The sequence below is a fragment of the Pantherophis guttatus genome, chromosome 3 (genome assembly GCF_059756535.1).
Source record: "Pantherophis guttatus breed Tessera chromosome 3, ASM5975653v1, whole genome shotgun sequence".
NCBI lineage: Eukaryota > Metazoa > Chordata > Lepidosauria > Squamata > Colubridae > Pantherophis > Pantherophis guttatus.
In genome coordinates this window covers 10,029,386-10,166,253 of record NC_142065.1, presented here as the reverse complement: position 1 = coordinate 10,166,253, position 136,868 = coordinate 10,029,386, and the positions used below count along the sequence as shown (strand labels likewise).

The 136,868-nt window shown below is 43.0% G+C and overlaps 3 protein-coding genes and 1 long non-coding RNA gene across 5 annotated transcripts in view; 3 read left to right on the top strand and 1 right to left on the bottom strand.

Annotated features, from left to right (window-relative positions):
* Nucleotides 1-24,818, top strand: part of NTSR1 (neurotensin receptor 1) — a 209,540-nt gene extending 184,722 nt beyond the window's left edge. Inside the window, exons 2-4 of the mRNA XM_034441330.3 lie at nucleotides 15,847-16,048; nucleotides 21,020-21,110; nucleotides 22,098-24,818. Of these exons, the coding sequence (XP_034297221.2) occupies nucleotides 15,847-16,048; nucleotides 21,020-21,110; nucleotides 22,098-22,347 (543 nt within the window). The 3' untranslated portion in view covers nucleotides 22,348-24,818. The remainder of the gene's footprint in view (nucleotides 1-15,846; nucleotides 16,049-21,019; nucleotides 21,111-22,097) is intronic.
* A 23,526-nt stretch (nucleotides 24,819-48,344) lies between these two features.
* Nucleotides 48,345-101,501, bottom strand: LOC148114490 (uncharacterized). The gene is made up of 4 exons (XR_015732951.1): nucleotides 101,411-101,501; nucleotides 65,676-65,901; nucleotides 48,754-48,900; nucleotides 48,345-48,545 (listed from the first exon to the last, which is right to left on the bottom strand). It is a non-coding gene; the product is annotated as an uncharacterized LOC148114490 (long non-coding RNA).
* Nucleotides 101,502-104,023: 2,522 nt separating this feature from the next.
* Nucleotides 104,024-113,804, top strand: MRGBP (MRG domain binding protein). The gene is made up of 5 exons (XM_087889033.1): nucleotides 104,024-104,732; nucleotides 106,921-107,042; nucleotides 109,044-109,125; nucleotides 110,632-110,706; nucleotides 112,817-113,804. The coding sequence occupies exons 1-5, from the start codon at nucleotides 104,375-104,377 to the stop codon at nucleotides 113,005-113,007; spliced, it is 828 nt and encodes a 275-aa protein (XP_087745159.1). The 5' UTR covers nucleotides 104,024-104,374; the 3' UTR covers nucleotides 113,008-113,804.
* A 5,827-nt stretch (nucleotides 113,805-119,631) lies between these two features.
* Nucleotides 119,632-136,509, top strand: OGFR (opioid growth factor receptor). 2 transcript variants are annotated; one of them, XM_034441327.3, is made up of 8 exons: nucleotides 119,632-120,357; nucleotides 123,361-123,408; nucleotides 127,956-128,018; nucleotides 128,362-128,443; nucleotides 129,259-129,337; nucleotides 130,801-130,867; nucleotides 131,556-131,704; nucleotides 134,344-136,509. In XM_034441327.3, the coding sequence occupies exons 1-8, from the start codon at nucleotides 120,046-120,048 to the stop codon at nucleotides 135,839-135,841; spliced, it is 2,298 nt and encodes a 765-aa protein (XP_034297218.2). In that variant the 5' UTR covers nucleotides 119,632-120,045; the 3' UTR covers nucleotides 135,842-136,509. The 2 variants fall into 2 exon arrangements, with proteins under 2 accessions (XP_034297218.2, XP_034297219.2); XM_034441328.3 differs by lacking the exon at nucleotides 123,361-123,408 and having other exon boundaries at nucleotides 119,715-120,357.
* Nucleotides 136,510-136,868: the final 359 nt, after the last annotated feature.

Below are 136,868 nucleotides of genomic sequence, written 5' to 3'. Positions count from 1 at the left end.
AAGGCTTTCAACTGTAAAATAGGAATAGAACTCATCATCTCTTTTGGTATTGTTCTGTCCTTGTCTCACACACGCACACAAACAGTCAGCCAAGGGTTAAATAAAACTTGCAGACAATAAATTCCTTCGATAACAGGATTGGCAGCAACCCAGTAGCTGCTTGCCAAGAACTTTACTCACAGAGGGAGGTGTTCCTCCTCCGTCAGATAAACCAAAACAAATACACAAAGCCACAGAATTGTCAAGTTCAGTCTGTATTAAATCCAAGGTAGGCAGATAATGTAGTTTCAGAGATACAATGCGACTCGCTAGTTGTTTAGTTTTGTCCGTCACAGAGCCTGAATGGCCACCACACCCCCTTTTATCCCCTGTGGGGTGTGGTCCAGTGACTCAACTTAATCTCTGGCACACCTCCTTTTCTGCTGCGTGCGCTTGTCTCTCCAATGCTGGCGTGGATCCAGCCAAGACTTATCTCCATCACTGTCCGACTGCGACTGCTCGGCGATACCTGGCTCTTGGCCAATCTCTTCTCCTTCGGGAGACACCTGAGGCATTGCCAGAGAGGAGGGTCCTGGAGAGGGAGGCCTGACCAACTCCTCTCCTTCACTTTCGGAGCCTTCTCCCTCCGATAAGACGGGCTCGGGGGTCGGAGTCACAACAGGTATCTAGGCCAGTACCTTAACCACTAAACCAGTGGCTCCTAAACTTTGAGTACTTATCTTTTTTTTTTTTTTTACAAGATTTCTGATCTTAAAAGTTACCTAAGAGTAAATACATCAAAGTCTCCCTCCTTGTTACAGTTACTCCATTGGACGAGGTACGTTAGACTTTTGGGCCTGTATCTATCTATATCAGTGGATTTTTTAAGAAATGGGATACAAAGAATTTGGGATCAAAATAAAACCAATAAAAGTTAAGTGGAAGTGATGTACACAGATCCGTATGTCCTATTGCAACAAATCCTTAAAAACCTATTTGTGAGCTGAAACAAGCAAGGCAATTTGGGGTACCTTAATGCACTGAGACCAAATTGCAGGCGCAAAGATCAAAGAGAGAAATTTTGCTGGAGGGATCTGAATGGATATATAGGCAGAGTTTGTTGATTTTTATATTTACCGATTGTCTTTGTTAAACACCGAAATGTTTTATTGGGTACTGCTCTCTGTCAACTTTGGAAGCCATATTATGCCGGAAGCTTCCAAGCTGCCACCTTCTCATGTGTGGGAAAGTAGGAAGGGGGATTTATTTGAGGGTTTGTATTTAGACAAAATAGCATAGCATTCTTCCCGTCGGTCAAGGTCAGGACGAGCCTGCATCTGGAGAAGGAGTGGTTGGAGTGCTGTCTCGAGATGGAATGGATGGTGATTGGAGCATGTGATCGATTGAGGAGTGAGGGGATGGCTTGGGCGGTTTTGATTTACTGAGGGAAAACCCGGAACTCTCAGATTCGGGTTTTCCCAAGATGTGCCAGTATACCTACTCTAATAAATGGAACTTTGAGAAAATGCTTACCTCAGAGTTTTTAATTGGAGCAGAGGTTTTTCTGGAACGCTGTCACTCTCAACCTTTGAGAATTTTTAGTAGTTAGTCTCTAGAACTGTGATGGCGAACCTATGGCACACGTGCCACAGGTGGCACATGTAGCCATATCAGTGGGCACGTGAGCTCAGCTCCAGCTGATTTTCGGGCCTTCTGGGCCCACCAGAAGTAGGGAAACAGGTTGTTTCCTGCCTCCAGAGGGCCTCAGGATGTGGTGGAGAAGGCCCGTTTTTCTCTCTCACCTGGCTCCAGACCCTTTCTAGGAAGCGAAAATGGCCTACCCCACCACCCTGGAGGCCCTCCAGAGGCCAGAAACAGCCTTTTTGCCAACTTCCGGTGGGACCAGAAGGCCCATTTTTTGCTGTCCCCAGCCTCCAGAGCCTCTCTAGGAGTCTGGGGAGGGTGAAAATGGCCCTCCCCACCCCCCTGCAGGTCCTCTGGAGGCTGAAAACAGCCCGTTTGCCAACTTCCGGTCCTACCGGAAGTTAGCAAATGGGCCATTTCTGGCCTCTGGAGGGCCTCCGAGGGGGTGGGGAAGGCCGTTTTTGCCCTCCCCAGACTCCTAGAAAGGCTCTGGAGCCAGGTGAGAGAGAAAAACGGGCCTACCAAGCCATCACGTGCCAGGAGCGGAGGGGAATCGTGCGTACATGCTAAGGGTGCATAAAATTATGGGTGTAGGCACACAGACGCACGACCCCCCCGACCCCCCCTCCTGGCACGCGATGGCAAAAAGGTTAGCCATCACTGCTCTAGAAGGACTTATTTTTGAGATTTTTAAAAATTTATTTACTTATTTTGTCAAACATGTACAAGATAGCAGGTATAGGTATAAACCAGGGTGAAATGCTACCAGTTTGCACCGGTTCAGGTGTAGTGATTAAAAAAAGCTACCAATTTGTCCGAACCGGTATTTCCGACGATCAGCTGTGCCGCACAGTTTATATTCGCTAGAAAGCAGGAAATCCTGCTTTTTAGCTAAGCTAAATCACGCGGCACAGCTATTTCCCCCCCCCTCGCTGTTCTACTTACCTAGTGAACAGGGGTGAAATGTTCCCAGTTCGGACCGGATCACTGGATCCGGTAGCAATGGCGGCAGGTGGTTCGGAGAACCGGTAACAAAAATCTCTGCGTCTCCCCCCAACCATGCCCAGCTTTTTAAAATACTTTTAAAAGCATTTTTTGGTCGGAAGAGGTTGTAGAAAAAATGCTTTTAAAAGTAAAAAAAAAAAGCCTCTGATGATCGTGCGGCTCAGCTGGGATCATCAGAGGCTTTTCAAAGCATTTTTTTCTGCAACCTCTTGGCCGAAGAGGTGGTAAAAAAAATGCTTTGAAAAGTCTCTGACGATCCCAGCTGAGTTGCCTGATCGGCAGAGGCTTTTCAAAGCGTTAGAAAAAAGCTTTGAAAAGTTTAAAAAAAAAAATTGGCCATGCCCACCCAGTCACATTACCCCCACCACCACCAAGCCACACCCACAGAACCAGTAGTAACAAATTTTACATGTCACCCCTGCTAGTGAAGTCTTCTTTTTCCGCGCGAAGCGTGTGCTCGGTGTGAAATGCGCATGCACACGCAGCATGCTTTTGGTGCACACTCTGCATGTGCATGCACAGCGCGCATTTGGCAAGCAGCGCTCATGGGCGGGCAGCGAGTCAGTGGCAATCTGCTGAGGATTTCACCACTGGTATAAACATAAACATTAAAAAAAGGAAGTAAGTACAGATAAATGGGGACAGGAAGACAGGGACGGTAGGCACGCTGGTGCTCTTAAGCACACCCCCTTTACGGATCTCTTAGGATTGTGTGAAATGGATTTTAGCAACTGTTTAAATTATATTCCAAAGTAATTGGATGAAGGTTATTTAAATTAGTTTCAAAACCGTTTAAAATTGCACTGCAGATTTATGAGCCAAACGAGCCTGCATGGAAGATTTTTTGACTGTATTTGATGCCAATGTATCTTCTATTAGATTTAACCCCAATTTTATCTCCCTTTGGGTTCCCAACCTCACCCCGCCTCCCTGTCCAAAATATGTGTTGGATTTATAAACACTAGGTTTTTATAACCACTATGCTAATCTGATCAATGCTAATCTTCCAGGACACAAAGTAATTAAATCACTGACTCCTAAAACCTGTCATAAAATCTTTTTTAAAAAAAAAACAAGCAGCTTTTTTGGGCAATAAATTTGAGTTATAGATGGCTGAAATTAGTATAATAAAAAAAAAAAGAAGAGTGAACCAGCAGCTGTGACTCAGAAATTATGAATATTGTAAAATTCTGCTTTACTTTGGTTGGTTGGCAGATTTTTTTTATCTCACCTGTACTATTTTTATAAATAAAAACTCAAGGCGGTGAACATTCATAATGCTCCTATTTCTCCTCAATCTCCTATTTTTCCCACAGCAACAACCTTGGAGGTGGGTTGAACTGAGAGAGAAGGACTGGTTTTCATATCTAAGGCAGGGCTAGAACTCACTGTCTCCTGGTAATTGACCCAACCAATTGACCCAAAGTCACCCAGCCAGCTTTCATGCCTGAAGTGGAACTAGAACTCACCATCTCCTGGTGATTGACTCAAAGCCACCCAGCCAGCTTTCCTACCTAAGGTGGGACTAGAACTCCCCGTCTCCTGGTGATTGACTCAAAGCCACCCAGCCAGCTTTCATACCTAAGGTGGGACTAGAACTCCCCTTCTCCTGGTGATTGACTCAAAGCCAATCAGCCAGCTTGCATACCTAAGATGGGACTAGAACTCCCTGTCTCCTGGTGATTGACTCAAAGCCACCCAGCCAGCTTTCATATCTAAGGTGGGACTAGAACTCCCCGTCTCCTGGTGATTGACTCAAAGCCACCCAGCCAGCTTTCATACCTAAGGTGGGACTAGAACTCCCCGTCTCCTGGTGATTGACTCAAAGCCAATCAGCATGCCTAAGATGGGACCAGAACTCCCTGTCTCCTGGTGATTGACTCAAAGCCACCCAGCCAGCTTTCATACCTAAGATGGGACTAGAACTCACTGTCTCCTCTGGTGTCTAGGTCAATGCCTAAACCACTAACTAAAACTGGCTCTCTACATCCATGCCAAAAGGCTCCGTACTGGGTATTGGATGAAAATTTCATTTCAGTCAATGAAGGAGTCACAATCTTATCATTTGAAGTGAAACCAAGTCATCATAAACTTTGGAGACAGAAGGATCAGGCAGATCGTGCAACTCACTTTCCCTATCTGAAGAAATGCTATCCCTCTATTATTTTTGCCAAATATTTCTCTTATTAGGGGAAGTAGGGAAGGCAGTGGAAGATCTTTTGAAAGGGATAGATCAGTGATGGCTAACCTTTTTGCCGTCACGTGCCAAAAGCGGGGGGAGTGTGGGGGGATCGCACACGTGTGTGCCCACACCCATAATTCAATGTGCCCCGACCCCCCACGCATGCATGCGTGACACTTCCCTGCGCTCCCCCCACTTTTGGCATGCGAAGGCATGGTAGGCAAGGTAGGTGTCAGGTTTTGATATCGTCTCAAATAAAATAAATAGCATTTCCAAACAGATAGTCTTTGAAGAAATCTTTCATTTTATTAAGCACGACAATCTGCCCCCGATTGTGGCGTAGCCAACTCTGACTTCCTGCCCCCACACCTTCCCTTTCCGTTCCCCAAATCTCTGCATCTCATTGGCCTTCTTCCAAATCACTCTCCCCATATCTACTACTTAAGTTCCCAGGAATGTCCCCTTCCCTCTCATCTCCTAGGGGATATTATCTTCAAGGAAAATAAGTAGGTGAAATGTCAAGTGTCCTCTTGCCAGATGCCCCCTCTTCTCCTTCTTATGTCAGCACTAGAGTAAATGCAGGTTGAAGTGCCTGTTTTTCTCTGTCCCCAGTGGCTTTTTTGGAGCCTGGGGAGGGCAAAAATGGCCTTCCCCACCCCTTGAAGTCCCTCTGGAGGCCAGAAATGGTCCATCTCCCGACTTCCAGTGGGACCGGAAGGCCCGTTTTTCGCTCTCCCCATGGTCTAGGAGCCTGGGGAGTTGCGAAAACAGCCTTCCCCACCACACGGAGGCCCTCCGGAGGCCGGAAGCAGCCTGTTTCCCAATTTCCAGTGGGCCCGGAAGGGTCAAAAATCAGCTGGCCGGCGCACACATGCGCACTGGAGCTTAGCTAGGGCAACATTCGAGTGTCCACCGATATGGCTTCGTGTGCCACCTGTGGCATGCGTGCCATAGGTTCACCATCACTGGTATAGATTTAAGAAATCCTTGGTGCTCTCTGGACTTGGTTGTTTGCTCACCATCAAGAACTCCACAGTTCAATCCCTAGTTATAAATATTCTCTACTCTCGGAGGTATAGATTCTCCAGAAATACCCATCTCAGTACATTTAGGCTAGATTTGCCTATTGGAGAAAACCAGGAGTCCTGATTACTGGTATCTGTAGTTTTCTGAGGTCCTTGGTGCTTTCTGAGCTTGAAGGTTTCCTTGCAGACATTTCATTACCATATTACGTAACATCATCAGTGGTACAAGGAAGGAGTGGGTAATTCCATTATCTAATTTTCTGGGACAGAACAATAATGTATATTGAACCAGAGGCTAAGCAAGCAAGCTGGGTCTAACAAGAAAACTAGCACTGAACAAGTTTATAACATTATAATTCATCCGATTGATCATCCCTAGGCATGATGAAGCATGTTATAAAAGAATTCTGCCGGTCTCGTTAAGTAAAATCAATGTATACAGCAGTTTGGCCACTTTAAGATGTGGGTTCAATTCCCAGAATTTCCAGCCAGCATATGAGCTTCCCTATTTATATGGTCACAATTTGATGGCATTATAATCAATCAATCAAGGAAATTTCCTCTCTCTGTGTGTCTCTCTCTTTCTCTCTCCCCTTCCTTCCTTCCTTCCTTCCTTCCTTCCTTCCTTCTTTCTTATCTATCTATCTATCTATATCTATCTATCTATCTATCTATCCATCCATCCAACTATAGCTACATTTCAGGGGTGAAATCCAGAATTTTTCCCTACTGGTTCTGTGGGCGTGGCTTGGTGGGCGTGGCAGGAGAAGGATATTGCAAAATCTCCATTCCCACTCCACTCTGGGGCCAGCCAGAGGTGGTATTTGCCAGTTCTCCAAACTACTCAAAATTTCCACTACCGGTTCTCCAGAACCTGTTAGAACCTGCTGGATTTCACCCCTGCTACCTATCTATCGCAATGTTTCTACGTACCTACATCCATCTATCTATCTATCTATCTATCTATCTATCTATCTATCTATCTATCCATCCATCCATCCATCCATCCATCCATCCATCTATAACTCTATACCTCACTGTTTCTACCTACCTACAGTACCTACCTATCCACATCTATCTATCTACCTACCTATCTATCCCGCTATCTATTTATCTATCACTGTCGTTCTATCTACCTATCTATTCATCTAGATCTATCTATCTATCTATCTATCTATCTATCTATCTATCTATCTATCTATCTATCTATCTATCTATCCTGACTAGCTTTCTATCCATCCATCCTCCAAGAGCTGACACCAAGTTGATGGTGCATAATCAACCAACCAATCGATAAGCTTTTCTTGGCCTGCTTGTACTCTTGTCAAGAATTATTTTTTCATTTCTTTTCCTACTTCCCCTACCTTTGGAAAAGGGAGAAAAAGTACAGAAATGTCTTTTTAAATTTTGTAGTCTTATAAAACTTTTATATGTGTCAAACTTCAAAAGATTTTTTCTTCCTCCTCCTCCTCCTCCTGAGAATAAGGAACACTATTACTGCAAGAACTGCCAAGATGGAGCCTGTCATCTTTCAGGCAAACAAAATACAGAGAGAGTTGTGACATTTTTGTCAATCTCCCAGCTTTGATGGGTTTTTTTTTCCTCCTTTATACTGTAGATGGAGAGAAACACGTATACTGCATTCCTTTTCTGCAACTAGAGTTGTTGCTAAGTTTTGAAGAACAATTTATGAAGTTCTTGATGAGATGGCTTCATTTATTTGATCAAGAGAAGGGCGTAGGTTGACTTCTGTAGTGTTTGGATGATATGGGTGGCAAAGATTACCATTTCTCTGGATAGGTGGCCTTTTGCAACCTTCTGGTAAGCAAAGTTACAATGGCACTGAAAAAAGGGACTGATGACCATTTTTCACACACACCGCCATGATCTAGAGATCAAAATTTGGACGCGTGGCAACTGGTTCATACATATGACAGTTGCAGTGTCCTGGAGGCCATCTTTTTCTTTGGATCTTCAGGGCTGCCACACTTAGTGCTGTGGGAAAGTGGGAGGGGGATTGTATGGAGTTGGTAGAGATATCTAGACATAACAACATTCTTTTCTCTGGGAGTCAAGGACGTTCAGCCTGCACCTGGTGAGGCGTGACTGGGAGGCATCTCCAGTTGGGACGGTGGATTGATTGGACCATGAGATAGACATGTAGGTGCAGGGGAAAGGACTTTGATTTTCTTTTGGGTGGGGAAAACCTGGGAGCTTTCAGATTCGGGTTTCCTCAGATGTGCCAATATGACATCTCTAATAAAATGGAACTTTGAGGAACTGATTGCCTCAGAGTCTTATTTAGTTGGGGGTGTTACTTGGATCCCTGACATTGGGTCATGTGATTGAGTTTTACCACCTTCCGACAAGCAAAGACAATGGGGAAGCCAGGTTCACTTTGCAACCGTGTTACTAGCTTAACAACTGCAATGATTCACTTAACAACTGTGGTAAGGAAAGGTCATAAAATAGGGCAAAACCCACTGAACAACTGTCTTGCTCAGCAATGGAAATTTTGGGCTCAACTGGGATTGTAGGTCAAGGACTACTTGTACAAATGGTTACCCTGGGTACTTGTGAAGAAATTATTTATTTTTTGCTTGCATGATAGCAGTGTTCCAATATTTGAGGGGCTGCTACAAAGAAGCAGGGATCAACGTGTTCTCCATAGCACCTGAAAGCAGAACAAGAATCAATGGTGTCAGGGTTCTTGAAGATCCAAACAAAAAGATGGCTTCCAGAGCCAACAGATGGATGGAAAATAGTCAAGAGAGAAGCAGCCTAGAACTGAGGAGAAATTTCCTGACAGTGAGAATAATTAATCAGTGGAACGGTTTGCCTTCAGTTGTGGTTGCTCCATCACTGGACATTTTCAAGAAGAGATTGGACAGTTATTTATCTGGAATGTTGTAGTTTTTTCCTGCTTAAGCAGGGGGTTGGACTAGAAGACCTCCCTTTCAACCAGTGGTGAAATCCAAATTTTTTTACTACTGGTTCTGTTGGCATGGCTTGATGGGCATGGTGTGGCTTGGTGGGTGTGGCTTGGGGGCATGGCAGGGGAAGGATACTGCAAAATCTCCATTCCCATCTCACTCCAGGGGAGGGATACTGCAAAATCTCCATTCCCATCCCACTCCTGGGGGAAGGGTATTGAAAAATCTCCATTCTCACCCCACTCTGGGGCCAGCCAGAGGTGGTATTTGCTGGTTCTCCGAACTGCTCAAAATTTCCACTACCGGTTCTCCAGAACCTGTCAGAACCTGCTGGATTTCACCCCTGCTTTTAACTCTTGTTTTTCTGTAGTTCTGTTATTCTGTTCCCTTATTCTGCTTCTGAAACTCCTGAACAAGATTAGGAAGCGATCAAGTTGACATGAAGAATAAGCACCTTTAAGGGTGTCCAAATAGAATTTAAGATCAGGTCTTTTCCTTTAAAATTTTCACTCAATCACTTTCAGAAAAGGTGGGTTGGCAGTATAGAGTCTCCCGCCATGTCATGTGTAAGACCCCTTTAAGTGATGTCTAGAAGGCCTATACCCTTAGTAAGGACTTTTAAGAAATGGATTAGAAATGCCCGCAATTTCTGAGATCACAAAATCCAATTAGATTTGAGGCCTGCTTCAATCCAAAACTCAAGATTTGGGGTTGGAAAAAAAATCAAACTGGTGACATCTGAGTCATTTTAAAACATTTTTTAAAATGCAGAGAAGAGCAGCAAAGGAGGTTGGAGGTTAGGAGGTTGGAGGTTAGGAGGTTGGAGGCTAAAACATAAAGAACGGTTGCTGGAATTGGGTATGTCTAGTTTAATGGAAAGAAGGACTAGGGGTGACATGATAGCAGTGTTCCAATATCTCAGGGGCTGCCCCAAAGAAGAGGGAGTCAAGCTATTCTCCAAAGCACCTGAGGGCAGGACAAGAAGCAATGGGTGGAAACTAATCAAGGAGAGAAGCAACCTAGAACTCAGGAGAAATTTCCTGACACTTAGAACAATTAATTAGTGGGACAACTACAACTTGCCTCCAGAAGTTGTAGGTGTTCCATCATTGGAGGTTTCTAAGATGATGTTGGACAACCATTTGTCTGAAATGGTACAGAGTTTCCTGCCCTAGCAGTGGGTTGGACTAGAAGACCTCCAAGGCCCCTTTATTCTGTTCTGTTAATTTTGTTCTTATAATTTTATCGTGATGCCTCTACACCTGCATTGACGTGTCTATGAAATCCTCAGCTGTCTTGAATTGAACTGAACTTTATTTACTCATTCTAAAAAACAAAACAAAAAATAGAAATGCCATCAAACCCAAGTTTCTGGCCTCCATTTTATTTTCAAGAGTGCTTCTTAGCTCCAGGACATTCTCAGAACTTGTTATAGGAAGCATCCCAGGAGAACATTGGAGAGTGAAGACGTTCACCAATTTTTCCTTTGGTAAATGAGCGTTGTGAACCTGGGCATTTCTACCTTGGCAGGGTTTTGATACAGATCCCATGAGACCATCTCAAAGTTACCCCTATGGTCAAAAGATTTCTCCATCCCTGACTTCAACAATACTTTGCTGCCTGGTATAAATAATTCCCTATCCAGATAAAATATATTTATTTATTTATGCTGAGATGTAGAAAAGCTCACAACTCCAAAATTATTCTGGGCAGCTTGCAGCAAGCTAAATCAAAGCAGGAAAGGAAAAACAAGAACGAAATAACAAGAAAATGCTGTGCATCTGAAGAACCCACACTAACAAAAACCTATAGGGCCGTGATGGCGAACCTACGGCATACGTGTACCGGTTCTGTGGGTGTGGCTTGTTGGGCGTGATGTGGCTTAGTGGGTGTGGCTTGGTGGGCATGGCAGGGGAAGGATACTGCAAAATCTCCATTCCCACCCCACTCCAGGGGAAGGATACTGCAAAATCCCCATTCTCTCCCCACTCCTGGGGGAAGGATATTACAAAATCTCCATTCCCACCCCACTCTGGGGCCAGCCAGAGGTAGTATTTGCCGCTCAAACTACTCAAAATTTCTGCTACCGGTTCTCCAGAACCTGTCAGAACCTGCTGGATTTCACCCCTGCCAGAAACCTAAAGAGCAGCAGGCTGGCACGCACATGCGCACCAGCCACCTGGTCTTTGTGTTTCTGGTGCTCTGGTGCGCACACATGTGCACGCATTCTGGTTTGGGCACTTGGTGCCGAAAAGGTTCACCATCACTCGTATAGGGCTCTATAAACTGTCTCCCTGTTGTGGCTCCGTTACCTGAGCCTGTGTCATCGGCAGGAGAGGACTCCGAGAGTGAAGGAGAGGAGTTGGCAAGGCCTCCCTCTCCAGGACCCTCCTCTCTGGCAGTGCCTTCGGTATCCACCGAAGGGCAAGAGATAGGGCCAGGGCCAAGCACGTCCACGCAGCCACAGATGGACAGTGATGAGGGTAATGAGTCTTGGCTGGATCCACGCCAGCATCGCAGAGATAAGTGCGCGCAACAGAAGAAAGGGCGTGCCCGAGATTAGGCTGAGTCACTGGACCACACCCCACAAGGTATAAAAGGGAGTGTGGTGGCCAGTCAAACCTTGTGACGAACAAAACTGAAAGCTTCCACGCCATTCTGCATTGCCGGACTTTTGTTATAGACTTTGCTGGATTATCTCTGGACTTGATTGACTCTGTAATTATTGAGCTGTTTCTTTTGATGTACCAAAAGTGGGGAGAAGTTATCTCTCCTCTTCGTACGTAATAAATTCTTGGCAGGCAGCCACTAGGTTGTTGCCAAGTTCCGTTATCATAAGGAAAAGGATTTTGCCGGCTGGTTTGGTCTTTAACTCTTGAACGTCTGTTGGTGTGTGTGTGTGTGACGGGGACAACAACTAGGTTTTTCATCCAGCACATCATTGAGGTAGACACCACAACAGGTAGATACATCAACATTCAGTTTAGCAATGAATATTTCCATTCTGATTATCTTATGGATTTGTCTGGGGTGGCAGTAGGAATCCTTCATCCTATGCTATAGGAGCAAGCCTACTGAGATACTAAATTTTACTGTGGATTTATTCCAACTCAAGAACCTTCCAAGAACATTCAGTGTGATGAGGAGTTTTAGAGACCAAAATCATTGTCTGGATGTGGCTTCATTTTTTTCCCTATTTTTTATGATGAAGTGATCTCCTTCCCCCTTTTTTTGACTGAGTTTAGTTTCCCTCTCTCTGGCTCCTGAGATATGTCAGTTATGAATCCTGGTGACTTTTTTCAGATACTGGTAGGGTCTAGCCAGGATAAAGCTGGCACCGCTAGACATGTTGGAGCCCGAAGCTTTGAATGGATTGACAATTGAAGGCACCAGGACACCGTGAGTTCTACACCCTCTTCCCAAAACTGACTGGCAGGAAAGACAGTTGGATGACTTTGGGCCAGTCACCAGGAGACTGTGAGTTCTAGTGCTGTCTTAGCCATGAAAGCCAGCTGGGTAACTTTAGGCCAATCACCAGGAGACTGTGAGTTGTAGTCCCACTTTAGGCATGAAAGCCAGCTGGGTGACTTTGAGTCAACCCATCTCCCTCAGCCGAACCAACCTCACAGAATGACAGAACAGAATAACAGAACAGAATGACGGAACAGAATGACAGAACAGAATAACAGAACAGAGTTGGAAGGGACCTTGGAGGTCTCTTAGTCCAACCCTCTGCTCAGGCAAGAAGCCCTACACCATTTTAGACAAATGGTTGTCCAGTCTCTTCTTAAAAACTTCCAGTATTGGAGCATTTACAACTTCTAGAGGCTGATTGTTTGTTCTCACTGATAGGAAATTTCTCCTTAGTTCTAAGTTGCTTCTCACCTTGATTAGTTTCCACCCATTGCTTCTTGTCTTGCCCTCAGGTGCTTTGGAGAATAGCTTGACTCCCTCTTCTTTGTGGCAGCCCCTGAGATATTGGAACACTGCTATCATGTCACCCCGGTCCTTCTTTTCATCAAACTAGACATACCCAATTCCAAATTGTTGTGTGGAAAATAGAAGGAAGAAGAAATATTCGTTATTATTTATGAATGTTCACCTCCTTGAGTTACTTACAAAGTAATTTATTTTATTTATTTTATTTTATTTTTAAATTTGTATACCCCCCTTCTCCCTGAGGACTCAGGGCGGTGAACAGCCAAGTAAAAACATAAACTACAAACATTAAAATACAATTAAAAAGATATATATATAAATTTGGCCCCATGATTAAAAACAATAACAGACAATTAAAAACATTTTAAAAAGTGTTAGGCCAGCCCGGCTTGCTGGAAAAAGAAGGTTTTTAATAACGGTGGGATGAAAATAAATTAAATATTAAATAAATTCATGTCCACAGCAGATGTCAACAGAGCTGGGATATAATATTCTGGGCCTCCAGTAGCTTAGTCAGTGATGGCCACTTTTGATACTGGACAGCCAAGGGGGAAAGACTTCCAACTTCACTATGGTGAAGTTTATGGTGATATTTATCGATTGCATTGTCCTGCTTTACTGTAGCGTCCCAGTGATTTAATTATATTGTTTTCTTGTACGCTTCTTTACGTGGAGCGTTGGTGACATTCTGAGAGTTCAGCAGCTGCCCAAGAAGCAAGGCAGAGAGTGGAAAAGATTTATTTTCCCCTAAGCTTTCAAATCAATCATATTATTTTAGGATTCTACCGTACAGTTTTATAGGGCCATTTATTATGTTGCAGGGTTTTATTGTAAAGTTTTACTGATTTAATGATTGTGCTTTTCTGTGGTTGGTTTATTTATTTACACGTTCGATGCAGTGAGTTCTGACTAAGATTTGGGGCTCTAGGAACTACTCAGGAAAAGGACGCTTTCAGCAGTGGACAGAAAGCAAAAATGACTTTTTTGTGGGGGGGTTTTCCTGTGAATTCACAGACACGTTCCTCTCGTTTCTGAGCAATCACACGGAAGTGATTGTCCCCTGTTTTCATCACAGTGTTGTCTTCTTTGACTTCTTGATCTATCAGCAGTTCAGAAATCGCCTAGTGGTCTCTCATTCATGTTCTAGAACATTCCAAGCCCGCTTATCTTTTTAAGATCAGCCAAACTACAGGATCCTACCCTGGGAATAAAATACAGGTAGTCCTCAAGTTACCAGAGTTCATTTAGTGACCGTTCAAAGTTACAACAGCACTGGAAAAAGTGACTTACGACTGTTGATATCTCTCTGCATGAACAGAGGGATAGAATCAAGATCACATGAAGTGTTAATATCGCTTTATAATGCCTTGGTAAGGCCACACTTGGAATCCTGCATTCAGCTTAGTTGCCACGATGTAAAAAAGATGTGGAGACTCTAGAAAGAGTGCAGAGAAGAGTAACAAAGAGGATTAGGGGACTGGAGGCTAAAACATACGAAGAACGGTTGCAGGAACTGGGTATGTCTAGTTTAATGAAGAGAAGGACTAGGGGAGACATGATAGCAGTGCTCCAGTATTTCAGGGGCTGCCCCAAAGAAGAGGGAGTCAAGCTATTCTCCAAAGCACAAGAAGCAATGGGTGGAAACTAATCAATGAGAGAAGCAACCTAGAACTAAGGAGAAATTTCCTGACAGTGAGAACAATTAATCAGTGAAACAACTTGACTCCAGAAGTTGTAAATGCTCCAATATGGGAAGTTTTTAAGAAGAGACTGGATAACCATTTGTCTGAAATGATATAGGGTTTCCTGCCTACGCAGGGGGTTGGACTAGAAGACCTCCAAGGTCCCTTCCAGCTCTAATCTGACAAAGAATCTGAATGGTCCAAGCAAATTGGCTGGTAGATAAAAGTCAACAGGTAGGCTCGATTTAAATCTCTTGTGAGGGCAAGGGGATTTGAGATTGATGACGTATTTGACCCCTCCTTCAGGCTCAGCCTGGTCATCTCCAACATCACCCATTCCCTCCATCTTGGTCCCCCTCCTCTTCCTTGCTGCTGCTTTCCCCTTCCTGTGTTGTGTCTTCAAAGTCTAAATTCTAACAGGAACTTGGCAAAGGCAGAAGGTAGGCCGTCTCAAAGGAATTCACCTCTCCTTCCTTGGTAGGAGCTGGCAAACCAGTAGAGGTTGCTGTAACACAAAAATATTGTTAGAGGTTCCCTTCTTCTCAGGAACTGAAGGCCAGTTCCTTCCCTCGAGTTCAGCCTGGTCATCTCCTACTGTCATTACATCTTGTAATGATTACAAGGTCCCTTCCAGAGTTGGAATTTCTGACAGATGGCAGTCCAATCTCTTCTTGAAAGCCTCCAGTGATGAAGCTCCCACAACTTCTGAAAGCAACTTCTGTTCCACTGGTTGATTGTTCTCGCTGTCAGAAAATTTCTCCTTATTTCCAGGTTGAATCTCTCCTTGGTCAGTTTCCATCCATTATTCCTCTGTGGCAGCCCCTCAAATATTGGAAGACTGCGATCATGTCTCCCTTGGTCCTTCTCCTAGCCATGCCCGGTTCCTGTAACCGTTCTTCATATGTTTTAGGCTCCAGTCCTCTAATCATCTTGGTTGCTCTTCTCTTTACTCTTTCTAGAGTCTCAACATCATTTTTTATAGTGTGGTGACCAAAACTGGATGCAGTACTCTAGGTGTGGTTTTACTAAGGCTTCATAGAATGGTATTAGTACCTCACTTGATCTTGATTGCATCCCTCTGTTAATGCAATTTAGGATTGCATTGGCTTTTTTGGCAGCTGCTGCACACTGCTGGCTCATATTTAGCTGGTTGTCCGCTAAGACTCCAAGATCCCTCTCACAATTACTGCTATTGAGCCTGATTTCACCCAGTCTATCTGTGTACTTTCGTTTTTTCTTGCTCGGTTGTAGAACTTTACCTTTCTCTACATTGAATTTCATTTTGTTAGATAATGTTAGAATGGTCACTAAATAAATGTTTGTAAGTCGAGGACCACCTGTGATAGCATTTTTACTGAAAAGAATGGATCCCACCAGCACTCAAATTTCTAATCTCTTCTCTCCCCTTTTAGATGCTAACAAGATTTCTCTGTTTCCTCTCTTCCTGTCCCATCCAGGTCAACGTCTTCATCTCCTTCGTTTTCCCAATGGCGGTTATCTCTGTCCTCAACACCATCATAGCTAACCAGCTTATCATCATGTTCAAGCAAGCGGCCCAAGAACACCAAGTGTGCACAATTGGAGGACAGCAGACCATGCTTAGCATGTCCATGGAACCTGGCCGTGTTCAAACCTTGAAGCATGGAGTTCGAGTTCTACGTACGTACCTCTCTGATTTGAGGCCACCTTCCTCTTATCTGATATTCAGTTTATCCGTACGGCTGAGGCCTTGCCCCTGTGGCTTGGAAATGATGTATTGTTTCTTCCAGAGAAGAAACTTCTAATACTCCCAACAGTTGGGTTGGGTCCAAGTAGTGCTTGATGCCTGTTTGTGGCACTCCACAATGACCTGAAGGGGGCAGTGTTGCACATTCTTCGCAAGAGATCGTCCTTTGGATCCCATTGTCAACAAACTAGAAAAAACAACAAAGATGATAAGAGGTCCAGAAACTATATTATTATTGATCATCCCACAGTCAGCCAGATGTTCAGACTGGGTTTGGCATTTCTGTCTACCTATCGAGTCCTTACCAAGGACCTGTGATAGGCAGATGTGGATTTATATTATCATTATTTACTTTATTCATTAAACATGAGACACAGTCAACTGAACATTCAAAAATGCATCACAAATACCACTGACTGGTGCTAATGGTTGATACGGGTTGCTGCCAGCGTCCTAGGTATCAACCAAGTACCTTCTTAAAATATACGATGTTCCGAGTAGCGCAGTTTTTTGCAGTTCCACTGGTGTTATTGCAGGAAGCTGCAATTTCTTGATGTATTTTGTAAAATTCTTGGACATGGTACCAAGTGCCCCAATGACAATGGGTATCACTGTTACATGTTTCATCCATAGCCATGTAGTTTCGATGGCCAGGGCGCGATATTTCGTGATTTTTTCCAGTTCTTTTTCTTCTACTCTGGTATCTCCTGGTACAGCGATATTAATAAACTGTACGCTTTGGCCCTCAACGACCGTGTTATCTGGCGTGTTATGTTCCAAATGACTATTATTATTATTATTATTATTATTATTATTATTATTATTATTACCCTGTTTCCCTCAAAATAAGACATTCCCCTGAAAATAAACCCAATCAGGCTTTTGAGCACATCGCAATAAGGCCAAGCACTTATTTCAGGGTTCAAAAAAATATAAGACAGGGTCTTATTTTGGGGGAAACACATTATTATTATTATGATGATGATGATGATGATGATGATGATGATGATGATGATGATGCGTATGGCATCTACAGAGGTCAAGCAATCACTGATATACTGTACAAATATTAATTTAAATAAATATACAATGCATATGTATGTATGTTAATTTGTAACATTCCATGCAATCCCTGCCATCAACACTTTGTTACTAGAGGAAGCTGTGCCATTGGCTGTATCTTGAATTTGCAGATAAGGAAAGAGTGATAGCTTACATAGACAGACAGACGTGTGTGTGTGTGAGAGAGAGTGAGAGAGAGATGATAGATACGATAGATAGATAGATAGATAGATAGATAGATAGATAGATAGATAGATAGATAGATAGATAGATAATAGATAGATAGATAATAGATAGATAGATAGATAGATAGATAGATAGATAGATAGATAGATAGATAATAAATAGATAGATAGATAGATAGATAGATAGATAATAGATAGATAGATAGATAGATAGATAATAAATAGATAGATAGATAGATAGATAGATAGATAGATAGATAGATAGATAATAGATAGATAAATAGATAATAAATAGATAGATAATAGATAGATGATAGATAGATAATGGATAGATAGATAATAGATAATAGATAGATGATAGATAGATAGATAGATAGATAGATAGATAGATAGATAGATAGATAGATAGATGAATCACCATTTAACCATTGCTTGGTTTTTAAAAAGGCATAACAATCCATATAGATTTTTTTCTACAAACGCAATTATGAACTGTATATGTATTTTTCCCAAAAATACACAGTTTTCACCCATTTTCCAATAGAATATGCATCATTTTCTATGATAATAAATACATCATAAAACTCAAAGAAATACACATTTATTTAAAAAATTGGAATACAATCACGTATTATTAATTTATTAATCAAACTATGTTAAGATGCCTAAAAGAAAAAGGCAGTAACATAATTCTCAGTACTGCCTGCATAGTATTGTCCAAATAATGTATCCAAGGACAGCGAATTCTTGCTCTACTTTGAACTATCACTCTTCCTTGATCTGCAAATTTATTTAAGGTACAGCCAATGGCGCAGCTTCCTCTAGTTATGAAGTGTTGATAGCAGGGATGGCATAGAATATTACAAATTAGCATAAAGACCTTGCTAATTGATTACTCATTTACCAAGACATGGCTAGATAGATGAGTGAATAAAATATAAGATTGTGCCTAATAATATCAGAGAGCATAAATAAGCAGGGGGAAAAAGCCTCATCCAGTTCTGTCTTCTGAAGAGAGGAAATGTGAAAGACATAATAACAAATGCAAAAAACCAAGATTACGTTGAACAACGTCATTTCATCATTTCTCCATCCTGATCCAAAATTTAGCAATTGGTATAAAATTCTGTTTGTTTTACAGAAAGAGCTATTCCTTTGTCTGTCATGGAAATCATAATATAGGTCGTATATTTTATGTATTTATTCTGAGCTCTGGTGGCGCAGTGGTTAGAGTGCAGTACTGCAGGCTACTTCTGCTGCCTGCCGGCTGCCTGCAGTTTGGCAGTTCGAATCTCACCAGGCTCAAGGTTGGCTCAGCCTTCCATCCTTCTGAGGTAAAATGAAGACCCAGATTGTTGGGGGCAATAGGCTGACTCTGTAAACCGCTTAGAGGGGGCTGTGAAACACTGTGAAGTGGTATTTAAGTCTAAGTGCTATTGGTATCACATTGGCTGCCGGTGGGGGGAAAGGGGGGTTGGGGTTGGGATTGGGAAACCGAAAGAATTACTTTGTGCTTTGCGCAGGGACTTCAGATTTCGCCTGACTTTACTGCACCCAGTTTCTCTCAGTAAAAGTTCTTTTGATTCAACTCAATGGATTCAAGAGTGTTGCTTTCCTGAGGGGCCGACTGGGGCAGGTATGACAACCAGTTTAAGTGCAAACGGAGTCCATAGCAAACTATTAGTTCACTTAATGAATACTACATTTACTTAATGACCACCACAAAAATGTTGTAAAATTTCACAATCATATGATCGTAATGGCTGCTTGTTGAAGACTAATTGTACCAGATCTGCTGCACAATTCCAGGTGACCACCAGATGGAAGCAGAGTTAGACTGTTTATATCTCTTTGCTGCCACCGAGTGGCCATTTCAGGAGCTACAGCCCAGACCTATCAACCTTAATGAAGTCATTTAAATATGACCCAAACGTCATTCTCTTTTCAAATCTGGCTAAGGCCTTTCATTGAAATGCAGCATTAAGAGTGTTGACAATGTCCCCTGAGCAAAAAAAAAAAAAAAAAAGCTGGTTAAAATTCAAATAGAGAGATGGGTTTTTCAAGGCAGTGTGCCATTTGGGCTTCAATAATTGAAATCAGGAGCCGCAATTCTGGCAAGTTTCACACTTCAGTAGAAAAACAAGTCATCAGCTTGTATTCCAAGTGGTGGAATAAGAGGTTAGTGCCAAATACCCAACAATTTTTGCCAACAGAAAAGCATTACAATTGGCAGCATCTCATAAAGAATTGAATAAGAGACTGAACAGACTCACATTAGAGTCTGACATAGATGCGAATCAACCAGATAATCCTAAAATTCTGGACTAGACAGGGAAGTTAAAAACAAACAAGCCAACGTCCCAAGGACTGGTAAATTACAGGGCTAAAATATCATCATTATGATTATACAGTCCTCAATGTATGACCATTCATTTAGTGACTCTTCAAAGTTACAACAGTACTGAAAATGAGATTGCGATTGTTCCTTGCACTTACAACCATTGAAGCATGCTAGTGGTCACATGATAAAAATGTGGGTGTTTGACAATCAGCATCTATTTACGATGGTTGCAGCATCCTCAGGACACATGATTGCCATTTGTGACCTTCCCAGCCAGCTTCTGACAATCAAAGTCGATGGGGGAAGCCAGATTTATTTAATGATGGGTTGGTTCACTTAAAAACTGCAGTGATTCACTGTCAGACCTGCCCCAATCTGATCCTTTGGGAAAGAAAGACCCTCGACTCCGTTTGGTTGAAGCGAAAGGTTCTTTTACAAAAAGATCTTGGCTACAGTAAAATCAGGCAAGCTCTGGCTTTCCCACGCACAAAAGATACAGAAAGGTTTCCCCTCATCCTAACCCTCCATCCGTGACCAGTCTGTCTTTAGCCAATCGAAATTCGCCAAAGTGTTTTGAGAATGCTGAGATGTTTTGGAGTAATCCACATTCTTTCTCAGGGTGCCCGGCCTTGGATGCTGGTACAAACTGACTCCAAACGTCTCTGGTCTTTATCACCTGTCATTCCCCCCCCCACTCCCTATTGTCCATCACATACACACACAGCATTATTGCCCATCTATGCTTCCCTCCTCCCCTCCCGAGCAAAATCTCCATTCCCACCCCACTCTGAAACCAGCCAGAGGTGGTATTTACCGATTCTCCGAACGATTCAAAATTTCCGCTACCGATTCTCCAAAACCTGTCAGAACCTGCTGGATTTCACCCCTGGATTGAATCATTGCAGTATAAACACTGTGGATTAGATAAATATACAGAATGAGCATGGCGGCCTAGCGGTCAAGACACTGAGCTGCCGACCGAAAGGTGGGCAGTTCAAGACCCAAGTGCCGCATGATGGGATGAGCTCCCGTTCCCTGCTCCAGCTCCTGGCCACCTAGCAGTTTGAAAACATGCAAATGCAAGTAGATAAATAGGTACCACTTTGGTGAGAAGGTAACAGCATTCCATCTTGGTTTATAATTATGCTGGTCACATGATTTAGGAAATGTCTTTGGATAACGCTGGCTCCTTTGGCTATGAAACAGAGATCAGCACTGCCCAGCTGTAGTTGGACACAATTGTTTTCCCTTTGCCTTTTTTTTTTACCTTACAAAATGAGTAGCTAACTTCATTATTCCTTCCCTCTCCATTTCAGGTGCTGTTGTGATTGCCTTTGTGGTGTGCTGGCTTCCGTACCATGTGCGGCGGCTTATGTATTGCTACATCTCAGAAAATCAGTGGTCAGAGTAAGTAATTTGATTCCTATTGTTGTTTTACAGAGATGAGCAGGCTAAAAGTCTAGACCAGTGATGGTGAACCTTTTCGGCACCGGATGCCCAAACTGGAACGCAAGTGCATGTGAATTCATGTGCGCATGCCAGAGCACCGGAAACTTGGAAGACCAGCTGGCCAGCGCGCACGTGCCTGTTTTTTGGCCCAAAAACGGCCTGAAAATAGCCTGAAAAATGGCCTGGTTTTGGCCATTTTGGGGGCCATTTTCCAGCCACTTTTTGGGCCATTTTCCGGCTGTTTTCCAGGCCTTTTTCCAGCATTCCACCACTGGAAAGAAGGAGGAGGAAGAGGAGGAGGACTGTAAGGTCCTTGGTGCTCTGTATCTTTGGGGGTTTTCTTACAGATGTTTGGTGACATCATCAGGGCTAGAAGAGAGTGGGGTTTGTGGAGAGGAGGAGCAGGAGCAGGAGGATTGGGAGGTCCTTGGTGCTCCCTGAGCTTGGTGGTTTTCTTGCCAACATTTCATTACCCAACTAGGCAGGAGTAGGAGGATTGGGAGGTCCTTGGTGCTCCCTGAGCTTGGTGGTTTTCTAGCCAACATTTCATTACCCAACTAGGCAGGAGCAGGAGGATTGGGAGGTCCTTGGTGCTCCCTGAGCTTGGTGGTTTTCTTGCCAACATTTCATTACCCAACTAGGCAGGAGCAGGAGGATTGGGAGGTCCTTGGTGCTCCCTGAGCTTGGTGGTTTTCTTGCCAACATTTCATTACCCAACTAGGCAGGAGCAGGAGGATTGGGAGGTCCTTGGTGCTCCCTGAGCTTGGTGGTTTTCTTGCCAACATTTCATTACCCAACTAGGCAATTTCATCAGTGCTAGAGTGTTCTTGGATGGTTCTTGGAATTGAGCTGTGTTTACACTTTGCAATAAGGGCAAGCCACTTGTATATTTTTCAGTTGTACTCCACTGAGAATATCTTCCCCCTTTTTTTTCTTTCCTCTCAGCTTCCTTTACGACTTCTACCACTATTTCTACATGCTGACGAACATCCTCTTCTACGTCAGTTCGGCGATTAACCCGGTCCTCTACAACTTGGTCTCCACCAACTTCCGCCAGATCTTCTTCTCCACCTTCATTTCCATATGCCTGCCCTGGCGAAAGAAGAAGAAGAGAACCAAGTTCAACAGGAAGTCCAACAGCCTTTCTAGTAACCATACTTTTTCTAGCCAGGTCACCAGAGAAACCACCTATTGAGATATTGGGATTCCCAAGAAGAAAAGGAAGGAAGGGAAAAGGTTCCAGCAAGGAAACAGAACTAGTGAAAGGGGGTCTGTCCTGCTTTCAGACATGACTTCCAACTTCACCGCCGCATCAATATGTTTAGCTGATTGCTGTCCATTGGAATGAATACGTGTCCATGGTTAACATTGAGGCGATGTTCCTGCCTTGGCCTCTGGCTTTTTGTGAGTTATGTCTCCATGTGTTGTCATCTTGATCCAGCATAGAGGTTTGCCTGTTGATGTTCTCCAAGAAGTTTTCTCATCTATGGAGTCAATGTTGGCCAAGCTTTGAATGCCTCTTGCCAAGCACCAGGGAAATCAGAAGATTCAGGCAATTCAAATGAGTATAAATATTTATTGTGATCTTAAGCTGCCGAGAAGAATCTGACCCACTGTCCGTTAAAGGGAAATGAGCGGGAGATAAGAAGGCCTTCAAGGTGGGGTGGACTTCAATCTCTTGCAGCGCACAGGGATTCGTGACTTATGACATGCTTGGCCCCCTCGCTCGGGCTCAGCCTACAACTCTCTTACTGTACTCATTCGGTTTCTCAGTTTAGAAGTGCCATCAGCAAGGAGATTTAAAATCACTTAACCAGGTTATCTTGAAAATGCAGAGAGGAGGCGAAAAAATGGGCAAGATTTCATTTTTGTAGGAAAGAACCACAGGGTTGTGGTTTTATGCACAGGTAGTCCTCGACGTACGACCACAATTAAGTGAATGTTGCCCTATTTTACATCCTATCTTGTCACAGTTGTTAAGTGAATCGCTGCAGTTGTTCAATTCATGACTCGGTTGTTAAATGAATCTGGTTTCCCCTTTGACTTGGCTTGTCAGTAAGTGACCAAACGATCCCTTACGACACTGCAACCGTCATAAATACGAGTCAGTTGCCAAGGGCCTGAATTTTAATCACATGACCATGGGGGTGCTGCAACGGTCATAAAAGTGTGAAAAAAACGGCCCTAAGTCCCTTTTTTTTTTCAGGGCTGCTGTAACTTTGAACCGTCACTAAATGAACTGTCGTAATTCGAGGACTGCCTGTCTTTATTTATTTATTTATTTAATTTTAGGATGTGGGAAAGGCTCCATACCACAAGTTTTTACAGAAAGAGGAATGCAAACTTTAGTAAAGACCACACAATCCTCAGAAAATGAGGTTGTTTCTGTGTTTTTGGAAATCAGGCTGCATTCAAACCTCATATCCTACGTAGAGAATTAAGTTTGGACCCCTTCCCCTCTTCAATTTTTTTTTCTTTGCCAGAAATAGAAATGCTTTGATAAAGCCACAATGTCCTTATGAATCTAGCTTGGAAGAACAACACTTGGATTCACCTTCTTTCTTGGTAGTCCTCGATTTACGACCACAACTGAGCCCAAAATTTCCTTTGCTAAACGAGACATTTCTTAAGTGTGGTTTTTTCCCATTTTATCGCCTTTCTTGCCCCGGTTGCTAAGTGAATCACTGCAGTTCTCAAGTTAGTAACGGGGTTGTGAAGTTGGCTTTGCTTGTTAGAAGGTCGCAAAAGGGAATCACATGACACACATACACACGGGCCACTGCAACCGTCATAAGTATGAACCAGTTTGCCAAGCATCTGAATTTTGATTATGGGACCCCCCCGGGGATGCTGCAACGGACGTAAGTGAGAAAAATGGTCATAGGCCACTTTTTCAGGGCCGTTGTAACCTTGAACAGTCACTAAATGAGCTGTTGTAAGTCAAGAGCTACCTGCACTGGAACAGAAAAATAGTCATCAATATGACTATATGACACCTGAATCCAGGGGTGGTATTGACTTCCTGCTTTCTAGCAAAGCTAAACCGCGCTGCACAGCTGATCGTTGGAAAAACCGGTTCAGAGGAACCGGTACAGAGGTGGGTTTCAGCAGGTTCTGACCAGTTCTGGAGAACCAGTAGCGGAAATTTTGAGTAGTTCGGAGAACCGGTAGTAAAAATTCTGACTGGCCCCTGCCCCATCTATTCTCTGCCTCCTGAGTCCCAGCTGATCGGGAGGAAATGGGGATTTTGCAGTATCCCTCCCATGCCACGCCCACCAAGCCACGTCCACCAAGCCATGCCACACCCACAGAACCAACCGGTAGTAAAAAAATTTGAAACCCACCACTGCTTACCTTCACTACCAGTTCGCAAATGTAAGCACACGCGCGACACCTTTGCACATGCTCAGGACCTTCCGTCCATGTGCAGAGCATTAAAAACAGGACGTGATGACGTCCGGGCGGGTGGGCGGAGTCTCCCGCAGCTGCCACTACCGTTTCACCCGAACCAGATAGAATGAATGAATAGAATGAAAGCTGAATACCACCAGTGGTGTGATCAAATAACCATGGACAACAGTTGTAAAGTGTGAAAAACAGTCAGCGGCCACTTTTTTCCAGTGCCGTTGTAAGTTCGAATGGTCACTAAATGAACTGTTGTAAGTCGAGGACTACCAGTGTCAGTTTTGTTTTTCGGCACCAGTGCTCTGTTTCTTGATCCACGGACGGAGGTGTAATATACGATGCCTAAAGATAGGAATTTCATAGGGGAAGGGAGCTGGGAATGTTTGCTAGACTAGAGAGATAAAGTATAGAACCAATGAGTTAATTGCTTCATTAAGGAACAAGCATCCAGATGTCTGCTATAAAGAAAATTTTGCTCCCAGAGCTTAAAGGAGAGGGATCTAGTTAATGTTAATTGATGATAATTGCTTCTGCTACATATCACAGCGAGCACCATGGCACGGGGACAATATTCTGGATCCTCCATAGAATGGAGGGTTATATTTAAAACCTAAGCCACCAAAACAAAGCAAAAAGAACAGGGGGAAAAATTATTATTATTATTATTATTATCATTACAGGTAGTCCACGACTTATGGCCACAATTGAGCCCTATGTTTGTGCCAGACATATGTTAAGTGAGTTTTGCCTCCATTGTTCTGCCCCAGCTACGGACCCCAAAGAACGCAGCACACACAAAGTCTGTACAAACCTTAGTTTACTAAATTAAATCAGTCTTTTTTCAAACAAAGGCCGTTAATTAACTTTCTTAACAGCCTACAAGAATCCAAAGACTAAATAATCGTAATCTTACTATGGTTGGCAGAATGCCCAGAATCAATTTGCAGGAAGCTGATAAGATAAGCAAGACAAGACATGAAGGTATGTGAACGAAGTTGTTCCCTGCAAATTGCTTCAGTCGGCGTTCCTCCTTAAATAGACTAAGGGAGTGGCCAATTAGCCCCAAGCCTTACTCTCGAGGAGACCTCCTCCTGAGGAGCCTCTCCTGCCTTTTGGCAGCTCTGCATGCCCGTGCATTGAGAAGAGGCTCCTCCTCTTCTTCCTCTTCACTTAAGGGAGCTTCTGGAGGTTCTGAAGGCCCTGGCTGAATCCCCGCCTTTGGCACCACATCTTCTCCAGCCTCCTCATTGTCTGACTCGAGTGCCAGCTGCACAGGCTGCTGGCGCAACACCACACCAGCCTCCTCACTGTTGGAATCAGCTACTAGCTGCTCAGGCCGCTGACGGGCCACAACACCCATTTTACGACCTTTTGTGTCACGGTCTTTAAGTGAACCCCTGCAGTTGTTAAGTTAGTCACACGGTTGTCAAGTGAATCTGGCTTCCCCATTGGCTTTGCTTGTCAGAAAGTCACAAAAGGGAATCGCATGACACACACACACACACACCCCGGGGACAACGCAACCGTCATAAATCTGAGTCAATTGCCGAGCGTCTGAATTTTGAGCACGTGGTCTTGGGAATGCTGCAACAGTTGTAAGCATGAAAAACGTTCATACAGTAAGTCACATTTTTGTTAGTGCCGTTGTCTATTCAAATGGTCACTAAATGAACTGTTATAAATTGAGGACTACTTCTAAACTATTCCAAAGTAGGATGTATATCATCATCCTCTTTTAACAACCCATAATCCCTTGCGGGATGGAGTCTGGGCAACTGAATGGAGCTGAGTATTTACCGGCCGGATGCCCTTCCTGTTGCCAATGCAGAGTTTTGTTCGACAGATATATTCTCAGCCTGCCCAGAGAGAGAAATATCTGCTTCTACCTAGGATCGAACTCACAGCCTCCTGATTGTGAGGCGAGAGCTCCACCTCTAGGCCACCGTACCACCCCCGAAGTAGGATGTATATACTGTAATGAATTGTCAGGCAAGCCTGCCCCCTTGCTCACATGGCTGTTAGTGATGATGTAGTGTGTGGATCAGTGGTGGGTTCCTCCCGGTTCGGTCCGGTTTGGCCGAGCCGGTAGCGGTGACGATATGATGTCACCGAACCGGTTCTCCCCCACCACCCACCCACCCACCCACGTAATTCTTACCTTTTATTTGGTCCCACCCCCAATCTATTGCTGCCTCCTGAGTCCCAGCTGATGACTAGAGGGAAAAAAACTGTTTAAACTCTTGCCATGGGGCTTCAAAGGGCTGCCCTACAGCTGATCAGTGTTAAAAGCAAACAAATGAGTCGGTCGTAAGTGCGAGGACCTTCCAGAAATGACTCTGACCAACCAGCCACGCCCACCTAGTCACATGACCTCCAAGCCACACCCACAAAATAAACCACGCCCACAGAACCGGTAGTAAAAATATTTAGAACCCACCCCTGGTGTGGATCACTACATGCTACATGATGCAATACTATTCACTCAAAGTTCTGGAGATGTTCTACAACTTCACGCTCACCTGCTGCTTTTTCTCCTAAGGCTGCTCAGTTGACCTTCCTGTGTTACATATTTGAAGTTTGGGAAGTCTTAGACAGTAATGAAATGTTCAAGAGATAACCCAATATGCAGGGAGTCACTATTAACCTACAAAAGCTTTAATAATTACAATTGCTTAAGCTTTACACACAGGCACATACTCACTTATTCTGAGAGTTTATGTACCATAGACAAATTTCTTGTCTGTCCAATCACACTTGGCCAATAAAGAATTCTATTCTGTTCTGTTCTATTCTATTGAATTTATATAAGTGTTGGGGAAGACAGAAAAACTTCATAAATGATATTTGCATTCACAACTCAATGGGGGTCCTCTGTAAGAGACCTTTACAACAAGTTCTTTTCATCCTTTGCCAACCACTTCAATTAGTATAAGTAGTCCTTGACACACAACCACATTTGAGCCCAAAATTTCTGTTGCTAAGCGAGACAGTTATTGAGTGATTTTTGCCCCATTTTACAACATTTCTTGCCTCTGTTTTTCTCTTCTCTATTCAGAGACCTTTTTCTTCCAGTTGTTAAATGAATCATTGCAGTTATTAGGTTAGGAACACGGTCGTTAAATGAATCTGGCTTCCCCCCTTTGCTTGTCAGAAGGTCGCGAAAGGGGATCACATGACCCCGGGACAGTGCAACCGTTATAAATACGAGCCAGTCACCAAACATCCGAATTCTGATCACATGACCATGGGGATGCTGCAAGGGTCATAAGTGTAAAAAATGATCATGACACTTTTTTCAGTGCCGTTGCAACTTTGAACGGTCACTAAACGAATGGTTGTAAGTCGAGGACTACCCATATTCCACCATTTATCATTTCAGCTATTATATTTTTCAGTCTTCATGCTGCTGCTTTTTTGATGGGCAATCCTTATGAGATCCAGCAGCCAGTGTGTCTACATTATTTAGTTGTAACGAAGTCACATTTCCCGGGGTGCACCGCAGTGGTGAAATCTGAACCGGTTTGCTATTGGTTCGCTGGCCGCGCATGTGCGCTGCATACCAAAAGGAGGCTTGGGAAGGTAAGTAGAACAGTGAGGGGGGATCAGCTGTGCTGCACGATTTAGCTTCGCTAGAAAGCAGTATTTCCTGCTTTCTAGCAAAACTAAACCGTGCAGCACAGCTGATCGTCGGAAATACCGGTTCAGAGGAACCAGTACAGAAGTGGGTTTCAGCAAGTTCTGACCAGTTCTGGAGAACTGGTAGCGGAAATTTTGAGTAGTTCGGAGAACTGGTAGTAAAAATTCTGACTGGCCCCACCCCCATCTATTCTCTGCCTCCGAAGTCCCAGCTGATCGGGAAGAAATGGGGATTTTGCAGTAACCTTCCCCTGGAGTAGAGTGGGAATGGAGATTTTGCAGTATCCTTCCCCTGCCATGCCCACCAAGCCACGCCCACCACGCCATGCCGCGCCCACAAGCCACATCCATAGAACCGGTAGTAAAAAAGTTCGCCCGAATCAGTAGCTTTTTTTAACTACTGATTCGCCCGAACAGGTAGTTTTTATCACTACCAGTTCTCCTAAACCGGAGCGAACCGGTAGCATTTCACCCCTGGTGCACCGCAATGTGGCTAGTCTCCATTGCGCCCCAATCTCCATTGCACCCCCTTCTCCGTTGCACCCCAATCTCCGTTGCATTTGTGTTAAGAACCGAAGGAGTTTCTCGGCTGAGAAGCAAAACGTTTTCAAAGAAAAGAAAGAAAAAAAAACCACACACACACAAGGAAGTCCAGTTGCCTTTTGAAAAAAAGCCTCTTTTGGGACAACCATGACCTGGATGATGGACAATCTCCATAGACGTGTAACAATGTGAGGTGAACTTTGCCTGGGTCTTCTGGAGGGAAATAAAAATAAGATGGCAATTACAACTAACGAAGCAATCTTGGCTTCTAAAACATCTGTGTGCTGGCAAATTTCATATACTTGCTCAATGTAACAGCTTGGCTCTCATTCTGTTTTTGTGGCAGAAATACAAAAAAGTGTAATTTAAAGAAACAGCAGAGACCTTATATTGTTAGTCATCTAAAGCAGGGGTCTCCAACCTTGGCAACTTTCAGACTTGTGGACTTCAATTCCCAGAAGGGAATTCTAGGAGTTGAAGTCCACAAGTCTGAAAGCTGCCAAGGTTGGAGACCCCTGATCTAAAGTGTCTTATCGTCAAATAAAATGAAATAATCACGAGTGTTTCCTATCTCCCTGTTAATAGTTTGTGTTTTAAAGAAAACAAAGGAGGGGGGATAGAGTGTTTTCTCTTCTCCGTTTATCGAATAAGAAGCGGTCTCAACGAATATAAACAGTTCCATGTTTAAATATCGGTTCTTTTCTGCTACTAATCTTTGTACAGTACGGTATGCTCTTTCACTGAACTTCGAAAATAAAACAGCCCTGCGTTTTTAATCTTTGGTCGTGGCCATTGGTTTTTTTTATGGGATTGTGGCTTAATTTCGTCATCTTTTTTTTAAAAAATAAAATAAATAGCAGGGTCCAGTTGCTAAAAGCTGAAATTACGCTGGAAGCTTGTGTAAGATTATTTTGGTTGCCACCCAGCCAGCAAATGTGATATGAATAATAACACCAGTGTTACCATTCAATTTATGTTCTGTTATTTGATTATATTGTAAGGTCCGGCTATACGCTTAAGCTCTCAGTGAACCAAAAAGAAAGACTTAAACGGAGGCTTGAATAAGAATCAACATTCAATCTTTGATCAAAGACAAAAGGCTGGGTAAAACCATTCCAAACACATACGAAGAGATATGTATATGGGTGGGTTCACACCTTCAGAGAAGATGTAACCACTTTTTATACCTTTAAAGCACCAGTTAGGTCCCCAACTCTTGCCCCTAATTTATGTTTGTGTATTCGTTGTTGCCCTGCAAAGGAATCTAAACTTCCAATTATGTCTTATCTTAAGCATTTCTTTGTTTACTTAATTGGCCACTTAGCCCCTGGCTCTGGAGGACAAGATCTTATCCAGATCAAACATAAATTAGGGCTGAGATGTAAATTATCCCTTTGTTGATGGTTGTAGTTCCAACAGAGATACGTACCATGCTTTTAGATGGCACAGAAAGAGATTGATATGAGTTCAGGTCAAATGGCAGGGACATATGTTTGACAAATACCAGATATATTTCAGAGGCCTAATGACAATATGTTTGTAACAGGAGATACAAATAGAAAGGAATAATATATGCGATACAAATACAAAAGCACAATATATATGTTACAGGAACCTAATGATTACAGAATAACAAGCTTTTACTAAATCTAGTATATCAGTATCTTATATTCTATCTTTATTATTGTTTCCCTATAATATTTTTGTATACAGTAGTCTTTTTTCTTTCCTTCTTCTATTCAATTGTGTCCAGTTTTCGGAGACTGCCTGGACAAGTCCCTGCAGTTTTCTTGGCAAGTTAGGTTTGCCATTGCCTCCTGCCTAGGGCTGAGAGAGAAGGGCTGGCAAGTTAGGTTTGCCATTGCCTCCTGCCTAGGGCTGAGAGAGAAGGGCTGGCAAGTTAGGTTTGCCATAGCCTCCTTCCTAGGGCTGAGAGAGAAGGGCTGGCCCAAGGTCATCCAGATGGCTTTTTGCCTAGGGTGGGATTAGAACTCAAGGAAGTGAACATGTTCAAATCATCTTCCTCCCTCCTTCTATTTTCAACAACAACCCTGTGAGGTGAGTTGGGCCCCTGAGAGAATGACTAGCCTAAAGTCACCCCACTGGTTTTGTGCCTACAGCGGGATTCCAGAACTCACCATCTCCTGGTGATTGGCCCAAAATCAACCAACCAGCATTTATGCCCAAAGTGGGATTAGAACTCATCGTCTCTTGATGATTGGCCCAAAGCCATCCAGACAATTTTTATATCTAAGATAGGACTAGAACTCTCAGTCTCTTGATTTGTAGCCTGGTGTCTTAACCAGTTCAGAAGACATATTAAGATGTTTAAGAAGAGGCTGGACAGCCACTTGTGTGAAATGATATAAGGTCTCCTGCTCGAGCAGCGGGTTGGACTAGAAGATCTCCAAGGTCCCTTCACCTCTGTTATTCTATGTTCTGTGTTCTACATGATGAAAACCACTTAATGGCATAATATGTGGAGAGACTTCGCCATAGTTACAACTGGGAAACTGTGAGTACCCTAGACCAAGTAAGTCCAAAAACTCTAGAGAATTTTTAAGAATTTTAGGTTTTTAAGAAGAGATTGGACAACCATTTGCCTGAAATGGTATAGGGAAGGGGTGTCAAACTGGATTTCTTTGAGGGCCAGATCAGCATTGTAGTTCTTCTCTGCGGACCAAGGGGGGCGGCATTGGGGTGTGGGATGGATGCCTCCTGCAGCACCCTGCTGGCCAAAACAGGGTACGGTGGGTTTTCAGGCCCTTTTTCGGGCCATCTTCAGCCCGTTTTCGGTCGGCAGAGTGCTGCAGGAGGCCATGAAGGGTGAAAATGAGGCGCAGGGGGGCACATGCAGCCCATTTTAGCCGCCAGAGGCATCGTGGGCCAGTCCTTTGATATTTCCAGGCCTGCCCCACGGGCCGGATTTAAGCACCCCATGGGCCACACCCAGCCCATGGGCCTTGAGTTTGACACCCCTGGTATAGGGTTTCCTGCCTGAGCAGGGGGTTGGACTAGAAGACCTCCAAGGTCCCTTCCAACTCTGTTATTCTATTATTCTGCACAATCAACATTCAGTCATATTATTGTGTGATGTAAAATTTGGAAGGTACCATGGAAATCTCCTCCTACCTGCATAGGAACCCACTATCCAGGTTCCTTTATAGTTTTCCAATCCTGTTTCAACATGGTTGAACACCATTAAAAAATTTATTTTCTACATCTTTCTCATCTTTTCTTTTTCTTTTTTTTAATTTTTCCATTCAGGCCCTTTTTCATTTTAGCTGCTCTTCCTTGGACAAGCTCCAATTTGTGAATGTAAACTCAGGATATAATGCAATTTTCTAAGTGCCATCAGACCGACACAAAACAAAATGAAATAAAAATGGTCACCGGAAGCCAAAAAACAAAATTAACAATAGAATCTCACTGACATAAAAAAAAACAATTGATTCATCTATACAGAGCAACCATTACAGTGGTGGGATTCAACCGGTTTGCACCACTTCGGCAGAATCAGTTGTTAAATTGCTGGCTGACCCCACCCCGCCTCTTCCAGAAGTCCCCACGTGCCCCATTTTGGCTCACAGGTAAGTGCACAGAGACCTACTAGGCCCAAAATAGGCTGGGGGGGGCGGCCCCCTCGCAGCCTGTTTTTGCTCTCAGGGGGGTGCAGGAGGCCGAGTGCTACCTGTCACACCTTCTGGCCACGCCCACCATGGCCACACCCACCCAGCCGGTCATTAGGCAGAGAACCGGTTGTTAAATTATTTGAATTCCACCACTGAACTATTCTATACAGAAGATCCATCTTCAGATCAGTTGTAATTGGGATTTTTTTTTTTTTTTTTACTTTTGCCATTTCTCAAATATACATATGAATGCTTTGGTTATTATGCCTGGTAAGCCAAAAATATGTGATTTCTAGTGTGTCTACTTCTGCGGACATATATATCAACTCCCTCCTGAAGTTGTGACTAACAACTCTGTTATTCTATTTTATTTTGTCTGACTTAGTTAAAAGTAATTTCTTAGTCAGTTTGCTTTCGTGATTAGGGTGCTGGGCTAGAAAAGAAGAGAGCGTGATTTCTAGACCTGCCTGAGGCATGAAAAACAGTTGGAAGACTTTGACACTGTGAGTTCTAGTCCCGCCTTTGGCATGAAAGTCGCCTGGGTGACTTTGGGCCAATCACCAGGAGACTGTGAGTTCTAGTCCTGCCTTAAGCATGAAAGCCAGTTGGCTGAGTTTGGGCCAGTCAGTTTCTCTCAGCCCAGCCTACCTCACAGATCTGTTGTTGCGAAGAAAATAGGAGGAGGAAGGCGTATTAGGTACATTTGCCACCTTGAGTTACCTACGAAGTAATAAAGCTGAGATTTAAAAAAAATCAAATAAACAATTGAATAAGTCTTTCTGAAGCTTTCAATTGAAATATTAACTTTCCAAAACTCATGTAAAGATTTACCTAGTGTCTAAGTTAGAAGGAAAAATACAAAAGAAGGAATGTTATAATCTTTGGGAAATAGGACTGTCAAATGGCAAGAAATTATGAAAAAAATCAAATAATTTAATCACTATTCTAAAAAACCTAGCAAATGTTAAGGAAAATATGGCAAGAGGAAGGCAGAATTAATTCTACAAAATTAGAGTGTTTTTTTTTTAAGGAGAAGCAAGGAGAATTTGTCTCCTTTTTCTGTAAGTGAAAAATAACACAAAATGGATTTTAATTCTGAAATAACTAAAGTCAAAACTTGTCTAATCGGAAAATGTAGCTGACTCTTTGACTATTTTAAAATGAAAATAGGGAGAAACCGAAATAGGTCCAATTCTTAAGATCTACATTAAACTTAATTTTATCTTATTGGTGCCATATTATACTGTAAAGAAGCCAGCTCCTACATTATCCTGCTTTATAAATGTCACAATTACAGACAATCCCAGTTCCACTGTAAACCAATCGGTTTCAGGTAATTGATTATTTCTATGCATTATCGGAATGAGGATAAAGCTGTAAAGATGATACCATTGTGATTAAAGATAGAATACTTTGATCATAACCTCTTCCGGGAAGAATCTATTTTGGTTGCCAGTTAGGAGATAATGTAGATTTTGGTAAATGTTTCTAATTGGGTTTTTTTTTTTTTCTCTTTTTGTATCTAAAGGGAATACAAAAACAATGGGGGATTGATCTTGGGAAGGTGATTGGCAAAATGTTGAGTGCATAATCAAATAAATGATTAGATCCATAATTTATCTGATTAGAAGTACTATATAAGCACATCTTCACTCTCAGCTCAACATATCTTACAGAGTTTTTGTTGAGGGGAAAATTTGAGTATTGTGCACACTTCTCTTGAGAATCCAGAGAATAAGAAATTAAACGGAATGAATAAAATACATAAGTTCATAACAGCGGCCAGCTGTTATCCTTGGTAAAATGGCGAGCCACTCTGGTGTAGTGGTTAAGGTGCTGGCCTAAAAACCAGGAGATGGTGAGTTCTAGTCCCGTCTTAGGCATGAAAGCTGGCTGGGTGACATTAGGCCAGTCATCAGGCTACTGTGAATTCTAGTATTGCCTTAGGTATGGACTCTGGGCCATCCCCAGAACACTCTCAGTTCTAGTGCCATCTTAGGCATGAAAGTTGATTGGGAGACTTTGGGCCAATCACCAGGAGACTACTGTGAGTTCTAGTCCTGCCTTAGGGACTAGATAACTGGCTGGGTAACATTAGGATAGACATCAGGAGACTGTGAGTTCTAGTATTGCCTTAGGTGTGAAGGCCAGCTTGGTGATATGGCCCATCAACAGAACACCATCTGTTCTAGTGCTATCTTGGACATGAAAGCCAAATGGGTGACTTTAGGACAATCACCATGAGACAATGAGTCAGTTTGCTGTTGTGGTTAAGATGCAGTGCTAGAAACCAGGAGAGTGTGAGTTCTAGACCTGCCTTAGGCATGAAAAACAGCTGGAAGACTTTGACATTGTGAGTTCTAGTCCCACTTTTGGCATGAAAGACGACTGGGTGACTTTGGGCCAATCACCAGGAGATGGTGAGTTCTAGTCCTGCCTTAGACATGAAAGCCAGCTGGGTGCCATAGGGCAAGTCCCTCTCTCTCAGCCCAACCCACCTCACAGGGTTGTTGTGGGGAAAATAGAACGAGTATTATCTATGTTTGCAGCCTTGAGTTGCTTCTAAAGTAATAAAGGCAATATAAAACACTAATAAATCAATAAATTCCAATCTCCAAATCATTCATGGCTTTAAAATGTGATTTTAAAAAACCAATAAGTGCTGATTTATGTTGAATTGTTTGTTTGTTTTATTAGACTGAGTCCTTCGGGAGTAGGGCGGTATATAAATCTAATAAAACAAACAAACGAACAAATTCTTTAACTGACAGGGTCTGCAACATATCTTCCCTGCCTGCCTGGGTGAGATAGATTGATGTCATGGGGATATGACAGTTCCTCAGGGGTGAAATGTAAAATTTGTTACTACCGGTTCTGTGAGCGTGGCTTGGTGGTGGTGGGGTAATGTGACTGGGTGGGCATGGCCAAGTTTTCTTCTTTTTTTTAACTTTTCAAAGTATTTTTTCTAATGCTTTGAAAAGCCTCTGCCGATCAGGCAACTCAGCTGGGATCGTCAGAGACTTTTCAAAGCATTTTTTTTACCACCTCTTCGGCCAAGAGGTTGCAGAAAAAAATGCTTTGAAAAGCCTCTGATGATCCCAGCTGAGCCGCACGATCATCAGAGGCTTTTTTTTTTACTTTTAAAAGCATTTTTTCGTCGGAAGAGGTTGTAGAAAAAATTCTTTTAAAAGTAAAAAAAAACAGCCTCTGATGATCGTGCGGCTCAGCTGGGCATGGTGGGGGGAGGCGCAAGGATTTTTGCTACCGGTTCTCCGAACCACCCGCCACCATCGGGCAATCCGGTCCAAACCGGGAGCATTTCACCCCTGCAGTCCCTCCAATAACCTGGTTCCATGCTATGTAGGGTTTTAAAGGCCGTAACTAGCCTTTGGACCTGGAAGCAAACCGACATCCAAGGCAGCTCTCACAGCAAAAGGGTTACATCCTTGGAGTGCCCAAAATTGTTTACACAGCTACATTCTGCACCAGTTGAAGCTACTGGATAGTCTTCAAGGGTAGCCCCATGTAGAGTTCATTGCAGTAGTCCAGATAGGAAATGACCCAGGGCAAGAGTGTCTGAGAGAAAAGCCTCCCGATCCAGGAAGGGAGTTAAATGGTGTACAACACAACGTTGAACAAAGGCCCTCCTAGCCACGACAGCCACTTGCTCCTTGAGCAGAGGTTGTGAACCCAGGTGTCAGGTCCTTCATTGTGCTCTGGTGTTCTGCCATTGTGCTAAGGGGGAAGAGGGAGGGGCATCCTTGGGATTTTTCTGCTTCTGCTGTTTGCTTGGGAATTAGGGAGGGAGACTGTCTTCGGAGACAGGCCGGATTCTTTCCCAGCCAGTTTCCACCAGGTTCCAAGGCCGTCACGCTCTGAGTGTGAACTATTATCTGCCTAGCACCTCAGTGTTCTCAAAACATCTTCCCGGCATCACATTGGCTGCCGGTGAACTGGCCAGGCGGTTTGGGATTGGGAAACCAAAAGAATTACCGTATTTTTCGGAGTATAAAATGCTCCGGACTATAAGATGCACCTACCTTTTTTTGGTGAGGAAAACAAGAAAAAGAAATCTGCCTCTGCCTCCCAGCAATTTTGCCTCGTTGCAGCAAACAGCCTGCTTTACTTTCATTTTCGTTTTCAGCATAGCTTGATTAGCACAAGAAAAAAAAAATCTGCTCCCAGCAATTTACCTCCTTGCAACAAGCAGCAGAGGCCCACACAAGCAGTAGGCAATGGCAATCCCTGCAGCCTGAAACAGTTGAGGGTTGGGAGGCTGATTCAACCTATGATCAACTTGTGTTAATTAGGCTGTGCTGAAGCTAAAACAGGCTGTTTCTTCTTGCTGCTTGCTGCAAGGAGGTAAATTGCTGGGAGGCAAAGGCCAAAGGGTGGGGACCCATATGTGGGTAGGGCTACATTTGGTGTGTAAAGCGCACCCAAATTTTCACCCCCTTTTAGGGAAGGGAAGTGCGTCCTATACTCCAAAAAATATGGTACTTTGTGCTTTGCTCAGGAACTTCAGTTTCTGTCTGACTTTACTGCATCCAGTTACTCTCAGTAAAAGTTCTTTTGATTCAACTCAATGGATTCAAGAGTCTTGCTTTCCTGAGGGGCCGACTGGGGCAGGTCTGACAGTCCAGGAGGACTTCCAGATTGTGCATGTGACCACAGGAGTGTGCCCCATTGGATCTTTAGAACTGGCTCATAAGTAACTTTTGGAGGGTTTGTCATTCGCATAGGAGCTAGTCCTTCAGGGAGGACTATCTGCATTTCTCTGCATGTTTTTCCATTACAGAAAAAAAGAAACACTCAGGGGAATTTAATATACAGAGAATACAAAGGGAAAAGGCTGAAGAAAACAGCCTTTTTTATCTGTCTGTCTGTCTATCGCTCCGTCCATCCATCTCTCCATCCCTTCATTCATTTGGAGAATGATGGGGAGAAACAAGCTCAGACTCAACCCCTCCAAGACCGAGTGGCTATGGCTTCTGGCGTCCCGGTATAGTCAGCTGGTGCCATCACTGACAATAGGGGATGAGATCTTGCTCCCCACAGAGAGGGCCCGCAACTTGGGTGTCCTCCTGGATTCACGGTTATCTTTAGAAGATCATTTGACGGCCGTGGCCGGGGGTGCCTTTTATCAGGTTCACCTGATCCGCCAGTTGCATCCCTTTCTGGATCGGGACGCCTTGCGCACAGTCACTCATGCCCTAGTTACCTCCCGTATGGACTACTGTAATGCTCTCTACATGGGGCTCCCCTTGAAAAGCACCCGGAGGCTCCAACTGGTCCAGATCGTAGCCGTGCGGGTGATTATGGGCGCAGCTCATTACGCCCATGTAACACCTCTCCTACGCGAGCTGCACTGGCTCCTGGTGGTCTTCCGGGTGCGATTCAAGGTGTTAGTTATCACCTTTAAAGCACTCCATGGCTTAGGACCTGGCTACCTACGAGACCGTCTTTTGCCACCAATAGCCTCCCACCGACCAGTTCGTTCTCACAGGGAGGGACTACTCAGGGTACCGTCAGTCAAATTATGTCGACTGGCAACTCCCAGGGGGAGGGCCTTCTCTGTGGGGGCTCCAACCCTTTGGAATGAACTGCCCCCGGAGATACGGAATATCCCTGATCTCCGTGCTTTCTGCCGTGCCCTCAAGACCCTGATGTTCCAACAGGCGGGGCTAAACATACGAACATGTGAATGATTTTTTAAATGTTATCTAATTCTGGGATTTATTTAATTGACCAAACTAATTAATAATTTTAATTAGCAATTTTATGATGTTTGTGTGTCTGTATTTTTCTTGACTGTACACCGCCTTGAGTCCTATGGGAGAAAGGCGGTATAGAAATATAATAAATAAATAAATAAATTTATCCATCCATCCATCCATCCACCCCCCTACCCTCTAGTCTGTTTATATATTATCTGTCTGCCTGTCTGCCTATCTATCTACAGTAGTGGCCAAAATTGTGGAATACTTTTGAGAAAAGTGTATTTTTGAGGTTTGCTGGCTAATAATACCACTTTTTTTGGACTTTCAAGATAATCGTATTTCATTGCTGGAATGGCCTGGAAATAGCCCAGACCTTAACCCAATTGAAAATCTGTGGAGCCGACTAAACAATCCTGTTAGTCAAAAGCAACCCAACAATAAAAACCCAGTTAATAGAAGCCATCATTCAATCTTGGTTTCATATTATAACAGCTGCAGAACTAAAAAACTTGGTTCCCTCCATGGGAAGACGTTGTAAAGCCATCATTCATGCTAAAGGTTACCCAACTAAGTATTTACTAACACGGTGATCATTTTTGTATATGTCTTTTTTTCCATGGTGATCATTTTTGTATATCTCGTTTTTTTCTATGTGTTTCACTTTTCTTCTTTATACTGTAACTGCTATTCTAATAGCAACTCCTTCATAAAAGTGATTGCATTGCATTCTTGATTAAATTATCTTTCCATTGATATCTAATTTTATGGTACTACTCCCCAAAAAAAGTGGTGTTATTAGCTAGTTTTAGAAAATACACTTTCCCCAATTTTGGCCAGTACTGTATCTATCTATTATCATATATCATCTAGGATCCATCTATCATCTCTCTATCCATTCATCCACCCACCTACCACCTATCTATCTAATCTGTCTGAGAAGAGCTATCTCAGCTCACAGAAAGAATGGGAGAAGGAATCTCAGAAGGGATCCTTCCGTAGCTCTCTGGAAAATAAAGGGGAGAAAAAAACACCTTTAGGAGAAAAAGTAAAAATAAAGTCCAGGAGAAGAAGTCCTTTTTATTTCCAGCGTCTCACTAATCTGATATAGTTGAGCTAAATAGGTCTGTGCAGATACAGCGGAGATTATTTCAGAGCCTTATGATGGATGTGGATCTGAGTAGCAGTTTAAGACTGGTGAGATACCCATCAGATTTAAAAATATATGGATATTTTTGTCTTGGAATGTAAAAAATTCATGTTTTCCAAACTAAATCCAGATGGAATGGGGTGCGGTGGGGGGGATTGATGCCGCAATCTCCAAAGCTCCATCTTTAAGCTCACGGTGATTTTAAAATTCTGGTAGGGTTCCAATTTATGCAACATGATGCTTTGATTTCAGGACTCCATAAATATTCATCTTAAAGAGAAACACTTTATATGTTTTCTTTCCTAACCGGTGCCTCAGTTAATCCAGCCATGAATTGCAAATCACGTTTTCAGAGAGTTAAGGAGAGACTTTGAAGGAAGAAGGCTGCCACTCCGAAGGGAAGGCTTCTTGGGAAAAATAGCTATATCGCAAGCTCTGGTTAGGTTGCCATTAGAAAATGAAGTCTGAAAGTGAACAATATCTCTGAAGGCAAGGGCTGCTCGGAATTAAATTCAATTAAAACAAATGTTTCCTGCATTCAAAATTACAGGCATGAACCACTATAATAATAAACATCTACCGCTAAAAGACACTGAGTCAGTGGTGGGATTAGCCAGTTCAGGCCGGTTCGGGCAAACCGGTAGTTAAATTACTGGCTGGCCCCACCCCTCCTGCCCCGCCCCTTCCAGGAGTCCCCATGCACCCCATTTTGGGTTCCAGGTAAGTGCAGGGAGGCCTACTTGGCCCAAAATGGGGCGTGGAAGGGGCAGCGCCCCCCTCCACGGCTGGTTTTCACTCCCAGGAGGCTTCAGGGAGGCCGACTAGGCCCAAAATGGGGCACACGGGGGCAGCGCATTCCCCCCCCCACCCTGTTGTTGCTCCCAGGGAGGTGCAGGAGTCCGAGTGCTGCCTGTCATACCACTGGTGGGTTGCCTCCGGTTCGCACCGGTTCTATAGAACAGGTAATAAAACTGGCGGGAGGCTCTGTCCACTGACCCTGGCGTCATGAAAATGCTTCTGTGTATGCGCAGAAGCTTCTGCACTTGCGCAGAAGAGCGCGCGCACGTACACGTGCAAAGCAAGCGCGTGTGCGCGGCCCCGTTCAAACCGTTAATAAAGGTAAGTAAAACCCACCCCTGTGTCACACCCCCTGGCCACGCCCACCATGACCACGCCCACCCAGCTGGTCATTAGGGCAGAGAACCAGTTGTTAAATTATTTGAATCCCACCACTGCATTGAGTATATTTGAAAATATTCAAGGTGGCAGGGAAGTGTTAACTAGATTTCATGCTTATTCCTTAAGGGGTAAATACCATTGCATATCTCTTAGTTATCTTTTCTTTAGTTTTTCCATTTGTTTATATTAGTATCACCTCAGCAGCGATGGGAATGATCTAAGTATATAGACCACGATTGATCGGTTTATGACCGCAATTGAGCCTAAAATGTTTTGCTGCTAACCTAGACAGTTGTTAGGTGAATTTTTGCCTCATTTTTTGTAACCTTTTTTTCCCACAGTTGTTAACTGAAGCACTGCACTTGTTAACTTAGTAACAGGATTGTCAAGTGAATCTAGCTTCCCCATTGCTCGTCATAAGGTCGCAAAAGGAGATCACGTGACCCCAGGACACCGTAACTGTCATAAATACCTGCCAGTTGCCAAGCATCTGAAATCTGACCATGTGACCCTACAGATGCTGCAACAGTCATAAGTGTGAAAAACAGTTATAAGTCACTTTTTTTGATGTCATTGGACCTTTGAACAGTCACTAAATGAATGGTTGTAAGTTGAGGACTGCAGAGCATCGGGCAAAACACAGAAGGCTGTTATTTTCCTGCTGAAGTGGTACCTATTTATCTACTCGCAATCGCATGCTTTCAAATTGCTAGGTAGGCAGGAGCTGGGGCAGGAAGGGGAGCTCATCCCTTCATGCAGCATTCGGGTCTCGAACCAGAGCTGACAGCTTTCCAGCTGCCAAGCTTAGCTTCTTAACCACTGATCCCTCGCACCCCTGCTTTTAAGGTCTACTTTTTATATTAACTATTTTTAACGCACTGCAATTTTAATTTTGCGTCCTAATTATTTTTATCTCCTATAGTTCCTCATTTGTTTGATGGTGAATTCCTGGAAAGTGGCATGACGTGAAAAGACTCTCTGGAGAGGAATTCAACATATTACATGTGATAATTACAGGGACTTGTCCTTGAAGTTTTGTGAGAAACAATACAGAATTTGAAAAGCATCCATTAGTGGCGAGGACTGTGATTCAGATGAAAGGTGTTGAGTCTCTGCTCGAGTTCTATTCTCTATTCAGAGCTTTGAGGAAGGCAGTGACGCTTATTTGAATAACACCTGTTGCATATGAAAGCTGAACACTTGAAAACCAATGAGAATAGACATTGTCCTTGTTTATTTTTTTAAAAAAAAATATTTTTATTATACATTTTCCTTTATTATATATCACATTACATTTCCAGTTTTGCAACACCAGTGTACTGGCTGTATCAAGTCCTTTTTATTTATTTATTTTATTTTATTTTTCAATTTATATACTGCCCTTCTCCCTGAGGACTCAGGGCGGTACACAGCCAGAATTAAAAACATGAAATACAAATATTAAAAACAATTAAAATCTATATAAATTTGGCCCAAAATTTAAAAAACCACAAACCAATTAAACATTTAACAATTTTTAAAAAATTTCTTCCTAAACCAGCCCGGCTTGCTGGAAAAAGTGGGTTTTAAGGGCACGGCGGAAGGCACTGAGGTCTTGGATTATCTCTGGGGGCAGCTGATTCCAGAGGGTAGGTGCCCCCACAGAGAAGGCTCTCCCCCTGGGGGTCACCAGCCTACATTGTTTAAGTACAACTAGTATTATACACCCTGAGTATAACTATTATTCTCATAAAAGGTAAAGGTTCTCCTCACCCATATGTGCTAGTCGTTCCCGACTCTAGGGGGTGGTGCTCCTCTCCGTTTCAAAGCCGAAGAGCCAGCGCTGTCTGAAGACATCTTCATGGTCATGTGGCCGGCATGACTAAACACCAAAGGCGCACAGAACGCTGTTACCTTCCCACCAAAGGTGGTCCCTTTTTTTCTACTTGCATTTTTTACGTGCTTTTGAACTGCTAGGTTGGCAGAAGCTGGGACAAGTAACGGGAGCTCACCCCGTTATGCGGCACTAGGGATTCGAACCACTGAACTGCCAATCTTTCAATCGGCATCTTAGCCACTGAGCCACCACGTCCCTTAAGATTATTCTCATAGTCATACAATATGACTATTGTCATATTGTGACAATTTAAATACATAATGTTGTACATCATAGCTATAACCATTATTTTCACAGTTGTACCATAACACTTTATGTCTTTATCATTCTATATGTTTTAATCTATAATCCCATACATTCCAATATTACTGTTACTTACAATATCTATTCATATATATATATATCTATTTCTATTTGGTTGATCTTCTTTCGTTATTAAGTTACTAATCTCTGCACCTGTTATGGATATGGGCCTTCGGATATGGGCTGAGGATCTGGTGAAAAAAAACAAACAGCAAAATAAAAAAGCAACAAAAAAAACTGGGTAAATCTCTGTGCTATAGTTCAATGCAAGGAAGAAAAAAAGTTCACCGTTTATTATCCATTTATGAGGTTGGTTCAGTGGTGGGTTGCCCCCGGTTCTATAGGACCGGTAGTAAAACTGGCAGGAGGCTCCGCCCACTGACCCCGATGTCATCAAAATGCTTCTGCGCGAGCGAAGTGAGCACGCGCACGCAGGCCTGTTGTGAACCAGTAGTAAAGGTAAGTAGAACCCACCTCTGGGTTGGTTGGCAATATGTGAACCAGAGGTGGGTTTCAGCAGGTTCTGACCAGTTCTGGAGAACCGGTAGCAGAAATTTTGAGTAGGTTGGAGAACCGGTAGTAAAAATTCTGACTGGCCCCGCCCCCATCTATTCTCTGCCTCCCGAGTCCCAGCTGATCGGGAGGAAATGGGGATTTTGCAGTAACCTTCCCCTGGAGTGGGGAGGGAATGGGGATTTTACAGTATCCTTCCCCTCCCACGCCCAAGCCACGCCCACCAAGCCACACCCACAGAACCGGTAGTAAAAAAATTTGAATTTCACCACTGATATTAGCGCTTCCATCGTGGATAGCCAGACCAGTATTTTCCTAGAGTGATTCTGTTTGATTTTTTCCCACACTGACAGCAGAGCATTTCTGATGTAGTGCCTTTGGAAGTAACTTTTCCCATACCATACAAATGCATGCCACCCCAATTGTAATTCATGCCCTTCTATCGTCAATATTCTTTTGTTCTTCAAATTTATCCACTCCTTCACCCATGTGAGTCCTTGTTTAATAAACTGTCCTCGAAAAGGCTGTTATGTTTGACAGATGTATCCTTTGGCCTTTCTCTTCCCTCGCTTCCCACCTTGGTAAAATACCAGAGAGTTGCGTTGACTGGGCCACAACAAAACAAAGCTTGAAAGACAGCTAAAGCAGAAAGACAATACAAACCGTTGTGAAATAATTATTTTTTTAAAGTTTTTTATTTTTTACGACAAACAAACATTTAATACATCAATCATCCCTCCCCTGTGACATCTCGGTGTTGACTTCTTCAGTTCTTTTTATTCTTCTTGTTCCAACAGTTTCTTCTATCTTAATCGTCATCCAAACCACTATAAAAGTTCATTCCTATAACCATATTCTTGCCATCAAATTTTTACACATAGTTATAAAATTAATAATTTATATCTCTTTTCCAACCAACAATAAAAATAATTCCATATTCTAAAGTATTCTGATTCTTCCATATTTTTCATCAACAAAGTTAATCGGTTCATTTCTGCACAATCTAAAATCTTTTTTATTACATAATCTTCCAAAGGTATTTTCTCTAATTTCCAATTTTGAGTATAAACAATTCTTGCAGCTGTTATTACGTGTATAATCAAATAAATATATTCTTTTTTAATTTTGTCAGGTAGGATACCCAATAGGAACAACTCTGGTTTGAATTCAGTATGTAATTGTGTCATTTCTTCCAGCCAGGTTTTAATTTTATTCCAATAGTTTTTTGCTTCAGGGCATGTCCACCACATATGAAGTTGTGAAATTATTGAGAGGTTTGGGTAAGCAATGTGCTTGAGGGTCTTTTTTTTTATTGTAATAAAGAGAAGAGTTGTTTTGATTCCATTGGCACTTTGCTCTACTCTATAACACTCAGCCTGCCATGGGATCTAGTGGTTAAAGCACCAGGCTAGAAACCAGGAGACAGTGAGTTCTAGTCCTGCCGTAAGCATGAAAGCCGACTAGATGACTTAGGCCAATCACCAGGAGACTGTGAATTCTAGTCCTGCCTTAGGCATGAAGGCCGGTTGGGTAACTTTCAGTCAATCACCAGAAGATTGTGAGTTCTAGTCTCACCTTAGGCATGAAAGCTAACTAGATGACTTAGGCCAATCACCAGGAGACTGTGAATTCTAGCCTTGCTTTAGGCATAAAGGCCAGTTGGGTGACTTTCGGTCAATCACCAGAAGATTGTGAGTTCTAGTCTCACCTTAGGCATGAAACCAGCTGAGTGACTTTTGACCAATCACTAGGAGATTGTGAGTTCTAGTGCTGCCTTAGGCATAAAAGCTGCCTGGGTGACTTTGAGCCAGTCACTCTCTGTCAGCCCAACTCATCTCACAGAGTTGTTGTTGCGAGGAAAATAGAAGGAGGAAGTTGTGTTGAATATGTTCACCGCCTTGCTATTTATCAAAAATAATAAAGGCAAGATACAAATAAATGAATAAATAGATCCACACCCAGGATTGAGAATTTTGATACCAGACTTTATGATTGTCTACAGATCTACTCTTCTGAATGCATATATGAAAATGAATGTTTTCCAATTAATTTCCACATTACCCCACTTCAGAGCATGGCAAGCAACTTAAAAAGACTATTCCGTATCAAAATAAGCTTCTCAGCGGACTCAAATTTTGCCATATTTTTTTTTCTGATCATGCACATCTGATGCCAATTTATAAAAAATTAACATAAAGTACAAAATAATCAGGGCTGCATAAATTACATGGAGACGCTTCTGCCAGAATCCTCCCAACCAGCATTTCTCAGTTGGAATGTTTGAAGCTTGGAACATTTTGTACATTCTTCGTACCCTCCAGATGTTCAAGCCTGTGTCTCCCATAATCCCTCGTCCATATTGCCACAATGATTAACATTTATCTCCAATCCATAAAATTTGAAGTCTTGCCCGATCTGATGCCTGGAGGATGTCCTAGGCCACAGCTGCAATAATTAAGGCTAATTAGCATGGCAGAAAAAAGTATCTTCTCCCCATGGATCATTGTTCCCATATCTGGAAAACTTCAGGTGAAGAAGCCATTTTGATGTCGTGGTTAAGGTGGGCTAACTTAGAAAACAAGAGACCATGAGTTCTAGTCTCATCTTAGCCATGAAATCTGGCTAGGTGATTTGGGGTCAATCCAGTGGTGAGTTGCCCCCGGTTCAGACCGGTTCGCAAGAATCTGTAGTAAAACCAGCAGGAGGCTCCACCCACTGACCACGATGTCATCAGGAAGCTTCTGTACATGCACAGAACCGTCCACGGCCCCGTTGCAATCCGGTAGTTTGTTTTGTTTTTGTTTGTTTTTTATTAAATTTATATACCGCCCTACTCCCAAAGGACTCAGGGCGGTGAACAAGCACAAAATAAAATACATAGATACAAAAGTTAGAAACATAATTAAAACCAGATTAAATAATTTAGCCCGATACAATTAAAAATCCCAATAATTTAAAACAGATTAAAATTTTGATTTAAAAGAATTTTAAAACAGGGGAGAAAATTAGGCCAGGCCAGCTTGCTGGAATAGGAGGGTCTTAAGAGCACGGCGGAAAGTGCGCAGATCCAGGATCCTCCGTATCTCTGGGGGGAGCTCATTCCAGATAGTGGGTGCCCCCACAGAGAAGGCCCTCCCCCTGGGGGCCGCCAGTCGACATTGTTTGGCTGACGGCACCTGGAGGAGCCCCTCTCTATGAGAGCATACCGGCTGGTGGGAGGCTGTTTGTGGTAGTAGGCGGTCCCGTAAATAACCAGGTCCTAAGCCATGGAGTGCTCTAAAGGTGGTGACCAAAACCTTGAAGCGCACCCGGAAGACCACCGGGAGCCAGTGCAGCTCGCGCAGGAGAGGTGTCACACGGGAGCGCCATGTTGCTCCCATAACCACCTGCGCGGCCGCACTCTGTGCCAGTTGGAGCCTCCGGCTCATCTCCCTCAGGTAAGTACAACCCACTCCTGGGTCAATCACCAGGTGATGGTGAGTTCTAGCTCACCTTAGGCATGAAAACTGTCTGGGTGACTTTGAGCAAGCTATATAAATTTCCTTAAATAAATAAATGCACACAGTTGGTCAGGACTGATATTCCCAATGAAGATACTCAAATACAAATAAAAAAATAATGAAACCACAGATCATTTTATTACATGTATTGATTAACAGTATCTTGCTAATGTCTTTTTCTAAGGACTTGCTTTTTATTGATGCCTTTGCTTGCTTGTTTGATGGATGTCTGTTCTTTCTCTCTCATTTTTTTCCACTAGTAAACAAAACCAACCCTGAGGGTTAGGTATTGTGGCCCGCCAGTGGCCTGCGCGGATAGTTGCTGATCCCGACGACGAGGAGGCAGGTGTGGTACTGCACCAGCAGCCTGTGCAGCTGGCGCTCGAGTCAGACAATGAGGAGGCTGGAGAAGATGTGGTGCCAGAGGCGGGGATTCAGCCAGCGCCTTCAGAACCTCCAGAGGCTCCTTTAAGTGAAGAGGAGGAAGAGGAGGAGCCTCTTCTCGATGCACGGGCACACAGAGCTGCCAAAAGGCAGGAGTGGTTCCTCAGGAGGAGGTCTCCTCGAGAGTAAGGCTTGGGGCTAATTGGCCACTCCCTTAGCCTATTTAAGGAGGACCGCAGCTTGTAACAAGCTGCAGGAAACAACTTTAGTTCGCTAATCATTGCATTGGGATTTCTCTGCAACTTTGCTTCTGGGCTTTCTGCCAACTCCAGTAAGACTCTGACTATCTTATCTGTGGAATTCTGGCAGGCTGTTAAGAATGCTTATTAACAGCCGGCATTTGCCCAAAACTGTGTTATTTGAGTAAACTAAGTTTTGTTCAGAGTTTGTGTGTGCTGTGTTCTTTGGGATCCATAGCTGGGGCAGAACATTACGTGAAGCTGAGAAGAAGGCTGGCCAGAAGACCCTAAGAAGATTCTACAGTTAAGGGGGACCTAGAATGTGGATCTCAGTTCAACATTTGTATCAGTATATTATACTAGCTGTTGGACCAAGAAAGAGAATATAGAACATAGAATAATAGAATTGGAAGGGACGTTGGATGTCTTCTAGTCCAACCCTAACCCTAGACCAGTGATGGCTAACCTTTTTCGGACTGAGTGCCGAAAACATGGGCGTGCATGCCAGAATGCATGCAGGTGTGCCCGAACCCCCAAAATGCAATGTGCATGCAGCCCCTGTGCATTGTGCCCTGCCCCGTGCATGCCTGCATGCCCCCCGCATGCCACTGTGCATGTGCGTGCAACCCTCCCAAATGCGCCCCACCCCTGCGCATGCAGGCATGGCCCCCTATGTACCCCCACACATGTGCGCACCCCCAATACGCACCCCGCACTTGCATATGCACAGCAGAAAACCGAAGACAGACTGGCTGGTGGGAGGCACGCACTCATGCACGGCGCAGCTGAACTGGGGCAACAGCTTGTGTGCCCACAGAGAGGGCGCTGCGTGCCACGCCCTAGACCATTTCAAACAAATGGCTGTCCAGTCTTTTCTTGAAAACCTCCAGTGATGAAACATCCACAACTTCCAGAGGTAAGCCATTCCACTGATTAATTGTCCTCACTATCAGGAAATTCCTCCTTAGTCCTCGGTTGGGTTTCTGTTTGATAAGATTCCCTCTGTTACTTCTTGTCTCGCTGTCAGGTGCTTTGGAGAATAGGTCGACCCCCTCTTATGTCAGGGTTCCAAGTAACACCCCCAACGAAAGAAAACTCCAAGGCTTGGATTTCCTCAAAGCTACTTTTTATTAGAGATGTCACATTGGCACATCTGGGAAAACCCGAATCTGAAAGCTTCCAGGTTTTCCCCACCCAATTGAAAGTTCAAGTCCCTACCCAGCACCCTCATGTCCATCACATGGGCCAATCATCCACCGTCCAAACTGAAGACACCTCACAGTCATCCGACTCCAGGGCACTGTGTCCTTGACTCTCTGAGAAAGGAATGTTATTTTGACTACATATCATCTACACTCTATGCAATCTCCCCTCCCATTTTCCCACAGAAGATGTGGCAGGCCTGAAGGCCCAAATGTAAAAGATAGCTTCCAGGTCTGACATCTTCTTTGTTACAGCCTCTCGAGGACTGGAAGACTACTATTATATCTTCCCTAGTCCTTCTCTTTGTTAGACTAGACATACCCAGTTCTCACAATCGTTCATCTTACGGTTTAGTTTCCCAGTCCCCTGATCATCTTTGTTGCTGTTCCCTGCATTCTTCCAGGATCTCAACATCTTCTTTGTATCACAGTGATCAGAAACGTTGACCCAAAGCTACCATAGGATCTTCTGTGGATGAGGGAAGACATAAGTCTTCTCAGTTACGTCCAATATCTTTACCACTATGCTACATGCATGCTCATATTTGCAAACCGGTAAGGAAGGTAAGTGAATCCTACCTGTTGCAATATTTTCAGGATCAGACTCAATAAAGATAATAGGAGTTAGAGCTTTAAATATATTTCTTTTTAATTATGATAGGCATTCTATATTCACCGAATATTCAAGGTAGAAGCAGCGAGAATGGTGAGGGTGGCTCCTTATATATACAAGGGGTGGAGCTAGGAATGGGAGTGGTAAGTTATGAATACATTAAAGTCCAAAGAATAAGTTAACCTCTGATGTTCCATATATACATTATTTACACATTGGAGAATAAGGCATTTACATCTGACAAATCCCCCTCTAAATGCCGGTTCGTTACACAACACCAATTACATTCTGATTCAGGACAATATAATACACATAATTTAGAAGTTAAATATTTGTGTTGTTTAGAAGGTAAGGGTTTTGTTAATATGTCAGCTAATTGTTCAGAAGTATCGCAATGTATTGCTTTAATGAATCCGTCTTGAGACAGTTGTCTCACATGCTTAAACTTTATATCAATATGCCTGGACCTTTGTCCAATTGCATCGGATCTGGATATTTCAATGGCCGCTTTATTGTCTTCATGCATAATAAATGGTAAAGTGGGCTTCTTCCAAACATCAGTGATCAGATCATTGAACCATACAAGGTTATTTGCAGCCTTGGACAAACAAACATATTCCGCTTCTGTAGTAGAAGTGGCTACTAGTTCTTGTTTACCAGTATACCAGTAAACTGGACAATCATTCAATAGAAAAACATAACCAGAAGTACTCTTTCTGCATGATGTATCACCAGCCCAATCTGCATCAGCATAACAAGTAATTTTTGGTTCTCTGTCATTATTGGGTTCCAACATTAAACAAAAATCTAATGTACCCTTCAGATATCTTAGAATTCTTTTGACAGCTTCCCAATGATACAAGGTTGGTTTACTAACATATCTTGACAGTAGATTGAGAGGTAATGCAATATCTGGCCTAGTCCAATTAGATATATAAAGGAGTGAACCTATAACTGATCTGTAAAATGTGTTGTCTTTAAACTCAGGGGAAGATTCATCAGTGTTTCTAAGAAAATCAGTTTGCATAGGGGTGTCACAGGTTTTGGCATTATTTAAGTTACATTTGTTTAGGAGTTCGATGATTTTATCTTTCTGTGTAAGTTTGAATCCCCTTTTAGTTTTGTTAATTTGCACACCAAGGTATTTATTCACTTTACCCAGAGATTTCAGTGAGAAGTGTTCATTTAACTTATTTACAAAGATTTCCCTGCTCTCTTTATGCTTTCCAATGTATAAAATATCGTCCACGTAAATTAATACAAATTCAATATGATCATTACTCTTTTTTACAAAGAAACAGTTATCAGCAGTGGTGGCGTTGAAATCCATGGTCTTAAGTACTTTTACCAAGCAATCGTACCATCTTTTGCCGGATTGCTTTAATCCGTACAGACTCTTATTTAATAACCAAATTTCGTTCTTATTAGTGTATTGACTGTGTGGTGCTCTTACATATATTTCCTTATCTAATTTTGCATGTAAGTATGCGGTCTGTATGTCATATTGGAATACGTCCAGATTGAGTGCAGATGCTACTACAAGGGCTGTTTTGACACTCTCTGTTCTCACTGTGGGTGAATATGTATCAGTATAGTCTTCTGGGTATTTTTGTGCATAGCCTTGTGCAACTAGTCTAGCCTTGTATAAGGTATTGCCTCCTTCTAAGTTCTTAATTTTATAAATCCACCTGGTACCTATAATTGTTTTATCCTTAGGTGCGATCGCAGGTGTGAATACATTTAATCCTTGTAAACTTTCCATCTCCTTTTCCATAGCTAGTTCCCATTTTTCTCTTTCTTCATGTGGAAGTTTCAATACTTCTTCATATGTGTTAGGTGTTATTTGTTCTCCATTCATATGCATTATGTAATCTTTGTATTTATTTGGTATTTGGTTTCTATTGTTTCTAATAGTTCTTTCAGGCTTGCTATGGTTATCATGCAAATATCTAGCTTCCTTTTTTGTTAATGTGTCTGTCTTTATTCTATGCTGACTATTAGTCCAAGTTTTGGTTTTGTTCTTACTTTTGTTAATATTTTGATTTTCTGTTGTTCCTTCCTCGCAAGATATCGTATCTTTACATTTATTAGGAAATATTTCATTAAGGTGCAATTTTGACCAATTGGCCTGTTCATGGAACACAGCTGTTCTGGATACTATAAATTTGTTATTACTATCAATAAATCTGTACCCTTTGGTTCCAGTTTCGTATCCCATGAATCTTAATCTCCTGGATACGTTTTCTCCCTTTCTCCTCAATTGTTTAGGTATGTGTACGTCTGCAGTGACTCCAAATATGTGCATGTGTGATAATTTGGGTTTTCTATTGTACATCATCTCATATGGTGTCTTATTCACAATACTGGACCAGGTTCTATTTTGAGTGTAATTTGAATAATGTAATGCCTCTGACCAAAATTGTTTGCCTAAACCAGCATCCTCTAATGTGCACCTAATCATGGTTTGTAGTGTGGAATTTTTCCTCTCTGTAACTCCATTTTGAAATGCAGAAAAAGGATTGGACGTGAAATGTAACATTCCTCTATCCTTTAACCATTGGGAGAATTCTTTAGACATGAACTCACATCCCCTATCTGTCATAATTTGCTTTATTCTGATATTATGTTGTGTTTCTATACGTTTGTAGAATTCCTTAAATTTCTGAAATGTTTCATCCTTGTGCTTTAATGTGTAAACAAAACCATATCGGCTGTAGTCATCCACTATTGTTAGGAAGTAACGTTTTCTATAGGTAATTGAGGGACTTAATGGACCAACTAAGTCCATATGTACCAAATCAAAAATATTGTTAGTTGATCTGTTAGATTTTTTTGGTCTGGGACTGGTTTTTAGTTTGGTGGATTTACATACTGAGCATTCCAAATAATTTTCACAATTTTTTATTTTGACACCTTCTGCGTGTTCAGTCATTTTTTGTACTACAGGAAAGCTTGCATGTCCTAACTTCCTGTGTAAGATGTGAGCACACTCATCATGAATTGGTTTACCTATTTTTGGTTTCTTTTCCTTGTATGTATTTTTGTGATCATGAGTTATTCTACACTCATCATTGTCACTGTTACTGACATTTTCATCATCTGCTTCAATACAATCTTCCATATTTGAATCAATGTTATGTAAACATCTTTCTTTAGTTATCAGATAGGGTAGACCTCCTTTTATCATTACAGTACCTACATTTGTTTTGTTCTTTTTTATAGTTGCTTTCCCCTTTGAGAAAACTATATTGATATCAGATTCTCTGCTTAATTTTATGGCACTTAGTATGTTGTGAGGTATTTCTGGGATTAATAATACCCCCTCTATTTTCCCTAAACCAGGCAAGGTCACATTTCCTTTGCCTAGTACTTGAACCTTTTCTTGATTAGCTACCTTTATCACAAACTTATCTTCTATAAATGAAGATAATATACTTTTGTTGTTGGTGGTGTGATTTGTTGCACCAGAATCAATAAGCCAATTGTTATTCTCATCCTGCTGTGTTCTGGTGCTGTCTTGTTTATTTAGCCCATTCAGTGACCCAGATTTCCTCTCTTTTGAATTTTCTCTACCCCCTCTACCTTCTTTGTAATTTGGTGGACTTCTATATTCGTGTCTATCTGTGGAAGATTGTTTGTAATTATATTTGCTCCTATATTCTGGCCTATGTCTCTCTCTTGAGACTTTGGGGCAGTCTCTTCTACTATGTTCCCTGGATCCACAATTGTAGCATCTAAAGGCCTCATTATGTTTATCTTGAAAGACTACTTTCCTAAAAGGTTTGTGGTCTGTTTGGTTACTGGATCGATTTTTTCTTGAATTGTCTTCTGCTATCAATTTGTTAGATAGACTTTCTATGGATAAATATCCCAAATTAATGGTATCTAGGTGTGACATAAAGCTATCCCATGATGGATCAAGTGAATTGATAATAACACTTTTCATTGTTTGATCTGAAATCACTTCCCCCCTCAATTGTAGCTCAGCTCTTATTTTGTTTAGATTTATCAAATGCTCACTTATAGAAACCCCTGGTTTTACTCTAGAGGAAAAGAAATCCTTAGACATTCTTGTGGTTGTAGCTACGCTATCGCTGTGAAATAGATTAAACATGCATTGAATTATTTCTGATACAGTTAGGTTTGGTTTGATGCTATGATACATTGCAGGAGACACGCTAGATATTATTATGAAAAATGCTCTATGATGTAAACAATCTATTTTTAAAGTCCAAGGTCTTCTTGGAGGGCTAGTTATAAAGAATAGTAAATTTTCTTTCATGAAAATAACCTGAAGCTGTTGATACCACTCTTGTAAATTAATGCCATCAATTCTAAGTTTTGGGAAGTCACTGGGTAAGTTACCTACGTTATTCTGTCCATTACTTACAACCTGGGGCAGTCCGTGATCTCTCAAGTGCAGGAAATTACAGAACGGCATTGGGATGCTTGCAATGAGTCTGCGCGGTTCTCTGGCCAGTTCAAGTCCTTCTGGGTCGTCTACGTAGTTTCGCACATGCGCGTTGCTCATTTCTTCTTTGGTGGCGTCGTGGAAGGTTCTCTCCCTTTCAGCTCTCTCGATCCGCTCCTCCTCAGATGAGTCGGTCTCTGGCTCGGTTTTTGGGGTTCTGGTGGTGGCGACGGTTCTTTTCTTCTTTTTGTGTGCGTTGGTATTCGATCTTGTCTGTGGTGTAGGGCGAAATCGGCATGGCTCTCTGGGCTCGGGCGTTGTCGCTTTCGAAATCAGGATGGGAGCGTGCAGGTCTTGAGTCGCCGGTTTGATTTCTTGCTTCTTCGTAGATGTCTTGGTAATTTTCAGTCTTGGCCCAAAAGCAGCAAAAAGCGTTTTCATTGCTGATTTTACTTGAGATTTTGTTAAATCGTCTTCACTTTCTGATTTTGGATCATCTGAAGAGTTTGAGACTTCTTTCTCACTTTCTTCGTCTGATAGTGTTTTTCGCGCCAGAAATTTTGAACTGAGCGTTTTGATTGGCTCTGCTCCATTCTCTTTTGAAGTTCGTTGAAACCAAGATGGCTGCCATTCAAAATTTCGCGCGGGATCACATCTTTTCTTTTTAACAACTATTTTCTCATTAGTCATCTCACTTACGGTTTTTTGATCTTTGGGTTTTTCTTTAATGACGTTTTTCTCTCTCGCTGCTCCGCTGTTCTTCAGCATCTCCTGGAGGTCCGCGATGAGACTTTCATCATTCTTTTGACTTTTTAGTATCTTTAATATCTCTGACCTGAGTTCGTTATTTTCTATTTCGATTTCTTTCTGGTCATTATTTTCACTCATTAGTTCTTCTTCTTCAGTGGTGTATTCTTCGGATTCTCTCGAAATCGCATTGGTGGATTCGTTGATCATCTCTTGATCAGTTTCTATTTCTTTGCTGTAGGCCCTGGTGTTGGGCCTATCTTTCTTGGACATTTTTAATTACTTATTGAGTCAATTAACCATCCTCTGCTACCAGCTTGTTGCAATATTTTCAGGATCAGACTCAATAAAGATAATAGGAGTTAGAGCTTTAAATATATTTCTTTTTAATTATGATAGGCATTCTATATTCACCGAATATTCAAGGTAGAAGCAGCGAGAATGGTGAGGGTGGCTCCTTATATATACAAGGGGTGGAGCTAGGAATGGGAGTGGTAAGTTATGAATACATTAAAGTCCAAAGAATAAGTTAACCTCTGATGTTCCATATATACATTATTTACACATTGGAGAATAAGGCATTTACATCTGACACTACCTCTGTGTAAACCCTGCAAAAAAAAAAAAATGGACAACCACCCAACAAATATATTGTACAACCAGGTTACCGATGACATTATTTCAAAGCAATTAATTTGTTCAGATGATAAATTCAATTCCCATTTGCAATGACAGGAGTTCATGGCAGATTAGAGATGGTTTACTGGAGCCGACAGTTTTGACCTCAGCACGCTAATGACATTATCAGCTGTCTTGTATGTTGGCACCGAGCAAGGCTGATGCATTCGGTCTCTCGCTAATTTAAGCAATTTTTCAAGAGCCACAGAGTCTCCAGTGAAAACACACCAGTGTGTTCCTTAAACTGGAACAGGAAACACTCTGTGCTTATTATTTAACGTGTTTCGGAGCTGCCGATCAATGGCTCCTTTCCACTTCAGAGCCTGCCTGCTTTATTGTCGCGGTTTTGAGTTCACATTTAATTAGCACAAAGCTAATTAGCACAGGACAACAAAAGATGTCCATCAAAGGTCAGATCCATGACGTCAGGGATGAAACAGGAACACAATTGATGGGATCAGTGGTGGGTTTCAAAAAGTTTTTACTGGAGGTTCTGAGGGTGTGGCTTGGTGGGCGTGGCATGGCTTGGTGGGCGTGCCTTGATGGGCATGGCAGGGGAAGGTTACTTCAAAATCCCCATTTCCTCCCGATCAACTGGGACTTGGGAGGCAGAGAATAGATAGGGGCAGGGCCAATCAGAATTTTTACTACTGGTTCTCCGAACTATTCAAAATTTCCACTACCGGTTCTCCAGAACTGGTCAGAACCTGCTGAAACCCACCTCTGGATGGGATACTGAAAAAGACAGGTTAGTCCTGAAAGGTTGCTGGATTAGATCTTTCTGATTTTATTTTATTTAATGAATTTTCAAACTGCCCATCTGTCTCAGACAAGGACCTTGGGCGGTGTGCACATAAAATACAGGTAGTCTTCGAGATACGACCACAATTGAGCCCCAAACTTATGTTCTAAGTGAGACGTGTGTTAAGTGAGTTTTGCTCCATTTTACAACCTTTTTGACACAGTCGTTAAGTGAATCGTTGCAGTTGTTAAGTTAGTAACCCGGTTGTTAAGTGAATCTGGCCTTCCCCATTGACTTTGCTTGTCGGAAGGTCTCAAAAGGGCATCGCATGTCCTTGGAACACTGCAACCGTCATAAATAGGAGTCAGTTGCCAAGGGGATGCTGCAACGGTCGGAAGTGAGAAAAATGGTCATAAGTCACTTTTTCAGGGCCGTTATAACCTTGAACAGTCATTAAATGAACTGTTGTAGGTCAAGAGCTGTCTGTATTAGAACAGAAAAATAGTATATAGAATTTAAAAAGAGGCCAGGATGATTAGAAACCAATGTTAAAAGTTAATTAAAAGGCAGGGGAAAGCTTTCAGAGGGTTAACCAGCCCCACAGCTGTGTTCTCCCCTGTGAGCCCCAAGAAGGCAGCAGAGCCACATTTTCACATCTTTAGAGAAGCTCAGGAGGGGGGGGCATCTCACCTCTGGAGGGATAAAGTTCCATAAGGTGGGGGCAACAGCAGAGATCTATCTATCTATCTATCTATCTATCTATCTATCTATCTATCTATCTATCTATCTATCTACCTACCTACCTACCTACCTACCTACCTACCTACCTACCTACCTACTGTATCTATCTATCATTTATCTATCTATCATCTATGTATCTACCTATCTATCTCTATCTGTTATCTATCTATCTATCTATCTATCTATCTATCTATCTATCTATCTATCTATCTATCTATCTCTATTTCTATCTATCTATCTACCTACCTATCTATCTCTATCATCTATCTATCTCTATCTACCTCTATCTATATCATCTATCTATCTCTATCTATTTCTATCTGTCTATCTCATCTCTATCTATCTATCCAGCTCTCCCCCCTCCGTCCACCCATCCACCCATCCATCCATCTATCTATATCTATCTATCTATCTATCTATCTATCTATCTATCTATCTATCTATCTATCTCTATCCAGCTCTCCCCCCCTCCGTCCACTCACCCACCCACCCACCCATCCATCTATCTCTATATCTATCTATCTATCTATCCAGCCCTCCCTCCATCCCTCTGTCCTCCTATTAAGAAACAGGGCTGATTTGAGCCAATATGTTAAACTGCAAACAAACTGACAATGGCTGGCATTCACCATATTTATGAGAATATCTCCATTAAGTTTCCAACTGACTTGATGAAACGAAGGAGCCGATATCCATCTAATACTGTGGCGACTCTGTGTGATATTTAAAAATAGTAATTAACTTAATTGGAGGGCTGCAACTGAAAAAAAACATCATTGCAAATACACACCTAAAGAGAGAGATAAAATGATTAATTAAGATCTAAGAAACACAAGGACATGTCAAAGAAAATAAAAATGGAGATCACACCCTCCTCCATACCTGCTGTCATCTCTTGCTGTCTCTGATGCAAATGATCTTTATATTAAATCATGTTGTCAAATAAAATTTGGGAAAATTAGGAAAAAGAGGGAGCCTGTAGGGGAAATCAAAACATTACTTTTTGTTTTATTTGGTGGCACTTTGGATGTGCAACACGAGCTATTTAGAACTTTCCTTTTCAATGAATATTCTGTTAGTAAATAATTTTCTGCTTCTTCGTCAGTTACCCATTTGTTCCAGACATTTAATTCCATCGCTTGTAGAAAACAAACTATTTATCTCCATTGAAGTCACAGGAGCAACATTTTTATGAAAAAAAAAATAATAATTTCCATTATCAATGGAGATTCTCAATCATCCAGGTCATGGTTGTCCCAGAAGTGCTTTTTCAAGAGGTCACTAGACTTTCTGGTTTTTCTTTGAAGACATTTCACTTCTCATCTAAGAAGCTTCTTCAGCTCTCAATTTCATAATTGAAGAGCAGAGCTGAAGAGGCTTCTTGGATGAGAAGCGAAACGTCTTCAAAGAAAAACCAAAAAGTCCAGTTGCCTCTTGAAAAAGCACCTTTGGGATTAATTTCCATTGATCAGATTAGGATAACATTTAACAGATTAGATTATTTTTTATTCAATTGTTTAGATTAGGCTAAAGTGATGCACAAATGTTTTTGTTTTTTTAAATTTAGGCTACTTTAAGATTTGTAACATTTATTTTTTTGCAGGGGAGGAGAAACAAAATAAAAAAGATTTACCAAACACTTATTAAACATTTTAGACAGTAAATCATGACCTTTCTATTTAAGCAAACATTTTCAATCTCTTCAAAGACCAAGTTGCTATTTAAATATATGCCTACTACACTAGCTAATCTCTGATGGAAGAATGTTGGTTTTTTTTAAAAAATAAATATGAAGCTAAATGTTATCCTTTTCTTATATATTATTTTTGGCGTCATTCTGTTCTTCTTTAGGAGTACTGGACCACTCATACCTAAATAAAGAAAAAAATAAAATTATTTTCAAAATTCGCACTTCCTACTTCTTTTCCTTCTCTTCCACATCTGAAAGTTCAAGAATAATTAATGTACAGAAAAGACTTTTTGAAAAGTGTAAATCATCTACTTTTGTGTACGAATAATCCTTGACTAACAACAGCATTGAAAAATGTGACTTATGACCAATTTTCACACTTATGACTTTTGCAGCATCCCCTTGGTCATGTTGTGATGACCTGGGGTGTGGCACAAAGGTAACACAGCCAGAGAATAAGTATGAGTCCCTTTATTAACTCCAACTTTGCCCCCAACATCGCTTTTACTCTCCAGACTCTCCGGTCTGGAGAAAAACTCTCCCACAAACCTGTAACAGCCTTTGGCTGAAAATACTCCAGTCCAAGCGTTATAAACTGAAAACCTCCAACTATAAATCCAACAAGGCAAGATAAGATAATTAATATGGCAGGGCAAGCAAGATAAGGAGTTCCAGAAGTGAAGTAGCACGGCAGTAAATCAAACCAGTTGGGAGGATGCCAGGAACTCAGATAAAGCAGTTAACACGAGATGAACTCAGTGTTTGTTCCCGACAACCTCCCATTTGCCTCTCCTTTAAACTCCATCCCCAGGTGTGCCTTGTGAAGGGAATCGGGGCCCTTTCCTCCCTCATAAGCCACGCAACCCAAGTTGCTCTCTTCTCTGTTCTTCCCTGCATGCCCTAGGATGAGGAGGGGATGGGCCTTGGTCTTCATTTTAACCCCCTCTCCCTTGTTCTACCTCTCCCCTGCTCTGCCCAGCCTGACTTTGCCCTTCCCCAGTTTCCTCCACAGCCAACGGAGCCACTCTCCCGCTCTCTGTCAGCTGTTCGACTTCCCCCTCAGATTCAGACTCTGATGGGGGCATGACACATGTGATCAAAATTCAGATGCTTGGCAACTGACTCATATTTATGACAGTTGCAGTGTCCCAAGGTCATGTGATCCCTTTTTGAGACCTTCCGACAAGGAAAACCAATGGGGAAGGCTGATTCACTTAACAACCTTGTTACTAACTTATCAACTGTAGTGATTCACTTAACATCTTAACAACTGGTTCATATTTATGACAGTTGCAGTGTTCCGGGGTCATGTGATCACTTTTTGTGACTATCTGACAAGCAAAGTCAATAGGGAAGCCACATCCGCTTAAACACTGTCTTAACCAATTAAACAACTGCCATGATTCACTTAACAACTGTGGCAAGAAAGGTTGTAAAATGGGGCAAAACTCATTAACAACTGTCTCACTTAGCAACAGAAAGTTTGGGCTCAATTGTGGTCGTAAGTCGAGGACTATCTATATTCTGCAACATCACAAATATTATGATCTTCTCCACCAGCCCCTTCCATACTGGTGTTCTGACCTAGGCTTCCTTAGAAATTAAACAGCACAAACTTAGTCCCGGCAAACCTCTTTAATTCATACGGCTGTAAATTACTTTCATTTACAGTCCGCAAGGCTTGGTAAACAGTCTTTCAGAGGAAGGTTATCAACACCCACCTATCTCACATGGAACGCTGCCAAAGAGCTAATTTCCAGACGCAGGGCAAGGCCAAACTTGGCACAGTCACAAACAGAATGTTCAAATCTTGAATCGACCAGATGAACTAATTGCTTCCTGCAAAAGCTCACGTCCCGTTTGCTTCTCTTTTATGTCTTATGGGAGGGGCCCATCATCTCCAAGCCTTACTCCCAAGTCGACCCTGTTTTCTTAATTGTTCCTGTCTTCTGGCAGCTCTGCGCATGAGCACACTGGGAACAGGCTCCTGCTGTTCTTCTGCCTCACTGATGTCAGACTCCGGAGACTCCGGAGGCAGCAAAGAACTACCAGATGGCCTTGGCCCCCTCTCTACTTTCGACTCAGAGCCTTCATCCGAGCCTTCCCCAGACTCCAGGACCGGCCCACGTTCTTCTCCAACCTCCTCACTGTCCGAATCTTCTGCCAGCTCTGCTGGCCACTGGCGGGCCACAACATTTTTTAAAAAAGCTTAAATATTTTTATGGATAACAATTACTCTGCCTAATTTGGTTGAATAAGATTTCAAACAATTATCTCCTAATTATTAGAGCTTTTCTTCCCCATTTGAATAATTTTCTACTTAGGTAGAGCTATTCCTGTTTCTCTTTTTTCGAGAAACGCAATAATGACAGTCGATGCCAGGTATTTATAAATTTCTTTCTTTCTCCTGGCAAATCCAATGTTCTGCTAAACGACAGTGGGAAAACCATGGACTGCTGAGAATTTAATAACATGCTTTGATTCTAGCTTGAACAAACTTTTATTCTGTTTATTTTGTATATACTTTTATTATTTTTTGTAATAAGTTTTTATTTTATTTTATAACATGTAAAAATTCCAACTTCAGCTGAACAGTGTGTTGTCTGGGTACAAGTCATTTTAGGAAGTAATAATCAAAGTGTACTTATGGCAGTTGCACTGTCCCAGGGTCATGCGATCACCATTTTAAACAGTGGTGAAATGTAAAATTTGTTACTACCTGTTCTGTGGGCGTGGCTTGGTGTGTGTGTGGGGGGGTAATATGACTGAGTGGGCGTGGCCAACATTTTTTTTTTTTTACTTTAAAACCATTTTTTCTACAACCTCTTTGGCTGAAAAAAAATGCTTTTAAAGCCTCTGACGATCCCAGCTGACTTGCCTGATCAGCAGAAGCTTTTTTTTCCTTTTAAAAGCATTTTTTCTATAACCTCTTTGGCTGAAGAGGTTGTAGAAAAAATGCTTTTAAAAGCCTCTGACAATCCCAGCTGACTTGCCTGATCGGCAGAGGCTTTTTTTCCTTTTAAAAGCATTTTTTCTATAACCTCTTCGGCCGAAGAGGTTGTAGAAAAAATGCTTTTAAAAACCTCTGATGATCCCAGCTGAGCCGTGCGATCATCAGAGGCTTTTTTTTTTTTTACTTTTAAAAGCATTTTTTTCAACCAAAGAGGTTGTAGAAAAAATGCTTTTAAAAATAAAAAAAAAAGCCTCTGATGATTGCGCGGCTCAGCTGGGCAATTGGGGGGGGGGACAGGGATTTTTGCTACCGGTTCTCTGAACCACCCACCTCCATTGCTACTGGACCGGGCGATCCGGTCCAAACCGAGAGCATTTCACCCCTGATTTTAACCTTCCCAGCCGGCTTCCGACAAGCAAAGTCAATAGAGGGAGCCAGATTGGCTTATTATTAATGTGCTTATGCACATTATTCAATTGCAGTGATTCACTCCATAATTGTGATGAGAAAGTTCGTAAAAGGAGGCGCAACTCACTTAACAATGGTCTTGCTTAGCAATAGGAAATTTTAGGTTCAGTTGCAGTTGTAAGTCAAGGACTACTTGCATTCAACCATTGGCACCTAAATGTAGATGCAAATTGTTCATTGCTAACACTTTGGAGTGATGCAATGATATAGCGGCAAGCAGAATTATACCAATCAACCTCCGCTGGACCCCAGCAAAAGAGTTGATCCATTTCAATACCAGCTATCCAAACAGCATGATCCATCTCTAGAAAGCATCCAAAGTTATAAGTACCCTGTCATTTGCAAAATACGTTGTTATTTGTCTCACACAGTAAAGCTTTCAGTTAAAGGCGTTTTTGAGCATGGTTAAGAAGTACATGACAATGCAGGTATTTGCAACTTTTCAAAAGTGATTCCGAATGCGAGGAAGGAACGGGTAAATGTCTATGGAGATTCTCAGTCATCCAGGTCCTGGTTGTCCCAAAGGTGCCTTTTTTTCAAAAGGCAATTGGATTTTTGTTTTTTTTCCTTGAAGACGTTTCGCTTCTCCTCCAAGAAGCTTCTTGTTGTGGCTCCATTACCTGAGCCTGTGTCATCAGCAGGAGAGGATTCTGAGAGTGAAGGAGAGGAGTTGGCAAGGCCTCCCTCTCCAGGACCCTCCTCTTTGGCAATGCCTTCGGTGTCCGCCAAAGGGCAAGAGATAGGGCCAGGGCCAAGCACGTCCACGCAGCCACAGATGGACAGTGATGAGGGTAATGAGTCTTGGCTGGATCCACGCCAGCGTCGCAGAGATAAACACGCGTAACAGAAGAAAAGGCATGCCCAAGATTAGGCTGAGTCACTGGACCACACCCCACAGGATATAAAAGGGAGCATGGTGGCCAGTCAAACTTGTGACGAACAAAGCTGAAAGCTTCCATGCCATTCTGCATTGCTGGACTTTTGCTATAGACTTTGCTGGATTATCTCTGGACTTGATTAACTCCGTAATTATTGAGCTGTTTCTTTTGATGTATCAGAAGTGGGGAGAAGTTATCTCTCCTCTTCGTAAATAATAAACTCTTGGCAGGCAGCCACTAGGTTGTTGCCAAGTTCCGTTATCATAAGGAAAAGGATTTTGCTGGCTGGTTTGGTCTTTAACTCTTGAACGTCTGTTGGTGTGTGTGCGTGTGGTTGGAGACAAAACACTTCTTCAGCTCTGACTGAATGGTGGGGAATGGAAGGATTTATATACTCCTTGCAGACAGCTGGTCATTTGCATCCTTTTAGAGAGTCATTGAGGCCACCTGGAGGTTTATTTGTGTTCTCAGGGTCACCTGAGTGGTGCAAATGGGTGTGGAGCCTTCTTGGAACTGATTGAAAGGAATGTGTTGTAGCCGGAGATAGAGGATGTCGTCTCTCCCCCCGCCTCTGTTGAGAGAGAGCTGTTCAATTTTGACATAGATAGCCTCTGACCCTCTTTCTTTTATGATCCCCTGAGGACACAGATAAACCTCCAAGTGGCCTCAACGACTCTCTAAAAAGAATGCAAATGACCAGCTGTCTGCAAGGACTATAAATCCTTCCATTCCCCTCCATCCAGTCAGAGCTGAAGAAGCTTCTTGGATGAGAAGCGAAACGTCTTCAAAGAAAAACCAGAAAGTCCGGTTGCCTCTTGAAAAAAGCACCTTTGGGACAACCACGATCTAGATGACTGAGAATCTCCATAGACACTGGAGTGCTGGTAATTGCTCAGCACATCCAACTTCATTAAGCCTTCGAGCCACCACATGTCCAATAGCAAAATCAATGGGGAAGCCAGATTCACTTAACAACCATATTACCAACTTAACAATTATAGTAATTCACTTAACCAATGTTGGAGACATCGGCATATAGCTGGAAGGGATCTTGGAGGTCTTCTAGTCCAGCTCCCTGCTCAAGCAGGAGATCCTATACCATTTCAGACAAGTGACTGTCCAGTCCCTTCTTAAAAACCTCCAGTGATAAAGCACCCACAACTTCTGGTGGCAAGCTGTTCCACTGGCTAATTGTCCTCACTGTTAGGATGTTTCTCCTTAATTCCAGGTTGCTTCTCTCCTGGATTAGTTTCCATCCATTGTTTCTAAACCTGTGGACTCCCAACTCCCAGATTTCCCCACCCTGCACTAAAGGTTTTACATGGGATGCTTAATAGAAATTCAGATTGGATTAAGTCGACACCGCCTTCTTCAAAATGGCACTATTGTGTCAGTGAGATTATCGTGACCTTTACAAAAGCGTCTAGTGGGGCATGTCATTTTTCATTCCTGCCTGTATCAATTTCCAATAACACTCACAGTGAGATAATGGAACTCAAGGGCTTCTCATGTCACCGTACTGTACTTGGATTGACACAAACTAGATGCGTTAAGCCAGCCCTACGGCCATGGAAATTGTTAACTTCTTCAGGATATACACATACATAGTTAAGTTTGCCATCTTAAAAGAAGTGGCCCAGAAGTAGGGGAGAGAGGGGGGGGAGAGAGAGGGAAGGAGGGAGAGGGGAGAGAGGGAGAGGGGGAGAGAGGGAGGGAGAGGGAGAGTGAGAGAGAAAGAGAGAGGGAGAAGGGGAAGAAAGGGAGAGAGAGGGAAAGAGGGGGGGAGGAAGGGAGGGAGGGACGGAGAGGGGGAGAGAGAGCGGGAGGGAAGGAGAGAGAGGGAGGGAGAGGTGGAGAGAGGGAGAGGGAGAAGGGGAAGAGAGGGAGAGGGAGGGAGAGAGAGAGGGAGAGAGAGGGGGAGAAGGGGAAGAGAGGGAGAGGGAGGGAGAGGGAGAGAGAGAGAGGGAGGAAGGGAGGGAGGGACGGCGAGGGGGAGAGAGAGCGGGAGGGAAGGAGAGAGAGGGAGGGAGAGGGGGAAAGAGGGAGAGGGAGAGAGGGAGAAGGGGAAGAGAGGGAGAGGGAGGGAGAGAGAGAGGGAGAAGGGGAAGAGAGGGAGAGGGAGGGAGAGAGAGGGAGGAAGGGAGGGAGGGACGGAGAGGGGGGGAGAGAGCGGGAGGGAAGGAGAGAGAGGGAGGGAGAGGGGGAGAGAGGGAGAGGGAGAGAGGGAGAAGGGGAAGAGAGGGAGAGGGAGGGAGAGAGAGAGAGGGAGAGGGAGAGGGAGGGAGAGTGAGAGAGGGAGGAAGGGAGGGAGGGACGGAGAGGGGGAGAGAGAGGGAGGGAAGGAGGGAGGGAGGGAGAGGGAGAGAGAGAGAGAGAGAGAGAGACCAAAGTACTTATAACTAAACCCTGGTTTTCAACAATTATCAACCTGATTGATCTCTCCCATTATGTAGTCTAAGTACAGATACATGACTGTCTAAAAGTCCCTATTAGTTTTACTGCCTACACCCATGATGGCGAACCTATGGCACGCGTGCCCGAAGTGGCATGGGGAGCTATGTTACCTGGCACGCGCGGCGTCGCCCGTTCCTCTTCCGGGTTTCTGACACGCATGCACACACAATGATCAGCTGGCCTTTGCCCGTGTGGCACCGCCGGAAACCAGAAGAGCTGGTCTTCCATTTTCCATGCCCCCTGGGTAGCTCCTCTTCCTGGCCGTGGCCCTGATGAGCATGTGCGCAAAGGGCTCTGGCCTACACTAACAGAAAAGCAGAGTTGGAAGGGACCTTGGAGGTCTTCTAGTCCAACCCCCTCTTCCAGTGTTTCTCAACCTTGGAAGGTTGAAGATGGGTGGACTTCAACTCCCAGAATCCCCCAGCCAGCAGCGCTGGCTGGGGGATTCTGGGAGTTGAAGTCCACCCATCTTCAAGCTACCAAGGTTGAGAAACACTGCCCTATTCTGACAGGAAACCTTCTATCATTTCAGTCAAATGGTTGTCTCATCTCTTCTTAAAAACCTCCAGTGAGGGAGCATCCACAACTTCTGAAGGCAGATTAATCATTCTCAGTCAGGAAATTTCTCCTTAGTTCTAGGTTGCATCTCTCTTTAATGATTTTCCATCCGTTACTTCTTGTCCTGCCCTCAGGTGCTTTGGAGAATAAGTTGACCCCCTCCTCTCTGTGACAGCCTGTCAAACACTGCTATCATCTCACCCCCTGCTCCTTCTTTTCATTAAATTAGACATACCCAATTAACCTAGTCCACTGGATTCTCCTGAGCATTTTTAAAATAAAGCTTGAAGAAAATGGCATAATTTTCTTACCCTCGCAGCGGCTTTTCACCCAACCTTTCCTAAAACTGGCACAATGGTTAGCATAAATTGCCGCAACCCATTTCTAAAATTGAAGGGAAATCACTGCTCTTTCCTTCTTTCACATGTAAATTTCCATCAGGTGGGCCACTTGAATGCAAATTTCCTCAACTTGTAAGTTTTAAAAAGGAAGACTTGCATGGAACCAATCTCTCTCTCTCTGTGCTCGGGAATCTTTCTGAAATATAGAACAGAACAAAATAATAGTCGGAAGGGATCTTATAAGTCATCTAGTTCAGGGGTGGGTTGCTGGGGGTTCGCAGGGGTTCGGGAGAACCTCTAGCTAAGATTCTGTGCAATTTGGAGAACCCCCAAATCCCACTCCTGGCTGGCCACTCCCACCCCACCCCACCCCCTTCCAGGAGTCACCACACAGCCCGTTTTGGATGCAGGTAAGTACAGGGCGCACACAGAGGCTCGGGAAGGACGAAAAATGGGCCTACCGGAAGTTTGGGAAGGCCGGAAATGGGCCATTTCCAGCCTCCAGAGGGCCTCTGGAGCCTGGGGAGGCCATTTTCGCCCTCCAAGAGGCTTGAGGAAAGCCTCCAGAACCCAGGGAGAGCAAAAATGCCCCTCCCCCACCGTGGTGCAGAAGGCCGACTAGGCCATGCCCACTATGGCCACACCCAGCCAGCAAGAGGTGGCATGCGGAGCCATATCAGTGGGCACGTGAGCTCAGCTCCGGCACGTATGTGCGTGCCAGCCAACTAATTTTCAGGCTTTCTGGGTCCACCAGAAGTAGGGAAACAGGCTGTTTCCTGCCTCTGGAGGGCCTGGAGGCGTGGGGAAGGCCCGTTTTTTTTCTCTTCTCAGGTTCTAGAGTCTCTCTAGGAGCCTGGGGAGGGCAAAAACGGCCTTCCCCACTCCATTGGAGGCCCTCCAGAGGCCAGAAACAGCCCGTTTGCCGATTTCCGGTCACACCAGAAGCTGGCAAACGGGCCATTTCTACCCTCCAGAGGGGTGGGGAAGGCCATTTTCGACCTCTCCAGGCTCCTAGAGAGGCTCTGGAGCCTGGGGAGAGGAAAAAACAGGCCTACTGGGCCCACCATGCCATCGCGTGCCAAAAGCAGGGGGAGCGCAGGGGGGGGCCACACGCATGCGCAGGGGCGGGGTGCATATAATTATGGGTGTGGGCACGTGCGCGTGACACCCCCCCTCCGTGCTCCCCCGCTTTTGGCACGCAATGGCAAAAAGGTTAGCCATCTCTGCCTTACACCATTTCTGACAGATGGCCGTCCAGTCTCTTCTTGAAAGCTTCCAGTGATGAAGTCCCCCCTACTTCTGAAGGCAAATTCTGTTCCATTGGTTGATTGTTCTCACTGTCAGAAAGTTCCTCCTCATTTCTAGGTTGAATCTCCCCTTGATCAGTTTCCATCCATTATTCCTTGTCTGGCCTTCAGGTGTTTTGGAAAATAGTTTGATCCCCCTCCTCTCTGTAGCAGCCCCTCAAGTATTGGGACACTGCTATCATGTCTCCCCTGGTCCTTCACTTCTTTAGATTAGTCATGCCCAGTTCCTGTAACTGTTCTTCATATGTTTTAGTCTCTAGTCCCTTAATCATCTTCTCTGCACTTTTTCTAGAGTCTCAACATCTTTTTTATAGTGTGGTGACCAAAACTAGATGCATTATTCTAGGTCTGGTCTTACTAGGGCTTTATAGAGTAGTATTAGTACCTCACTTGATCTGATGAACAAGTACTAGAAGATTTTGCTCTTAACGTTTATGGAAGCGTATAAGAATGATAGATGGACAGCACAAGAAAAGGACTGGATACATCGATTTCAACTCGCTGCTTATTCAGGAATCCATATCGAACCATTCTTGAGATAGCTGTCTGTCTTCTACAAGGTAGTCCTCAACTTATGGCCACAAATTTTTGTTGCATAGTGAGACATTTGTTAAGTGAGTTTTTGCCCTGTTGTAACTGAATGGTCACTAAACGAATTGTTGTGGCGAGAAAGGTCGTAAAATGGGGCAAAAATCACTTAAAAAATGTCTCGCTTAGCAACAGAAATTTTGTAAGTTGAGGATTGATGCTTAAGACTACTTCGGATATGGGCTGAGGATCTGGTGAAAAAAAACAAACAGCAAAATAAAAAAGCAACAAAAAAAACTGGGTAAATCTCTGTGCTACAGTTCAATGCAAGGAAGAAAAAAGTTCACTGTTTATTATCCATTTATGAGGTTGGTTCAGTGGTTGATTGCCCCCGGTTCTATAGAACCGGTAGTAAAACTGGCAGGAGGCTCCGCCCACCGACCCCGATGCCATCAAAATGCTTCTGCGCGAGCGAAGTGAGCACGCGCACGCGGGCCTGTTGCGAACCAGTAGTAAAGGTAAGTAGAACCCACCCCTGGGTTGGTTGGCAATATGTGAACCAGAGGTGGGTTTCAGCAGGTTCTGACCAGTTCTGGAGAACCAGTAGCAGAAATTTTGAGTAGTTTGGAGAACCGGTAGTAAAAGTTCTGACTGGCCCCGCCCCCATCTATTCTCTGCCTCCCGAGTCCCAGCTGATCGGGAGGAAATGGGGATTTTGCAGTAACCTTCCCCTGGAGTGGGGAGGGAATGGGGATTTTACAGTATCCTTCCCCTCCCATGCCCACCAAGCCACACCCACCAAGCCACACCCACAGAACCAGTAGTAAAAAACTTTGAAACCCACCACTGATGTGAACCCTGAACTGACCTGACCGAAGCCATTTTTTACCGCTTCAGTATTGGAGCTTGAGGGATAAGGAGGGGGGATTTGAGATAGAGGGGATTTTGTAGCCAAAACAATATACTTTCTCTTGGGAATCAAGGACATTCTCACACCTGGTTGGAGGAAGGTGGAGTGATGCTACCTAGTTGTCAGACCACACCATGATTGGACCATGTGACTGGTTGTTTTGAGGAAGAGAATTTTTTTTTTTTTTACTTTTAATTAGGTCAGCAGTGTGCAGCAGCTGCCAAAAAAGCCAACACAGTTCTAGGCTGCATAAACAGAGGATTAGAATCAAGATCACGTGAAGTGTTAATACCACTTTATCAGGCCTTGGTAAGGCCACACTTGGAATATTGGGTTCAGTTTTGGTCGCCACAATTTTTAAAAAATGTTGAGACTCTAGAAATAGTGCAGAGAAAAACAACAAAGATGATGAGGGGACTGGAGGCTAAAACATACAAAGAACAGTTGCAGGAATTGGTTGTCTGATTCAATGAAAAGAAGGACCAGGGGAGACATGATAGCAGTCTTCCAATATCTCAGGGGCTGCCACAAAGAAGAGGGAGTCAAGCAATTCTCCAAAGCACCTGAGGGCAGGACAAGAAGCAATGAGTGGAAACTAATCAAGGAGAGAAGCAACTTAGAACAAAGGAGAAATTTATTTATTTTTTTATTTTTATTAGTCATATTTCTATGCCACCCACTCTCCAAGGACTCTGGGTGGGTTACACCAAAGACAGTATACTAAATAGCATATTGCCCCCTAACAATCTGGGTCCTCATTTTACCCACCTCGGAAGAATGGAAGGCTGAGTCAACCTTGAGCCGGTGAGATTTGATCCGCTGATCTGCTGAACTAGCAGTCAGCTGAAGTAGCTGCAGTACTGCACCCTAACCACCTCGGCTCATTTCCTGACACTTAGAACAATTAATCAGTGGAACAACTTTCCTCCAGAAGTTGTGAATGCTCCAACACTGGAAGTTTTTAAGAAGAGGTTGGATAACCATTTGTCTGAAGTGGTGTAGGGTTTCCTGCCTAAGCAGGGAGTTGGACTAGAAGACCTCCAAGGTCCCTTCCAATTCTGATATTCTGTTCTGTTCTGTTCTGTTCTGTTCTGTTCTATTCTATTCGAAAACTGTGGGAGTCTTCAGTCAGTTTTCACCATATTTGTGTCAATGTGATACTTCCAATAAAGTCATCCTTTGAGGAATTCATCTGCCTCGGAGTTTTGCTTGCTATGGGATTATTACTTGGAACCCTGGCAGTGATACTGAGTTTCAATGGAACCAACCACAACTAACGCTAACACCTTGGCCCTAAGCAATTGACAGCTCTTTCCCTCCACAAGTTGTCTTTTCAAGCAGCCTGAGCTCGTCAGCGCCAATCATCTCTTTATGATTGATGGTTGCTATTCATAGAGTTTCAAATCAATTTTTAATAGGGAGAATTTAGTCATCAGCACCTTGCCTGGTGTCATGATGGTGTTGTGAGAGATGTGCAATCTAAAGTCTGTATATACTTATTTAAATGAATACCGGCAAATAAGCAGTAGTTTCTGTGTGCGCACGCACACACACAAACTAGAAGGGAAAAGGGGGAAGGGAACAAGGAAAGGAAACAAAGAAGGGAAGGGAAGAGATGGAAGGAAAGGAAAAGGAGGGAACGGAAGGGGGAGGGAAGGGGAAGGGGCAGGGGACGGGGAAAGGAGAGAAGAGGGCAGGGAAGGGAAGGGAAAAGACAGATAGGAAAGGAAAGAGGAAAGGAAACAAGGAAGGGAAAAAGGAAAGGAAAGGAAAGGAAAGGAAAGGAAAGGAAAGGGGAACGGAAACAAGGAAGGGAAAAAGGAATGAAAGGAAAGGAAAGGAAGAGGAAGAGGAAGATGGAGGAGAGGGAGGGGAAGAAAGGAAAGGAAGAGGAAGAGAGAGGGAAGGGAGGGGAAAAAAGAAAGGAAAGGAAAGGAAAGGAAAGGGGAAGGGAAGGGAAACAAGGAAGGGAAAAGGAATGAAAGGAAAGGAAAGGAAAGGAAAGGAAAGGAAAGGAAGAGGGAGGAGAGGGAGGGGAAGAAAGGAAAGGAAGAGGAAGAGGAAGAGGGAGGGGAGGGAGGGGAAGAAAGGAAAGGAAGAGGGAGGAGAGGGAGGGGAAGAAAGGAAAGGAAGAGGAAGAGGAAGAGGGAGGGGAGGGAGGGGAAGAAAGGAAAGGAAAGGAAAGGAAAGGAAGGAAAGGAAGAGGAAGAGGGAGGAGAAGGAGGGGAAGAAAGGAAAGGAAGAGGAAGAGGGAGGGGAGGGAGGGGAAGAAAGGAAAGGAAGAGGAAGAGGGAGGGGAGGGAGGGGAAGAAAGGAAAGGAAAGGAAAGGAAAGGAAAGGAAAGGAAAGGAAAGGAAAGGAAAGGAAAGGAAAGGAAAGGAAAGGAAAGGACTAGCCCACTACGTGTTCATAAACTAAGTCTCTGATCAGGTCATTTATGGAGGACTTATGACGAAGAAGATTCATCCTATCACATGGGATAGCGGGAAGGAATTAATCTTGCTTATGGATTCTGCAGCGTGAACAGCTGGTTCCCCTTGGCTGTCTGCCTCAACTTGCAAATATCCCCCACCCCCTACTTTTTCTATTCTGTGATTGGCTGGGTGACTTGAACCTATTGGCTGAAGGCTTAGAGTCCCCCTCCGTCCTCTGTCTTGAGCAGGCATGGGTATTTTGGCAAACCACATGAAAAAAAAAATGTAGAGATGAGGAGGAGGACTAAAACATTGAACTGGCCACGATTAATCAGTATGCGACCAATTTATCTTAGGTACGTTCCAATGGGACCCGTGTCAAAAAGTTGCGTTTTGAAAACCTGGTTTTCTGGTTTCAGCTCTTGCGCCTTCTGGTTCCGATGAAACTTTTTTTTTTTTTTAATTTGATTTATATGCCGCCCTTCTCCGGAGATTCAGGGCGGCTTACAATGCGTTAAGCAATAGCCTTCATACTTTTGTATATTTATACAAAGTCAGCTTATTGCCCCCACAAACTGGGTCCTCATTTCACCTACCTTTGAAAGGATGGAAGGCTGAGTCAACCTTGAGCCTGGGGAGATTCGAACCAGCAGTAAATTGCAGGCAGCTGTGTTAATAACAGGGTGCTTAGACCACTGTACCAGCAAGGCTCTTAAACTCTTAAATTAAAACTCTACAGAGACTGAGCTGATTTATTGAACTACATCTAAACAGTATTTCTCAAGCTTTGGCTACCTGAAGATGAATGGATTTCAACTCCCAGAATTCCCTATGGGCACAGAAATGTGGGGTTCAAGTGCGGTCATAAGTCGAGGTCTACCTGTATTGTACAATACTGTACAATATGCAGCACTGGTTGCCTAGTAAATGAAAACACAGATGTCTCCAGGATCTAGACCCATGATGGCGAACCGATGGCACACGTGCCACAGGTGGCACACAGGTGGGCATGCGAGTGTTGCCCTAACTCAGCTCTAGTGCGCATGTGAGCTCCAGCAAGCTGATTTTCGGGCCTTCCAGTCCCACTGGAAGTTGGGAAACGGGCTGTTTCTGGCCTCCGGAGAGCCTCTGGGGAGGTAGGGAAGGTTGTTTTTGCCCTCCCCAGACTCCAAGAAAGCCTCTGGAGCCTGGGGAGGGGGAAAAATGGGCCTATCTGGCCCACTGTGCCATCGCGTGCCAAAAGTGTGGGGAGCAGGGCGGGTACTGTGCGCATGCACGGGGGGCAGGGCAGTTTGAATTATGGGTGTGGGCATGCGCAGACATGACCCCCCCATGCTCCCTCCGCTTTTGGCACGTGATGGCAAAAAGGTTAGCCATCACTGATCTAAGCAGTAATTCCCTCTATTACTTTTCATGTGAACCTTTTAATTAATAACGGGGTTACAGAGTTGGAAGGGACCTTGGAGGTCTTCTAATCCAACTCCCTGCTCAAGCAGGAGACCTTCTACCAATTCTGGACAAATGGCTTTACATAATAACCCACAAAATGGGTTTCACATAATTTTATCACCAGTTCTCCGTGCACCGAAAATGTGAGCGCGCCTGCCTTCCACGCATCCACGTAGCCTTCCACGCATGTGCTTTGCTCTAGTGCGTGGCTTGCACACATGCACACAGCTTAGAAAACGTGGCTCAATAGGATGGCATAGTGCCAGGGCAGGTGACCGGTGGGTGCCCACACACAGGTCGCCACTACCAGTTTGCCCGAACTGGTCCGAACCGGCTAAATACCACCACTGACTCTCCAATCTCTTCTTAAAAACCTCCAATGTTGGAGCACCCACAACATCTGGAGGCAAGTTGTTCCACTGGTTAATTGTTCTCACTGTCAGGAAATTTCTCCTTATTTCTAGGTTGCTTCTCTCCTTGATCAGTTTCCATCCATTGCTTCTTTTTTTTTTTTTTTTTTATTTATATGCCGCCCTTCTCCGGAGACTCAGGGCGGCTTACAGTGCATTCAGCAATAGCTTCTTGTTCTACCCTCAGGTGCTTTGGAGAATAGCTTGACTCCCTCTTCTTTGTAGCAGCCCCTGAGATATTGGAACACTGCTATCATGTCTCCCCTAGTCCAGGGGTGAAATGCTCCCGGTTCGGACCTGATCACCCGATCCGGTAGCGATGGCAGTGGGTGGTTCGGAGAACCGATAGCAAAAATCCCTGCTCCCCCTCCATGCCCAGCTGAGCCGCGCGATCATCAGAGGTTTTTTTTTTTACTTTTAAAAGCATTTTTTCTACAACCTCTTTGGCCGAAGGGGTTGTAGAAAAAATGCTTTTAAAAGTTTTTTTTTAAAAAAAAGTTGGCCATGCCCACCCAGTCACATTACACCCCCATTAAGCCATGCCCACAGAACCGGTAGTAACAAATTTTACATTTCACCATTGCCCTAGTCCTTCTTTTCATTGAACTAGACTTACCCAATTCCTGCAATGGTTCTTCATATGTTTTAGGGTAGGGTTCAGATTGAGGAGATACTGGTTCATCTCCATTCTTAGTAATGGTCTGTCTGGGGAATGCATCTTAAAGTTGCCTTGGGAAACCCTGCAGTAAAAGCTAGACCTTTAATAAAGCTAGTTGAGTTGAGAATAAACCTCAAAGAATCAAGACAAAGGTCATCACCATATAGCAATAGCACTTATTTATTTATTGATTGATTGATTGATTGATTGATTGATTGATTTGGTTCAATTTATATGCCGCCCTTCTCCGAAGACTCAGGGCGGCTTACAATACGTTAAGCAATAGCCTTCATACTTTTGTATATACCTTCTTAGTAGGGCTTTCGGGGGGCCCCTAAGTGGTGTTCTTTTTTATACAAAGTCAGCTTAGATTTATACTTATATACTGCTTCCCAGTGCTTTACAGCCCTCTCTAAGCGGTTTACAGAATCAGCTTGTTGCTCCTGACAATCTGGGTCCTCGTTTTACCGACCTCGGAAGGACGGAAGGCTGAGTCAACCTTGAGCCTGGTGAGATTCGAACTGCCAAATTGCAGGCAGGCAGCAGTCAGCAGAAGTAGCACTCTAACCACTGCGCCACCGCGGCTCTTCTATGACTGAAGGTCCACCCTCTTTATATAAGGGGAGGGGCTTGGATCATTATTTTACATAATTATTCTAGAACCCGCCCCCCTCCAGTACAGAGGAAAACAGGGAAGATCATTACATTCCTTCTTAGATTTTTCATCCCCAGGGAATAATGGTTTATTGTGAATTGAATGTTTTCTTACAAATGGAGCAGAAAGCTGCTAACTTTTAAGAGTGCAGCTTTTAAGGAGAAGCAGGAAATAAAAGTTGAGATTGAACATAGGAGAAAACAACACTATAATACTTATTATTATTATTTTTTTAGAAAAGACTACATATTGTTTTTTACTGCATTGGAATGATTCACAGAGCATCAATTTTCAAGGGAAACAGCCAAGGCAGAAGAATGGATTAATAAGAGTTGGAATACACATTTTTACATATGAAATATCTTTTTTCAGGTCTGATGCTTCTGGATCTGGAGTTTTAAGTCTATTGCAATTTTCTATTTTATCATTTTCATGATCTTCTGAAAACAAGCCTCCCTTCTTTTTTATGTATTAATTTATTTAGTATATTTTCCAGCCTGTGCACCAGCCATTTTTGTAGCATTACAAAAGATGTTAAAATCCATTTTTGCACAAAAAAAGCCTTGTTTTCCCACTCTGCAATTTTTCTCTTTTTCAGTTTTTAACCAAAATTATATATCTTTAGGTTTGATTATTTAAAATATGAATATTTCTGCTACAACAGCCACTGATTGGTAATCAAAGCAGTTGCATATATTTGGTTCCTGTTGATTAGAATTTTTTTTTTCAAAATGGTTGCCACTTTGAATTATATATACAAAAATAATAAAAGTGGGATACAAATAACAATAAAATAAATCAATCCGTGGCATTCTTATCTCCAAGAAGGCTAAACATGTGGCTTTAGCAATTATAAAACTGAAATTATTAGTGCCAAATTCTTCATCGCAATGCAAAATGTGCGACAAACTAAAAAGCTAAGAATCGTTTTTAAACTTAATTAACACCTGGCTGAACTCACTGAAGAATTCTTTTTTTCCTATCAAAGACTACGTCTGTCTTAGTTTGGTTTTTCTCCTTTCTTTCAGCTTACTTTTAAATTTAATTGGTCCCTATGAATCTTGTTAAAGGTTTATGAGGAAAATCTGTTGACTGAGATTCTAAGTTGGATTCCAAACTTATAATTTGAGATGTGGGGGGGAATCAGTGGTAGGATTCAAAATTTTTAGTATCAGTTCTGGGGGTGCGGCTTGGTGGGCGTGGCAAGGTGGGCATGGCAGGGGAAGGCTACTGCAAAATCCCCATTTCCTCCCAATCAGCTGAGACATGGGAGGCAGAGAATAGATGTGGGCGGGGCCAGTCAGAGGTGGTATTTACCGGTTCTCAGAACTACTCAAAATTTCCGCTACCGGTTCTCCAGAATTGGTCAGAACCTGCTAAATACCACCTCTATGGGAAATGCTATTTATTTATCCTCAACTGATACCACAGTTATTCCTTGACGTATGACCACAATTGAGCCAAAAATTTCTGTTCTGTTCTTCTGTTAATTATAAGAGAGAAAGAAGAAGCTATTGGGGAGGGAGGGGTATCGAACAAGATGATGACAGGGAACAAAATTTTTTTTTTTTCTCATAAAGACACTCTTTTTATCATACCAGGTGCAGCCTTTTGTCTGAAGCGTCTAACTATGGAGCTTCAGGCTGGGTGATTATTCTCACTGACTTATTGATTAATTCTCATTGATTATTCTTATTAATCCTTATTAATTATTTGTATCAATTCTTAATTAATTATGAATACTTAATAATTAAGAAATAATGATTAATTCTTATTAATTCATGTTTATTGATTATTCTCATTGACTCATTGATTGATTAAAAACCTCATTGGAGTTTTTTAAGAAGTGACTGAACTGCCATTTATCTGAAATGGTATCGGTCTCCTGCTTGATCAGGGGGTTGGACTAGAAGACCTCTAAGGTCCCTTCCAACACTATACTGATTGATTGACTGATTAACCAGGCCATGATCTTGCACTGTTACTTGATTACTTAGGTCCACCTGTAGACAGGTGTTCCTCATTTAACGACCACATTTGCGACTGGCCACTCTCTTGCTAAGTGCTGTGGTCGCTAAGAGAAAAAAAATCATGCAACTGGGGCAGACTTACATCACTTCTGCTTGCATCCTTAAGTGAACGAGTGTGGTCATTAAACGAGGCATCACGTCACCTCAAGTTGAGATTTCATTCCTGAGTTTTCCATTAACTGTGCTTGTTGGAAACCAGATGTGAAGCTCATATATCATGTGATCCAGGGGTGAGTTCTATTTACTTTTACTACTGGTTCGCAGCGGGGCCACGCGCACACAGCCGCTTCACTCACGCGTGCGCTCTTCTACGCATGCGCAGAAGCGTTTTGATGACGTCGGGCTTGGTGGGCGGAGCCTTCCGCCGGTTTTACTACCGGTTCTATAGAACCGGTGCGAACCGGGGGCAACCCACCACTGATGTGATCGCAGGATGCTACAGCAAGGATTTGTCCCCAAACTGTTTTTTTTTTAACTGCTGTAACTTCAAATGGTCACTAAACAGGGGAATCAATAAACAAGATTTACCTGTAAGTGCTAATTCTGCCAGGGTTAATTTTCCTGGATATTTTAGTAAACTAAATTGCAGAAAGTAGAATGGAATGGAATGGAATGGAATGGAATGGAATGGAAGGGAAGGGAAGGGAAGGGAATAGAATAGAATAGAATAGAATAGAATAGAATAGAATAGAATAGAATAGAATAGAATAGAATAGAATAGAATAGAATAGAATAGAATAGAATAGAATAGAATAGAGATGGAAGGGACCGTGGAGGTCTTCTAGTCCAACCTCCTGCTCAGTCAGGAAATTCTATACCCATGATGGCAAACCCATGGCACGCGTGCCACAGGTGGCACACGGAGCCATATTGGTAGGCACGCGAGTGTTGCCTAGCTCAGCCCCGGTGCGCGCATCTGATTTTTGGGCCTTTCGGGCCCACTGGAAGTCAGCAAGTGGGCCGTTTCTGGCCTCTGGAGGACCTCCAGGGGGGTGGGGAGGGGGGGTGGGGAAGGCTGTTTTCGCCCTCCCCAGGCTCCAAGAAAGCCTCTGGAGCCTGGGGAGGGCAAAAAACAGACTTACCGGGCCCACCGTGCATGCCAAAAGCAGGGGGCTTGGGGGAACATGCGCACATGTGTGGCGGTGGGACACATTGAATTATGGCTATGGGCACACATGCACACAACCCCCCGCACTCCCTCTGCTTTTGGCACGCGACGGCAAAAAAGTTAGCCATCCCTGTTCTATGCCATTCCAGACAAGTGGCTGTCCAGTCTCTTCTTAAAAACCTCCAGTGATGAAGCACCCACAACTTCTGAAGACAAGCTGCTCCACCGGTTAAATTGTCCTCACTGTTAGGAAGTTTCTCCTTAATTCCAGAAGAGTTGCTTCTCCCGCTTCCCTTTTGTCTGATCAGCAGAACAGAGACAATGCAAATGATTGTCAACAGCCCTCTTCATGTTTGCAACAGGAGTGTAATGTTCCTTTAATGCCACCTTTTAAAAATATGCGCGTTTTGTTCTTTTAAGCATGCTCATCCAACTGTCATTAAGTGGTTTCCTTCTGTAAGTTATACAAGAAAGCAGAGTGTTTCAACTTTGGGGTATACGACAAGAGGCAAATTGGATCTCAGATGAAAAACCGGAACAAAGTAATGATTGCACAATAGGCACCTCTCTCCTGTCACTAAGATCGGAAAGAAAGGGAAGGAACAAAAGACCTGTCTATCTGGCACTCCGATGGATTGAAGTCACCCCTTCAAATTAATGCTTTGATTTGGCGCAGGCATAAATTCTACGAAGAGAAATAGAGCAAGTGGTGTCACCATCACGTTATTTTATGGTAACCTTAATCTTGGATGCCAGTTTTGTTTTTTTTTTAATTTGATTTATATGCCGCCCTTCTCCGGAGACTCAGGGCGGCTTACAATGCGTTAAGTTAAGCATTGAAAGCAAGCTCACCTGTGTTTCTTGGGTTTTTTCCGATGGCTTATTTATAACTCTAATGGAAGAGAATATTTGTAGCTCAAGGTTAAACTTTTGGGTCCTTGGTGCACTCTGAGCTTTGTTTTTTTGCAGATCTCACATTACTCAAATAAGTGATGTAATCAATGCCGGAAGGGAGCGGGGTTTGCAGGGAGGAGGAGGAGGAGGAGGAGGAGGAGGAGGAGGAGGAGGGGAGGAGGAGGAGGAGGAGGAGGAGGAGGAGGAGGAGGAGGAGGAGGAGGAGGAGTGTGAGGTCCTTGGTGGTCTTTGACCTCGATTGTTTTCTTGCAGATGTCACATTACCCAACTAAGTAACGTCATCAGTGCTAGAAAAGAGTGGGGTTTGCAGGGAGGAGGAGGAGGAGGAGGAGGAGGAGGAGTGTGAGGTCCTTCGTGATCTCTGACCTCGATTGTTTTCTTGCAGATGTCATATTACCCAACTAAGTAACATCATCAGTGCTAGAAGAGAGTGGGGTTTGCTCTCTTTTTATATACTAGAGGCTTGTCCTGCCAGTGTTGGTGAGGGTATGGTTTTTTGTTTGGTAGTTCCTTGATTAAAGTCCTCCCAGGGACAGTGGTGATATTCAGCCGGTTCGGACCAGTTCAGGCGAACCAGGAGTGCCGGCGCTATGATGTCCTGTTTAGTCACGTTTTCTAATTCGTGTGCATGCCTGCAAGCCATTCGCGGTGAACCGGTGGTAAAATTATGTGAAACCCACCTCTGCCGAGAGAGGCCTGCCATAAGTCTGAACCGTCGCTAAGTTACTGAATATAACGATTAAAATGAACTCAATTCGTGACACAGCCATACTCTTTTCCTGAGATTGGTTTTCTATTTTCTCCTGCAATTTCTCCATCTAATCTACAGCCCAGGGATTCTGAGATGCTCTGTCCTCCAAGTACTAACCAGGCAAGGTAGTCCAGATGGAGATATTGTGATCTTCAACGCACAAAGGAATTTCTTGAAATAGGTGAAGTGGGGGGAAAAAATCAAACTTGATACACATTTGACATTTTGGGAGGGTGCAAATTATACCCCTAGGCCAGGGGTCAGCAACCCGCAGCTCTGGAGCCACATGTGGCTCTTTCATCCCTCTGCTGCGGCTCCCTATCGCCAGTCGGCTCCACAATTGATAGGGCTTTCGGTTAGGACCCATAGAGGAAACCATGATACCTCGCTAGGAGGAGACTCTATGGTGGGGGAACTGGACTTCCGGTCTGCTCCAGAATTGAATGGGGGCCTTCCAGTTAGGACCTTTGTGCTCTTTGAGTGTTTAAGGTTGCCGACCCCTGACCTCGGCTATGCCTGCTTTGAGTAGTACAGGTAGTCCTCCACTTACGTCCACAACTGACCCCAAAATGTATGTTGCTGAGACATTTGTTAAGTGGACTTTTCCCCTTTTTACGACCTTGCCATACTTGTTAAGTGAATCACTGCAGTTGTTAAATTAGTAATATGGTTATTAAGTGAATCTGGCTTCCCCCATTGACTTGGCTCGTCAGAAGGTCGCAAAAGAAGATCGTGTGTCCCCAGAACACTGCAACCATCATAAATATGAATCAGTCACCAGGTGTCCAAATTTTGATCACATGATGCGGCGACAACAGTCGTAAGTAGTCATAAGTCACTTTTTTCAGTGCCGTTGTAAACCTTGGTCACTAAATGAACCGTTGCAAGTCGAGGACTACTTGAATTTTGCTTCACTGCTTTGCTTTGCTGGGAATGCCTCTATGGAGCAATGTGGCAAAATAGAAATGTATTTCTTTAAAAAAAAAAAAACCCATTAAAATGCTTCTCCAGACTTCAGTTCATAATCAGTGATATCTTGTCCATTCTTTGTTAGTAAATGATGTGTAACCAAGATATAAAAGGCACTGCTTGAATTTCCAGTCCAGCATCGTCTAGAGATATGATGAGTGCCATGGCCACTAATCTTAGTCAGATTATGGAAGATTGACAGCAAAGATTACCCTGCAAAGCATTTTTGAACAAATTCACTATTTCACCACTGTTATCTTCCTGAGGCACACTGCCCTCTGCAGGTCATATGGGTACATTACATTACATTACATTACACTACATTACTGTATAGTAATCTGTACAATCGTCCCAACGATGCTTTTTCTTTCTTTCTTTTTTTGAAAAAGTTTTTCATTTTTTTTTCTCATAAACATATCTTAAATGTAAGATATGTTAAATTTCTTATCTAACATACATATTTTCTTTTAACTTTCATACTAATACAATCTTCATCCTAAACAATTTAATTATATTTGGGGTTGCTCTTATACCATTTCATCTCCCTTGTTTTACAACAATCCTTCTTCTCCTTCTCCTCTTTCCTTTTCCTCCATTCTTCCATCTACTCTTCTACTTTCTTCTTTCCTCCTCTCCTTCTCCTTCTCTCCTTCCCCTTCCTTTCCCCCACATCTCCCTTCTTCCTCCCTTCTAACCTTCTCTCCTACTCTTGTTTCCCCCCTCTTTTTTTTTTTTAATTTGATTTATATGCCACCCTTCTCCGGAGACTCAGGGCGGCTTACAATGCGTTAAGCAATAGCCTTCATACTTTTGTATATTTATACAAAGTCAGCTTATTGCCCCCACAAACTGGGTCCTCAATTTACCTACCTTAGAAAGGATGGAAGGCTGAATCAACCTTGAGCCTGGTGAGATTCGAACTTACAGTAATTGCAGACAGCTGGTGTTAATCACAATGCTATCAGTCTGCTGAGCCACCAGGCCCTTTCTTCCTCTCCTTTTCCCTTTCTTCTTTCCCTCTCTCTCCTTCCTCTCTCCTCTCCTCTATCCCTCTCTATTCTCTCTCTATTGTTGCATTCATTTTCAGTTTAGTATTTTCCAAGGTAGTATTCGAGCAATCCCGATTTTTACTTTCTTTTCAATTATGTCTGTGGGGATGTGCAACAGTCATAAGTACGAGGACTATGTTGTAAGTCGCCTTTTTCAGCACCGTCGTAACTTTGAACAGTCTCTCAATGAAAGGTCATAAGCTGAGGACTGCCTGTACTAAAGTTCTTCCTGCAGTGTGTAACCTGTTGTTCTTCTTCCTCCTTTCTCTTCTTGGGTGATCTTTTCAAAGGGCCGCAGCATCTCAACGAGATGGATGCGAACATAAAACTTTCCACACCGATGCTCTTTGGCTTCTGTCTGAGCAAGTGCCCTTGTGCTGGGAAGTGTGATATACAACATTCTCCAATTAGACACAACTTGGTACAACCTGGTACAACATACATCATGTCTCCACTGGAGGCCAACTCAGCGAATGAGATGTAGGACCTGTTTATCCATCACATCCAAACCAGGCAGATGGAAGGAGGGGTGGGTGGAATGATGATCCATTCACGTATCACACATACACACCCAAATTTGGCTCTGCAAATTTCATCCCAATGTCAAGTTCTGAACCCAGAGCAGGTTTTCTTGGAGTTCACTAGCTGTAAATCAGGGATGCGGTGGTTCAGTAGCTAAGAAGCTGAGCTTGTCGATCAGAAGGTCGGCAGTTCAGCAGTTCGAATCCATAGCGCTGCGTAACGGGGTGAGCTCCCGTTACTTGTCCCAGCTTCTGTCAACCTAGCAGTTCAAAAGCATGTAAAAAATGCAAGTAGAAAAATAGGGAAGGTAACAGCGTTCCGTGCGCATTCAGTGTTGAGTCATGCTGGCCACATGACCACAAAAACATCTTTGGACAACGCTGGCTCTTTGGCTTTGAAACACCGCCCCCTAGAGCCAGAAATGACTATCACGCATGTGTGGGGGAACCTTTACCTTTATCGTTTAGCTGTAAATCCTTTCTCCCCAGCTTAGCCAAGCTAACAGTTCATCCCAGTTAATTTCTTTAACTTTAGGACATTTATATATTCCAATTTGGTAGAATGGACAAGATTTTGGATTAGATCAGTATTGGAGAACATTAAGTTCATGAGAAGTGATAATTTCACTTTATGCTGCATTTGTAAAGCCACACTTGGGATACTGCATCCAATTTGAACCGCTGAACTGCCAACCTTTCGATCGACAAGCTACCATTTGTCAAGCCTACAGCCTAGATGGGATTTAATGCCCGTGCCAAGCATTTTCTCTGCCTCTTTTACGTTTTGACATATCTTTAAAAAAAACAAAATCAAATAAGCTTTGTGTCTAGTTTTTTTTGTTTGGTTTCTTAGTTTGTTTAGTGGAGAAAAGTTCTCCCTGAAGATTTCAACTGGCTACAAATCCCATTGTTGATCTTGCTTTAATCAGCTTGGTTTCTTGCCGAGCTCTTTCTTCCGTTCCAGCTACTTCAGAATTATTGTTGCAATTGTGTTCCTGTTCAGAATTGAACTGCCTACAGATGATTAATGGAAGCACCCTGAGATAGCCAGAGAGGATCTGGGCTGGCTTCCCATAAAGTTGACAGCAGCAACGGCTGAACATTCCTCTTTTTGGACAAAGCAGGATTTCGGTTTACGCTGCTTAAGTCATTTAGGCCAATTGTGACCTTCATTTGAAGGCCATGTTAATGCTGTAGCAAAGATCCTGGATCAAGAGCAGGAAAAACCCAGGTTTCAGTCCTTTCTCTGTCAACTCAATTAATCTCACAGGTAATTGTTGTGGGAAAATTTTGGGAAATGGTATAAGGTTTCCTCAGTGGTGAAATCCAAATTTTTTTACTACCGGTTCTGTGGGCGTGGCTTGGTGGGCATAGTGTGACTTGGTGGGTGTGGCTTGGTGGGCATGGCAAGGAAAGGATACTGCAAAATCCCCATTCCCTCCCCACTCCTGGGGGAAGGATATTGCAAAATCCCCATTCCCTCCCCACTCCTGGGGGAAGGATATTGCAAAATCTCCATTCCCACCCCACTCCTGGGGGAGGATACTGCAAAATCCCCATTCCCACCTCATTCTGGGGCCAGCCGGTTCTCCGAACTGCTCAAAATTTCCGCTTTCGGTTCTCCAGAACCTGCTGGATTTCACCCCTGGGCCTCCTACTTGAGCAGGGGGTTGGACTAGAAGACCTCCAAGCCAGGGGTGGGTTCTACTTACCTTTACTACCGGTTCGCAACAGGGCATGCGCAGAAGCTCCCCGATGACGTCGGGGTCGGTGGGCGGAGCCTCTCAACGATTTTACTACTGGTTCTTGCAAACCGGTCTGAACCAGGGGCAGCCCACCGTTGCTCCAAGGTCCCTTCCAACTCTGTTATTCTATTCTGTTATTCTGAGAAGATATATCAAGTAGATTTGAGAAAGTTCCATTTTGATTCTGTGAGTTTTTGTGGATGGTCCACATTTTTTCTCTCTCCTTAGCAGAAACTGATGCTCAGAGAATATTGTGCACCTATTATTTTCTGTTCCATTTACTTGCAGCTTCCATATGTTGCTGAGGGGGATAATGCATGTCATGTGGCACTTTTATTACTAAAACACAAAGCGCCAATCGCACAGAGAAGAAAGAAATAGCAAGTTGTTACAACTTGCATTTGCCAAATGTTAGCAATTTTGCTAACTGCCTTTATGGCTTCCAAATGAAGGCATCGATGGCCTGAAAATATTATATTTTGGGAGGCAATTGTAAACCTCAGGCTATTACATGTCTTAAAATTAATCTAATAGGGCACAGCATGCCCAGAATATCATAATGCTATCTGCCAAATGCTGCATTTAGAAGCTATTAAATAATGCTACAGAGAATTCTGATCACTCTTGATATTATAGGATCAGCCAAATGCCCACAAAGGTTCAATGAAGTTGGTCGTTTTGAAATATAGAACACTGTTTGGAAGGAAAAAATGCCTTGCTGAATATCAAACTACACCTGGTACAAAAATCGATGACTGAGCCTCTCTAAAGTTTGATTAAAGCATCTAAAACAGAACAACGCTTCTCTGCATCTTTCTATAGGAGTATTTATGAACCTTGGCTACTTGAAGATGTGGGGACTCCAACTCCCAAAACACTGGGGTGAAACAGTGAAGTCTGCATGGGATTCCCCTTGGATATCAAAACTAGCAGACGGTGAGTTCTAGTCCCAGTTTAGGCATGAAAGTCAGCCAACTGAGTAGTTTTGGGTCTCTCCACTTCCCTCCCGCTCTCTCCCTCTCTCCCTCTCCCTCTTTCCCTCTCTCCCTCCCCTCTCTCTCTCTCTCTCCCTTCCTCCCTCCCCCTCTCTCTCCCCTTCTCTCCCTCCCTCTCTCTCCCTCCCTCCCTCTACTTTCCCTCCCTCCCTCTCTCCCTCTCCCTCCTCTCTCTCCCTCCCTCTCCCTCTTCCTCCTTCCCTCCCTCCCTCTCTCTCTCTCCCCCTCTCCCTCTCAATCTCTCCCTCCCTCTCTCTCTCTCCCTCTTTCCCTCCCTCCCTCCTCTCTCTCTCTCTCTCTTCAACTCTCCTCAGAGCGTTGTTGTAGGGAAAACTGGAGGAGGAGGGTGAGGGTGAGAAGAAAGGAAGGAAGGAAGGAAGGAAGGAAGGAAGGAAGGAAGGAAGGAAGAAAGAAAGAAAGAAAGAAAGAAAGAAAGAAAGAAAGAAAGAAAGAAAGAAAGAAAGAAAGAAAGAAAGAAAGAAAGAAAGAAAGATCTTACTACCGGTTCTGTGGGCATGGCTTGGTGGGCATGGCAGGGGAAGGATACTGCAAAATCCCCATTCCCACCCCACTCCTGAGGGAAGGATATTGCAAAATCTCCATTCCTACCCCACTCTGGGGCTAGCCAAAGGTGGTATTTGCTGGTTCTCCAAACTACTCAAAATTTCCACTACCGGTTCTCCAGAACCTGTCAATCAACCCCGACAACCTGCTGGATTTCACCCCTGGAACAAGGTATTATAATGGAATGAAATTTTCAGAAGATGTTTATGTGAACAATCATCACAAGATTTTCCATTACAGGTGAAAAGATTTGTCTTCTGTTCAAAGGAAAATCAGAAAGCCTTTGCCTTAAAGTCCTATACTGGTTCTATACAAGCAGTAATTCCGTTTTTGTCATTCCTGTAACCCCGTCTCATTCTCCTCAATAAATCTTGCTAAAGAAAACTCTGTGAAAATCAGACCGCTTTTGGTTTTGAGAGCTGCCCAGCAGCCTGGTTTCATGTAATCCCAGGTAACTGACTAACATTAAAGTGAAGACTTAGATTTAGATTTAGAATAACTTTATCACTTTGAATATACACTAATCGGCAGACATTAAAATGAAATTTCATTGCATACAGCTCTCAAAGAGTCACCACCTCCAATATACACTACATAAACATGACAAAATAAATAAATAAATAAATATGCATATACCCACATGTATGAACACAGAGAAACAACACAGTCTAGTTTAAATGTATACATGTACATGGCGAGAAAAACAAATCTTGCGAGTATACCAGACGGATGGCTTCCTATAATCTTCTCCACTGTCCTCACCACTCTCTGTATGGACTTTCTATCTGAGGTGCTGCTGCCAGCAAACCAAACAGGGATGCCGTTTGTTAAAACGCTCTCAGTTGTGCCTCTGTAAAAAGTGGCTAGGACAGAAAGAGAGAGATGTGATCTCCTCATCTGAAGCAGCAATGGTTTAAATTCCATGTCTATTGGGTACTGAAAACCTACAACTACAGCCCTGTTTTATTTTGTAGGAAGGCCCTGCCCTCCCCAGATTAAAATATTCTTTATTCTTAATATTAAAAAGAGGTAGAATATTGTATTTCCCCAAGGGAGAAATGGAGAAAAAAAATCTTAACAAAGGCAGAAAGCAGCTCCAGTCTTTCTGCCATAGGAAAACAACTTCAGACTAAGAAATTTGAAGAGGCTGGGCTTTAGGAATGCAGATTTTGTATCCATTCAGGAAGACTGGGTCAATCCATTGGCAGACAACACAACACAACACAACACAACACAACACAATACAAACAAAATACCTTCAGCCACAGCCTGGAGCTGATGGGATTAAGAATTTACGTTCCCCAACCAAATTCTAAGGACAGGACAGGACCTTTAGGACATAATTGGGCTAATCCACCCCCCCTTGAAATAGTAAAAGATGCAAGGCTCGCTACGTTGCACAACCCCCTGGAGCATCTCAATCACAAAACCCCAGAACTCTATAAAGATCTATCCACTCACTCGGCCATTTTGTCAGCCACCCCAGAAACATTGCTGCTGTCACTGAAGTTTCTGGAAACCAAATAAACCTTCTTTCTTTGCCAGTCAGCTTCCATTTTATTTCCAGCACCTTTCTCCCAAATTGGAACCAGGCCAGATTTTTCTTCCTACAATTTTTCAGTAGAAATATAGTTAGCTTTATTTTTCAATGGTGGCATTCAGGTTGTCCGTTCCTCCAAGCATCACTCTTATTTCCAGCATGTCCTTTCAATTTCTCCCTACTGGCAATTGAACAACACGGTTCTTATGTTTCATGTTTGCAACAGGAGTGTAATGTTCCTTTAATGCCACCTTTTAAAAATATGCGCGTTTTGTTCTTTTATGCATGCTCATCCAACTGTCATTAAGTGGTTTCCTTCTGTAAGTTATACAAGAAAGCAGAGTGTTTCAACTTTGGGGTATACGACAAGAGGCAAATTGGATCTCAGATGAAAAATCGGAACAAAGTAATGATTGCACAATAGGCACCTCTCTCCTGTCACTAAGATCGGAAAGAAAGGGAAGGAACAAAAGACATGTCTATCTGGCACTCCGATGGATTGAAGTCACCCCGTCAAATTAATTCTTTGATTTGGCGCAGGCATAAATTCTACCAAGAGAAATAGAGCAAGTGGTGTCACGATCACGTTATTTTATGGTAACCTTAATCTTGGATGCCAGTTTTGTTTTGTTTTTTAATTTGATTTATATGCCGCCCTTCTCCGGAGACTCAGGGTGGCTTACAATGTGCTAAGCAATAGCCTTCATCCTTTTGTATATTTATACAAAGTTAGTTTATTGCCCCCACAAACTGGGTCCTCAATTTACCTACCTTAGAAAGGATGGAAGGCTGAGTCAACCTTGAGCCTGGGGAGATTAGAACTTACAGTAATTGCAGACAGCTGGTGTTAATCACAATGCTATCAGTCTGCTGAGCCACCAGGCCCGTTTTTTTTTTATTCTTTCCTTCCTAGGCATCTGGCTCCGAAACAGATTTTTTGTTGTACATGGCCTCGTTCTATAGTGATTCTAACGTGCCTCTAACTTTCTCATTTATTTTTGCCCAGTCACTTTGACCTTGCATTGATTAAATTCCAAACCTTTGCATGGATTGACATGAGATTTATGCATAATGCAAGTCTGTGTTTGTGTATATTCCGAAAATTATTTTCAGAGTTCCTCATCCAGATCCCTTTCTCTCTCTCTCTCTCTTGTTTTCATTTCACAAAGGTTGCTCCAGAGAAACATATTATGGTAACCACTTTTAGAAACTGCATACTAAAAAGCTGAATTACTTCATCTAATGAAAAATATTTACAGCATGAAAGGCCTGCCCTTCTGAATTACCTTATTTTTATTTTCATTTACTCTCCTTCTGCTTCACTAATCTGCTATTTGAATGTCATTTTTGTAATGCAAAATGGGGACTGTAGAAAGCTTAAGGAGCAAAAAAGAACAGATTTACATACTGCAAATTTGGATAATAACTGTAATTTACTTTAATTCAACCCAGCAATTTTCAAAAATATGTATCTTTTTTTTTTCATGTAGTTCTTTTCTTATTAATGCAATAATCTTTATACTCATTTGAACTACCTGAATGGCCTGATTTCCCCAGCGTTTGGCAATTAAGTATTTTTGTGGAGAATGGTAAAAATGGACCAAGTTAATCCATCTGGAAATCAGTCTATTGCAATAGCCAGTTAAAATACCCAGAAAACATTTTATCACTATATCTTTTTAGTTCTGGTTTCACCTGTTTTAGGAGTGTGTCTTCTGGCAAGCGTATATGTATATTGATTTACAAATAAGGCAGCCATGAAATGTAAAATTTGTTACTACCGGTTCTGTGGGCATGGCTTGTGGGGGGTAATGTGACTGGGTGGGCATGGCCAACTTTTTTTTTTTTACTTTTAAAACCATTTTTTCTACAACCTCTGGAAGAGGTTGTAAAAAAATGCTTTTAAAAGCCTCCGACGATCCCAGCTGAGTTGCCTGATCGTCAGAGGCTTTTTTTTCTTTTAAAAACATTTTTTCTACAACCTCTTCAGCTGTAAAAAAAAAAATGCTTTTAAAAGCCTCTGACAATCCCAGCTGAGCCGCACAATCATCAGAGGCTTTTTTTTTAACTTTTAAAAGCATTTTTTCGGCCGAAGAGGTTGTAACAAAAATGCTTTTAAAAATTAAAAAAAAGCCTCTGATGATTGCGCGGCTCAGCTGGGCATGGGGGGGAGGGATTTTTGCTACTGGTTCCCTGAACCACCTGCCGCCATTGCTACCGTATCGGGTGATCCGGTCCGAACCGGGAGCATTTCACCTCTGAAATAAGGGGAAAAATTTAGAGATAATCCTTGACTTACAACCACAATAGGAATTTCCATTACAAGTCGGTGCTATCATAACTCATTATGTGACCACACCTGGTTTTATGACCATTTTTATGGTGGTTGCAAAGCAAATCACTGTGGCCATTAAGCCAATCGTAAGATCATATAAGCAAATCGCACGAAACTTAAGATACAACAAGCTGAAAAAGTCCTCTATCAACACTGCCTGCAACCAATCCTAGTAGAAGGAGAACCAGCACAATCCACCTCCAATTCCCAGAGCCAATCCAGAAGGATACCGTGATCGATGGTCCTGAAAACCACTGAGATGTCAAGAAGACCAAAAATGGATGCACTTCCTCATTCTTCCGCACCTGGAAATTATCCAAGAACATGATAAACACTATCTCATTTCCTGGCCTGGACCATGACTGAAAGCGGGTGTAGATAATTCTCTTCCAGAGTCTTCTGTTGTTGCAATAAGACTACCTTCTCCACTCTCTTCCCTAAAAAGGTAGGAAACTGGACAGAATACAGTATAACAGAGTTGGAAGGGAGCTTGGACGTCTTCTAGTGCGGGTGTCAGCAACACGTGGCTCTGGAGCCGCATGCAGCTCTTTGGGGCCTCTGCTGTGGCTCCCTGTCTCATCACTGGCTGGCCCCGCCCTTCACCCTCCCCTCCCAGTCACTACTTGCCTGGCCTTGGAAATCTGAGAGATACAGAGAAAGGGGGGAGAGAGAAGGAGGGGGGGAGAGAAACATAGATACAGAGAGAGAGAGAGAGAGATACAGAGAGAGGGTGGGAGAGAGAGGGAGAGGGGGAGAGAGGGGGGGAGAGAGAGAGAGAGATACAGAGAGAGGGTGGGAGAGAGAGGGAGAGAGAGTGGGGGAGAGAGAGAGAAAGGTTTTGTGGTTCCTGGTGTTTTTTAACAACCGGTTCTCTGCCCTAATGACCAGCTGGGTAGGCGTGGCTAGGGGGGGTCATGTGACTGGGCAGGAGTGAGTGTCGTGGAGTTGGCCACGCCCATCCAGGTTTTGTAGCTCCAAGTGGGTTTTTTTTTCTGTGGGAAACGGGTCCAAATGGCTCTTTGAGTATTTAAGGTTGCAGACCCCTGAAATCTAGTCCAACTCCCTGCTGAAGCAGAAGACCCTATACCCGTGATGGCGAACCTATGGCATGCGTGCCACAGGTGGCACGCGGAGTCATATCTGTGGGCACCCAAGCATTGCCCTAGCTCAGCTCCAGCATGCATGTGCGTGCCAGCCAGCTGATTTTCGGGCCTTTCAGGCCCACCGAAAGTCGGGAAAGGGGCCGTTTCCGGCCTCCGGAGGGCCTCTGGGGGGTGGGAAAGGCCGTTTTCACCCTCCCCAGGCTCCAAGAAAGCCTCTGGAGCCTGGGGAGGGCGAAAAACAGGCCTACCAGGCCCACCAGTAACCTTTTTTCCATCACGTTCCAAAAGTGGGGGTCGCGCGGGGGGGTCGCACATGTATGTGCAGGAGGGCACGGGAGAATTGAATTATGGGTGTGGGCACACACATGTGTGACCCCCCTGCGCTCCCCCCGCTTTTGGCACATGACGGCAAAAAGGTTAGCCGTCACTGCCCTATACCATTCTGGACAAATGGCTGTCCAGTCTCTTCTTACAAACCTCCAGTGATGAAGCACCCACAACTTCTGGGAACTTCCCATTTCATCGATGGGAAGTTTCCCTTGAAATTTAGGTTGGATCTCTCCTTGATAAGCTTCCATCCTTTACTTCTTCTCCTGCCTTCTGGTGCTTTGGAGAAGAGGCCGACCTCTTTTCTCTGCGGCAGCCCCTCAAGTATTGGAAGAGTGCTACCATGTCACCCCGAGTCCTTCTTTTCATTAAATTAGACATACCCAATTCCTGCAACTGTTCTTCCTACGATTTAGCCTCCAGTCCCCTTTTTAGCCAGGCCCAGAGATGGTTTCTTGAGGAGGGAGTAAACCAGTGGTGGGATTCAGCCAGTTCGCACCGCTTCGGGAGAACCGGTTGTTAACTTTTTGAACAGTTTGGTGAACTGGTTGTTGGAAGAAATCATTAGGGCAGAGAACCGGTTGTTAAATTACTTGAAACCCACCACTGGAGTAAACCAACATCAACTTCCTAAGAGATGGCAGGACAACCCACTTGTTCAAAGAGGAATTAACTACTTCCAAAACCCAGCCACACATCCTCTACGAGGGGTTCTTGACAGTGGTGGTATTCAGCCGGTTCAATCTGGTTCAGGCGAACCTATAGCAGCGGCTGCGGGAGGCTCCGCCCACCCATCCAGACGCCATTACATCCCATTTTTGATGCTCTGCGCATGTGCAGAGATGGCACGGGAGAGCGAAGTGACACGCGCGCACTTCCATTCGCAAACCAGTAGCGAAGGTAAGTGAATACCACCCCTGATCCTTGACCAACCAGGAGGAACATTGATATAATCCAGTGTTGATCTTGCTCAAGGATTGTCAAACTCCCTGACAATCCTGCCTACTTCATGAGGCTAAATATGTTTACAATTCATAAATTAAAATGTTTATGATTCATAAATTAGGGTTTATAAGCTCCGCCCCCTTGCTTGTCTAAGAGAAAGCTCCACCCCTTTCATTTCTGTATCATTTCCACTGTATGTAATTGTTTCCACTGCCGATTTGCTTCCGGGTGCAATTCAAGGTGCTGGTTCTCCCTTTTAAAACCCTTCATGGCTTGGGACCAGGTTATCTGAGGGACCGTGTCTTGCCGGTCCCATCTACCCGACCCATCAGAGCGGGGAGGCAGGTCCCATCCCCGAGGGAGATAGCCCTGGTGGGACCCAGAAGAAGGGCCTTCTCCGTGGTGGCTCCCTCTCTCTGGAACATCATTCCCCCAGAGATTAGAATGGCCCCCACTCTGGCGCTCTTCCGGAAGGCGCTGAAGACCTGGTTCTGCTAGCGGGCCTGGGGAACCCAGAGCAGGATGGAGCCCATTAAATGGCTCATGTGATCTGCTGTCACCAGGGTGGGAGGGTGATATGTTATGTTATGTTATGTTATGTTATGTTATGTTATGTTATGTTATGTTATATTTTGATTCTTTTTTATTAGTTTTATTGTTTTAAATGAGGTTTTATATTCTGTAAGCCGCCTTGAGTCACCATGTGCGAATAGGCGGCAATATAAATTCAAAAAATAAAATAAAATAAAATAAAATAAAATAAAATAAAAAAATAAAAAAATTAAATTAAATTAAAATAAAATAAAATAAAATAATAAAATAAAATAAAATAATAAAATAAAATAAAATAAAATAAAATAAAATAAAATAAAATAATAAAATAAAATAAAATAAAATAAAATAAAATAAAATAAAATAAAATAAAATAAAATAAAATAAAATAAAATAAAATAATGCTTAGGTACATACATCTGTGACTTCCCATCAATCAATGAGCCTACTCTTTTTTTTAACAACTGCATTAAGAAAAACATTATACCCAGAAGTGGGATTCAGCCAGTTCTGTCCGGTGAACCGGTAGTGGCGACTGCGGGAGGCTCCGCCCACCCGCCCGAATGTAATGCTCGAGCAAAGAGCATGTGTGGAACCCCGTGCGTATGCGCAGAGGAGGTGCATGCTCCAGGGATGAAATGCTCCCAGATCAGGCTGGATCGCCTGGTCCGGTAATGATCTTGGCCGTTGGTTCGACGATCCGGTAGTGATGGCGGAGCAAAGCTCCACCCACCCGCTCGGGTGTCATTACTTCCTGGTGCATCATGTGCACATGACGCACGTGCACTTCTGAACCAGTAAGGAAGGTAAGTAGATTTCACCCCTGGCATGCTCACATTTGTGAACCGGGTAGGGAAGGTAAGTGAATCCCACTTCTGATTATACCGACCCATAAAAAGTGATACTTTGGTCAACAAACATGATTACACCGTATAAGATTATTCAGTTGTTCTTTATAACAAGGTAAGGCCATCAGCAGTGAGGTCAGAAACAGAATAATGACAAACCCTGTTTAGACTTTAAAAGCATGTGCAATAAAGAAGCAAGATTGAAATGGAAATTTGGAAGTGAAAATCACAATGCCTTAAATTTTCAGTCTTTCTCTTTCCTGGATCAAAAGATGGGACTGTAATTTACTTTGCCAGTAGAGACTTTTTTTTTTCCTTTTAAGAAAGAAGAAATGGGAACAAGATGAAGTACACAATTCAACTCTACAGGGAGTTTATTATATTACTGTCAAGAAATGCAATCATCCAGAGAGCCCAAAGCATTACATATATATATATATACTGATTTAAAGATGGCAAGGAACAAGCTGTCTGCTAATGAAAACGATGAGAATAACATTAAAAATGTTCTGGACTTGTATTGTGGGGGAAAAAATGATAGACTAAGCAGGGTTTCTTTTTTAAAAAGAAAAAAGAAAAACCTATAATTCAATTACTACAGTTCTTCCTTTAAAAAAAAATAATAAATTACATCACAAATAGACTAGACCAGTCCATTTACTTAAGAACAGATTTACTGGTATCTTTAAAAGAATATATATTTTGAATTGTCAGAGCAATTTGGCAATAAGTGATCTGCAAGGCAAGGTACTCATTTGAAATTCTGGAATACAGGCCAGCCAGAGGTTAGGGAACTGGAAATAGGAAATGAGCAAGCGATTAAAGCAGGGGTGGGATGCTGGGGGTTTGCAGGGGTTCGGGAGAACCTCTAGCCAAGATTCTGTGCAGTTCGGACAACCCCCAAATCCCACTCCTGGCTGGCCCACCCACCCCACCCCGCCCCTCCCAGGAGACCCCATGCGGCCTGGTTTGGATACAGGTAAGTGCAGGGCACATGTGGAGGCTTGGGGAGGGTGAAAAATGGGCCTACCAGAAGTTCGGGAAGTTTCCGGCCTCCAGAGGGCCTCCAGAGCCTGGGGAGGCTATTTTTGCCCTCCCAGAGGCTCGAGGAAAGCCTCCGGAGCCTGGGGAGGGCAAATCCCCCCCCCCCCGCTATGGTGCAGGAGGCTGATGTCAAGTTTCTGAAAGATGCCCTAATTAATTCATGAGCCATGATCCAAACTTCAAAGGAAATATATTCATTTATTAGGAGCACCATTCCGCCAATACTCGGATGCAGTTAGGACTGATCCTACGTAGATTTATGTTCCCCTATGACCCTGTCTCTCCCCTCCTCTCTGGCCATGTCATAAATCACATTCTCCAATTAACCACTTTGGCTGGCTGTGAAACCTAACACCCTCCTTCTGATTGCGGGCAGAAAGAATGTATGGAATTCACTTCAGTTCTCCCTCCCTCCTGCTCATGGCAACTTGAAAGCTTTGCAAGTTGACAACCGACTTTGCCAGGCCCACCATGGCCACGCCCACCCAGCAACTGGGCAGAGAACCCCTTGCTAAAATTTTTGAAGCCCACCCCTGAATTAAAGCAACACTTATATTTGTTTAATAAATCTGGCAATGCTTCTCAACACTGGTAACTTGAAGATGTGTGGACTTTGACTCCCAGAATTCCTCAGCCAGATAGTGTAGGACAAAGGTGTCAAACTGAAGGCCCAGGGGCCAGATCCAGACCACAGAGTGCTTAGTTTTGGCCCACAGGGCTGTTCTGGAAACAGCGAAGGACTGGCCCATTGTGCCTCTGCCAGAGAAAACGGAGCACTTTTCGCTGGCAGAGCACTTGAGTCACCAAAGGTGGTCCCGAAACGAGTGAAGAGCTAGCCAAACCCACCCTGGCCACGCCCACTCCAGCCCCCCGAGGTCAAACACAACCGTGATCCAGCCCTCAATGAAATCGAGTTTGACACTCCTGGTGTAAGAGAACAGCAGGTAGAACTGGGGTGGGCAGAGTTAAGTGTGTCATCAGCTTAGAGTCATTACATTGCCACAAGGGCTCCAAGTTCAACCCTTCCTGAATTTCATTGACCCTTATGGAATCCCTATTTAGTACTGAACTTTAGTTGACCAGATTAATGTCAGGCACAAAAGAATTAGAACCATTCGTAAAGTTGCAGCATAGAAGATTTATTCAAGTTTGAATCTGATCATCTACAGTTCAGGACTAAATTGGCACCAGATAGAGTCAAGGAGGGGTTGGACTGTAACAACTCAAGTTGATGACTCAAGTTAATTCCACCTCGCAACTCTCTCTGCTCTTTTCTTACAAATAGTGGATGCACAGCCAATCAATCTATGTTTCTATACACAATCAAATACTTACTGCCGTATACAATTATAACTACAGTTTAATTTGCAAAATCATGCTCCTTTAAAGTTGCTTCTGTTGCAACCCTTACAAGTAGTCTTTGACTTACGAGTACACTTGAGGTCAGACCTTCAGCCAACACAACATATGTTCACACTTTAAAACCCAAGAATACACAAAGATAGAAACTTGTCCACCCCAAGGATAAAATACCCAGACACCAACTGAGCAACGTGATATATGCAGTACAATGCAGTGAGACATGTGCAGACCTATACATTGGGGAAACAAAACAACCACTTCATAAACGCATGGCACAACATAGGAGAACAAACCCATCAGGCCAAGATTCAGCAGTCCATCTGCATTTAAAGGACCAAGGCCACTCTTTTGAAGACAGCAAAGTCCACATTTTGGAGAGAGAGGACCACTAGTTTGAAAGTGGGGTCAAAGAGGCCATCTATGTCAAAATTGAACAGCCCTCTCTCAACAGAGGGGGAGGGATACAACATCACCTATCTCCAGTCTACAACACAGTCCTTTCAAGCAGTTTCAAGAAGGCTCCACACCCATTTGCACTACTCAAGTGACCCTGAGACATAGATAAACCTCCAAGTGGCCTCAATGACTCCCTAGAAGGATGCAAATAACCAGCTGCCTGCAAGGAGTATAAATCCTTCCATTCCCCACTATCCTGTCAGAGCTGAAGAAGCTTCTTGGATGAGAAGTGAAATGTCTTCAAAGAAAAACAAGAAAGTTTAGTTGCCATGACTGAGAATCTCCATAGACAGTTGAGCTCAGAGTTTTGGTCATAAATCTTTGCATAAATCTTTACAGATCATTGATTTTACAACCATTTTTATGACAATTGTTAAACAAACCATCATGGTCATTAAGTGAGTAACATGGTCATTAAGGAACGTGGTCCTAGGTTTAAGAAAAAAGTCACAAATTAGATGACCACGGGACACTGCAATTGGTTGTAAAGAGGAGCTGGCTGCCAAGCACTCAAAATGCAGTCACATGACCAGAGGGGCAGTACAGAAGTCATAATTTCAAAGACGGGTTGAAAGTCACTTTTTCTGGATCAATCCTAAATTTGGACATTAACCGGTCATAAGTCGAGGACTATCAAACATTTAGAATTGCATCAGGGCTGAAATCTAAAATGTATTACTACCGGTTCTGGGGGCGTGGCTTGGGGGGGGTAATGTGACTGGGTGGGCGTGGCCATCTTTTTTTTTTTTCTTTTAAAAGCATTTTTCTACAACCTTAAGAGGTTGCAGAAAAAAATGCTTTTAGAAGCCTCTGACGATCAGGCAAGTCAGCTGGGATCGCCAGAGGCTTTTATAGGCATTTTTTTTTCTACAGCCTCTTAGGATGAAGAGGTTGCAGAAAAAAAATGCTTTGAAAAGCCTCTGACGATCCCAGCTGAGCCGCGCCATCATCAGAGGCTTTTTTTTTTTTTTTACTTTTAAAAGCATTTTTTCGGCCGAAGAGGTTGTAGAAAAAATGCTTTTAAAAGTAAAAAAACAGCCTCTGATGATCGCGCGGCTCAGCTGGGCATGGGCATGGCCAGCTGGGCATGGGGGCACAGGGATTTTTGCTACCGGTTCTCCGAACCACCTGCCGTCATCGCTACCGGATCGGGTGATCCGGTCCGAACCGGGAGCATTTCACCCCTGAATTGCATCTTGGTCTCTGATTTTAATAATGAGAAAAATAATGAGAAAAAGACCACACCTGGAATACTGCAACCAATTTTGGTCCCCACATGACAAAAAAGATGTTGAGATTTGGGGGGAAAGTGCAGAGAAGAGTAACTAAGATGACCAAGGACCTGGGGACTAAAACATATGAAGAAGGGCTGCAGGGACCAAATTATAATAACGAAAATCTATGAATGTGCAGAGATGGATAGACTGTCTGTGGAAATGAAAGAGAGGGAAGAAACCGAGTACTACCAAATTTGGAATAGATGGTATTTCTGGCTTGAGAGTAAACGTAAAATTTAAGGTATAAGATGTAAAAGTATAATATATAAATTGTAAAATTTAGAAGAAATATATGATATTGATTTGTGAGAAGATGTAATTATAACTTAAATAAGGTTAAAACTTAGGGTAGTGATATATAGAAGTAGGATTTATGAAAATATGACTGTTACTAAAGCTATAGATACCGACATGGAAAAGCTGCTATAAGTGTAAATTTGTGTTTTAAATGTTGGAAAATTCAATAAACATTATAAAAAAAAGAAAGAAGAAGGAGGGCTGCAGGATTTCAGTTGGGTGAGTCTAGAGAAATGAAGAATTAGGGGTGACATGATAGCAGTATTCCAGAATTTGAGGGGCTGCCACACAGAAGAGGGGGAGTCAAATTATTCTCCAAAGCACAAGACGGCAGGACAAGAAACAATGGTTGGAAATTGGTCAAAGAGAAAAGCCACCTGGAATTAAGGAGAAACTTCCTAACAGTGAGGACAATTAACCAGTCAAACCTACCGTGTCATGTTGATGTCACATGACATATCACAATGTTTTTTGTCTTCGTGGAGCTGGGGTGGGCGTGGCCTATGCGTGATGCATCCGGCCACCAGTTTGACACCCCTGTTGTAGGGGCTTCCTCGCTGAAGGTTTTTAAGAAGAGTGTTGTGGCCCGTCAACGGCCTGTGCAGCTAGTAGCTGATTCAGACAGCGAGGAGGCTGGTGTGGTGCTGCGCCAGCAGCCTGTGCAGCTGGCACTTGAGTCAGACAATGAGGAGGCTGGAGAAGATGTGGTGCCAGAGGCAAGGATTCAGCCAGGACCTTCAGAACCTTCAGAAGCTCCCTTAAGTGAAGAGGAAAAAGAGGAGAAGCCTCTTCTCAATGCAGAGGCGCACAGAGCTGCCAAAAGGCAGGAGTGGCTCCTTAGGAGGAGGTCTCCTCGAGAGTAAGGCTTGGGGCTAATTAGCCACTCCCTTAGCCTATTTAAGGAAGGATGACTGAGGCAATTTGCAGGGAACAACTTCGTTCACTCTCCTTCATGTCTTGATCTTGGTACTCTTATCAGTTTCCTGCAAATTGCTTCTGGGCTTTCTGCCAACCATAGTAAGATTACGATTATTTATTCTTTGGATTCTTGTAGACTGTTAATAAAGTTAATTAACAGCCTTTGTTTGAAAAAGACTGATTGTTGGGCCAAATTGTTTAATATATTTTAAATTGCTTTTAAATTTCTGTATTCTATGTTTTTTACCTTTGGCTGTTCACCGCCCTGAGTTCTTCGGGAGAAGGGCAGTATATAAATTTAAATATAAATAAATAAATAAATTTAATTTAATTTAGTAAACTAAGGTTTGTACAGACTTTGTGTGTGCTGCATTCTTTGGGGTCCGTAGCTGGGGCAGAACAAAGAGACTAGACAGTCATTTGTCTGAAATGGTATAGGATCTCCTATTTGAGCAGGGGGCTGGACTAGAAGACCTCCAAGGTCCCTTCCAGCTCTATTCTATTCCATTTTAAAATTTCTTCCATCAGCTCTAAGCACAACTTTGTAATTCAGATCTGGTTTACGCAACTGACAGCTAGAACATCATGACCTATTCAGTCAAAGGGTTCATCATTTTTTTAAAATGATCATTACTGTTAATAGCATAATTAGGCGATGGTTTCTCCTACCTCATTAAATGCTTCAGAGTGCAGCACAGTAATAAGACAATTTGACTGATAAGTTTATCTTTTGAGCATCTAATGAGGACAGTCTGATGCATTGTCACTCACCGTACATCCTAGACAACGATGACTTGAGGTCATCCGAAGCACTGTTAATATTACTTAGCTTCATAACTAACTTCATAACTGAGATTAGAACACAATATTTCCTGATTAGATAAAACTGCAAAAAAAGAGGTTGAATTTATCTGTTCAAGATGGAACCAGCAACAAGCTAAAATTAAAATTATCTGATTTTTTTTTTTTTTCCTGAATTAGGGGGTTGAAAGAGTAGCGAAAGATTGGAAATTCCAAGGAAATAACGTTTTGGTCTAAAATGAGGTTTAGGTCGGATCGATATTTCCATGAAGAAAACAAGTATTTTCACCTTCTGCAATCTGCTAACCAACTTGGAGCATGAAAGTGCTGCTCCTGGCAAAGATGGAGAGAAAGAAAAAAAAAGGAGGATGACTCAGATTAACCGAGTTGGAAGGGACCTTGTAAATCATCTATTCCAGCCCCCTGTCCAAGCAGGAGACCCTACACTAGTGATGGCTAATATTTTTGCCATCACGTGCCAAAAGCGAGGGGAGTACAGAGGGGGTCGCCCACACCCATAATTCAATGTACCCCCCCCCTGCATGCGCATGCAACCCACCCCCCACACTCCCCCCACTTTTAACACACAATGGCCCGGTGGGCCCGTTTTTCGCCCTCCCCAGGCTCCCCTCTTTCTAGGAGCCTGGGGAGGGTGAAAACGGCCTTCCCCACCCCCTCCCCCCCGGAGGTCCTCCAGAAGCCAGAAACGGCCCGTTTGCTGACTTCCGGTGCCACAGATAGACTTGGAGAAAATCTATTGTGCAGTCACTAAGAGCTGAGACTAACTTAGTAACACATAAGTAACCAATCAGTTAATCAGTCCAAAGACCCTGGACTCTAGAGATGGCTCTGATGCTGGAAAAGGTAGGAGGATCAGCAGCAAATACAGGTAAACCTTGACTTACAACCGTTCATTTAGTGACCATTTGAAGTTACAGCAGCACTGCAAAAAATGACTTATGACTATTTTCAACATTTATGACCGTTGCAGCACACACACCCCATGGTCATGTGATCAAAATTTGAGTGCTTAGCAACTGGTTCATATTAATTATGTTTGCAGTGTCCCAAGGGTCATGCGATCCCCTTTTGCGACCTTGGGACAAGCAAAGTCAATAGAGAAGCAAGACAGCCATTGCTAAAGCAAGACTGTTAAGCGAGTTATTGCTCCCTTGTACGACCTTGCTTGCCACGGTTGTAAAGTGAATCACTGAAATTGTTAAGTTAGGAACACGATGGTTAATAGAATCTGGCCTTCCCCGTTGAGTTTGCTTGTCAGAAGGTCGTAAAAGACTGCAACGGTCATAAGTATGAAGCAGTTACCAAGCGTCTGAAGTTTGATCACATGACCACAGAGGTGCTGCAACGGTTGTATGTCATAAATCATTTTTTTCAGTGCCTTTGTAACTTTGAACAGTCACTAAATGAATAGTTGTAAGACGAGGACTACCTGTAGCAATTTCAGCCAATCGGTTTTCTTAACTTTCAGAAGTTTTAAACATCAAAAAGATGATGAATGTCAGATGGAAAAGCAAAGATTTTTCTTAGTTTAGGTGTCTTATACCAGGCAATTTCTTTCATTTCCCTAATTCGCCCAAAGCTCAATAAATAAAATACGGTAATTTATTTAAACAGAAACTGTCACTGTAATAGGGCAGGTTTTAAGGTTCAATTCACTTTCCGATACAAAGGGATGGTTTTGCCAACATGTTTTCCCTTTCCTTTTTACTTAATAAGTTCATTTTACTGCCCTGAAATTTGGTATCTCTGGTATTAGTGTATAATGTGTTGTTATTTAATTTAATGTCAAGTGAGGGATTAAGATTTCAAATTAATAACAAACTACAGGAACAGTTAATCTCCACAACAAGGCAGATGCGGTTCCACCATTATAAATCTAAATCAAAATGAAAGAATAGGGATGTTTCATGGATAATATCCACTCAACTTTCATTATAAACACTTGTAATACATAGTACTTTCGCCTGGAAAGAAAACTTGAGGTGGTTTATAAACTTTGCAAAACAAATCAAATCAAACTTCCAACGTTCTAAATGAAGAATTAATTTAGGCTTCTGTATCAGAATACCTGCATATAAACATGGAACATAGCAATATTTTTTAACATATTGTTTTTAATCAACAGAAATAAAATACAAAACAGAAAAATGAACATCCAACACTAATAACGAAAAGAAAAAAAAAACAGTCTTGTGTACAAAAAAAGGAAAAAGAAAAAAATATCAAATAGGTCTAACATTAAACAAAGAATCCACCCTGGTTGGATGGAAAGAAAAGAGAAGGAAGGAAGGAAGGAAGGAAGGAAGGAAGGAAGGAAGGAAGGAAGGAAGGAAGGAAGGAAGGAAAGGAAAGGAGAAAGAGAGAGAGAGAGAGAGAGAGAGAGAAAGAAAGAAAGAAAGAAAGAAAGAAAGAAAGAAAGAAAGAAAGAAAGAAAGAAAGAAAGAAAGAGGGAGGGAAGGAGGGAAGGAAGGAAGGAAGGGGGGAGAGAGAGAGAGAGAGAGAGAAAGAAAGAAAGAAAGAAAGAAAGAAAGAAAGAAAGAAAGAAAGAAAGAAAGACGGAAGGAAGGAAGGAAGGAAGAAAGAGGGGGAAAGAGAAAGAAAGAAAGAAAGAAAGAAAGAAAGAAAGAAAGAAAGAAAGAAAGAAAGAAAGAAAGAAAGAAAGAAAGAAAGAAAGAAAGACGGTAATAGGTTCTCTTTTCTTTACATACTGGGTATAACAATAGTTATAAGCTTTCCCATCTATATTTAACAAAAATGCTATATTAAATAAACAAATATTCCAGATGTGGAAATCTGTCTAATCTAATCCACCCCATAGCTAATATTAATGGAAGACAACATTATTGTTATTCTGGAATTAATAATAACAGTACATCAGTCAATTGAAAAAAGCAGCCTTACTTGGAACAGTCTGTGATGATATCTTAAACACCATCAAGCATCAACATCTGCCTATCCCAGGTCCTTGGACTCAGTAGCTGGATAAACATGCCATATTCAGTCTGATCATCTGGCTGACTATGTGATGAACCAATACTGTCATCTTCCATTTTGACATCTTCCTCATGTCACAATGTTTACTGCAATTAAAAAAAAAAAAACAACCTATCCCCATACTTTTCTGGACAAATGGCTGTCCAATTTCTTCTTGAAAACCTCCAGTAATTAAACCTTAAAACTTGCCCTATAATGGTAATAGTTTCTGTTTAGATAAATTATTTTAATTTTTTTTTTAATGCCCATCTGCATTTAAAGGACAAAGGCCACTCTTTTGAAGACGGCAAAGTCCATATTTTAGACAGAGAGGACAGCTGGTTTGGAAGAGGGCTCAAAGAGGTCATCTATGTCAAAATTGAACAGCCCGCTCTGGGATCATGTATCTCCAGTCTACAACATAATCCTTTCAATGGTTCCAAGAAGGTACCACACCCATTTGCACTACAGGTAGTTCATTTAGTGACCGTTCGAAGTTACAACGGCACTGAAAAAAAGAACTTATGACCGTTTTTCACACTTACGACCGGGGCAGCATCCCCATGATCACGTGATCAAAATTCAGATGCTTGACAATTGGTTCATACTTATGACGGTTGCAGTGTCCCGGGGTCATGTGATCCCTTTTTACATCCTTCTGATAGGCAAAAACAATGGGGAAGCCAGACTCGCTTAACAACCGTGTTACTAACTTAACAACTGCAATGATTCACTTAACAACTGTGGAAAGAACGGTCGTAAAATGGGGCAGAACTCACTTAACAAATGTTTCATTTAGCAACATAAATTTTGGGCTCAGTTGTGGTCGTAACTCATGTACTACCTGTCCTCGGGTGACCCTGAGGTCACAGACAAGCCTCCAGGTGACCTTAACAATCCACTTAAAAGGATGCAAATGACCAGCTGTCTATAAGGAAAATAAATCCTTCCATTCCCCACCATCCAGTCAGAGCTGAAGAAGCTTCTTGGATGAGAAGTGAAATGTCTTCAAAGAAGAAACCAGGGTGGGAAGCCAAACCACCCCTCTCCTTGAAGAACGAAGTATTTTGAGGAATATTTTAAAAAAAAAGAAAAAGGGAAGGATAAAATATTTCCCCTAAAAGAGAAATTTAAAAAATCTAAGGGAGACGGAAACTCAGAGCCCCAGCTCAGCATCTGCTTGGGGGGCAGGTAGCTGGGGCTCTGAGTTTCTGTCTCCCTGAATAGAATAGAATAGAATAGAATAGAATAGAATAGAATAGAATAGAATAGAATAGAATAGAATAGAATAGAATAGAATAGAATAGAATAGAATAGGAATTCTTTATTGGCCAAAAGTGATTGGAGGAATTTGTCTTGGTCCATATGCTCTCAGTGTACATAAAAGAAAAGATACATTGGTCAAGAATCATAAGGTACAACACTTAATGATAGTGTAAGGTCCCAAAATATACTTGAGTCACCAGAATGCCAAAGAGAGAGACTCAAGACAAGGCTTGCAAAAAGAAGCAGATTTTATTTATGGCCAGAAACAAAATACTGGGTGGGACTATATCCTGAACATACAGATACAATGCATGTGAAGAGATAGCCACACCTTGGGGAAGGTATGGCGTCCTTTTTATACCCTCAGAGACATCAGCTTAGTATCCAATTCTGGTCTCCTAGTTTAGGTTTGTGTATTCCTTGTTGCCCTGCAAAGGAATAGAAGCCTCCCAATTAGCATTATCTCTTCCTTGAGCTCCTTTGTTCTCCCAATTGCTCATTTGGCCCCCTGGTTCTGCAAGGAACGAGTTTATACATATCAAAGGTGTAAATTAGGGCTGAAGTATAAATTATCCCTCGGATGATGTCTGCAGTTCCAACTGAGATACGTACCATGCTCTTAGATGGCACAAGAAAAACAGGAAGAATATTGATATGGGTTCAGATCAAATGGTAGGAAGATATGTTTGACAAATACCAGATATATTACAGAGGCCTAATAACAGAATATGTTTGTTACAGGAGATACAAATATAAAGGCATAATATATGTGATACAAATACAAAGACATATTTGTGTTACAGATATAAATATATGTGTATTATACAATACAATATATGTATATATATTGTATACATATATGTATATGTATATATATATATACACACACATACACACAATACAATACATACACATATATATACAATACATACACATATATACACAATATATACACACACACATATATATACATATACATACAATATATGTGTGTTATACAAATACAAAGGCTATATATGTATTACAGGAACCTAATGGTTACAGAATAACAAGTTTCTACTAATTCTAGTATACCAGTATATCATATTCTAGTATTATTTATTAAATCCTTATTATTGTTTCCCTTCAATAGTCATAGGGTACAAATAAGCAATCAAATCATATTAGGAAACAGTCAATATAAATCTTAAGGATACCAGCAACAAGGTTACAGTCATACAGTCATAAGTGGGAGGAGATGGGTGATAGGAACGATGAGGAGATTAATAGTAATGCAGACTTAGTAAATAGTTTGACAGTGTTGGGGGAATTATTTGTTTAGCAGAGTGATGGCGTTGGGAAAAAAACTGTCCTTGTGTCTATTTATTCTGGTGTGCAGTGCTCTATAGCATAGTTTTGAGGGTAGGAATTGAAACAGTTTATGTCCAGGATGCAAGGGTTTAAGATTTTTTATTTCCCTTTTAGGGGAAATATTTTATCCTGCCTTTCTTTTTTTAATATTGCTCAAAATATTTCATTCTTCTAGGAGTGGGGAGTGGGGGGGGGGTTGGCTTCCCACACCAGAAAGTCCAGTTGCCTCTTGTCTTGGGGGGGGGCAGGAAGCACTTTAGGGACAGCTAAAGAGAGATGCTAAGAGCTGCTCCTCGGCCATTGACGGTGCAGCCCCGCGTGGTCGCCAGAGGGCGCTGGGCCTCCGCACGGGCCTCGGCGGCGGCCATGGGCGAAGCGGAGAGCTCGGCCGGGGCGGCGGAGGTGAAGCCCCCCTGCTCTGGCCTGGGCCCTGGGCCTACTCCGGCCGTCATGGAGCCCGGGTCTCAAGCATCGTCAGAGGACGCGGCGGCTGCTATCGCTTCGGCCGCGATGGCAGCCACGTCGGCGGCTCCTCCGCCGCCGCCGCCCCCGCCGCTGCTGCCCGTGCCGGTGGTGTGGAGCCCCGAAGTGGAAGTGTGCCTCTTTCACGCCATGCTGGGCCACAAGCCCGTCGGTGAGTGCTTTTGAGGGGAAAGGAGGGGGGGGAGGAGAGAGAGAGAGAGAGAGAGATAGAAGCAGGCCGCAGGTCGAGCCTCGGCCTCGCGTAGGGGGCGCCAGCCGAGGTGAGGCGCGAGGAGGCGGGCGGGATTCTTAACAACAGCCCGTGGTCTGGGCCTTCCACTTTCGGCCCGGCACTTCCTTTCCAAACTGGCTTGGATTGCCGTTAACACGGCCTTTTCGGGCTGGAGGGCAGCAAGGTTTAATTTTTCAGGCCGTAAGGGTGAAAAGAGGTATTTGGCCCGAAAATAAAAGCATCTTTTTGTTGTTGTTGTTGTTGTTGTTGTTGTTGTTGTTGTTTCCTTCAGGGATAAATTCCAGGGTGGCCAGTTGCCTTTGGAAATCTTAAGTAGCTGAGGTGGTTCTGATTTATTATTATTATTATTGGTTATTATTGGATTGGAGACCACCAGGAGAGCCCAGGCTCAATGGACTAGATTAGAAGGAGAGAAGGGCTTCTGTATTCTTGCTTTTTAGAGCTCACTTCTGGAGATTCCCTCAAAAATTGAGGAGTCTACAGTGGAAGAAGCTTTTCTTTTTTAGATGAAATTGAGTGGAAAGTCAATAATAATGGAAAGTATTGGAGGTTGGAGCCCTGGTTTTTTATGAAAACAGACCTGGAGCTTAAAACCAGACCTGTTCTCTCAAAAATTCACAAACCCCTTAGATATGGATATGGATATGGATGTGGATGTGGATATGAACAGAACAGAACAGAACAGAACAGAATTTTTTTTAATGAATGATGGAATGTTTTGTATTAAAAGAAAATTAAAAAAAAAATATTAAAAAAAATATTCACAAACCCCAAAATAGTGCTTAAGATCTTGCAAGCAGAATCAGATTGTATATGGGTTGTTTTACGTAGTTTTCCCATTTATTCCATCGTGATTGTATGGTGGCCCTTTACAAGAGAGTAGAAGTTTGGCCAAGAAGACCTTGGAATCTAAATTATTTGTGCATGATTTTTTTTTTCCCCAACAGGTTTTGCTTTCCTTGATTGCAACCTGGAGGGTTGTTGTTGTTTTTTTCTTTCTCTCCATATTAAGCTTGACATAAGTAGTGTGATCTGGTACTTTGTGAATAAATTCACAGAGGCAAAAATGGCTGGATTTTTTAACCCTCGTTTGCCCCACATATCCATTTGTCCTTGGTGGATAAAGCATGCCATTTTTGCAAAAGTTTCCCTACTTAACTGTCCCCAATGCACCTCTTACTCCCTGCAGCCAAATCTATTTGGTGTATAATCTATTTGGCCAGTTGTATTTTTGATCCACTGTGGAGTTGTAAATTTTTAAACTAGATATCTTGGGGGCGGGGGGGGGGGAGAGGTTTGTATTGCAGTACTTATAAAGTAACTTGTGGCCTCAGCAGGCACCTTGCCTGGACTTGGAAGCTGAACAGGAGCAATTCTGGTTCATTTAGTGACCATTGGAACTTGCAACAGCTTGTGATTGTTGACTTACGATCATTTTTCATATTTATGACTGTTGCAGCATCCCCATGGTCACAATCGCTTGGCAACTGACTCTTATTTATGATGCTTGCAATGTCCTGGGATCATGTGATCACCTTTTGCAACTTTCTGACAAGCAAAGTCAAAGGGGAAGTCAGATTCACTTAATAACCATGTTACTAATATAATTACTGCAGTGATTCCCTTAACAGCTGTGGCAAGAAAAGTTATCAAATGGGGCAAAAGTCACTTAATTATCTTGCTTAGCAACAGAAATTTTGGGCTCAGTTGTGATCATAATTTCAGGACTACCCTGAATTAGACACTTCCAAGGAATGCCAATCATGTAGACTAGACTGGGAATTTTTTTTTTTTTTTTAAATTAAACTGCTTCTATATCATTTCCAAAGAGAATCATGGATGTGCCCATTAAATCAGTGTTTTTCAACCATGGCAACTTTAAGATGTGTGTTGAATTCCCAGAATTCCCCATGCTGGGTAGGGAATTCTGGGAGTTGAAGTCCACACAACTTATAAATTGTCAAGGTTCAGAAACACTGCATAAGCCATCAGAACTTGAGCGTGACTCGCAGAAGGTTTTCTTTTTGTGTTAGCTTTTTTTTCTCTCCCCTTCCACTGTTTTTTTTCTCCCCCCTTCCACTGTTCTCACTCTTTCTTTCCCCTTCAGGTGTGAATCGCCATTTTCACATGATCTGTATCCGAGATAAATTTAGTCAGAATATTGGGAGGCAAATTTCTTCCAAAGTTATCTGGGATCACTTGAGCACGATGTATGACATGCAGGCACTGGTAAGTGTTGACAGGTGAAAAACAGAGGTCGGTGCCTCTGCTGACTTACAGCAATGAGGACTGGCCATAGAAAGTGCCTGTTCTGCAACCCAAGTCAGGTGGAGAAATGATGATAGTTTGTTCTTTCAGAGGGGACGCCATTGTTATGTGGTCTTTCCATCCCTCATACTTCCTTTTGCATCAGAGATGCAGTTGCGTGCAGACAAAAATATTCCACATGAGCTATTTCTCAGTCTTTGGAACCTCTGACTGTGAGGCTGATCATAATACCCAAGAAATCATGTTGGGTACAGAGAACCCTCTTGGAAATACACGCTCAATCAATAATGATGAACCTTTTGGGCTCCGTGTGTCAAAAATTTGGAAAATGCCAAACTTTACTCTGTTGACATGATAACCCGTCCAAGGAAAGAGAAACCATTCTTCTTTTTTTAAAAAAAATTACAGTCCAATCATGTGTAGTGCTATGTATTATGTAAATAAATGTCATATCATCACAAAAATGAAATACAAGTAAAACAAACTCATTTTCAGAGGCTCCAAAGGCTGCACAAGATCATATCCCATTCTTGCTCAGCCTCCAAAAATCACTAGAGAACCAGGTGTCCTTCAAGAATAGTTGGGTGTTGGTAAACACTGGTGTGTCAGGGATGCGATGGCTCAGTGGCTAAGATGCTGAGCTTGTCGATCGAAAGGTCAGCAGTTCATCGGTTCGAATCCCTAGTGCCGCGTAAGGGGGTGAGCTCCCGTGACTTGTCCCAGCTTCTGCCAACCTAGCAGTTCGAAAGCACGTAAAAAATGCAAGTAGAAAAGTAGGGACCACCTTTGGTGGGAAGGTAACAGCGTTCCATGCGCCTTTGGCATTAAGTCATGCCGGCCACATGACCACGGAGATGTCTTCGGACAGTGCTGGCTCTTCGGCTTTGAAACTGAGATGATGGGAACAACTAACACATATGTGCGAGGGGAACCTTTACCTTTACCTTTAAATACTGGTGTGTCACTCAAAACATGTCACCTTTAAGGTGTGTGCCATAGATTCACCATCTTTGAGCTAGATGTTAGATATAGGTATAAGAACCAGTGCCGTTCAGGGGTTGAATTATAGATGGGGAGAGCCAGATTCTAGTCATCCCTTTGACACGCAAGCAGGCTGGATCACTTGGGGCTAGTCACTAGATTGGGAAATCAAAAAACATCTGTCTGTTCACCCTCATTGGACAACCCAGGTAGATTATGGCCCAATAAAGAGACCTTCATCCTGCAGTGAATTTGTTAGGGTTGATACAATATATAATGAAATTTTTTATATCATGCACCCATTTATCCTTTCGTCCTTGCTTGTTAAATACCTTTCCTGGAAACCCATATTGTGCCTACAAAAAGCTCTGTAGGTATTGAAATCTATTGATTAGATAAAATGCTTGGAAATTAAGAATTGAAAAGACATCACAAGATCTAAAATTCATCTGAGAAGGCAATGGTGGTTTAGTTCTAGTTGCTATCTTTCTTATGCACATGCCATATATCTGTAACACCCACTTAGGAATTATATAATATGTGAGAAAGATGCACAATTGTAACGATTGCAGTCTTAGTGTATATTTTCATTTTTTAAAGGAAATCTTGTTGATCTTAGGTATCATAGGCAACAGCAATACCATGCAGAATAATTAGATTTTATAAGGAATGATTTATGGTAGCATACAGTGCAGTTATACAATAAAAATACACAAGAGAATAAAATAATACACATGCTGAATCAAACATCAACACATACAAGCTTTAAAAACCTAGAAGTGAGAAGTGTTGATCTTATAAGCTAAACGAGTTTAGAGGTCAGGAAAAACACAAAAAGAAAAAAAGGAAGAGCTAGAAACAAAACAAGAGCTCTTTCAAAATATTATGCCCTAATTGCAAAATCTTACTTTGTTTATGTTTATTTGGAAAAATCTAAAGGTTGGCAAAATCAGTTTAATTAATTTTGTTTTTCTTTTTAAGCATGAGTCGGAGATTCTTCCTTTCCCCAACTCAGAAAAAAACTTCATCCTCCCTGAAGAAATTATTCAAGAAGTAAAAGAAGGTGAGGCAATTGGATGGACGGTACATTTCTTGCAAACAAAATATTACAGTAAAAGTCTGTATAGAATTGCAGCTAAGCCATTACAGTAGAGGATATATTGATATGGTCTTCAAACGGACAGAATTCAGCATGAGGTAGTCCTCATCTTACAACCATGATTTTCAAAGCAAGCTGTGGTGTCTTTCTGAAAGTTGTCCAAAGACAGCACAGGTTTACAAAGACACCGCGACTTGTTTTTGGAAGCTGTTTTCTGCTCTCCTCCAAAATGGAGCCCCGACAATAGCACAGGTAAAGCTTCCAAACCAAGATGAAGTGGCTTCCTAAACCTATGCTTTTTTTTTCCAGAAAATTTGGAGAACTTTGTAAACCTGAGCTATCTTTGGAGCCTTCCAGATGTGTGGACTTCAGTTGCCAGAATTTTTAGCAGTGGCCATGCCAGGGAGTTAAGGAAGGCTATTAAATTCTGTCCTGAAAGCAGAGCATCGCTCATGTTTTCATGAAGGAAGGAAGGAAGGAAGCAAATCTCCATGTTGGAGGATGCTATTCATTTTTGGTGGGAAGGGATTGATTCAGGGGTGAAATGCTCCCGGTTCGGATCCGGTAGCGATGGTGGTAGGTGGTTCGGAGAACTGGTAGCAAAAATCCCTGCCCCCCCTCCCCCCCATGCCCAGCTGAGCCGCGCAATCATCAGAGGCTTTTTGTTTTATTTTTAAAAGCATTTTTTCTACAACCTCTTCAGCTGAAAAAATGCTTTTAAAAGTAAAAAAAAAAAAAAGCCTCTGATGATCGCACGGCTCGGCTGGGATCATCAGAGGCTTTTAAAACCATTTTTTCTACAACCTCTTCCGCCGAAGAGGTTGTAGAATAAATATTTTAAAAGTAAAAAAAAATTTTTGGCCACGCCTACCCAGTCACATAACACCACCACCAAGCCACGCCCACAGAACCGATAGTAACAAATTTTACATTTCACCACTGGATTGATTAGACTAAATCCGGTGTTCCTTTCAATGCTTTTTTTGGATAGAAAAATGTGCTTTGAAAGCTATTGAAATGTGGGAAGAGGCAACAACTTCAAGAGCATGGAGTAATCTGCCAAAACTATAAAGTTGGATTTAAGTCATAATGCCATCCGTTTTAGACATGGAATAGGAAGGACCTCTCTTTTTGCTCCAAACAAAAAAGAGCTTTTAGGACAGTACTAGTCGAATGTAAACTGAAAATAATATTATTTTCTACCACTTTCTGCCCTGAAATTATTGCTCATTTCCTGCTTCTTTGTTTGGGAGGCTGTGGGTTTTGTTTTGTTTTTTCTCCAGCCCATACTTCAAAAAAAAAAAAAAAGTTTTAGATGATTTGGAGGGCTCTTGGTGGCAGCAGGAGCTGGCAGTGAAAAATCCTGTTGCCCCAAAACATACTTTGGCGATCTTATCAAGATCAACTGAAGGAAGAAAGACATAGAAATACCCTACTTTCCCACTGATCTGCTTCTCATTCTTCGCATAGGTAAAGTGATGATTGAAGACGACGTGAAGGAAGAAATAAAGGAAGAGATGGAAGCGCACTCAGCTGCCGAAGAAGGTATTTTGATATATGAAAGACAAGTCTTCAGTAAGATAGGGTTAGCCCTTACTAGTTCTCACATGTGCAGGTCATAAAAAAAATTGTTTTAGAAGGTAGAATGTTTTAGAAGAGTTGAAAGAGATCATGCATTGTTAATAGGTGGGAAACTGCCTATTGCAATGCTTTTCAACCTTGGCAACGTAGCAAGAGATTGGACAACTGTTTGTCTGAAATGGTATACGGTCTCCTGCTTGAGCAGGAGGTTGGAGTAGAAAACCTCCAAGGTCCCTTCCAACTCTTATTCTGTTAAACTTAAGATATGTGGACTTCAACTCCCAGAATTCCTCAAACTCTTATCTCTATTCATGAGATCTCGTTATAAACTCAAAGCAGGGGTGAAATGCTCCCAGTTTGGACCGGATCTGGTAGCGATGGAGGCGGGTAGTTCGGAGAACCGGTAGCAAAAATCCCTGCCCCCTCCCCATGCCCAGCTGAGCCACACAATCATCAGAGGCTTTTTTTTTTTACTTTTAAAAGCATTTTTTCTACAACCTCTTCGGCTGAAAAAATGCTTTTAAAAGTAAAAAAAAAAAAGCCTCTGATGATGGCGCGGCTCAGCTGGGATCGTCAAAGGCTTTTAAAAGAAAAAAACCCTTTTTTTTTCTTTTAAATGCCTCTGACGATCCAAACTGAGTTGCCTGATCGGCAGAGGCTTTTAAAAAAAGCCTCTGCTGATTAGGCAAGTCAGCTGGGATCGTCAGAGCCTTTGAAAGCATTTTTTTAACAACCTCTTCGCCGAAGAGGTTGTAGAAAAAATGGTTTTAAAAGTAAAAAAAAAAATATCGGCCACACCCACCCAGTCACATTACCGCCCCCCCCACCAAGCCACGCCCACAGAACCGGTAGTAACAAATTTTAGATTTCACCACTGACTCAAAGTTCCAATGGTCAGGTTTCCTCTGTGGTCAGGTGGCCATACGTCAGGCACTCAGCCACAGGGCTGTATTTATGACTGTTTGCAGTATCTTACAGTCATGGGACCACATGTTAGGGCGATTTTGCTGAAAACCAGCTTTCCCAATTTTTCAGCAAAACCATGCCCATAGCCACCCATTGGTTTGCTTAACAGCCACGAGGATTTGCTTAACAACTGCCACAGAAATGGTCAAACTGGGCCAGTCACATGATCAAACCATTCTAAGACTCATTACAAGATATGACCGTAATGGGCCGGCTCCATTACACTTCGTATCTCGAGGTCTACCTCCAGTTAATTAGATACAAAACTGACCATTTGGGTCCATGAAGACTTGGATAAAACCGGATGGATGGAAACTAATCAAGGAGAGAAGCAACCTGGAATTAAGGAGAAACTTCCTGACAGTGAGAACAATTAACCAGTAGAACAGTTTAACTTCACAAATTGTAGGGGCTTAATCGCTGGAGGTTTTTAAGAAGAGATTAGACAACCATTTGTCTGAAATAGTATAGGGCCGTGATGGCGAACCTATGGCACGCATGCCAGAAGTGGCACGCAGAGCCCTGTCTGTGGGCATGTGCACCGTCGCCAGCTGCTCTTCTGGTATCCAGTGCACACGTGTGCCGGCCAGCTGATCTTTGTGGGCACCGGAGCTCCGGCAAACAGCCTGAAAAACTGCCAAAAACCAGGGTGTTTTTCAGGGCATTTTCAGGGTGTTTTTTGGGGCGTTTTCAGACAGTTTTTCGGCCAAAAAAAAGCCAAAAAACAGGCATGTGCACACCGGCGAGCTGTCTTTGGGTTTCCAGCACTCTGGCACGCACGCACGCACACACAGCACGCACGTTCCAGTTTCGGCACTCGGTGCCAAAAAGGTTCGCCATCACTGGTATAGGGTGTCCTGCTTGAGCAGAGGGTTAGACTAGAAGACCCTCAAAGTCCCTTCCAGCTCTACTCTGATTGATCGTTTGAAATTGTGGATAGAATGACCCGCTTTTAAGCTACATAGATAAGATTTTATTAATGTATATTTCTTATAAAAAGGACAATCATGTATGGAAAGAAATGCTTACAGTATAAATTCATTGCAGCCATGCTCTTTTTTGGGAACGGAGAAGTTGCTTAAATTACGGTCTCATCATTGTGTTTCAGTATATGCTTCTCTTGGGAACCTGACAAAGGCCACCGAAAAACTCAGCAGCAAAGAGAAGGAAAGAAGTTCCTCGGAGTCTGGATCCAAAGAAGGAGGAGACAAGAGAAAGCGGAACAGAGTCACGGAGAAGGTCTTAAATGCAAACAGCAACCCCTCCAGTCCCAGCGCAACCAAAAGGCGCAGGACATAAAAGATGGCAGAACAACTCTGGAGCGTATCCTGAAGTCTGAACAGGGGGAAAACTGTAGGTCCTAGCTAGCCCATCAGTGTTGAACGGGGGAGACAAAGTGAGATAAACTGGTCATCACCCCTCTAAAAGGAAGCAAATGGTAGTTTTGTCCTCCAAATTTTAGGAAGAGAGGGAGGCTTTACAGCAAATGCCAAACAAGTCTGACATTTATTTTTTGCTGTCAACGACATACTTAGTCTCAACAACTGGATCTGTGGGAATCAAGGAGCATCGTTCTTTTTTTTATTTAAATTTTTAGAGACTTCTGTGTTTTGAACTGGGGTTGGCTCACCTTGGCACAATTTTTGATAACCGGAATCGGAACTTGTCAAAAGCAACTCTGTTTATACATCCTGGGATCAGTCAGGCATGTTGCCTGGTAGCAGGAGAGTGAATTCCCTGTACATTTGTATATATGTATGCAGTTTTTTTTATTATTTAATTTACTGATGGTTTTTAAAGAAAAAGTATTTTTTTGCAGAAATTCTTAAATAGAGGTTCGGGTAATTTTGCTATTTAAGCTATTTTGGAAGTAAGTTTAGGTTTTTACTTGAAAATGTGCTGAGTTTATACGCACAGGTGTTAAAAGTCAAACTCTCTTAGTGTTTCTGTAGGATCCGATAGTAAAATTTCCTTCTCTGAATTGGGGGGGTGGGGAGGGAGGATGGGATTTAGAAAACACCTTTTGTAAGAAAAACAGTAACAGTTAGGGTAACATTCAACATTCTGTTTGAATAAATTTCTGCTGTTCGATAAAATGGGTTCCAGTCCATTTTGTGTTTCATTCCAACCCCTTTGATCTTACAAGCCTACATGAAGTCAGGTTTGTTTCACCGAGTTCTAAGAATAGCTCAATTTATGGTCAGCTTTAATTCTTGCAAGCTGCCAGTGATTTTTTTCTCCACCCTCTAGGCCTCTGTTGATTGCTCATCAATGCAACACAGTTCTAGTTCTCGACCTACGACTGTAATTGAGCCTGAAATGCAGACATGTGACTGTGAGAAGTGGGTGACTATTAGAAATTTGGAAGTAGTTCATTAGTCCCTTTTTCCAGGTAGGTTGTAATTTCAAACTTTCACGAAGCAACCAGTCATAAATCGAGGATTATCTGCGTTCTTAACTGACCATAGTATTCGTTTTAATCTCTCCCAGAGTGATGGATGGCCTTTAGAAATGGGCTAAATAAGTTATCTCTAAAATCTTGTGGCTTTTGAATCTTGAGGAACTGCATTCATTTGCATCCACAGCAGTGGTGGAATTCAAATTATTTTACTACCGGTTCTGTGAGCGTGGCTTGGTGGGTGTGGCAGGGGAAGGATACTGCAAAATCCCCATTTCCACGCCACTCCAGGGGAAGGATATTGCAAAATCTCCACTCCCATCCCACTCTGGGTCCAGCCAGAGGTGGTATTTGCTGGTTCTCCGAACTACTCAAAATTTCCGCTACCGGTTCTCCAGAACCTGTCAGGACCTGCTCAATAGCACCCCTGATCCACAGAGCCAAAATGCCTAAGTGGGTCAGATGATGTGTATCATGGCACCAGAAATCCAAACCCCCATGCCTTAACATTTGCACAACCAACATCAGAAAACAAATATAGAGTTTGCATTGTAGTACAATGGCATGTGTCTGTCAGGTACAAAAAATCAGGAGCCGGGATAGAGCTCAAAAGCACTATGAGCTTATTCAATGCTACTTATATATAAGAATCTGATCTACCAACGGTCAAGGCAAATTGGCGCTAGGTAAGAGTTAAAAGATTTGGGGGGTGAGGGTGGAGGGAACTTAGGTCTCTTCTGGCAGCTTAGAGAATTCCAAACTGATGATGCATTTCGCTCCACCTCCTTCGCTTCGTCTCCTACAATGTCCTCCTTTCTTGCTCATCATCCTTAGCCGGACAGTTACTAAACATTTTTTATTAGCTGTGTAAATTCAATGCACCTGACTTAGTTATAAAGTAAATTGATTTTTCTGAATTGGCACCATACATTGAAGCACGGATTAATTAAAGAAACCAAGATTACCCAAAATGTTACAACACAAACACCTGCCGATAACTAATGTAAGGTTAATATAATTAACCTCTGGGTTAATAACAATGCAATCATTAGTGCACTTAATTACATGTCATTTTATTTTTTTAAAAAAAATATTACCTAATTTGTGGCCCACCTTGAAATTTCAAAGCGACTCGCATTATCACAGTGCGATCAGTGTAATTAAGTGTAAGGAAATTAATTTACTACATGTACCAAAGCTGAACATTTTCTTGAGTTGTGCTGAAGCCCTGTTTATATAAGTACAACCTCACTATTCCAGAAAAAAAAAACCCCCACAACATATCTTTTACCAGGATCAACTAAAAACAGCAAATTTGTACAGGTAAATGCAACTTTTCATTTAGCGACCAAACTTAACAAAAGGCACCGAAAAAAAGTGACTTTATGGCTGTTTTTCATACTTACGATCACTGCAGCATCTCCGTTGTCACGTAATCAAAATTCGGATGCTTGGCAACTGGCTTATATTTACGACAGTTGCAATGTCCCAGGGTTTTTTTCTAAGATCATCTTTTGCGATCTTATGACAAGCAGAACCAATGAGTAACAAAGGTGTTACCGACTTAGGTCATGAAACGGCAAAACTCATTTAACAATTGTCTCGCTTAGCAAGAGAAATTTTGGGCTCAATTGTGGTCGTATGTCGACCGGTAAGCCTTATGGGCCTATTTTGAACAAAAATAGCCAAAAATAAAACACGCTCAGCCTAATAACCCAAATCTTACTATGGGAATGGCATCAGAAACTCAGAAAAGTAAATGAACTTTGTAAAATAGGAAATCTTTCATATGCAATCCCAAGTGGGATTGCAACCCTAAAGAGCTATTAAATGTAAAGGTAAAGATTCCCCTCGCACATACGTGCTAGTCGTTCCCGACTCGGTGCTCATCTCCGTTTCAAAGCTGAAGAGCCAGAGCTGTCTGAAGTTGTCTCCGTGGTCATGTGGTCGGCATGACTCAATGCCAAAGGCGCACGGAACACTGTTCCCTTCCCAGCAAAGGTGGCCCCTATTTTTCTACTTGCATATTTTTACCTGCTTTTGAACTGCTAGGTTGGCAGAAGCTGGGATAAATAACAGGAGCTCACCCAGTTACGTGGCACTAGGGATGCAAACCTCTGAACTGCTGACTTTTCTGATCGACAAGCTCAGCATCTCAGCCACTGAGCCACCGTGTCCCTTTAAATGTATAGAGTATTAAATATATAGACTATTAAATGTATAGAGTTAAAAAAAAGGTTTGCAATATTATTCAGACTAGTTTTTCTGCTATAAAATTAAGTACAGGTAGTCCTTAACCTACGACCACAATTGAGCCCCAAATTCCTGTTGCTAATCAAGAGGGTTAAGTGAGTTTTGCCCCATTTTACGACTTGTCTTGCCACATTTGTGAATCACTGCAGTTGTTCAGTTAGTAACGGGGTTGTAAATCTGGCTTCCCCCACTGGCTTTGCTTGTCAGAAGGTCGCAAAAGGGGGTCACATGACCCTGAGTTACTGCAACGGTCATAAATATGAGTCAGTTGCCAGGCAGCTGAATTTTGATCACGTGGCCATGGGGATGCTGCAATGGTCATAAGTCACTTTTTTCACTGCCATTGTAACTTTGAACGGTCATTAAACAAACTGTTGTAAATCGAGGACTATCTGTACTTTGTGCCATTTTCTTATTCTTCGGCTCAGAAACAATACAGATATACCTGTAGTTGCAATCTCCTCACATATAGGTAGTCCTTGAGTTATGACCACAATCGAGGCCAAAATTTATGTTGCTGAGTGCAACATTTGTTTAACGAATTCGTCCCATTTTACGACTTTTCTTACCACAGAGGTTAAGTGAATCATTCCATTTGTTAAGTTAGCATCACGGGAATCTGGATTCCCCATTGATTTTGCTCTTCAGAAGATCACAAAAGGGGATCACATGACCCTGGGACATTGTAACCGTTATAAATATGAACTAGTTGCCAAGCATCCAAATTTTGATCACGTGACCATGGGGATGCTGCAACGGTCATAAGTGTGAAAAATGGTCATAAGTCACCTTTTTTCAGTGCCGTTTGAACAGTCACTAAATGAATGGTTGTTAAGTCAAGGATTACTTTGATCTGTGGAATGGAAGGATCTGTACATTGGGGAAACAAAACAACCACTTCATAAACGCATGGCCCAACATAGGAGAACAAACCCATCAGGCCAAGATTCAGCAGTCCATCTGCATTTCAAAGACAAAGGCCACTCTTTTGAAGACAGCAAAGTCCACAGTTTGGACAGATGGTTTGAAAGGGGGGTCCAAGAGGCCATCTATGTCAAAATAGAACAGCCCTCTCTCAAAAAGAGGGGGAGGGGGAAATGACATCATCTATCTCCAGTCTACAACATGGTCCTTTCAGAAGTTCCAAGAAGGCTCCTCCACACCCATCTGCACTATTCAGGTGAGACCCTGAGGACACAGATAAACCTCCAGGTGGCCTCAAGGACTCTGCAAGGAGCATAAATCCTTCCGTTCCCCACCTTCCAGTCAGAGCTGAAGAAACCTCTTGGATGAGAAGTGAAACGTCTTCAAAGAAAAAACAATCCAGTTGCTGAGACAGAGAAAGAGGGAGGGAGGGAGGGAGAGAGAGAGAGAGAAAGAGGGAGGGGGAGAGAGAGCCATTGGGCTTATTATCAGGGGATGTCTTATTTTGGGAGAAACAGGCTAGTTTTTACCCAACACACCTAAGATAAAGCGGCCACGCAGGCAAAGTTAGATACAGATTAACAGAGTTGGAAGGGACCTTGTAGGTCATCTAGTCCAACCCGCCCCCCCACACCTAAGATAAAGCTCATGTTACGACCGTGACCAGGGGGGCATTTGCCCAGATTCATCAGGTGCGCCAGTTGCACCCCTATCTGGACCGTGATGCCCTACGCAGTCACCCATGCGCTCGTCGCCTCCCGGATCGACTACTGCAATGCTCTCTACATGGGGCTGCCCGTGAAAGACCACTCAGAGGCTTCAGCTGGTGCAGAATGCGGCCCCACGGGTAGTAATGGGAGTGTCCCGACACTCTCATGTTACACCTCTCCTGCGGGACCTGCATTGGCTACCGGTTGCCCTCTGGGTGAGATTCAAGATGCTGGTAATTACCTATAAAGCCCTACATGGCTTAGGCCCGGGGTATCTGGCGGACCATCTGCGGCCAGCGACAGCTCCCCATCGCCCGGTGCGTTCCCACAGGGAGGGCCTCCTTGGGGTGCCGTCGGCCAGACAATGTCGGCTGGCGACCCCTAGGGAGCGGGCCTTCTCTGTGGGCGCACCTACCTTGTGGAATCAGCTCCCCCTGGAGTTCCGGGTGGCCCCCGACCTTCGCTCTTTCCGCCGTGACCTTAAAACATGGTTATTTCGCCTGGCTGGTTTGGACTGAAGGGGTTTTTAAAGGGGATTTTAACGGTCTTTTATAAATCCTATTGGGGATTTTTAATATTGTTTTTGCTTGTTTTTATTGTTGCGAGCTGCCCTGAGCAGGGTGGATTTGATTTAAATCGAGTTGATTTAAATCACAATTTAAATCATGATTTAAATCACTAGTAAAAAAGCTTGATTTAAATGAACTCGATTTAAATCATAACTTTTAAAGAGCAACTGTCATCTCTGCTACTCCTTTGACCCGCTGTTGACTCACCGATAGTCCCAGTGTTGCAGAATATACAGCCTCATGCTACATAACTAAGCTCCATTTCATGCTGAATAAACTAAATTATTTATGTATCTTAAATAGAAAACTATCTTACGATAGATTTTGACCCCAAAAGTTTTTTATTAAAATAAATTCGATAAAAATCAAAAAAATCCGATTTAAATAAAAAAAATCTGATTTTTTTGATTTTTTTAAAAAAAATCATTGATTTTTATCCACCCTGGCCCTGAGTCCTTTCGGAGATAGGGCGGATGAAAGAAAAGAAAGAAAGAAAAAGAAAGAAAGGAAGGAAGGAAGGAAGGAAGGAAGGAAGGAAGGAAGGAAGGAAGGAAGGGAAAGAAAGAAAGAAAGAAAGAAAGAAAGAAAGAAAGAAAGAAAGAAGGAAGGAAGGAAGGAAGGAAGGAAGGAAGGAAGGAAGGAAGGAAGGAAGGAAGGAAGGAAGGAAAAGAAAGAAAAAGAAAGAGAAAGAAAGAAAGAAAGAAAGAAAGAAAGAAAGAAAGAAAGAAAGAAAGAAAGAAAGAAAGAGCCAGGCAGGCAGAGTTAAATACAGCTTAACAGAGTTGGAAGGGGACCTTGTAGGTCATCTAGTCCAACCCTCTTCCCCCCTCCCCCCAAGCAGGAGACCCTACACCATTTCTGACAGTTCAGCCTCTCCAGCCCAGTTGGCGCCACTCATTACAGTCAAAAGAGAATGCATTCGTTTCGTTTGCCGCGCAGGAGGAAGTCGTCGTGTGAATACAGTATTGCGTGTCCGGGTGGTTCGGCGAAAGCGTTAACAAGGAAGGAGAGCCGCCCCTCCCCTCCCCTCCCCTTCCCCGGGGGTGGGGGGAGAAGGTGGGGGCGGTCTCTTGTCAATCAGCGCCTCGGGTGGGAAGCCGAGCGGATTAACCGGTCGCCTCCTTCTCTTTCCCCCCTCCTCCCCCTCCCCTTTCCAGCCACCCCCCCCTCCGGGTTCCGAGCATTCCATTCTGGAACGCAGAGGATTTCCCAACGTTCGGAAGGAACGCCGGGCCAGCCAATCAGCGTGCAAGAAGCGACTCCGGCTTGCGGTTTGGGTTGGAGGCCGGCTCTCTCTCGCGCTGCCCCATCCTCCTCGGGGTTTTTTTTTTTTTTTCCTCTTCCCCACGTGCCTTTCGCTTTGATCTCGCCGTCGTCTTCCTGCTCGCTTTTTTTTTTTTTCCCCCTTTTTTGGCCGCTCGTCTCTTTCGCTTTCCTTTCCTCCCGTTGCCCATCGAGAGGCCAAGTCCGCTTCCGCGGAGCCATGGCGGCTTGGATGGGATCGGGGAAGGAGGAGAAAGAAGAGCAAGCCGGCGAAGGGGAGGAAGAGGAGGAGGAGGAAGAGGAGGAAGGAGAAGAAGAAGAAGAAGATGGAGCGGGAGGGCTTTGGGTGTATGATTCCACTTGGGAAGAGGAGGAAGAGGAGGAGGAGGAAGGAGGGAAGCGGGAAAAGAAGAAGAAGAAGAAGAAGACACGGGAAACGGCTTCTCAAGCCGCTAACCTGGAAGAAGCCAAAGCCCGAGAAAAGCACAGCTGGTGGGCGTCGGGCAGCCCCAAGTGGGCCTCCAACAGCCAGGTGAGCGATTCCTCGGGGAACAAAAGAAAAGAGCAGGAGGCGATCGCAGTTTACGTGCGTTGCGCCCCAGTTGCGCCCGATCCTAAGTTGGGAACCTCAGCCGGCCAGGCGTTCCGCGCCCCTTAGTCGCCTCTGGATTTGAACTCGCGGGTAGTCCTCGACTTACGGCCGCAATCGAGCCCAACATTTCTGTTGCTAAGCGAGATGGTGGTTCAGAGGATTTGGGCTCCCTTCTACAACCTCCCTCGCTCTCCCCAGGGGGATCGCTGCGGTTGTTAAGGGAGCCAGCCCGTTGTTAAGCGAATCCGGCTTCTCCCCCCCCCCCCACTTGACTTTGCTTGCCAAAGGGGATCATGTGACCTTGGGACCCTGCAGCCGTCATAAATATGAGTCGGTGGCCAAGCGTTGTGAGTTTTGGATCGTGTGACCATGGGGATGCTGCCACAGTGTGAAAATGGGTCAGGTTTTTCGGCGCCGTTGTAACTTCGAGCAGTCACTAAGCAAGCTGTTGTAAGTCGAGGATTGCCTGTACTGTAATGCGCTGTCCGTGGGGCTGCCCTTGAAGGGGAGCCGGATGCTTCAGCTGGTGTAGAATGCACTGATCCAGACAGTTAGATATACAGGCAGTCCTCGACTTACAACAGTCCCTTTAGTGACCATTTGAAGTTATAACAGCGTTAAAAAATGACTTGGGGCCGTTTTTCACACATCCGTTGCAGCATCCCCATGATCACATGATTAGCATTCAGTTGCTTGGCAATTGACTCATACTTACGACGGTTGCAGTGTCCTTTGGCAACCTTCCGACGAGCAACGTTACTACCTTAATAACTGCACTGATTCAGTTAACAACTGTGGCAAGAAAGGTCCAAAAATGGGGCAAAATCACTTAGCAACCGACTTGCTCAGCAATGGAAATTCTGGACTCAGTTGTGGTCATAAGTCGAGGACCACATGTATCTTGAAATAGACAACTGGATACAAACATTCCATATTCCCAAAATATAAATATAGAAGCTTTTTGGCAAAGGGATGGAGAAATGTATACGTAGAAAACTGAGATGATTATGGGGCTAGTTAGAGACCTGAAAGCCCCCCGCCAATCTTTTAATTAACTTTTAACATTACATTTTCATCCTTGCCTCTTTTTAAAATTTATATCCTGTTTTTATGTTTTAAAGATTTGATTTGTTGATAGAGCCAAAACATCTGTTTGATAGGAGGACTAAACTTTCTTTCTCTGCAAAGCCAAAGATTCATGATAAAACTTTATCAAAGCTTGTAGACCAATATCCAGTACTAATAGAACACAGAGTTGGAAGGGACCTTGGAGGTCTTCTAGTCCAACCCCCTGCTCAGGCAGGAAAGCCTATACCAGTGATGGCTAAACTTTTTACCGTCACGTGCCAAAAGTGGGGGTAGCACAGGGGGTTTGTGCGCATGCATGCCCACATCCATAATTCAATGCTCCCCCCCCCATGCGTTCATGACCCCCCACGCTTTTGGCACGGTGGGCCCGGAGGCCCGTTTTTCACCTTCCCCAGGCTCCAGAGGCTTTGTAGGAGCCTGGGGAGGGCGAAAACTGCCTCCCCCATGACCATTTTTCAGACGATCGTTTTAGCAACAACCCCATGATCCAACTTTCTCGCAAGCAATTTCCATGGGGAAGCCGAATTCACTTAACAAACATGTTACTAACTTAACAACTGCAATGATTCCTTTTAACAATTGTGGCAAGAAAGGTTGTAACATGGGGCAAAACTGACTTAATAAATGTCTCACTTAGGAAAATGGGCCAAAAAACTCACTTAGCAATGGAAATTTGGGACTCCATTCTGGTCATAAGTCGAGGACTGCCTGTACAGCATTTCTCACCATGTTTAGGAACAATTCAAAAGAACAGTCAATAGTAGTTCTAAAACTAGTTGGCAGTCAAAAATATAATGATAATAATCCCTGCAAATAAGTTTTTATTTTATTTTTTTTCCTTTCTGTTTCAGACAGTTTTGTCTCTCTTCATGCAAAGATGTAAGATTCAGAAAGAAAATTCAGGTTCTGTTTACTCTAGATTAGGGAAATGGAAAGTAAAACTTGCAAAAAAAAAAAAAATCTAGCAAGGAGAAACAGAACTTAGTTTTGCATGATGAGTGAAGAAACGAAACCGAATATGATCCCCGGCATATTTTATGAGTCAGAAAGCTGTAATCTGAACCGGTTTACCGCTCCTGGGTAAAAGGTTTGAAATGCTATCCTGTAAGAATTAAGTTGAGAAAAATCACAGGGTCTCCTGCGTTTTTGGCCTCTCTGGGATGCTGTATCTTATTTTTAGAATGATTATGATAATGATTTATCACTTATGGCTTTTATGTTCACTGAGAGCTTATGCACTGAAGACAAATTCCTTGTGTGTCCAATCACACTGGGCCAATAAAGAATTCTATTCTATTCCTATTTCTATTCTTATTCTTATTCTATTCCTTATTTCTTTTCTATTCCTATTCTTATTCAGTTTTTATTCTATTCTACTTCTTATTTCTATTCTATTTATTCTGTTCTATTTTTAAGGGATGCGGTGGCTCAGTGGCTAAGACGCTGAGCTTGTCGATCGAAAGGTCAGCAATTCAGGGGTTCAAATCCCTAGTGCCGCGTAACAGGGTGAGCTCCCGTGACTTGTCCCAGCTTCTGCCAACCTAGCAGTTCGAAAGCACGTAAAAAATGCAAGTAGAAAAATAGGGACCACCTTTGGTGGGAAGGGAACAGTGTTCCGTGCGCTTTTGGCGTTTAGTCATGCCGGCCACATGACCATGGAGATTTCTTCAGACAGCGCTGGCTTTTTGGCTTTGAAACGGAGATGAGCACCGCCCTCTATTGTCAGGAACAACTAGCACATATGTGCGAGGGGAACCTTTGCTATTCTATTCTTATTCTATTCCTTATTTCTATTCTATTCTATTTATTCTGTTCTAGTCTATGATTATTTTTAAAAATATGTTTTCGCTTCAGGAGTGGCGAAGACTAGACCTTTCAACAGGAGGAGTTAAAAAATGGAAGGTAGGAAAATTATCTTTGGGGACGGGAGAGGCATGATTTTTAATCAGTCCTGCTGGCCATTGGAAGTTTACTTCTCGTATTCAGAAACCTAAAGGTGAGCAAAACCAGAAAGAATACACGGTTGGTTGGAATACAGGTAGTCCTCAATTCACAACAGTTCGTTTAGTGACCGTTCTAAGTTACAGCGGCACCTGCAAAAAAAGTGTGTCTTTTTTCACACGACCGTTGCAGCATCCCCCTGGTTACATGATCAAAATTCGGGCAGTTGGAGATGAAAGAGATTTTTTAAAAATTGAATATATGTTAGGAATGTAGTAACATACTGAATATAAGAAATGAAGGATCAGAGGAGACATTATATACAAAAAAAATGTGATTACTAAAGAAAAACTAGAGAAAGATTATGATTGATATATTGCAGTGATAGCGAACCTATGGCACGTGTGCCGCAGGTGGCACGCGTAGCCATATCAGTGGGCATGCCAGCTCAGCTCTGGTGCGCATGCATGCGCCAGCCAGCTAATTTTTGGGCCTTCTGGGCCCACCAGAAGTAGGGAAACAGGCCGTTTCCTGCCTTCGGAGGGCCTGTGGTGGGGTGGGGAAGGCCCTTTTTTCTTTCTCACCTGGCTCCAGATCCTCTCTATGCATCTGGGGAGGGTGAAAACAGCCTTCCCCACTCCCCTCGGAGGCCTGAAACGGCCCATTTCTCAACTCCCGGTTAGACAGGAAATTACTTTTTTGTTGTCCCCAGCCTCCAGAGACTCTCTAGGAGTCTCTGGAGGCTGGGGACAGCAAAAAAGTCACTTCCTGTCCAACCGGGAATTGAGAAATGGGCCGTTTCAGGCCTCCAGAGGGCCTCAGAGGGGATGAGGAAGGCTGTTTTCACCCTCCCCAGATGCATAGAGAGGATCTGGAGCCAGGTGAGAAAGAAAAACGGGCCTACAGGGCCATCACATGTCACGAGTGGGGGGGAGGGGGTTGCGCGCGCATGCGCAAGGCGGAACACATAGAATTATGGGTGTGGGCACGCGCATGTGCGAACCTCCCCCACCCACCCCCCACTTCCTGGCATGCGATGGCAAAAACGTTAGCGGTCACTGATATATTGGAATATTGAATAATGAAGAAAGGAAAGTTCACGTCTTTGATTATTAGAATGATAAAGGAAAGGGGGAAAAAAGAGGGCTAAAATAGAAGTAGAAATATGAGGGGGAAAATAGTAAAAATAGATATTAAGATGATATGAAGTATGATAGAATTATGAGGTTTAGAGTTGAAAGGTGACAGTAGAAACGATACATTAGTTAAATTAAAAATGAAAATGGATTGCAACTATTAAGAAAAATATAATGTTTATTGAAATTTATATTGAAATGTATGAAGCCCACGAATTAAAACATTCACGAAATGAGATGTATAAAAGAAAAAAGAAAAAACTTCTAAAAAAAGTTTTTTTTTGACACTTGGCAACTGGATCATATTTATGACGGTCGCAGTGTCCCGGGGTCATGTGATCCCTTTTTGCGACCTTCTGACAACCAAAGCCAATGGGGAAGCCAGGTTCACTTAACCACCTTGTTAGTAATTTAACAGCTGCAGTGCTTCACTTAAGAACGCTGTTCTTAAATCGTAAGATGGGGGTCGTAAGATGGGGTAAAACTCAATTAACAAATGTCTCGTTTAACAACAGAAATTTTGGGCACAGTTGTGGTCGTACGTCAAGGATTACCTGTACAGGTGGATTTGCCAAGTGCCTGAATTATGCTCACGTGACCATGGGAATGTTGCGACGGTCGTAAGTGTAAGGACTGGTCATCAATCGCTGTTTTCAGTGCTAATGTAACATCGAACAGTTGTTAAATGAATAGTTGTAAATCAAGGACTACCAGTAAAACCTCTTCGCAGCCTTTTCCAACAAATGAACTCTTTTAGAGCATACAATGGCTAAATGAAGCATATGATAAATATTCAGATTAAGGACATATATATTGGTTTTTGAGCACACAGTGCGTGTAAATGCCACACTTGGCTAAGATGGACTAAAACAACGATGTGACCGGGGGGCTGTGGGGGGGGATCACACTATGACCGATGAATAAAAGTAGCAAGAATTATGACAAGACCTTCTATTATCAAAACTGCCCTCAAACAGTTCAAGTTCTCCCTGCATTGTTTGCTAAACTTGAAACTACATTCTGTAGTTTCTGTACATCCTGTACAAAGATTGATGAAAACCAGCTGGCAGGCGTCTAATGCTTTTGCAAAACAATGCGTATGACGTTAGGCTGAGTATCCATCATATCGTTCATTAAGTCCATTATTCATCGTGAGCGCTAAAAGAGGTCATTTGTTGGCCGGTGCGTGCAAAAGAGGTCATATTTTGATCAAACGTGGAGTCTTTCTGGATAACGTTGGCTCGCCCTTGGTTTTTGAATATCCAAAATATTTCTCCCACAACCAAGCGTGTAAAAATATACAAAATATATGTAGAGCAGTATTTTTCAACCTTAGCAATTAGAAGATGTGTGGACTTCAACTCTGCCTGGGGAATACTGGGAGTTGAAGTCCATGTTGTTGTTAGTTGCAAAGTCGTGTCCGACCCATCGCGATCCCGTGGACAACGTTCCTCCAGGCCTTCCTGTCCTCTACCATCCTCTGGAGTCCATTTAAGCTCACGGCCGACTGCTTCAGTGACTCCATCCAGCCACCTCGTTCTCTGTCGTCCCCTTCTTCTTTTGCCCTCAATCGTTCCCAGCATTAGGCTCTTCTCCAGGGAGTCCTTCCTTCTCATTAGGTGGCCAAAGTCTTTGAGTTTCCTCTTCAGGATCTGGCCTTCAAGAGCAGTCAGGGTTGATCTCCTCTAGGACTGACCAGTTTGATCGTCTTGCAGTCCAAGGGACTCACAGGAGTCTTCTCCAGCACCAGAGTTCAAAGGCCTCCATTCTTTGGCGCTCAGCCTTTCTTATGGTCCAACTTTCACAGCCATCCATTGCAACTGGGAAAACCATCGCCTTGACTATACGCACTTTTGTTGGCAGGGTGATGTCTCTGCTTTTTAGTATGCTGTCTAGATTTGCCATAGCTTTCCTCCCCAGGAGCAAGCGTCTTTTAATTTCTTGGCTGCAGTCCCCATCTGCGGTGATCTTAGAGCCCAGGAAGTCCATACATCTTCAAAATGCCAAAGTTGAGAAACACTGCTATAGAGCATAAAGTACAGACTCCAAAGATCATGAAATTACTATGTGTGCATTGTTCAGTGTCTCTTCACCCAGGCTACTCTTATCTAGAAATCTGGCATGGCCCAGGAGCGTTGGAATTGAACTGCCCGATCAATATGACTCAAGCATATTGACTGATGTTATGGGTTGATGTGAGAGTGTGAAAGTGTGTGTGTGCTTTTATGCACACCTGATAGGACAGTGATGGCTAACCTTTTTGCCATCGCATGGCAAAAGTGCGGGGGGTCGCGCGTGCGCGTGCCCACACCCATAATTCTATGGGGGGGCCAGCACATGCGTGCACGACCCTTCCCCTCACTTTCCCCATGCTTTTGGCACACAGTGGGCCCGTTTTTTGCCCTCCCCAGGCTCCAGAGGCTTTCTAGGAGCCTTGGGAGGGCAAAAACGGCCTCCCCTCCCCCCCAGGCCAGAAACAGCCTGTTTCCCGACTTCTGGTGAGTCCAGAAGGCCCAATAATTAGCTGGCTAGCGCGCACATGCACGCCAGAGCTGAGCTCACATGGCCACCGATATGGCTCCGCGTGTTACCTGTGGCATGCGTGCCATAGGTTCACCATCACAGTGAGAGGGAGACTCAAGAGTCTGATTTATCACTGAAGTGAAGTCTAAATCAGGTTTGTTTGCTTGCCAGGCAGTTCCAAATTGTGCCACCTGATTGGTAGGTTAGCCCAGACACAATTCTACACCAGGCGTCTCCAAACTTGGCAACTTTAAGACTTGTGGAGTTCAATTCCCAGAATTCCCCAGCCTGGATGGCGGGCTGAGGAATTCTGTCAGTTGAAGACCAAAAGTTGCCAAGTTTGTAGTCCCTATTCTACAAAAAAGTACTGATTTCAATGTTCCTCAGTTCCAATGATTCTGGATATTTTACAAAAAGATTCGATAGATAGATAGATAGATAGATAGATAGATAGATAGATAGATAGATAGATAGATAGATAGATAGATAGATAGATAGATAGATGATGGATGATGGATGGAGAGAGAGAGAGAGACTGATAAGAAAGAATAAGAAAAGTGGTTAATCTCTTTAAATGATCTAAAATACAAGGTAGATTTTTGAGTATTTTCCTAAACCAAAATAAAGAAGAGTTTGTCTCAACTCAGCATGTGGCAATAAAATTAGAAGGGAAACAATATTTTCACTATATACAACTTCTAGAGGAAAAGTGAAGAAGGCAGAATTTCACTATAATCAAAGGAAATTATAACTAGTCACACTTTCTTTTGCAGTGGTTTGGCAAAGAGGCCTTATGTAAGATTTAGACTTTAAAAATAAATCTCTTTTGTTGTCTCTTTTTTTAATTAGAGCATAAATAGGCGTAACTGGGACGCAGCCAGAGATATGCAGAAATATAGGCGTCATTACCCGGTAAGATTTTCTGCACATTATGGTTACATTGATTGAGTTTCCACCTAGAGGGGTATAATAGAAATTTGGGTTAAAATGCCTGTTAATTTTTGTTGTTTTTGACCTGATTTTCCCCTGCTTACACACCACCCTGAATTGCAATTATTCAAGTTGGGAGGCCATAAACATTAAAACATTTGGGCTACATAAAAGGAGTAACTTGTTAAGAATGGGACAGCAAAGGGTTACGGGTGGAAATAGTCCTTAAGGACTCCTGGTCCTGGGTTTAATTGTGAGTGGATTAATAATACCCCTTGTCATCTCCCTTCCATCTCTCCCTCCCTCTCTCTCTTTTATCTTCCAGGGATTGGAAGAAACTGAGGTCAGTGAGGAAGACATGTGGAATCTGAGCTTTTACAAAAATGAGATTAGTTTTTTGCCCCGGGGTAAGGCTTCTGAAATAGCTTGGTTTTCGAAGGGGAAGGGGAAGGATCATAATTGGGTCTTCCTGTTGGCTTTTGACATGGCAATATATTACATTTAGTTAAAGGCTTTCCTTGCATGCTTCTTTCCTTCCTTCCTTCCTCCCTCCCTTCCTCCTTTCCTTCCTTCCTTCTCTTTTTCCCATCTGTTCCTTCTTTTCCTCTCTCCCCTTCCTTTCTTGCTTGCTTCCCTCCTTTCTGTTCTGACCTAGGCTTCCCCAAAAGCATTAAGCAGAATCCTGGTCCCGACAAAACCCCTTTTATTCCTCTCATTCACCTTCAGCAAATTCTTTCAAGAGAGAATTTACAGTCACAGACCTTATCTGGTTTGGAGAGCTGCCAGGCCAATATCTTCAAATCGGGGAGAGTCACAAACCAATTAGGCGAACTGATTGTCTCCTGCAAACTCCACTCTCCTTTTGCTCCTTTTGCTCCTCTTTTATTCCTTCTGGGAGGGGCCATTCATCGTCCATCTGTGGCCTTACTCCCAAGTCAACCCTTGTTCTTTAGCTGTTCCCTTCGTCTGGCAACTCTGCGCATGCGCACACTGGGAACAGGCTCCAGCTGTTCGTCTGCCTCACTGATGTTTGACAAGAAAGATCGTTTAAAAAAAGGGGGCAAAACTCAACTGTCTTGCTTGGCGGGTTCAGTTGCAGTTGTAAGTTGAGGACTCCCCGTGTTCCCCATTTTGTAACCCATCTCAACTTTTCTACTCTTTCCTCCTCCTCCTCCACAGTCATTCATAATCAGTGCCTTTTTCTTTTCCTGTTTCTTTCAAGGTCTGTACATCGAAGATCTCCTTGAGACGTGGCAAGATAACTACAGTGTTCTGGAAGAAAACCATTCATATATTCAGTGGTAAAATTATGTACTTTCGTTTAAATACATAATGGGATCCAGAAAAGGTCTTAGAAATAAAAAAAATTGCTAGAAACTGGCACATAGCTTGTATGACGTGTAAGTTTTCCCAGCTAAAGCAGGGGTGAAATCTAAAATTTCTTACTACCGGTTCTGTGGGCGTGGCTTGGTGGTGGTGGGGGGTAATGTGACTAGGTGGGCGTGGCCATTTTTTTTTTTTTAACTTTTAAAACCATTTTTTCTACAACCTCTTCGGCTAAGAGGTTGTAAAAAAAATGTTTTCAAAAGGCTCTGACGATCCCAGCTGATCGGCAGAGGCTTTTTTAAAACTCAGCTGGGATCGTCAGAGCATTTAAAAGGAAAAAAAAACCTTGGAGAGCTCTGCAGACAAGGCACTGCAATTTAACACCAGCTGTCTGCAATTAAAGTAAGTTCGAATCTTGCCAGGCTCAAGGTTGACTCAGCCTTCCGTACAAAAAATATACAAAAGTATGAAGGCTATTGCTTAACGCACTGTAAGTCGCCCTGAGTCTCCAGGCAGGCTCCGGAGAAGGGCGGCATATAAATCAAAAAAAAAAAAATGCTCTGACGATCCAAGCTGAGTTCCCTGATCGGCAGGGGCTTTTTTCTTTTAAATGCCTTTGATGAGCTGCGCAATCATCATAGGCTTTTTTTTTTTACTTTTAAAAGCATTTTTTCAGCCGTAGTTGTAGAAAAAATACTTTTAAAAGTTAAAAAAAAGCTTCTGATGATTGTGCGGCTCAGCTGGGTATGGGGGGGGGCAGGGATTTTTGCTACCGGTTCTCCGAACCACCCGCCTCCATCGCTACCGGATCGGGCGATCCGTTCCGAACCGGGAGCATTTCACCCCTGAGCTAAAGGTACACCTCGACTTACGACCAGAATTTGCTAACAAGGCGGTTGCTAACTGAGTCGCAGACCAATTTTACAATCTTTTTTGCCACAGTTCGTAAGTGAATTGCATGGTTGTTAAGTGAATCTGGCTTCCCCTGTTGAAGCCGGACAGGAAGCTTGCAAACTACAATCACATATCCCTGGGATACTGCAACCATTGTAAATACATGCTGGCTGTTAAGTGCCCAATTGTTAATCACTTCTGTGCTGAAGTGCAAGTGAAATGTCTGAATTTCAGTCTTACGTTTGACTGGAATGGTATACTGTCTCCTGCTCGAGCAGGGGGTTGAACCAGACTCCCTCTTCTTTGTGGCAGCCCCTGAGATATTGGAAGACTGCTATCATGTCTTCCATAGTCCTTTTTTTCATTAAACTAGACATACCCTGTTCCTGCAACCGTTCTTCATATGTTTTAGCCGTCAGTCCCCTAATCATCTTTGTTGCTCTTCTCTGCACTCTTTCTAGAATCTCAACATCTTTAAAACGAGTGTTTGTTTCTGATATTTTTTTTAAAAATATCTGAGCGGCAAATGTTTTGTTCCTTCCAGGCTGTTTCCTTTGCGTGAACAAGGGATGAATTTTCATGCCAAACGGCTCACGTGCCAAGAAATTGAGGTAGGAAGATCTTTTCTCATTGTTATTTATTTATTTATTTATTTATTTATTTATTTATTTATTTATTTATTTATTTTTATATGCCGCCCTTCTCCGGAGACTCAGGGCGGCTTACAATGCGTTTGTCAGTGCCACTGTAACTTCAAACAGTCACTAAATGGATTGTTGTAAGTCGAGAACCACCTGCAAAGGAGATTCCAGTTAGTGCTTTTTATATTGCAATACTTTAGAATAAAGGTTTATCGCAAACATTAATTGGCAGTTATGCCATTAAACGTTACATCCACCCAATTAAACTAGAAATATAATGCCAAATAGCAAAAATGAGATGAAATAGCAAGATAGAATTGGGGTAGATGATGGGGTAGAGACGTGGTGGCACAGTGGTAGAATGCAGTACTGCAGGCTCCTTCTGCTGACTGCCGACTGCCTGCAATTTGGCAGTTCAAATCTCACCAGGCTCAAGGTTAACTCACCCTTCCAACCTTCCGAAGTGGGTAAAATGAAGACCCAGATGGTTGGGGGCAATAGGCTGACTCTATAAACTGCTTAGAGAGGGCTGTAAAGCGATATATAAGTCTAATTTCTATGGTATTGGTATTGCTCGATGTTTGAAATGATATTTTCTTACATGCCTAAATGCACTGGGGTGTGATTTTGATATTTGATATCTCCTTTGACATCTCAGGCCTTCAAAAAATCTAAAGAAGTCATGGAGAGGTTCGTCCGGGCTTATAAACTCATGTTGAAATTTTACGGCATCAACTTAATCGATGAGGAAACGGGAGAATTGAGTAAAGCGGAAAATTGGTGTGAGCGATTCGGGAATCTCAACCGGTGAGTTTCTTCAGAGATAGTATCTCTTGGCCTGCTTTCACCCACATGCTTGGTTGGTGAACTTCATAACTGGCACCTTATCAGAATTGCTGTATATGAATTGAACCAGGGGTGAAATGCTCCCGGTTCGGACCGGATCGCCTGATCCGGTAGCGATGGCAGCGGGTGGTTCGGAGAACAGGTAGCAAAAATCCCTGCGCGCCCCCACCACCACCATGCCCAGCTGAGCCGCAGGATCATCAGGCTTTTTTTTTTTTAACTTTTAAAAGCATTTTTTCTACAACTTCCGATGAAAAAATGCTTTTAAAAGTAAAAAAAAAAAGCCTCTGATGATCGCGCGGCTCAGCTGGGATCATCAGAGGCTTTTCAAAGCATTTTTTTCTGCAACCTCTTGGCCGAAGAGGTGGTAAAAAAAATGCTTTGAAAATTCTCTGACGATCCCAGCTGAGTTGCCTGATCGGCAGAGGCTTTTCAAAGCATTAGAAAAAATGCTTTGAAAAGTTAAAAAAAAAAAAAAGAAGTTGGCCACGCCCACCCAGTCACATTACCCGCCCCCCCCCCGCCAAGCCACGCCCACAAAACCAGTAGTAACAAATTTTACATTTCACCCCTGAATTGAACCCAATGGTCAGCATAGGCTTTGATTACGGGGTCCTTGGGGCTCACTGAGCTTGGTTGTTTTCTTGCAGACGTTACATCACCCAACTAGGTAACATCATCAGTGCAAGAAGGGAGTGGGTTTTGCTCTTGTTTTTACAATGTATCAATGTTGGTGGGAGTGTCCTTGGCGGTTCCTTGATTAGGCTCTTATTTGCTATTGGATCATTTTTCTGCATTAGTATTTGTTTTGATTTGTGTATTGCTTGCTTCATTTTTGGTCCAGTGTTAGTCTCGACAGCTCATGCTCATATGGGTATCGATTGCTGGTAAGGAGGTGTTTTAGACTTTTTCTTTCCTATGGGGCTTTCATTGTCTCTTTTGAGTGATATGCATATGTTGTTTTATGTCAGAGTTTCTTGCAAAAATTAAATCCAGAAGCACACACAGATAACTGAATCAGCTGGATTCATTAACTTCTTTATATTCATAATAACACATGAAGTAAATTGACAATACCAACAGCAGATTCACAGTTTAATTTCAGCTCAGATCAGCAGACAACTTCACACACGCAGCTTCACAGCTCAGATCTTAACACACACACACATACACTGGTTTTAGTTTCTCTTTTCTCTGCACAGAATCAGAAGCTGCAGACTAAGACACGCCCTGGCTCCAGTCTGTCTCAGCTCCCAATTGGCTGACTTAGTTGCTATGCCTATTCATTGGCTGACCTTGTTACCGTGTCTTCCCAGTCATGAATATTCTGATATTTTATGTGCCTATTGATGGCTGATTTGTTTGAGTATCAGTTCCACTCCCTTCCAGCACTGGTGAAGTTACCTAGTTGGGTAATGCAATGTCTACACGAAAATCAACAACTCAGAGAGCACCAAGGCAGGGGTGAAATCTACTTACCTTCCCAACTGGTTCGGAAGTGCACGCGCAGACCCTTTGCGCATGCACAAACCTTTCTGCACATGCCCAGAGGGTAAGAAACAGGTTACTTCCTGGTTAAAGCAGAGTAACGGCGACCAGGCAGGTGGGTGGAGCCTCGTGCCACCATCGCTACTGGTTTGTCCGAACCAGGAGCATTTCACCCCTTCACCAAGGACCCCACTGTTCAACCCTGAGCTACAAAAATTCTCTTCGATCAAACCATGATCACCTGATGAGTAAATTCTCATTTCATACAAGCATAAACTCCCTTGGATATAATAAACAATCCTTTGGAAGTGGTTCTTTGTGAAACCTTCAGGCTGTAGCTCTTGTGTGAAAAAGTGTCTAGCTCAAAGCATCCCATCCTGAGTTTGGTTAGGTTAGTTAGGACAACATCAAGTCACACTCCTGTAATAAGGTTAGAAGGGACCTTGGAGGTCTTCTAGTCCAGCTTCCACTTACGCAAGAGACACTATGCCATTTCAGACAAATGGTTGTCCAATCTCTTCTTAAAAACCTCCAGTGTTGGAGCAACTTCTGGAGGCAAATCGTTCCATTGATGAATTCTTCTGTCAGGAAATTTCTCCTTATTCTAGGTTGCTTCTCTCCTTGATTAGTTTCCACCCGTTGCTTCTTGTCCTGCCTTCAGGTCCTTTGAAGAATAGTTTGACTCCCTCTTCTTTGTGGCAACCCCTGAGATATTGGAACACTGCTATCATGTCTCCCCTAGTCCTTCTTTTCATTAAACTAGACCCAATTCCTGCAACCGTTCTTCATATGTTTTAGCCTTCAGTTGTACTTAATTGTCCTTCTCTTCCCCCCCCCCCCCAAAGAAATAACTTCGAATGGTTGCTAAGCAACTGGTCATAAGATGAGGCCCACCTGTATTACAGATTTTAAATTCTATTTTTTAATGTCTCAAACGTACTTAATTGTCCTCTTTTTTTTTCTCCCACATAATTTTGAAGAGTTGCTAAGCAACTGTTCGTAAGTTGAGAACTGTCTGTAGTACAATGTCTCAATTGTATTTAATTGTCCTTCTCTTCTTTTCCCCTCCACATCTTGTCACACAATTTTTTTTTGTTGTTGTTGTTGTTCAGGTACAGCCATAACAATTTACGGATCACTCGCATCCTGAAATGCTTGGGCGAGATGGGCTATGAGAACTACCAAGTGCAGCTGGTGAAGTTCTTCCTGTCAGAGACGCTGGTCCACCAGGTGCTGCCTCGGGTGCTGAGAAGTGTCTTAGACTACTTCATGTTCACCATCCGAAACAAACCCAAACGAAGGGAGTTGGTCTATTTTGCCTGGCAACACTTCAAGCCGAAGCAGGAATTTGTCTGGGGCCCTCACAAGAAACTCCGGCGGTTCAAACCTCGGTCCCTCAAGCTTCTGAGTAACCCAGAAGAGCAAGAACAGACTAAGGAAGAAGAAGGAGAGGTTGTGGAGAAGGACGGTGTTGCGTCACCCCAAAATAACCTTCAGAGACTTACAGAAAAACCTGGGCAGGAGGAAGCTAGAGAAACTCTGGAAAAAGAGAAACGTGGGTTGTCAGAAGAGAGTTGTGTTGATCACCATGACTTAGATACAACAATACAACATAACCACACGGAGCAGCCTGTGTCCAGCATTAGTGCCACGTTAAACCTTTCAGACAGTAATTCTGTGCAGGAACAAGGTATTGGGAAGAGAACCAACTCTGTAGAAGATGGTGACCTGTTACAAGATGGGGAGGTTGTAGAACCTCAGATGGAGCCTGCGGATGAATGTAAGACTTCCAAAAACACAAACCAAACTCAACTTGCATTGGTGACACTAGCCAAGGCAGAGAAGGAAGACAGCAAAGGAGTCCTAGTACCTTCCGATTGTCCATCGGAAAGACAGGACGATGCTGATGAGTGCACAGGGGAAGCTGAGGGAGAAAACCTCAAGGAATCCAAGAAGAGGAAGTTGGAGCTGAGCAGATTAAGTGGAGAAATCTCTGGGGTCTCTAAAAGCCCCAATGATATTGAGAGGATCTCCCATAATCTTGGCGAGGTGGTAATTACGAAGGAGGAAGTTAGTGTCTTGGCCCCCGAAGGCAGCAATGAGAACTTCCCAGATGGGACGGAGATTGAATCCCTTGATACGGTGATCAAGAAACGGAAAGTAGACGTTGTACCCAAAGGTGGATCTTCAGAAGTGGACTGTGAGGTGATCCCATCGGAGGACCAAGGAGCAAGCTGTAGTACTCACGATGTTAAGGAGAAAGATCTTGTCTGCCAAGAAGAAACCAAAATGGCGGCTGATCCTTCTGTAGACACTCTGACAGGACACAAGGCTGGAGGGGTGGATGTGTTGGTTGATTCCAACAAGAATGACCTCCTTGGAGATGGCTGTCCGCTGGAGAAAGTGAATGAACAAGAAGCTACCGCTCCAACAGAAAGTGAGGTCCCTTGCTTGTCTGAACCCACAACAGCTCATGAAAGGGGTGTAAGAAACACTGCAGAATGGAAAGAGCAGGACCTTGAAGAAACTTCTGATGGTTCCCTAGAACGGAATGAAATCTCCAAAATAAAGGAACATGAAAACAGCACGGCTGGGCCAGAAGAAGAGTAGTCTTAGCTCAGATTGGATGAAGCCATCCTAGAAATATTAGGTCAAAACGGGATGTATTTTTTCAGAAGCAGATCAAAATAACCCGTTGCTTGGTTTGTGGTTTGGTATCGCCAGGTTTTTATAAACATGACACCTACTGTGTTTCCCCGAAAATAAGCCCTCCCCAGAAAATAAGCCCTCCCAGAAAATATTTAGGCACACGCACAGCCAGTCCCTGCCATTTCCTCTAGTTAGGGTTAGGGAGACAGAGCTGGAAATTATGTAAGACGGCAAGAAGAGCCCCGTCTTCCTCCACACGCCCCAAAATAATAAAACCTCCCCGAAAATAAAGCCAAGCGCTTATTTCAGGGTTCAAAAAAAAAATATAAGACAGGGTCTTATTTTCGGGGAAGCACAGTAGTTGACACCTAAGGGTAAATCTTTGGGATGACAGGTTACCAGGCTTGGTTGGTAACTTGCGTATCTGATTATCCGATTTCTAGAAGTCTTTTACCTTTTAATTAATTGCCAGAGAGCTGTGTTCTTTTTTAACAGAAAACACTCACCTGTTCTCAGTACAAGGTATATGCCACCTTACAGGGGTGTTTTCTAGGGTTTGCTAGATGAGCCACCAGAATGTTATTTGCTAAATTAAGTTTGTGTTTGTTAAATAAAGATCTTTAACTTTTGGAGGTGACGTTTCTGGATTCTTGTTAAGGAAGGGGGAAGGAATGAATTAAACCAGGGGTCTCCAACCTTGGCAACTTTAAGACTTGGGGACTGGCTGAGGAATTCTGGGAGTTGGAGTCCCCAAGTCGTAAAGTTGCCAAGGTTGGAGACCCCCGAATTAGACAGTCTTCCGTAGTTCTGTGTATGTCAGCCACTCTGGAATAGGGACCCAGAGCATTACAGGTAGTCTTCGAATCACAACCACAATTGAGTCCAAAACTTCTGTGGCTAAGCGGGACAGTGGTTAAGCGAATTTTGCCTCGTTTTACAACCTTTCTTGCCACGGTTGTTAAGTGAGTCATTGCAGTTATTAGGTTAG

Excerpts from the sequence above, each read along its gene's own strand:
- MRGBP (XM_087889033.1), top strand. The coding sequence starts at position 104,375 with ATGCTAAGAGCTGCTCCTCGGCCATTGACGGTGCAGCCCCGCGTGGTC. Across the intron at positions 104,733-106,920 it reads GCTGGGCCACAAGCCCGTCG|GTGTGAATCGCCATTTTCAC; the intron begins GTGAGTGCTTTT and ends TTTCCCCTTCAG. Across the intron at positions 107,043-109,043 it reads TGTATGACATGCAGGCACTG|CATGAGTCGGAGATTCTTCC; the intron begins GTAAGTGTTGAC and ends TTTCTTTTTAAG.
- OGFR (XM_034441327.3), top strand. The coding sequence starts at position 120,046 with ATGGCGGCTTGGATGGGATCGGGGAAGGAGGAGAAAGAAGAGCAAGCC. Across the intron at positions 123,409-127,955 it reads GAGGAGTTAAAAAATGGAAG|AGCATAAATAGGCGTAACTG; the intron begins GTAGGAAAATTA and ends TTTTTTAATTAG. Across the intron at positions 130,868-131,555 it reads TCACGTGCCAAGAAATTGAG|GCCTTCAAAAAATCTAAAGA; the intron begins GTAGGAAGATCT and ends TTGACATCTCAG.